The 119,329-nt window shown below is 33.9% G+C and overlaps 11 protein-coding genes, 1 long non-coding RNA gene and 1 pseudogene across 13 annotated transcripts; 6 read left to right on the forward strand and 7 right to left on the reverse strand.

The window, feature by feature from the left end:
- Window positions 1-445: 445 nt before the first annotated feature.
- LOC120162084 (protein ESKIMO 1-like) lies at window positions 446-2,684 on the reverse strand. The gene is made up of 5 exons (XM_039172264.1): window positions 2,005-2,684; window positions 1,730-1,901; window positions 1,404-1,603; window positions 1,153-1,311; window positions 446-1,063 (listed from the first exon to the last, which is right to left on the reverse strand). The coding sequence occupies exons 1-5, from the start codon at window positions 2,559-2,561 to the stop codon at window positions 715-717; spliced, it is 1,437 nt and encodes a 478-aa protein (XP_039028195.1). The 5' UTR covers window positions 2,562-2,684; the 3' UTR covers window positions 446-714.
- Window positions 2,685-5,233: 2,549 nt separating this feature from the next.
- Window positions 5,234-7,168, reverse strand: LOC120162085 (gibberellin 2-beta-dioxygenase 1-like). Its single transcript, XM_039172265.1, has 2 exons — window positions 6,329-7,168; window positions 5,234-5,623 (listed from the first exon to the last, which is right to left on the reverse strand). Exons 1-2 carry the CDS (start codon window positions 7,139-7,141, stop codon window positions 5,309-5,311), a joined length of 1,128 nt encoding a protein of 375 aa, XP_039028196.1. The 5' UTR covers window positions 7,142-7,168; the 3' UTR covers window positions 5,234-5,308.
- Window positions 7,169-28,072: 20,904 nt separating this feature from the next.
- Window positions 28,073-30,728, reverse strand: LOC120162086 (zinc finger CCCH domain-containing protein 29-like). 2 transcript variants are annotated; one of them, XM_039172267.1, is made up of 2 exons: window positions 30,633-30,689; window positions 28,073-30,181 (listed from the first exon to the last, which is right to left on the reverse strand). In XM_039172267.1, the coding sequence occupies exon 2, from the start codon at window positions 30,164-30,166 to the stop codon at window positions 28,121-28,123; it is 2,046 nt and encodes a 681-aa protein (XP_039028198.1). In that variant the 5' UTR covers window positions 30,167-30,181; window positions 30,633-30,689; the 3' UTR covers window positions 28,073-28,120. The 2 variants fall into 2 exon arrangements, with proteins under 2 accessions (XP_039028198.1, XP_039028197.1); XM_039172266.1 differs by having other exon boundaries at window positions 28,074-30,178; window positions 30,629-30,728.
- A 10,134-nt stretch (window positions 30,729-40,862) lies between these two features.
- On the forward strand, window positions 40,863-62,993 carry LOC120161797 (CTD nuclear envelope phosphatase 1-like). The gene is made up of 8 exons (XM_039172007.1): window positions 40,863-40,873; window positions 47,368-47,381; window positions 59,768-60,147; window positions 61,368-61,496; window positions 61,569-61,689; window positions 61,810-61,891; window positions 62,597-62,750; window positions 62,858-62,993. The coding sequence occupies exons 3-8, from the start codon at window positions 59,851-59,853 to the stop codon at window positions 62,990-62,992; spliced, it is 918 nt and encodes a 305-aa protein (XP_039027938.1). The 5' UTR covers window positions 40,863-40,873; window positions 47,368-47,381; window positions 59,768-59,850; the 3' UTR covers window position 62,993.
- Window positions 48,681-53,727, reverse strand: LOC120161798 (PHD finger protein ALFIN-LIKE 2-like). The gene is made up of 5 exons (XM_039172009.1): window positions 53,570-53,727; window positions 53,445-53,477; window positions 52,625-52,847; window positions 49,345-49,465; window positions 48,681-49,209 (listed from the first exon to the last, which is right to left on the reverse strand). Exons 1-5 carry the CDS (start codon window positions 53,655-53,657, stop codon window positions 48,961-48,963), a joined length of 714 nt encoding a protein of 237 aa, XP_039027940.1. The 5' UTR covers window positions 53,658-53,727; the 3' UTR covers window positions 48,681-48,960.
- A 4,520-nt stretch (window positions 62,994-67,513) lies between the features above and the next one.
- LOC120161796 (putative serine/threonine-protein kinase-like protein CCR3) lies at window positions 67,514-70,093 on the forward strand. The gene has a single exon (XM_039172006.1). It carries the CDS (start codon window positions 67,652-67,654, stop codon window positions 70,046-70,048), a length of 2,397 nt encoding a protein of 798 aa, XP_039027937.1. The 5' UTR covers window positions 67,514-67,651; the 3' UTR covers window positions 70,049-70,093.
- A 1,132-nt stretch (window positions 70,094-71,225) lies between these two features.
- Window positions 71,226-78,775, reverse strand: LOC120161502 (annotated as a pseudogene).
- A 1,121-nt stretch (window positions 78,776-79,896) lies between these two features.
- LOC120161504 (protein yippee-like) lies at window positions 79,897-84,468 on the forward strand. The gene is made up of 6 exons (XM_039171729.1): window positions 79,897-79,926; window positions 82,405-82,521; window positions 83,497-83,540; window positions 83,917-84,025; window positions 84,117-84,172; window positions 84,263-84,468. The coding sequence occupies exons 1-6, from the start codon at window positions 79,897-79,899 to the stop codon at window positions 84,345-84,347; spliced, it is 441 nt and encodes a 146-aa protein (XP_039027660.1). The 3' UTR covers window positions 84,348-84,468.
- Window positions 84,469-86,000: 1,532 nt separating this feature from the next.
- LOC120161707 (flocculation protein FLO11-like) lies at window positions 86,001-90,385 on the forward strand. The gene is made up of 5 exons (XM_039171918.1): window positions 86,001-86,363; window positions 86,452-86,575; window positions 88,113-88,227; window positions 88,380-89,426; window positions 89,708-90,385. The coding sequence occupies exons 1-5, from the start codon at window positions 86,174-86,176 to the stop codon at window positions 89,906-89,908; spliced, it is 1,677 nt and encodes a 558-aa protein (XP_039027849.1). The 5' UTR covers window positions 86,001-86,173; the 3' UTR covers window positions 89,909-90,385.
- On the reverse strand, window positions 87,202-100,274 carry LOC120161709. Its single transcript, XR_005519499.1, has 4 exons — window positions 100,262-100,274; window positions 97,608-97,614; window positions 97,300-97,306; window positions 87,202-87,326 (listed from the first exon to the last, which is right to left on the reverse strand). It is a non-coding gene; the product is annotated as an uncharacterized LOC120161709 (long non-coding RNA).
- On the reverse strand, window positions 94,326-96,617 carry LOC120161708 (auxin transporter-like protein 2). The gene is made up of 8 exons (XM_039171919.1): window positions 96,429-96,617; window positions 96,132-96,317; window positions 95,944-96,056; window positions 95,660-95,843; window positions 95,467-95,564; window positions 95,184-95,391; window positions 94,843-95,100; window positions 94,326-94,622 (listed from the first exon to the last, which is right to left on the reverse strand). The coding sequence occupies exons 1-8, from the start codon at window positions 96,600-96,602 to the stop codon at window positions 94,416-94,418; spliced, it is 1,428 nt and encodes a 475-aa protein (XP_039027850.1). The 5' UTR covers window positions 96,603-96,617; the 3' UTR covers window positions 94,326-94,415.
- Window positions 100,275-101,935: 1,661 nt separating the features above from the next.
- Window positions 101,936-103,817, forward strand: LOC120161974 (60S acidic ribosomal protein P0-like). The gene is made up of 5 exons (XM_039172173.1): window positions 101,936-102,377; window positions 102,459-102,527; window positions 102,913-103,011; window positions 103,111-103,503; window positions 103,590-103,817. The coding sequence occupies exons 1-5, from the start codon at window positions 102,120-102,122 to the stop codon at window positions 103,734-103,736; spliced, it is 966 nt and encodes a 321-aa protein (XP_039028104.1). The 5' UTR covers window positions 101,936-102,119; the 3' UTR covers window positions 103,737-103,817.
- Window positions 103,818-114,478: 10,661 nt separating this feature from the next.
- Window positions 114,479-116,055, forward strand: LOC120161973 (nematode resistance protein-like HSPRO1). The gene is made up of 2 exons (XM_039172171.1): window positions 114,479-114,543; window positions 114,574-116,055. The coding sequence occupies exons 1-2, from the start codon at window positions 114,508-114,510 to the stop codon at window positions 115,942-115,944; spliced, it is 1,407 nt and encodes a 468-aa protein (XP_039028102.1). The 5' UTR covers window positions 114,479-114,507; the 3' UTR covers window positions 115,945-116,055.
- Window positions 116,056-119,329: the final 3,274 nt, after the last annotated feature.

Here is a 119,329-nt window from a genome sequence, read left to right on the forward strand (position 1 = left end):
TAAACGGCTAGGGCAAATCCTTTGATAGACTTGATCATAACTCTTAGAAATATAATATTTTTAATGAATTAAATATTTTACTTTAGAAATTCATCTAGCATTTGTAACAAGCAATTAATTGAGTGGCTCATTTGTAGTATTACCGGTAATTAAGTGACTTATGGTGCAATTACCCTTTTAGCTTCTTTCATTCTTCTCCTCTCATTGCCTCTCCTTCGTCTCCTCATGAACTAATCCCCTTCCCCATGAGTTGGCATTGGCTAAACAGCAAACTTCAATTTCCAATCGGGCCTGATTCAACCCCAGTGGATCAGTCCTTCAGCGCGGGTCTATCCCATTATCTTTCAACGTCAACGCGTCGGGTTGATTTAAAAAATATATATACACACTCAATCGGTTTCATGATTTACAGGTTACCAATACAATAACCAAACATGACACTATTAAAGAAAAAAGTACTTGTATAAACACCTTTATTCTCTTTCAAAGTTTACAACATATGGCACTGTACAATTTTGTGCATTGGCTTAATCCCAGTTATGCTTGGTGAATGATAAATTTGCATTCCTGGCTCCCCCACCTCAAGTCCCCATTATATCAAACAAAGGACAAAATCAAAATTTTTTGATGGTCCATATGACCGAGGCAATGGAAACACTCCCCCTCCCCAAGAAAAGAAAAACCTGAACAGATAATGCGAATTATGTCTATGTGTCACAAGTTAGCAATGATGCGTGTGTAAAGGAATTCATTCCAAATGTCTGGTAATCCTGGAAGGCACCAGTGGATACAATCTGCAAAAGTGGCCGGATCAGCTTTCTGTTCTGGGGTAAGCATTTTGCCTTGACGGATGGTATAGACCGAGGTATGTGCATATTTTCTGTATTCGGATAGCCTCGTAATGTCAATAAAATGAACCTTAACTTTCATTCTTTGAGTTAAGTTGTCGGCAATGACAAATAGCCTTTGGTCAGTGCCCACATCTAGGTACATTGACTGGTTGAGAATTGGGGTGGTTTCCAGGGCGCATCTGATCCCATCTGGATTGTTCCAATCCAAGCTCCTACACAAAATTTGACCAAACAAGGTATAAAAGCAAAGCAAGTAGTGGAAAAGTACAGAAACTTAGAAGGATGGCAAGTGATTCCTTACTTGATATGAAGAGGGGACATGCTGTTGAAGAAGACAGTGGTTCGATTTGGATTCACATTTTTCTCAATCCATTTAGACCATGTTTTCAACACTCTTTTATAGGCCACAAGCCGGTCAATCTCGTCGTATTCTGTATCCCCTCGATCGAACGAGCTTCGTCTGTTACATCAATCCGAGAACAGAAACACACAACCACATCAGATCAATTCAGATAAAATTCAAACACTGATGTAATGTTTACAATTACATACAAGACTTTCATAGTGAAAGTGTTCATCCACCAGATATATGTGTTGAAGACCAAATAGTCCACATCTTTCCAGTTCTTGCCATGTTTGTTGATTGATTCAGGCATGATTATACGATCCAAGATGCTGTGTCGTGTTGGGTCGTCAGAATTTGATTGAACCAGAAAAGGAGCCCAATAGAACTCTACCGTCGCATTGTAGTCCTGAAATTACAAATGTTAGACTATCATACCTACTCCCTCTGACAATTATTTTTCTTTTTCTAAATCAAAACCTGACGGTTCTGATTATTTTGTTATTCCTAATCCCATGGAATCTTTTCCAAGTACCTCGATTCTGAACACAGATAGAGACCCTGTTTTGTTCAAGCTCTTCCTTCCTGCAGGGACAGCAGATTGAACCAGACAAATCATGGATTCCCATTGATTTCTGTTTAGTGAGTCTCCAACAAACATAAGCCTTTTGTTCCTCAGCTTCTCAAGCAATAATCTTGGTTTGAACCTTGTAACAGAAGGGGGAGAAAGATGTCAGAATCATCAGCATCTTCAAAAGTTAACAAAGTACATAAAATTCCATTTCAAAGAGCTTATAAAGATTGTCTTACCTGGGAAGATTACAATCTCTAGGTTGCCATCTCCAATTCTGATACAAAGAATCCTTTCTTCCATTCCTCATGCAAGTAACTTGTGCCGTAAGAAACTCACACTCGTCTTCTTTGTATAAAGGATGCGTTACGTTGTCGAAAACCCATTGTCCAGTGTAGAGATCACAGCCTTCCGGAGGCAATTCGACGACCTCATCTTCTTCAACGACTGCAACAGATGTCTCAATCTTTTCTTCTTCTTTCTTCTTTTCTATCTTTTCTTCATCATCATCTTTCACAACTATGGTTTTCATGTCATGGTCAGTTTTCTTTGTTGTTTCTTCAGTTAAAGCTTGAAAGTTCAACGACGTGACCTCGTTTTCTTTCTCGCTCTTGATAGATTCTTGGACTGGACTGCCTTTTTGGGATTGCTGCTCTTGGATTTCGCTAGCTTTGGGGCTCGAAAACGGGAACTCCGCAATGGACTTCACGTCCTCATTGTACATAAAAATCCCAAACAAAAACACAGATAAAACTATAACAAAAATGGAAACATTGTTGTTTTTGCGTTGCTTCATCGCTCCTGTACTCACTTAAAGATCAGAGCTTTACGACGACCTGAGCAGCGTGAGACGAATATATAAGAGGAAAATCAATGAAGAAATACATATGTTGCGACTTGCGAGAGCTGATAATTAGGTTTATTTAGTTTAACTCATCAGGTTTGGTGAGAATGTTTTTTTTTCTTCAAATTTTCTGGTGAAGGGAGGGGGGATTCTTCCTCAAGTTTCATTTTTTTACCTTCATGGTCAAATTATGATTTTAGTCTCTCCATGTTATTACATTTATGATTTAATTCATATACTTCAATTTCATACAATTTGACTCCTATAACTTCATTGTTTAGTCCAAATATTTAATACCACTAACAAATTTGGGCAAAATAATGATGTGATTTTTTCTAAGAAATGCTCAACTCACCGTGTTGATATGGATTCTTTTGTGTGGTAGAATGAAATTTTTAAGAAAAACCAAATTATCAAATTAACCAGAATAATTAATTGTGTTAATTATTTGGATTAATTAATAACTTTAAAAGGGAAACAATCAACTAAACCATTATTGAATTTTTAAAGGACTTGCGTTGATATAAAGTCTTTGGTTGAAATCAATCCCTAATTATATGTATAGAAGTACATAGATGAAATCAAACAGTTGGAACAAATATGCTAAATTAAAATATAGGGACTAAACCTCTATTTTGAACATCATGGAGGAATGAAAAACATAATTTGAAATTTATTTTTCTAAAGCTTTCTATCTAAAAATATATTTCTCCAGAAAGAAAACTTAAGAGTGATTTCAAAGGTTGTCAAGGTCGGTCTTAGTCTAAACTAAGATTGGGAGTTAGAAGTGTTAGGTGTGGTGTTCTAAACTATCTGACAGACCCCATTGTCCATCAGAATCTGATATGGAAGCTTTGTCATACGTTGAAACTTGTTGCCTATCCTTTTCAGTATTAGCTTGTAATTTGGAGATAATCAGATGCCTTGAGTGTGTGGGGTCAGATGAAATGAAGGGCCCTGATGCATTTCAGAAGTACTGTGTCCCCGATGAGATTAGATTAGGTAGTAAATTATGTTGCAGAAGGTTTTGCAAAGAATAATGGTTCAATCATTTTCATGCAGAAAGCTGAACAGCAATATCAATGACATACATGAATTTAATTTCTAGTCCTTAGAATATTTCAGATATTTGGGTTTGAGTACTTGACGTTACTCGTTTAGGTCGTTTTGAAGGGCAAGGTTAGGTCATCGCTTTTTTTCCAAGCCAAGGCAGCTATACATTACCTTACAAACCAAGATTTATTGGTTCCAAAACACACATAATAATATATGTGAAAGCAGTACAGATAATAGCCATTTTGAATGAAAGGAGAACGAATCTGCGTATGTTCTTCTTTCTTCCATCTTCTGATTTGAATGAGTCAAATTGCTAGTTATGGGACAAAAATTTCCATGGATTGCTTTATACTATATCACTTTAGGATTATGAACATTTGTAAAAATTAGCTATACACAATGAATTTTCATAATCTGTATTGAACGATGAGATTGTCGATCAAACATATTTGTAATCATTATTCTTTAGAAGTCATTCATCATGGTACTTTTTTCATCAACACTTATTGATGCCGACAATATTGAAAATACTATCTATAATATTGAAAACAAACGAAGACAATCTTATTGAAAAATAACTAATATAGAAAAATTATACATGTAACTGACGACAACATATCGTGAAACTCAATCTAATAAAAATCATCAATGATAATTTTTTTATGACAACGCCAATTAGAATATATTATTCTTTTATTATATTACATTATCATATCGGATTACAACTAAAACATTATTGCTATTGTTATTATTTTCAATCAAATTAAATAATAATATTTTAAAAATTAAAAAAAATACGTACAAAGTACTATAATTTTTTTTATAAATATCATAAAAGTATTTTTATTTATTAAGATCCAATTTAATTATTTTGAATTTTGTATTTTCTTTGTATATTTGAATAATAAAACTTTTAGGGGTGATGCAGACGGATATAGAGGGGGGTGTCTGTTGGGCAGTAAAGCATATTTCACCTCCCGTGCTTTCTCAAAATTCAACTATCTAAATTTTACTATTAAAATTTTAAAACCACACGAAAGATCAATTTTAATTTTTAATGTTAATTGAAATATTTATTTATCAAGTTGTCACGAATAATAAAGACATTTTAAGACGCTTAAAAGGAACGCTTTTACTCAATGTAATATATATATATATATATATTTACAAAAAAATTGCCCCTCCAGCTCAGTTGGTATAGCGCAAGGCTCTTAACCTTGTGGTCGTGGGATCGAGTCTCACGGTAGGCAATTCATAATTCTGACTGTCGGAGGTCTCCCATGGAAGCTGCTCCCAACCTGACGTTGGGGGCAGCCTACTATCCTACCTCCCCTTACCCCATTACACATGAGAATAAGGTCAACTAATTTTTATGATTCCTTCAACTCAAGATCAGAGTATACTCTTAAATCTCAATCACTTGTACCGACACTCGTTAGTTTTACTCTATGTAATATAAACAATAGTCATTTATATATAATATTTTATATGTTATATTTATAAATAATTAAAAAATAGATATATTTGAACAATAAAGTAGAATAACTTGTATTCAGACGAGAGAGAAAAAGCAAAATAAAGTTGCATTTTGACAACGGAAAAAAAACATTATTTAGAAAAGGAGAAAATGTTTTTGAAAAGCATTAAACTCGATATCTATCGAGTGGATCTTTAAAGAGATAAGATTCATGATAAACTCTCCATGCATATTCTTCAAAGGAAAATGGATTAAACACTCTCTCTTCTTCCTCTTCCTTGTTTCCACAAACTTGACTTTCATCTTGGTCACCAATTCCTATACCCCCTTCATCAATGACCTTGGAAACCATAGGCTTCACTCTACTATCAACCGGAATCGTCACTAATAGCGACATTGATATGCAACCACAGTTGTTTCCATCGCCTAAACTTGCCACTGGTCTTCCTCTCACTTTGCTTACTTTCCCATTGCTCCAAACCTGTCAATACATTATTTTCTTTATCATTCTAACATGTCTCTTAGTATGCTAATTAACATTAATCTCTTCTTTGGTTGTGAAAGATCATCCTATGTCACGGTAATGGATGCAAAATTAATTTTATATAAAAGGGTGTGAACTTAGAAAGTTATATTAAAAATTCAAGAATACCAATTATAAAATTTTAAAAGTGTCAAACTATATCGGCAATAAAAAAATATAAAAAAGTATTTAACTATGTGTAAATTTAAATTTTTTGCAGCACCCCTCATATTTATCCTTACTAGATCATATGATTCTTTTTAAAACATATGAAATATTTTATAAAATACTTATTTATTTTATACAAATTCTAAATCTAATCCTAATCTTAATTCTAAATCTAATCCTAATCCTAATCCTAATCTTACTTAGAGAGAATGGGAAGGGAGACTTTAGAGGAAAGAAGATGAGTGCTCTTAGTATGTCCAGAACCCATGACCTAAGAAAATATGAGGAAATAAATACTCAAAAAATATATTTTTTACGAGGTGATTGAATATTGTTGCTAAAAACTAATTCTTTGTTTTATTTTATTTTATAAACAACGAAAATATAAAATTTACGAGGAGATTGAATTAATGTCTAAAATTATAATATAAATGTTAGACAGACATTAACTAAAAATAAAAGCTAATAATTAGTTAAGTGTGAAATGAAGCTTACTTGAGCAATGTCACCGAGGGTGACCATGATCGAATCCACTTGCGGTGAAACCGAAACCAAACCCGAATCCTTCAGCAAGGAATATTTTTGGGACCTGATTTGGTATTGCAACCCAATTACATACGGGTAAAACCCGCCCGATGGTTTATCGCGGTCCCTGTCCCCGTTTAAACCCTCTGTTATCCACATCAAAGAGCAAACTCGGGTCGAATCCTCTCCTATTGGGTTCTCAAACCCCATTGCATTTGCCAACGTATCAATGATCTTCAACCCTAGTTTCTCTAAAGACCGTGTGAACTCCCGTACAGAACTCAACGACAAATCGGTTGACTCGGTTGAACACGCAGCATCCAAGCAAAACGACTCACCCTTTCCATCCCCATCTTCTTCCTCATCATCAACGTCGAAGCCTAGAGGCCAGTTTCTAGGAAAGCGAGATTCTTTTTGGTCTCTAGCGAGTTTAAAGAGTGAGAGAGCCTCGGTCTCAGCCGAGTTAGCGAGTTGGGAAGGTATGTTATGGTTTTTGAGTTGGAAAAACCCGAGTTCGGAAGCGGAAGAGAGGAGGAGATGATTAAGATTAGGATCAGAGAGAGAGAGGGTAGGAGGGGAGATGATGGCGGATGGGGAGGAGCGGCGTTTAGGGAGGGAGAGAGTAGGAGGGAGGCGATGGAGGAGCTTGGAAAGTGCATCCACGGCGACGCCTGATGGGGCGCTGTGATGATTGGGCTGCGCGGAAGGGGTTGGCGGTGGGGCTGCGGTGGCGCCGTACAAGTTTGGCAAATATTGCTGTTGCTTGTGAGTTGAAAATGCCATGGATATGGAAAGAAAGAAAAGTCTTAGCTGTATAATGTATATGATAAATGATAATTATAAAATTGTTGAATATATAGAAAAGTTGGTGTCTCACACATGTGTGTGAATAATTTTTCTCACGTGCGGACGAATAAGGTTTTAGATATATAACTATTTTATAACTTTTAATAGTCATCTACTAACCAAATTAACATCATATAATTGAAGGATAATTTATGTATTTTACCCAACATTTTTATTGTTAATATTCTAAGGGGTTGTTTGTTAAAACTGAATGGTTTAACACTGAATGATTTAGCAGTCTAAATGATTAAGAGGCTCTGTATGATATAGTTCTGAATAGAAAATTTGTTTGATAATACATCTGAATGGCCGATCTGAATGACAAAAAATGACCATATTACCCTTCTATATGATTTTGTGCCAAAATAAAATATATTTGTTTATACCTTGTGAATAAATACTAAAAAAATATTTTACTTTTTGATGTTTATAAAAACACATTTTTTGTCAAAATTATCAACATTGATAATAAACAAATCTACTAACATGAAATGACATAAAAGAGGGGTTTATGTTTTTGATGAAACAAAATACATAACAAGTATTCTTTTATTCTAGACAAATAATAAACACCTCCAAAAAGTATTCTTTTGTTTTAATCCAAAGTATTTCTAATTATCAAAAAGTATTTCTACTCCAAAGGTATTTCTAATCCAAAATACACATTATAAAAGACATCTCCTTAATCATCCCAAAAGTCCAAAACTACTCCCAACATTTTTAATCCAAAATACACATTATATTTAGAGGACCAGAACTCCATATATCCATTGGTCTATTAATTTCTATGGTCTAATAACATATCTAGACTATTAATTTCTAGTCTAAAAAACTGATGCTTTAGTCAATTAGTTACTACACTGGAATAAAATTAGTTATTAAGGAGCAGACAAATTTATTCATTGAACCTAAAATTCCAGGATTATACCAATTTTTCTCCCTTATTTTGCAATGAAACTTATTGCACTCATAGTATATATAAGTCCTTTTTACATGTAAGTTTGATGTCTTTCCCTTGGCTTACATCAATGGCAGTTGGTACAAAACAATGCTTAATAGCAAAAGAAGGAGAGAAATCCATGTGTAACTAAACACCAGTAGCTGTAACACCCTCAACTCGTATCCGACCCGAATACGAGTCTGAGGTGTCACACTGACTTTTCAAACTTTGACTCTTGACAAAATTCAAAGAAAATTCAAAACTTTCAATAAAATAAAAGTTGTTTATTTACATAAATTGACCAAAATAACCAAAAATCGATCAGAGCCTATACAACTCACTCAATTAGTACATGCCAACTATATTCAGATTAACCAAACACATTTAAATCATCTATTTTCTGATCTGAAACTTTGTAAGGAAAATACTGACCTGTCTTGCTCCTCTTAACTCTTTACTCTTCTCACTTCTGTAACCTACGTGTGAAACAATCACACGCTAAGTCGTTGACTTAGTGAGGCATAAAACATATAATAAAACTCTAACTCGTAATCATGCTTGAACAATTTCTACTAACATATCACATACATGCATCACACCCACATATACATATAATAATTCCTACTATGCACCTTTCATATATTCATCTATATATATATAATCCACGCATACATATAATTATCTTCTTTCATATCATTATCATATTATCACCTTTCATATTTCTATTCTCTTGTTTATATGATCAATTAAGTTCATATCATATATCTTATAGCATATACAATAATCACTAACACACATATATCATATCCTATAATTCATATTTAAAAACACATATATATATATCACATATATTACATTCAATGTTATCTCTTATTAGCCCATGTGCACCTATGAGAACTGTAGATATGTGAGTCTATTGAGGTTGTGCACCACTATGTTGTCACCACAGCTCATATAAATGTCCCGAATGACCTATCCAGAGGTCACAAAGACCCCGGTAACTATCCAGAGGTCATAAAGAACCTCGGAAACTGTCCATAGGTCCCAAAGAACCTAGGTAAACTGTCCATATGTTCTTTAGAACATAGGTATACTGTCCATATGTCTCGAAAGACATATGTAAAACTGTCCATATGTTCCGTAGAACATAGGTAAACCCTCGACTCTTGGCATGCCAACTATACCCCTAGCTCTCATATCACATAACATGGGCATTATCATCTATAGCATTTCATATCACTTGTTCTTTCTTTTCTATCATATACCACAAATATGTGTAACCATATATTTCATATCATATCACATGTATCACATATTGCATATTCATGTAATCATATAGATCATGTCATATAGCTTATATCATTTCTCATATTCCTATATATATATAGTTCACTTTCACATATTACAATTTCCTTTTCTCCTATTTTTCATATCATGTGTCTTATAACCACATATGTCTGTCTTATCTCATATCCTATAATTCTTTAGCTTATATCTTATATCATATGTTTATATCATATAACTTATGTAATCACATATACTATTTATATTAGTTCACATAGCTTCTTTCACTAACATGTATTCACATATCTCATATCTTATACTTTGTTTTCTCATGTTCACATATAACATGTCATATGGCTCATATCTTTCTCATGCAGTCATATAGTTCAGTTTCTCATATGTTCATTTACTTAATATCTTATGTTATCATTTAGATCAACCATACTTAGTTTATCTCACTTTTCATTTATTCACTTAAATCTAATTCATATAATTGATACCTTATCATCATACCATTACCTATATCTGTTGCACATAAGATCACATGTAACACCTATGACTATATTCATGCATAAATAATAATCATATCACCCATATTAACATTCATAAAATCATGTAATCAAATATTGGGAGTAAACTCATCGCGAGTCTTTTCCCCACACATCATATACTAATTCATATGCACTCACTTTGTCCTCACTAAGTTCGATCCACTTTTATGATTTCTTTTCTTCCGATCGAATCTTAACTTGATAATCGTTCCGGAACTTGTTAATGTTCGATATCTATATAATCATACATTGATACATATCAGTATCCAATTGATATATTCTAAACTATCACTCCAAAGGATAAAAAGAAAGGTATTTTAAACTTTTAATAGAAGCATGCATCGATGAAATACCCCATATATCGATGTATCCCTAGACAGGTGCATCGATGCACTATCTATGCATCGGTGCATAAATCACATTCGATGTTTGTATTTTAGGGGATGCATCGATGCACTCCTTATGCATCGATGCACCAATCGCATTCGATGTTTCTATTTTAATGGGTGCATCGATGCACTTCCTGTGCATCGATACACACCGAACAATTTCTAGAGATTTACCCTTGATGCATCGGTGCACCTTGAATGTGCATCGATGCACATAGCTCAGAATTCAATTTTAATCCTGAAAATCTACTCAAATCAACTCAAATGCTTCATCTTTCATTCCCCTATCATGTTCTCAACTCACATACACATATTCAAGCTCATTTCTATTCATTAATCACCTCCTTAACATCAAAATCATATTCTCCATATGTAATTAAATAATTACACTAAATTTTCAACATGTTCCAAAATCAATTCTATTGCTTCTAACTTCTTAATTAAACACTTGACAAGTTAAATTCATCCTTGGAAATTCAAAAACCTTTTTATAATAAAAAGTTCATTTATAAACCCATTAATAGAAATTCCTTTCTAATTCTCTCTCTTTGGTGTTTTAAATTTATATAAGTTTTCTTTAAGCTTATATAACCCCCAAAGACTCAAATCCAAATTAAAACTTTCAAGAAATTAACAGCTAATTCAAACTTACCTTTGCTCTTGGCGTCCACATGAAGAAGAAGAAGAAGAAAGGAGAAGAGAACTCTGGAGAATTCTCTCCCTTTCCACGTGTATTTATCCTTACCAATCCCATTTTTAATTCATTTCTTGGTCAATTGACCCTTTTGCCCTTTATTTCCTTTAATAATTACTAAATAACCTTCATCATATATATCCAATAATCATTGAACTATTTTATTCTTCTACTTTAGTCACCAAATTCTAAAACTTTACAATTTGGTCACTAACCCGGTATTGTGGATGTTACAAATCTCCCCTCCTTTTTAAGAAAATTCGTCCTCGAATTTTCACTGGACATCTTGATAGAAACATATCTTCTAAAGTTCTCATGTTATTTCATTAAATTAATCTTTCTTGTCATCATCAGAAACTTACTTTTCAATCCTTTAGCTTTTCAATTGCCTTTTTCCTTTATATATATTCATATCATGTCACTTATCATTTAAACAGCAACCAGTAACTTCAATCAATTTTCATCAATCAACAACCTAAATCCATCTCTAACTACCTTATAATAATAACCAAATTCGTTTTCCATCATCATTTAACCAAAAAACACGACCTTAAATATTCTTTAAATATGATTCAACATACACTTTTAAAGAATCTATTCACATCACCTTGCACACTTTTCTTACTTCTATATCAAAATTATCATCTACATTCCATATAACCTTTATCGTATCTGATCCTTTAACTCAATCCCTTTCATTTCTTTATTCCATTCTTCCTTTATTTATTCCTTATACACAAATCATATCTTTCCTTTCATGTTCACATACTCTTGTCTTATCACCTATACTCATCTCTGTGTAACAATCTTCATTGCATCCTCATAACTTTGATATCCCTATTTCTTATACAGAACTTTATTCTTATACAGAACTTTATTCTTTATCATCTCTTGTATTTGTATTTTCTTCTTTAAAGCCACTTTTTAAAACATACCAATGCTTATCTCTTTGCCTACATCATATCTGTATGATCAAAATACATAACCACATCCAGATTCATATCATATTTGATTAACTCAACTTTATCTTTTCCTTCAATCTTATAACTCTAGCACCTTTACTCTGACAGCTATATAATAACTTCTGTTTAATCTAGGCCACAAGCCCTATTCTACCAATCATATACATCATTTTCAATCGAAATTATCTCAAAATTCGCTTACTCAACTTATCAATTTCATCTCTATTCGCATACATCCTGAAATTTCTGTTGCTCAAACTCAACATTCTGACTTCCTTTGTCTTATAATCTGATCATCGATATACACATTCTCAAACTCTTCTTATCAATCCTCAGCTTTACTCAAATATACAAATCCTTATTTTCTTTACTATACCACATTATCATGTTCCAAATATATAACTGTATCCAAATCCATTTCATATTTGGTTATCATATCCTGACAATATCTTATAATCTTATAATTCCAGTACATTTTTATCACGTACTCTGGTTAGCCAACGCTAACTATTTTCGTCTTAACTGCAAACCCTTATCATATAAACACTCTTGCTTATACACAATGCTATCCTTTCGTTTCGAACTCATAAGCTCTGACTTTATACATTTTATACGCTTGTCACTGATACACTCATCCTTGAACTCTTCTACCAATTCTTACTGCATCATTTGATCTTTTAACGCTCTTATGGTGACACTTGTTCACCATATTCTATCTTATCCATGAAATAATAAAACTACTTCATATCGCTTTTACGATTCAAAACTGTGAAAAAGTTTCTATCATTATTCAGATATGATTTCAACTTTCTGAAATCAACCTTTAATCTTATAAGACACTTTCTGAGGTTTCTGCTCTTCATCCTGCCTGGCCAGGGCAGGTGAATTGCTATCACCATCAGATTTGTCAACTATCGATTCACTTCGATAATTTCTATAATAAATTTCTACTATATCCTACAAATCTTATTTTATTAGCAAGACAACATACTCCTTACACTATCAGATCAGAAATTTTTACTTTTAGTTGGCATGTACACATTTTTAAACCTTATTTGACTTCGGTTTAAGCCTAGAATCGGCTAAACCTTAGCTCTGATACCATTAAATGTAACACCCTCAACCTGTATCCGACCCGAATACGAGTCTGAGGTGTCACATTGACTTTTCAAACTTTAACTCTTGACAAAATTCAAAGAAAATTCAAAACTTTCATTAAAATAAAAGTTGTTTATTTACATAAATTGACCAAAATAACAAAAAATCGATCAGAGCCTATACAACTCACTCAATTAGTACATGCCAACTATATTCAGATTAACCAAACACATTTAAATCATCTATTTTCTGATCTGAAACTTTGTAAGGAAAATACTGACATGTCTTGCTCCTCTTAGCTCTTTACTCTTCTCACTTCTGTAACATACATGTGAAACAATCACACGCTAAGTCGTTGACTTAGTGAGACATAAAACATATAATAAAACTCTAACTCGTAATCATGCTTGAATAATTTCTACTAACATATCACATACAAGCATCACACTCACATATACATATAATAATTCCTACTATGCACCTTTCATATATTCATATATATATATATATATATATATATATATATATATATTCACACATACATATAATTATCTTCTTTCCTATCATTATCATATTATCACCTTTCATATTTCTATTCTCTTGTTTATATGATCAATTAATTTCATATAATATATCTTATAGCATATACAATAATCACTAACACACATATATCATATCATATAATTCATATCACAAAACACATATATACATCACATATATTACATTCAATGTTATCTCTTATTAGCCCATATGCACTTGTGAGAACTGTAGATATGTGAGTCTATTGAGGTTTTGCACCACTATGTTGTCACTGCAGCTCATATAAATGTCCCGAAGGACCTATCCAGAGGTCACAAAGACCTCAGTAACTATCCAGAGGTCATAAAGAACCTCGACAACTGTCCATAGGTCCCAAAGAACCTAGGTAATCTGTCCATATGTTCTTTAGAACATAGGTATACTGTCCATATGTCTCGAAAGACATAGGTAAAACTGTTCATATGTTCCGTAGAACATAGGTAAACCCTCGCCTCTTGGCATGCCAACTATACCCCTAGCTCTTATATCACATAATATGGGCATTATCATCTATAACATTTCATATCACTTGTTCTTTCTCTTCTATCACATGCCACATGTATATGTAACCATATATTTCATATCATATCACATGTATCACATATTGCATATTCATATAATCATATAGATCATGTCATATAGCTTATATCATTTCTCATATTCCTATATATATATATATATATATAGTTCACTTTCACATATTACAATTTCCTTTTCTCCTATTTTTCATATCATGTTTCTTATAACCACATATGTCTGTCTTATCTCATATTCTATAATTCTTTAGTTTATATCTTATATCACATGTTTATATCATATAACTTATGTAATCACATATATTATTTATATTAGGTCACATAGCTTCTTTCACTAACATGTATTCACATAGCTCATATCTTATACTTTGTTTTCTCATGTTCACATATAACATGTCATATGGCTCATATCTTTCTCATGTAGTCATATAGTTCAGTTTCTCATATGTTCATTTACTTAATATCTTATGTTATCATTTAAATCAACCATACTTAGTTTATCTCACTTTTCATTTATTCACTTAAATCTAATTCATATAATTGATACCTTATCATCATACCATTACCTATACCCGTTGCACATAAGATCACATGTAACACCTATGACTATATTCATGCATAAATAATAATCATATCACCCATATTAACATTCATAAAATCATGTAATCAAATATTGGGAGTAGACTCATCGCGAGTCTTTTCCCCACATATCATATACTAATGCATATGCACTCACCTTGTCCTCACTAAGTTCGATCCACTTTTATGATTTCTTTTCTTCCGATCGAATCTTAACTTGATAATCGTTCCGGAACTTGTTAATGCTCGATATCTACATAATCATACATTGATACATATCAGTATCCAATTGATATATTCTAAACTACCACTCCAAAGGATAAAAAGAAAGCTATTTTCAACTTTTAATAGAAGCATGCATCGATGAAATACCCCATGTATCGATGCACCCCCATGTATCGATGTATCCCTAGACGGGTGCATCGATGCACTATCTATGCATCGGTGCATAAATCCCATTCGATGTTCGTATTTTAGGGGATGCATCGATGCACTCCTTATGCATCGATGCACCAATCGCATTCGATGTTTCTATTTTAATGGGTGCTTCGATGCACTTCCTGTGCATCGATACACACTGAACAATTTCTAGAGATTTACCCTTGATGCATCGGTGCACCTTGAATGTGCATCGATGCATATAGCTCAGAATTCAATTTTAATCCGAAAATCTACTCAAATCAACTTAAATGCTTCATCTTTCATTCCCCTATCATGTTCTCAACTCACATACACATATTCAAACTCATTTCTATTCATTAATCACCTCCTTAACATCAAAATCATATTCTTCATATGTAATTAAAGAATTACACTAAATTTTCAACATGTTCCAAAATCAATTCTATTGCTTCTAACTTCTTAATTAAACCCTTGACAAGTCAAATTCATCCTTGGAACTTCAAAAACCTTTTTATAATAAAAGTTCATTTATAAACCCATTAATAGAAGTTCCTTTCTAATTCTCTCTCTTTGGTGTTTTAAACTTATATAAGCTTTCTTTAAGCTTATATAACCCCCAAAGACTCAAATCCAACTTAAAACTTTCAAGAAATCAACAGCTAAATCAAACTTACCTTTGCTCTTGGCGTCCACATGAAGAAGAAGAAGAAGAAAGGAGAAGAGAACTCTGGAGAATTCTCTCCCTTTCCACGTGTATTATCCTTACCAATCCATTTTTAATTCATTTCTTGGTCAATTGACCCTTTTACCCTTTATTTCCTTTAATAATTACTAAATAACCTTCATCATATATATCCAATAATCATTGAACTATTTCATTCTTCTACTTTAGTCACCAAATTCAGAAACTTTACAATTTTGTCACTAACCCGGTATTGTCGATGTTACAGTAGCAGTGAGCAGAAAAACGGAAACAAAGGCCAAAGGGTAGTAGTTGTAGCAACCGACTGTTGGCAGAAATGAGCGGAAGGAGAGCAGATGAGCAGCAAATGGTTGAAGCCGGTCGCAAGCAAACGATAGCTATATCATTCAAGTTGCATGAATTAATTCCAACATGTATGATAAAAAAACCCCGACAATTCATCAAAGCTAAACATTGATACAAATAGAGAGATCCCAAATTCATCAAACCCATTTCCAAGCATCAAAAAATCAAAACCCTTCACTAAATTTCTGAACACAACCAAAGAAACAGTCGGGCAAAGGTAACATGTTCTTTAAGAAGGACATAAGATATAAAAATTAAAAAGGCTCCATCAAAGAAAAAAATAAACTAAAGAGAACATTATCTTAGAAACGGGATTGTTGAGAACCAGCGGCAAGCAAAGTGATTGTCAAAACAAGAACTAAACCAAATCCCTAAAAAGAAAAGGGGGAAAAGGGTCAAAAAGAGTAGCCAAAGAAACATATCAAACAATGGAAAATTCAGCTCCAGCAAATTTCAGAAAGGAATAAGAGAGAAAAACCAATAACTGAGACAATTAAAAACAAAGTCCAAAAGGATAGCATAATTCAAATTACCTCGAGAAGGAGTGGGAAGATTAGTTGTTGCTCATGAGCGAAAGTAAACGATAAAGAGATAGGGAGAAAAAGGGTATTAGCGTGCGTCTGAATGATTAGGCATGAGTTTTAAGTCTGAATCGGTCAACAACTCTAAATCATTAAGAGCGAAGAAATTATGCGAACCAAACGCGCTGAATCGGTTCGATTCAACGTTCAGATCTGAATGATTTAATTAAGAGGTAAACAAACAACCCCTAAGAAAAACTTTACTAGAAACTCCCAAACGTGTTATTCAACAAATTTCAACAATTATTTTGTTAAAAAAATTTGTAATAGAAAATGTTGTTATAAGTAATTATACTTTGATTTCCAATGTCTTCTTCAATCATCTCTTTTCATATCCTTAGAAAGGACAGATATTGCACATGGCTAGTCTGCGGTCAATTATATATAATGTTAGTATTACTAGGCGATTTTCCCAGTATATCACCGGTGATCGGTATTATTACCGATCTAACGCCGGTCAGACTATATTTCCCGATCTAACACCCTTAGCAGGAAAGCGCGCCCCCTGCACCGCGCTATACGATGATTTGGTGCCACGTGGAGTATAGCGCGCCCCCTGAACCGCGTTATACGCTGACTGGGTTACACGTGGGGTATAGCGCGCCCCCTGATATACGCTATACGCTACGTAGGGGTATAGCGCGGATCAGGGGTCGTGCTATATGCCGTACCAAAATTATATTTTACGCGATCCCTGATCCGCGCTATATCTTTTATCTGAATAATTACATATAGCGCGGTGCAGGTACCGCGCCTTATATGCTTATAAATACACTCCTCCGGCTCACATCTCCTCGTATCTCTCCTCTCTTATAAATTAATACAACAATTCCGTCAACGAGTAATAATTCTCGCAATCTTCTCAAATTTGATTTAAAAGCTCGTGTGATTTTTCGTTATAAGGTAATTTTGTTATAATTTTTTAATTATACTTATTGTTTATTATCATTATTTGAAAAAATATTATACTAATTATTTTCAATTAATTTTTATGTTTGTGAAATTGAAAAGCTGTAGCATACGTCGAAATAGTTTTGCGGTGCAGGTAATAATATAAAATTATATTATTTAAATTATTTACATTGATGTGTAAAAAATTTATTGTGTTTTATTTTTGTTCATATATAATTTATTTAATCAGGTTTGTTTAAGTTTTTTTTTGCAGATATAATATTGTCGTACTTTTAAACTCAAAGAATGGCGCGACTTTCAGCTATTGTTTATTATGATGGTGAAATTCGAGAAGATGAAACCGGCGTTGTTTTCGTATCAAATGAGCGTGTTAAAATATCATTCAAGAGAAACATAACTCTTGAGGAGCTAATAACGAAGATTTCGAGGAAGATTCATGTTGGAAGTAACAGAAGAATGTCGTCGTTGCAGTACAGATTTCCAACATCAATGTTGCCATTAACTTATACAGCGTTCGAACTTTCGAACAATGATGATGTTCAAATGATGGTTGAAGCTCAAAGTAATTATTTAGACGCCGCTATTGAGATGTATGCACATTTTGTTCAAGTGCGTGCTGTTCGGGGTCAATCTTTAAGCTCACACTATGGGCTGGCTGAACAAGTTGACAGCCCGACTACAATAATGTGTAATGATTTTAATGCCATAATGAGGAGACATTCATCCGCAACTCCTTACGATATGTACCGAGGTGGGTCCACGAACAATACGTATGGCAACACCGCGTCCAGTTCAAAGGGAAGGCATTCATCTGCAAATCCCTTTGACCTTAATATGGAGTTGCCATCGACGCAACCATCTGTGCAGTTTCCATTTGACACGATGGCTTCAAGCTCCAGGGGGAGGCATTCGACTGCGAGCTTTTTCGATCTCAATATCGATATTCTCTCATGTGATAGCAGCTTGCTCGCATACACGTCAAGACTATAACCATTTTGTGGATCCCGTATACATACTATCTGAAGTTTTTAAGGTATACGAATTTGAGTTTCCCCCTATAGGTAATGACAAAGACCCTGATGAGGTTCAAGATTGGTTTCCGATTGTACCAAATCCGAGTTTATTGAGGGAGCGTGGTCGTTCAAAATCCAATCGAATTCATTATGATATGGATATTCGAGAAAGATCTAGACAAGACAGAAGATGTGGCCATTGTAGAAACCCAGGACACACTAGAAAAACATGTCCACTTCTGTTGTCATCAAGTAACAATTGATGAGGAAATGATGTATTTGTTTATCAAATAATAATTCTTGTATTTTAATTTGCATTTACTTCAAGTTAATGTCATTCGATAATCGCTGATGAAGATTAAAAAAAACAAACACAATTATTAAATTTTATCAAACTAATAACAATTTGATATTTAAATACAACAAACTTACAATAAGAATTAAATGGTAAATGATAACCAAATTACAATAACTGATATTAAATGGTAATAAACAAAATTAACTAAAATATATTTTAAAAAAATCCAACAAATTTAACAAAATAAAGTAAGTATTAAATGAGAAATAATACAAAATTACAATTAAACAAAATAAAGTAAATATAAATATAAAAAAAATCTATTGATGTCTGCGTCGTGAATGTGTTCCGCATGGCGGTGGCTGTCGGTCTCGAGGAGGATTTCTTCGTATCACTGGTTCTGACTCCACGCTATCATCATCGTCGTCGTCGTCACCATTGTCGTCGTCGTCGTCCTGAGCAGGTACATCAGGTTGATGAGGAGCTGATGACGATGAAGCACCTCCATAGAATAAGGACCCTGGAGGTGTATGACTGACTATCCCACCGGCATACGAAAACTGGGAAAACCCAGACATCGCTGAGTGTGAAAACTGTACAGGAGGTATCTGTGCTGCGGCCATGGGTGATGAGGATGAACCTGTCAAATATCCAACATATGAACCCCAAGTCAGATCTACAAACATAGACCCGTAATAGCCTCCAGGAGGGGTCATCTGTGACGGTGGCAGTGGTGGGGTCATAAAACCAGGTGAAGGCGACGACATCTGGTAATGGAAAGGCGATGGCGGCATCATATATGACTGCGACATCATATATGGCTGCGACATCATATATGGTTGCGGTGGCTGCTGGGAAGGTTCTGCTGGTGCAGCTGAGGATGAACCGGAAGCACCTGCTCTCTGTCCACGAGTCAGGGGACGATGGTGTTATGTCGGTGAACGTCTCTGTAGACGTCGTGGAAAGGTCTGCCCTCGTGCATCCTTTGGTAGTAGAAACGGTTTCCCGTTACTGTTGAACCACTTATAATAATCCTCAGCATACATCAAGAGGTCAAAAAAAATGGGCTCTCTACGGGGAAGGCGCCGATGTCGATCCTCCCACAACACGACCCACCCATGATGCCTCACCAGCCAATCTGTATATGTCTTGCCGCGTCTATCTAAGCTATGTAACTCGTCCATATTGCGAGGTGCTTCCGGAATTGGTTGAAAACAACCAAACTGCCAGAGCACGCGATCAGTGGAGCGCCACTCGACGGTCGCATAACATATCAGAGGGACCATCGCCATCCAAACATCTGATGGCCCTCAACTCATGTGGGATCACCGCCCTCACATCATCAGTAGAATATGGCACCCATTCAAACTAAAACAAATAATATATAATTTTTATCAAAATAATAATCTAATTATATAACTATAATCTAAAATCGATTTTTAAACATTAAAATTCATACATGTGTGCCAGCCTTCTGATCGATTAGCACCCTAATTTTTTCTAAATCATCATATAGCTCCTGATGATTTTTCCTATCAGTAGACCACCTATTCAAGGAAAAAATTTGTTATACGCTGTATAAAATTATTAATATACAAAATCAGGTTTATAATTACCTCAGAAGTAGTGGAAATATGAATGGGTTCTTCACAACGGGACATAAAAAGGGCAATCAATACCATGCCCAAGACTGCAGCAGCAGGAGACATCCGCCGATAGCATTACGCCTGTAGTTAGTGGCTCCACACATCTCCCTGTACAGCAAAGCCAAAACTACCGAGCCCCAACTGAATGATCCGGCGAGACGAAAGTCGCTAAGATGTCGCAACCACATGCAGTGAACTAGGTTGCGCGATTTGTCCGACATCAGCAACCCTCCTATCAGCTGCAGTATGCATGCCCGTGCATACATCTTAACCTCGTCCTCAGAGGCGTCTGAGCTCAACTCCCGGAAATTGGCATCTAACTAATTTAACGGTATCCTGCCTCCGATAAAATTTTCCGGGACACGTCCTAGACTATCCCGACACAAAGTAGTCCAAGAACCGGAAGCTATCCCTGATATCACATCTCCATCCACCGGAAGCCCCAGGTGTATAGAAACATCCTCAAGCGTGATCGTGCACTCTCCGCACGGAAGATAGAATGTGTGGGTCTCCGGCCTCCACCGCTCTACTAAGGCAGAAATCAGGTCTGGCTCTATCTTACAATGACCCTGATATCTACCTATGTAACCGAATCCAGCCTCTACTAAATACGGCAAGACACGACTGGGTATCACTAACTTAAGATTCCTAATAAAAGGATCTAATACACGGTCCTTCTCCTAAAAATAAATAATTACAAAAATTAATTCTTAATATAATAATCATGCATTAAATGAATCAACTAATTATTACTAATAATTTAAATTAAATTAAAACGTTAAAATGTTACCGTATCAGCAAAGTGTCGAGATATTTAATTCTTAATCTAATAATCATGCATTAAATAAATCAACTAAATATTACTAATAATTTAAATTAAATTAAAACGTTAAAATATTATCGTATCAGCAAAGTGTAGAGATATATGATTTCCATCCGAGCGAAGTAGATTGCCTTCCATTATATATCTGCAAAAGATTATAGTAACATATTAAATAAAGTAAAACATAATAGTAAAAATATTATAAAATATACCTTAAAAAGAGAGTATTTGAGAGAAATTTAGAGAATTTGGTGTGATAAAAGTGATTAAGGATGGGGGTATTTATAGGGAGGATGGGGACGTGAAGGGTTGGACATTTAGGGGTATAGCGCGCCCCCTGCACTGCGCTATACCCCACGTGTCAGATATCCAGGTATAGCGCGGATCAGGGGGCGCGCTATACCCACGTGACGCCAGATCACCGTATATCGCGGGGCAGGGGGCGCGCTATACCCACGTGGCGCCAAATCAGCATATAACGCGGTGCAGGGGGCGCGCTTTCCTGCTAAGGGTGTTAGATCGAGAAATATAATCTGACCGGTGTTAGATCAGTAATAATACCGATTACCGATGATATACCGGGAAAATCACCGTATTACTAGATATCTGAAAAATATAAATTTAAAAATAGTTACACTTTTATTAAAAAAAGATACCCACTAATTTAAATGTAACTTTTTTATTCACCACTTTCTCATTGCTGTCCGTGCAATAATTAAAAAATAAGAACGATGGTTAAACGATAAATGGTAGGGAAGACAGTGGACAGGCAGCAGCACGGTGATATGATTTTTGTATTATGAATCCAAGAAATTATTCCTAGCTTTTTTGCAGGGAGTGGCAGCCTGCTGCCTTGTTCTAAGGGAAATTGTGCTATTGTAGTAGGTGTTTTGGAATATAATCTTTGACAGCAAAATTTGTGTTAACAATTATTTTATATGGATTAACGAGTGCTTATAAAGATTAGTTGATTTTAATATATGTCCAACACATTTGATAAAAGTGATGTTACAGATATAGAATAACCACATTTTATAATAGGGGGAAACAAAAGCAATAGTTTCTTTTTATGATAAAATATATAAATGATCTATTGATTATATGATACAGTTTTGTTGAATTATCGATTATTAAAAGTTATAAAATGATTCATTCATTATAGAAAATTATTTTGTTGAATCTCTCGACTATTAAAAGTTACAAAATGATCATTCGACTATTCATTATGTTCTAAATTCATCATTTTTTATTAAAATTATGTAATTAACGTCAATTTGAGCTGAAAATTAATATATATTAGGGTAAAAGTGGGTGGGATTAGCCCATGTGGACGCTACGATAGGTTAGTTGTAATAGGGTTCTTATTTGCCCCGGAAAGAACAAATATAAATTGCTCAAGGACAAAAGACTCGCACCTGCATACATATAAATTTTAATTTAATGTACAATGTAATATATAAATTTCAGTTTTATGTAATTATACACGTAATATTTTATTTTATTTTAATTTTCGCAAACTATAAACATTTTTATTGGGATAACATGTATCTTTTTATGTTTATATTTTGGGTGTTTATCCAACTAAATAAATATAATTTTAATATATATAATTGTGCTGAGTTAAGATTCATCTATTATATTATAAATTAAATCAAAATTCACGCGCCTTTAAGATTTATTCTTAAAATAAAAGTAGATAAATATAAAAATACTTTAAGCAACAGAGAGAACATATATACATTTTTCTAGAATAAATTAAATAAATATTCATGGTGGAATATTATTCAATATCTTATTGTGCGTTCATAAATTATTCTACATTGATTCATTATATAAACGATATGGTTTATTAATTTTCTTATTTGGATATATAAATCCCATGAAAAAATAAAAATGGACACAAAGATTACGAAAATGAATTTATAAAAATAATATATTTTGCGATCTTACGTGAGGAACAAGTCAATTTAGATTTTTTTTTCTTAATTAGGTCATGCACATAAAAAATGTCAATATCATATAGGCACTGACGTAGTTTTATTTCATATATATACATATATAATTTATAAGTAAAATTGTCGACATTAATAAAGAAGATGCATGTTATTCAATTTATTTATTTATTTTTAATAGAAAGGATGCTAGGCCTCTCCACCATAAAACTGTGATCTCTCAAATGGGGAGGATCATGCAAAGTCTCTGATATAAGAACATTAGCAAACAACAGGGCCGACCTTATACATGTGCCAGATGGGCGACGGCCCAGGGCAACATGTAGGAGCATCATTTTCTAGAAGATAAAGATGGGCAGCATGTACGTGTTACTGCAAGCTGATTTGGACAAAGAAATGTGCTGTCGACTTTGGTTTTGTTGGTAATGATTTGGTTCACCATTCAACTCGACATCAGCCGAGTCAAACCCTTGTTCAATTCCCCCACTTGTTCTTTTCTCACCACTTAATTGAATTGGAGAATCAGGGAATGAAGTGTTGAGTGAAGGAAGCTATGAAATTGTTTGAAAATGGGGAAACCCATTTGGCTTTCCAAAATAAAGCCCATCTGACACATGTATTGGTAATTATTTGGATTCGCACATTACACCAAATGGGTTTCCTCATTCTCCAGGTAAAATCTCATAGCTGCTTCGGCTTTATTTTGGATTCGCTCATTAAAAACCCGTTCTGTGTATCTATTATTTCTCTATAGTTAGAATTTGGGTTTCTGGTTCTGCAATTTCCCTATTTTCTTTTGTCTTTACTTTCTTTATGTATGGATTTCGGTTATTTTTGTTCTTTCTTTCGAGTCTGATAATGGGTATCTCTCGGTTTTACAAGTTGTTCGGGCTAAATTTTTAGGGTACCTATTAGATGATGGATCGCCCAGGCAAAGAGGGAAATCAGACTTGTCTGTTTTTAAGAATTTTGTCGAAGATTGCCTTGATTATGAACCCAACCCAGTTGAGAGACATGCGAAGTCGAAGCCACAAAGTTAAAATGATATTCAAGTTGATAAGTTTTCAAGTTTGCGTATAAGGTAAGACCAAGTTCAAACACTTTAACTTAGGTTCCACTAATTCTTAAGTGGCAAGTGGCAAATAGCAAAGCCTTGATTGTTACATTTTCTTCTGTTTGATAGGAAGCAATTGGTCAATCCTGCAGAACTCAGTGAGCGGTTGTTGGATATTGGATTTTTTTCGACTATCAACTATAAAGTATGCAATTATACTCTTGCTTGTCAATTATGGTTTTATTGATATATATATATATATATATATATATATTTAAGTTCCCTTGAAGTTTGGCTTACCTATATTATTACTTGCTAGGCCTTGATAAAGCATTGCTATACATACACCTCATCAGGCAGATGACAATATATTTTTGGGCTCTTTGCAGGAATTTGTTGAAGGGAGACACCCTTTACGGTTGTTGGGCAACCATAGGAGTGTTGACTGAAAAGGGAGCTCCAAAGACTAGTTCAATCGGGCAGAGCTATTCCATATGGAAAATTGGGTGCTTAGATGAAAATATTGTTTCTCTTTTCTTGTTTGGTGATGCTTATGAGCAGAATTGTAAGGAGCTTAATCAATTCTCCCTTCGAAAATCCAAAAAAATTAATGGAAGTTTATGGTCTTCTCGGTGCAGACGGTGCATAATCATCGATGGAAGGGCATAAAATTATTATCTCGCCCAGGGCATTAAAACTCATTGGACCGGCCCTGACAAGCAAGGTGACATGTCGGAGAAGATATGAAGCAAGCCGTTGGGATTGGATTGCTTCTTGGCGAGAGAATCGGAGGCAAAGCTTGCTTCACGTCTAATTAGGACAAAGTCCAACATCTAAGGCTTTGAGTAGGATCGAGCAATGGCGAGAACAAGCGAGAGGGAGTTGGACGTTGTTGTAGGGGAGGTGATCAGCTTGAAAGCTTCTGCATTGTCAGTCTGACATTAAACACGTTCAAACCCGTAAGCCCCATACAAGATTAAGGCTCTTGTAGATTCCCCAGAGCTCAGCGTCAAGGACGGTGGAAAATCCAATAGTCTTGTGAAAGCTAATATGCTTGAACATATAATTGGACATAAATGTTGAGATATAATCCCTTAATATATATAGAAAAAAACATAAAATAAAAACGTTAATAGAATTTAATTCTAAGTAAAGGTAAAAAATTATAATAATTACGTATATTAATATTTTATTGTAATTATAATATTTTACGTAATTATGATAAATATCATGAAGGTGTAATAATTTATGTAATTTAATGAATTTTCCGTAATTGACCTTAACCTAGTATCATTTTAATATTTTTATAGTAGAAGTAGCCATAATTATTTTTTCCCAAAATTAAGGTTTTATCCTTCTGCCTCTTTCAGTCAAAAGGGTTATCTAATAAAAGTGGGCCATTTGGTGGGGGATTTAGGCATTAGTCACCAAACCTTATTCAAATTTAATAAAACCATAACAAAAAGAATAAATTATACCATTAGTCACCAAACTATTACGTAATATTCTAATTTGGTCACCAGGCTATTGGTTTTGACAAAATCATCACTGATGTTAATTTTTCTATTTTAATTAATGATTGCTACCGCGAATTTTTTTGAACTTTTTATACCATTTTATCTCTTCTCATCAGTAGTCCACATGTCATCTTTTAATGATTGTATTCGAACTAATAAAGTGATGTCATCTTTTAATTGTATTCGGATGTGGTTACATAGATACAGTATGCTTGGAAAACGTTATAATTTACAAATCACACTGAATTGGGTATAATTGAAGATTCCAAAGTATATTCTTCAACTCTAAGGAAGGGGAGTGATTATTGGTGTAGTTATGCAGTTCATAACACCATTCCACTTTTTATGAGATATATTATATGAAAAATTATCTTATATACAGACTATGTAATTTTTTAGAGGATAAAAGTAATTAATCTTATACTTTTAAATATCGCTTTAGTTCTATACTTGCATTAAAGAAATAACAGTTTACAGCTTTCTTATTAATTGCTTATTGATTACACATAAACAAATTAAAATGAAGCATGCAAAGCTATTAAATTAGCCATTGCTTATAGTTGCAATAAAAGCAAGATGTTATATATATAACACCCAGATTTTGAGTTATTGACCAACCGCCATGCACTGGTGAGAATTTCACATTATTATTTTGTGATGGTCCATGGAGATTACCAGGTGCTATATCCCCATGAAAGCCTGGACAATAACGTGGTGGTGGCATGGCGAATTCAGCTCCAAAAAGCATCGAAGAAGCTCCTGAAGATCATGCGTGGAGTATATATGCTTCTCCTCGATCATTTGAAGCATCGCGTGTTGAAAATCTCGATAAGGGTCGTTGGAATTCTTCACCACAGCGATGCTGTCGATGATTTTAGAGCAAGGGCTGAGCGTAACTTAGGAAGATGACGATGATGATATTGTATCGACATTGGAAGTTGATGATGATGTGGAGGAGGAAGGATTTGGGGATGCAGAGACTTTGGGTTTTGGTTTATAAACATCGCAAAAGTTTCGGGTTCCCGCAGCTCTGCATCTTGCATTTGCTGGTAAGAGAATTTTTAACTGGTTTTTGTTGTTGGAAGACATGAATGAAAGATGTAATTTTGATGAGAAAGATGAAATAGGACGTGAATGAGTATACTGTTTGTTTTTGGGACTTAACTTACAGGAAATGTTGGTACGAGTCTTGTTGGAACATGAAAGATGCAATTTAGTTCAGAGGGACGTGAAAGAAAGAAACAAGAGGATTGTTGGTACGAGCCTTTTTCAACATTTTCTTGGGTAGGAATCATTTTATCTTTGAACTTTATATTGAGTATACTGTTTGTTTTAGGGACTTAACTTACAAGAAATGTTAGACATGTGAATTACGGAGATAGATTGTTTATTTTAAAAAATTAAAATTAAAATTTTTATCCTATAAAAAAGTCAATATAAGAATTTAGTATTTGTATTTTTTGTTTAAATTTTTTAATTTCATTTCACACCCTTCAAGTCATTAAATGTAAGAGATGAGGTTGAAGTAGAGTGGAACCTAATATATCTGTAATCTTATTAAAATAATATACATAAAGAATACAGATTTTTGTCAAAGAAAGTACCTAACAAACACTTTATCCACAATCCCTTCATGGGAAACGACAAATAATTTTAAAAAAATATTCAAGAAATTTCCTTGTTGCTTGATCCCATATTCCTCCTAATTCAAGAATATTAGATATATAAGTTAGAATATGGATACGAGCAGAGGGGTATTTCTTATGCCATCTGCTCCTGTTCTATGTACATTTGCTCCATCCACGGTGGAAGTGTTTCTTGAACCCCTTTACCGACACTGTAACGTTGTTGCTGCTGCAACTGCTCTCCCGTAGAAGCACCATCTCTCACGATCAAGTGAACCCAGGACACTCTGGCTCATTGGCATTGGATGCCATCATGTTTGTCGTTGCTGTTGTGGTGGGATTGTTGTTCCGGAATCCGAAAGACCATATTCCTCCTAATTCAAGAATATTAGATATATAAGTTAGAATATGGATACGAGCAGAGGGGTATTTCTTATGCCATCTGCTCCTGTTCTATGTACATTTGCTCCATCCACGGTGGAAGTGTTTCTTGAACCCCTTTACCGACACTGTAACGTTGTTGCTGCTGCAACTGCTCTCCCGTAGAAGCACCATCTCTCACGATCAAGTGAACCCAGGACACATCTGGCTCATTGGCATTGGATGCCATCATGTTTGTCGTTGCTGTTGTGGTGGGATTGTTGTTCCGGAATCCGAAAGAAGCAGACTTCCTAAGCCTGTTCAGCTCATCTCCTTGAATGCCCCAATCCAGTTTCCCATCAGGGGAACTCCAATCAGAAATATTTGAAGACATCATGGTTGTGGAGGTGGCAGTAAGTCCAGCCCGACTGGTCATTGCCCCACGGTCTATAAAACTCTGGCTCCGTTTTGCAAATCCGGAAGACCTGGAATTCATTACTGCTGCAGCCACTGCAGCAGATGAGTCAAAACCAAATGCTGATGGCTGCCTCACCGGAGATGATGAAAGGTTCATTGGGTAGCTTGCTCGGAGCTGGTTCATGTTTTGGCGAATTTGAAGCCCAGTTGGAGATTGCAACTGGGTTGGTGTTGCAGATTTTACTGAAAGTCCCTTCAAGGGAGACAGAAGAGATGGATCAAGGGATCCAAAAGCACCATCGAGATTAGTAGGCTTCAAATCCTCAAGCCTACTGTATTCGTTTCTCCAGCTAGATGGGGAGGAGAGACTAGCTATTTCATCCATCAACTGTTGCTGTTGCAATTGGCTAGCATGGTTCTCAAGGGCATGTAATTGCATTTTCAAATCAAAATCTCTGGCATTAAAAGCAGCCTTTAAGCGGCTACCTGGTAGATGCAAGGCAGGTGGAGTGAGGTTAACTTTGTTGTGCCACAAGTTCCAGATATTTGGAGAGGAAGAAGCAGCTAAAGGAGACATGGGTGGTATTGAAGCAGTAGGCAGTGGCAAGGAGGATGAACCAAGTGCTAGAGGGCTCAAATTTGCCACGTCCACTGCATTGATAGCAGTAGACCTCGGCGAAGGCATGGCTGAACCAGTTGAAGCATTCACGGGACGTAATTCTTCAAGTTTGTGGGCAAAGAAGCAGATTTTGCGATTGCACCAAATCTCATCTTTGCAAAGCCTTGTTCGATATTGAGCAGGATGCAGCCGAGATTCAAAAATACCATGAGCATATTCACAAGCATCACCCTTAGGGCATGCCCCCTTCCGGAACTCGGGGCAGGGCACGCAGCTATAAGGGTACTTCCTTAGGTCCCTCCTCCTCGCATTCTCGCCAGGATGAACAAAAGGGCACTCAGTCCAGTCATGGGAGTATGCCCTCGAGCAAGGCTTCACCTTAAAGGTATACATCCTGAAATCATCAGTTCCATAGATACCGTTGTTGATATCAGGAAGTGATACATCAACAGGATATTCTTTCTTCTCAGATTCTTTCACCAACTGAGGCAGCACCGTCTTTTCAGATTCGTCTTTCTGGTTAAGAATATGACCGCTAACACCAATTACATTCTCACCTTTTAGCAACAACTCAATCACCTTTCTTCTGGAATTACTCAAAGACTTTAAAGCCAGCACAACCAGATCGATAGGTTTGTTCCCATTAGCATCAACACGATTAACATCAGCAGATGCATCAAGCAACAGCTTGATAATCTCAACCGAAGAATCCGAACCACCAGCAACAGCACAATGAAGGGCAGTAACTGCATCAGTACCACAAGCCCCATTCACATCAATCTTGCCACTTCCAATGATGTATTTCAAAACATCAACGGTACCGAACATGGCAGAGATTATCAAGGGTGTCCTCTCTTCAAATCCCATCTTTCTCGACCAGATTTTTCTACCATACCAGAAACTTGCTTCACCAAGATCCAAACCTTTCTCTTCTACTTCGGTTTTAAAGGCTACCAGATCATTAGAGGCAGCCAATTCGAGCAAAACGGAGCAATTACATGGAGCAACAGTTTTTTGCTCCTGTAGCTCACCCTCCATTGTGAAATTTGAGGAAACGAGTTCACTTTTTGAACCACAACACATCCCCAACAAGCCCTGCATAATTTATATAGCAGCAAGAATTCAGTGTCTCACTCCATAGCAAAAATCAAATAAGAAGAAAACATTCTATAGCTGTGCCAGACCAAAGTACACAGGAATCTTTATGGTTTCTACATACAATTCAAAAGGAAACAAAATTTTCATTCTAGGACCTGAAAGAAAAACAACCCAGAGTCTGATAATCTAATAAAAAGCTACTATTCATGGAACCATATGTAAAAATTATTACATATACTTCAATTTCAAACACTACGAAAATTCAAGCATAGTTCAAACACTCTAAGAAGAAAATAAAAGACCCAAAATTCACAACTTTTTACCAAAAAAGAAAACCCCAACAGACGAGAACTCATGAATTCATAAAAAAATCAGATCAAACATACATAAAATCACTTTTAATAGACAAAGAAGTGAGAATCAAAGTCAAAGTTGAAGTCTTGTTACCTAAAAGCAGTCCCGGACGGAGGGAACGCAGAGAAGAATAAGGTTATATGAAAGGAGGGAAGAGAGTTGGAAATGAAGAAGTAAGAGCAAAGTAGAGAGGGGTTTTTAAAGAAAGGGTTAGAGTTGATTTTGGGGGAAGAAGAAGAAGAGAGGAAAGCGTGAGTTATCTTCCTGGGCCTTCATTTAAGGGTCAAACTTCAAAGGGAAGGGGTCCCTCTTCTTGCTTTATGATTGTTTACAAATGAAAATGAAAGAGGGATGAGAGAGTCCAAGTTGTAAGCCACCCTTTTACGCGTCTGCCTTCCCTTTAGGTGGGTGACATACAGACAGGCCATGTCTCCGCGCTGACTCAGCTTTCCACTTCCACTCTTTTCAACGCCATTGTTTTCTTCTCCTTCTCAATCTCCTTTTCACTTCACTATATATAGGATAAATTACAAATTCAATAACTGAACTATCTTATCTCTTTTATTTTATTCATTATACTTTTAATTTTTTTAATTTACTCACTAAATTTATTGATTTTTTTTTGTTACTCTATGGTAGTGGCGGATACACTAAGTTCTATAGAGTTAAGTGCATCCCATTATCTTGAAAAAGTGGTAAAATTTAACTTAATGTGTAAAGAAAAAAAGAAAAAAATTACAATTTGTACATACCCATTATTTTTAAGAAAAGAAAATTAAAATTTTGGACCACCATTTCTAAATTTCTGGAACCGCCACTGCTCTCTATGGTAACGTGAATTATTTTTTTATTATTATTATTATTTCTCTAATATGATAAATTTATTAATATTTCGTTCTAAATATAATTTAAAATAATAATAATAATTAAAATATTAAAACACCTAAATCTCAATCTCTGTTTTGGTTTCGTCCAACCTCCACCTTCGTTAACCAGGTTCTTCTTGAACCCATTTTTTCATTCTCTTCTTCTTCTTCCATATTGCCGCCTTTCGCAAGATTAATTGATGAGAAAACACATCCAAAAAAAACATAAAAGATTTGAACCCTCCATCTTCCTTAACCATGTTCTTCTTCAACCCATTTTCCCAATCTATTGTTCTTCTTCCATGTTGCTGTCTTTTGCGAGATTAGTTCGATCTCAAGTGGTTCTTTTTGGTTTCCATGATACAGTCTTTCTTCAATGGTTGTGGGCTTGCAAGACATGTCTTTTGGTTGTTCCCACCGATGATTCCATCGACGTACGAATAAGCCAGGAAAGAGAAGGTTTTCGGCTGACAATTGATGACTTGTATATCGTCAGAAAATGAGGTGAAATGGTTGATTCCATGAACCAGAAGTTGTCAGAAAGGTATTTCGGGTTGGGGTTTGAGAAATGATTTGGGGAGCATATAATTAAATATATTAAAATATTAAAAAATATAATATAATATTATTAAAATTATTAATAAATGTATTTTAATAATTAATATTTAAAATAATAATAAAAATAGTATATTAATATTAAATCTATAAATTAGTATTGTTTTGAGTAATTATGTTTTTAAGTAAAAAGTTTAGAAAACAATTTACATAAAATTAATTCATAGATTAATTTTTAAAAAATACAAAAGAAATTTCGTTAATTAAAAATATAAATTAGATTGACCATTTATTTTTTATCAATCAAATACTAAATTTTTAAAAAAAATCAATTACAATAAAATAAACAGAACCTTAGGTACTTAATGGACATGGAAGCTTTTTATTGGATTAAATCGTTTGATTGGAATTTTTTTACAAGCACCTTTAAGAATTCATTGACACGTACATTCTTTTGGAAAAGTTTTACGTTAACAATTTAATATAAATAGTGTAACACTTTAGGAATTAAATTTTAAAAATTATAAAGTGGTAGATTTAATTAGTATTTTGAAAGAAATTATAGATTAAATTTTATAAAATTTCAAAATTGGCAGACTAAGAAGTGCAAGAAGTTCAATGACTAAACTATTGATTTACCTATTTTTTATATAAGATGAATATAAACCACATTTCCCACTATAAGTTCCCAGAATGCTTTCCATTTTCCCCTTCTCCTCAACCCTCCTTACAACATCGATCTATTCGTCCTCCAATCTCCGATCGACAAACCGAAACCATCATCGTGTTCGTTGTCGACCGATGAACAAAACCCCTCAAACGTTTTATCGTGAATCGTCGCCGTTTGTCGTTAATTTCAGTCGAAAGTATCGTCGGAAATAACTCGTTTTCAGTTGGTTTTTGGTCGATTAACGACGATCCGACAATCCGCTTTTGACACCTCCCGCACCATCGTATTCCTTGCATCATTTCGAATCCACCGATGTTCTCTGTTTCTCCGTCGTCGTCGGCGCGTGAAGGGGTGAGACCGTCAAAGTTTCTGACATTTCGGAATTGAGCTCTCTGCCGCTGTTCAAAATTTTGAATCGAGCTTTGTAAGTGCCTCAAAATCGCTAAAAATAATTTTTACGAATTTTTCCGAGAATTTTACAGCACCGTATCACTATTCACACGCCACAAGCGCCACCCCCGAGAGTGGGCATTATCTGGGTGATAATTTTGTAATTAATTTTTGTTTGTGTGCTATTTGTGTAAATTTCGAGTGTTAGTTTGGTAAATATTTGTAGAATGTGGCTAATTTGGTAATTAATTTCTGTTAGGGTGATATTTGTGTAAAATGATCGACTGTTAACTGTTGATTGGCGTTGACCATAGTTGACCAGAACTTTGACCGGCTTTGACCGGGCATTAAACTACCTTTGACTTTGACCGAATATACCTATCCTGATGTTTTTCAACGTTCCAAATATGATTCTGCATTCCGTTTTTCGAAATTCGGATCCGAATGTCTCGAAATTTCCAGTCAAACCCGTTGACTTTGATTTTGACCGAAAATTCAAGATTTTCAAAAAGTCATATTTATGTTTTCGATGTCCTGAATCTTATTCCGAAGTCCGTTTCACCAAAATTCGAACCCGATAAGCTGTTTTTCACTGATTTATCATCTGATTCGATCCGTTTTTCAGAATTAAGCTCCGTTTTTTATGTAATTTATGTTGATATGGATTCGAGGAAATATTGGAAGATGATTTCAAGATCGAGGGCGTTTGAATGGAGTTTAATGGTCGATCAGTATTGCATGAAAATCGAGGCAATATTTTACTACCTCTTTATGCTTTATGGAACATGTTGATATTGGTAAATGCATGAATAAGATAATGTTGATCACTTTTGTGGAGTTGAATAATTTATACACTCGATATGAATGTAGTAGAAATTATGTAACTGAATACGAATCGAATAACTAATATAAGAGATTAAGGAATTGTTAGAATTAAATTACAAGTTTGTGATTGGTGATAAAGAAATCAGCTCTGGATTTGTAACTTATATTTTATATCATCAAAGGTTAAATGTTAAAGGTACTTGGATGGGAAATTATGAGAATACTTCAGTAGGATAAAATTATGAAAATACCCTTATATTGTAAGATGACAAGAATTGTCCCTAGAAGTTGATTAATAACTCTGAAAAGACATTGATTCGGTAAAATTTCATATGTGCATAAGAAATGCTAGTTTTGCTTAGGAAATACGGATAACCGATTTTTAAACCCAAGAGGGTTTGTACAAGATACTAGAAGTCGGTTAAAGAATCATTTCAAGATCAAAGAATGTTCGGGAAAGCAATTAACCATTGGATCTCTAAAAGTATAATTATTTTCGTTAAGAGTTAATACCGAAATTATCTAGTTAAGAAATTACGAAAATGCCCTTGAGAGGTAAAAATAGTCCAAGTTGACTCTGAATGAGAAAGTAACATGAGAATTTATTTTTAAAACGATAAATTACTGATTTGATTGTTGAGATCCTATTTTTGTATGAAAAACTCCTAATAATTCGTCAGCAACATCTGAGAATGCATTTAACCTGTAAATCTCCGACTTGAGTAAGTACATGAAGAATAATAATTTATCGATGTTGATATATTGTCAAAATAGTTCGAAGGGACTGACATAAATGATAAGTTTGAATTAAATAATAAGAATGGACGAAAGAAAATGATTGAAATATTCTAGATCTGTAAGATGACCAAAATACCCCTATAATGGAAATAATTAAATAATATCACCAAGCCAGGAATAAATGGATATCCTCAAGCTTTGAAATGAATGTAAGATCGCTGAGCATAAAAAGGACCAAAATACCCTTATGTCCTAGACTAAGTAAATGTCTTGGATTATTTAAGAAATTCAAATAAACATGGATATTGTACTGCTCTTAAAGGTTATAGAACGCAACTTAAGCTGATCAACCAATATTAGTGTTATATCAATACTTGAATGGCATAGGAACCACTTAAATGCTTGTTTGTTTCCTCAAGTTTGAATTGATGATAATTTGGAAGTACTCAACTCAACGCTAGAGCATATTCTATAGTAAGTAGTGGATATCCGTAAGATAAATCAACCAAGAATACTAGAATGACTCTAGTATATGACTAAATTGAACTGAATGAAAATGCAATATGTATTTGGAATTTAGAAACGTCTGAATTACTCGGGAAAACTCTGAAGTAACAAGAATAGACATGATTGTTAAATGAACCATGAATCAAGTACGTCCGTAATTCCTGATATCGTTGAAACATGGAAAAGAAATAAAGACAGTTAGGAGATCTATTCAGCGATGATTATAGGGATGATCTATGGATCTGTATTATGGTATTAAAGAGTGAATACACTGGAAGGATAATGAATTGACTTGTTGACATGCATCAGTTTGAGAGTTGTGTAGCTCGAGTTGTTTGATAATACGGTCGATAGTCATAGATTGTAAATGACTTGAATCTTCGATTCTATTTTTTCATCTAAAATACTTCGGTCATGTTTGAAAACGCAAGTAACGCAGAAGGAAAAGATTCTGAATACCTCATTTGGTTCAATTGGGTTGAAATCCTATGAATTCAAAGTATATTCCTGAATACCCCTGATTGTTTGGGTAATGGAATCACTCACAATAAATCTGAATTTAGAATTATTATGTATAAAGGTTCCTGAACGTTTTCCTGATGCACATGGAAACTTAGTGGAATTCTAAAGTATCAATCTGAAATGTCTAATTAGATCGGTTAGAAATCGATTCTCTTCAATGAGATCTTATTCTTGGAATCCGATCAAATTGCATAAGTTCATGTTATCCATACTGATAACTACAAAATGCATCTGAAAAATATTTGGATTCTCTAGTGTGTTCCTTATATTTTGAAAAATTGTTTTATTGTTTTAACATGTGGTACACTGAAATCTATGGTTACTGTTTTATGGATGCACCGACTTAACGGTGATAGCTTATGGATTTGTATCATTGTATAAAGTGTATCTTGGAGATACAGATTTGTAAGGTACAACTCTGATCAAGCTGGAAAATTTTTATGGACCTAATGTGACTCTTAGGTAGGCTCTACGGCCCTGAGATCATTCTCCGGTAGGCCCTGTGGCCCTAAGATGTGTTCTTATGTAGGCCTCACGACCCCGAAATCTATCTTGAGTAGGCTCTCAGGCCTTAAGATGTTCCCTTAGGTTAACTCTTTGTAAGATGATTTTAAAATACGAGTTTAAAAAAAACTCCACTACAATATGGTTTATGGGATTTTACTGAACTACCATTTGATTAGTGTACCTATTATGATTTTATCGTACTGATGGAACACACTAGATATCCTATTCGACCTCATGAAAACGCGATAGTATGAAAGGTTTCTTATGAACTGAGATTCATGGCTTCTACTCGATGAACTACTAATGGAACCCCCAGATTATTCCGCAATTGGTATACGTTTGATTCAATAAGGAAATTATGGCTTCTCATTTATCTGCATGTCATGTAGCATCATCTGGTAGTTCTGTATTACTGAGCTTTCCGAAGCTCACTCTATTACTCACCATTGCAGGTTAAAAGAATTGTACTAGTACATCTATCGAATTCAGTAAGGGAGCTTTTCCAGCGTTGTTTACAGAGTATGGTACATGTGATTAAGGGGCATGTAGATTGTATTTTGTTTTTATATCAGAGTCTGATAAACCCATTTTATTTCTGAAAAATAATAAATCATTTTATGATTTTACATGTTTTAAGAAAAATTTTAAAATTTTCGCTATTTCTATGGTGGGTCGCTCCGGTGGCCCTAATGTGACACTCCAAATCGGATCGGGCTATCCGCATCAGTCTGAGGGGGTTACAAATAGCTAACAGTGTTAAAAATTTGGAATAACTAATAGCATTTTAAAGATAAGAGAATCAAATTATGTTAAATTGAAATTAAGGAATAGTTCTTAAACTTTAGCATAATAGAGTGACCAAAAAATTAAATTTAACCTAGAGTTCGTCAAATTGTTGGTGGTAGTCCCGTAGCTTTTTCTTGTGAGCACACCTAAGTGCTGACTTTTAGTAGAGCAATAGGATTTGACTTGCGAAGAATTTATTTCAATTTCACGTTATTCTACAGTTTCCTAGTATCTTGGATCATGTGACTGATGGAGTTGCGTTTAATTAAAATTAGGATTCCAACTCTTATTTATCTAATTAAAAATCTTGTATGTTGCTTTAGATTATTTGCGTTATTTTTTCTAAATAATTTGGGATGATTGTATAATGATATTTGTTTAATTCTTTTCGTAATTGACAACGTATACAAAAACCTATAAGCATAATTATTTGAATTTAAGTCATAGAAAAAATAACACTCTTTTATTGTTAAGGTCGTTTAACTAATTCATTTTAATGTATTTTTTAACACTGGTTTCTCGTGCAATTTCCAATTTATGATCTTTCGTTTCTAATGTAAAAAATGTACATAAATATTGGATGAGGTATATTACAAAGTCAATTTCAAAAGTAGGGTTCAACTACAGGCGTTTATATATTTAGTCAAAAAATAAAAACGAAAATTTTGAATTCTGTTATTTATTTATTTTCCCATCAGGGAAAAATGCCTTCCGCTTGCTATTTATAAAAGAGAAAATCGCCTCAGTGACCAAAAAAAAGTTATAATATACGATTTTAACCAACTTTTTTTGGATTTGCCAAAATGACCAACAAAATCGCAACGCGAAATAAAAATCGCAACGCGATCCCCAGAATCGCAAATCAGTTTCCAAAATCGCAACGCGATTCTTGAAAATCGCGATGCGATAGTACAAATTCGCATTGCGATTTTAAATAATCGCAACGCGAATATGAAAATCGCAACGCGAACACATAAATCGCAACGCGTATCCGTAAATCGCAACGTGTATCCGTAAATCGCAACGCGTATGGGTAAATCGCAATGCGTATCCGTATATCGCAACGCGTATCCGTAAATCGCAACGATAATACATAAAATCGCAACGCGTATCCGTAAATCGCAACGCGATATTTAAAGCGCCATTATAATCGCTACGCGTATTTTATTTTCAAATTACAAAAAGAATATTAAGACAAAATCCCGTAATCGCAACTCATAACCTAAAACCTAAAAGCACAACTCAGTCCCATCTCCATCTCTCACTCTCTACGGCGAAGAAATCCGTCCCCATCTCCGAAGATTTCCGTCCCCATCTCCGGCGAAATCCCTCACAACCATTCACGGTCAGAAATCCCTCACAATATTCAGAAATGGAAAATCAACCTCCGAGGGTTAGTTTTTTTAATTATTTTTATTTTGAAATGTTTGCATTATTGTAGGTTTTTCATATTGAAACTGATGATAAGTTTACTGGTCATTTCAATAATAGATTAAGCATTTCACTTAGATTTCATTTCGCGTTAAGATTCTCTCGTTGCGATTTTCATTTCGCGTTGCTATTCTCTCGTTGCGATTTTCAAGTTAGTATTTGTCTTTGTCTTTGTTCTGTCTTTTGGTTGAAGTAATGCAATCCATTCAAGTTTCAATTTGCAGAAGAGTCGCAACGAGATAAATGAAAATCGCAACGAGAGAATGACTGTCGCAACGAGAGAATCGCAACGCGAAATGAAATCGCAACGAGAGAATCGCAACGCGAAACCAAAATCGCATTGCGATTTTCATTTCGCGTTGCGATTCTCTCGTTGCGATTTTCATTTCGCGTTGCGATTCTCTCGTTGCGATTGTCATCTCGCGTTGCGATTCTCTCGTTGCGATTTTCATTTCAACCAAAAGACAAAACAGTGTTGCAAATTTTAGTTTCAAGAATAAACTACTACTTTTTATGTTTATTGTTTTTGGTATATCTAACTTGGTATGTTTATTGTTTTTGTAGAAATTTTTTTCGGCTCAATTGACCTTGAGAAATAAAGTCAGCCTGGCCACTACAATTGCAAAGAAGCTTTCACCTGCTCAAAGACAATTGTTTGAGGAAACCTGCTTCGGGCCATGGCTGAGAGTACAGCATCCGGGTGGAGATGCTAATTTGACCCATTTGTGGCTTCAGACCATGACATCAAATCTACCCGACAGTATACAACGTGGTGAGGAAGAGATATGGTTTCATTTTCCACCAGCGTATACTTGCTTTGGGCGGAAGGAGTTCTGCTTAATCACTGGTCTACGATTCGGACACGATGATGTAGGCCGGTACACTCGTCATATCGCCCGCCCATCATGGTTATCCCGGGTTTTTCCGGATGAGTCAATGGAGAAGCCGAACCTACATGTCGACGACCTGAAGAAATTATTTAATAAGAAAGCTGGTTTCACTCGGATGGAAGACGTCGATGTTGTCCGAGTATGCCTTCTACTACTTGTGTATGCCGGCTTTTTAGGCAGAGAGGCCAGACAACCTATTCATCGGGAGCTAATAATATTGGTAGAGGACCTGAATGCATGGAATCTGTTTCCGTGGGGTTCGTATATATGGAAAGCTACCTGGACTAAGTTGTCGTCTGCCTTTGATGACCGCAAAAGTTTGCGGGGCGATGGGTCCAAATACACTTTGTCAGGCTTTGTTTGGGCCTTTAAGGTAAGAATTTCTATATAATGTTTCTAAAATTATAATTAATTATTTAACAATTACTAATTTTGTTATTATATTGTTTGTAGATTTGGATATTCGAGGCTTTCCCCAGCATGCGTACATATGCAATAAAAACGTCAAATGATATTCCCAGGGCTATTTCCTGGAAGAGGAAAACTCTGTTGGATTGGGAAGACTTAATACCATATGCCACAATAAATAATGTAAGTTAACACAATACTTTCATATAATATATAAACAAGTTATTAATAGTAGACGTTTAACTTTGTTTGAGTTTTTATATTTTAGGAGGCCAACATTCCATTACAAAGACTGTCACCCACGGAGGAAGAGCTTGCCACTGATTGGTGGCAAGCTAGTCAGAGTTTTTTTGATGGCACGGATGATGAGCAGCATCCACTTCCTCCAATTCGAGAGCCATCACCTCACCTAGAGCCATCACCCGATCGTGACGACTATACACCTCTAGAACGAGAGCCATCACCTATCCCGTCACATCATCGAGCCTCTTCTCCACCATCACCTCATGATAGGCGACCGGCAAAGATGCCACGACTCCTATCTCCCTGTTCTCCACCTCCACCTCAACGGGATGAGTCAAGGGAGTTACGTGATGAGGTCAATGCCTTGCGTGAGGAGATCGGTACTCTACGCGATAACGATGGTGCATGGCGTGTGGAGGTGTCAACTTTACGTGGTGAGGTTGCCGCTCTACGTGAGATGATAGTATCGTTGCAGAATGAGGTTCATACTCTACGCAACGAGGTAAGTTTAAGATTTTCCATATTTAACTTAATGATAAATTTACTCGTAATTTCACTTAGATTAGCCATTTCACTTAGATTGCTTAGTAAATTTATTCGGTTGCTGCCAATTCTGCTAAACTGTGTATTCTTTAACACTGTGAAATAGTATTTGTCTTTGTTTTGTCTTTTGGTTGAAAGTAAATTTGTTCGGTTGCTGCCAATTCTGCTAAATTGTGTATTCTTTAACACTGTGAAATATATTTGTCTTTGTTTTGTCTTTTGGTTGAAAGTAAATTTGTTCGGTTGCTGCCAATTCTGCTAAACTGTCTATTCTTTAACACTGTGAAATATATTTGTCTTTGTTTTGTCTTTTGGTTGAAAGTAAATTTGTTCGGTTGCTGCCAATTCTGCTAAACTGTGTATTCTTTAACACTGTGAAATAGTATTTGTCTTTGTTTTGTCTTTTGGTTGAAAGTAAATTTATCCATTCAAGTTTCAATTTGCAGAAGAAGAAATAGTTTACTTTCGCAACACGAAACTTAAAATCGCAACGCGAAACCAAAATCGCAACGCGAAATGAAAATCGCAACGACAGAATCGCAACGCGAAACCAAAATCGCAACTACAAGATCGCAACGCGAAACCAAAATCGCATTGCGATTTTCATTTCGCGTTGCGATTCTTTCGTTGCGATTTTCATTTCGCATTGCGATTCTGTCGTTGCGATTTTCATTTCGCGTTGCGATTTTGGTTTCGCGTTGCGATTTTAAGTTTCGTGTTGCGAAAGTAAACTATTTCTTCTTCTGCAAATTGAAACTTGAATGGATAAATTTACTTCAACCAATAGACAAAACAAATACTAACTTCAGGGTATTAGTTTGAAACATATTTTTCTTTGTTATCTGATGCATTTTGTGAACTATGATAGAATAATGACTTGGGTGAATACAATGCAAGTTTGAAACATATTTGTCTTTGTTTTCACTGTTTAAATATCATGTCTGTTTATTTACTGATTTTTGTATTTAATTATTTAGCGGCCCGATAGAGTGGATGCTTTACGTCGGGTTATGCTTGCACGACGGAGTTCACGCATCAGACAGCGTGCACGTGCTATTAAGTCTCCGTACACCCCAATAGTGCGAAGACACCGCAAGAAGAAGCCCGACTCGCCTGTCATCCCTCAAGAGTCCACTCCTATCGTTGAAGAGGCCCCCCATATCATTCCTCGAGAGTCCCCTCCCACCGTTCAAGAGGCCACTGTCATCATTGAAGAGGTCCCTCCCACCATTCAAGAGCCCGATTCACATGGCGTCATATGTAGGCTTCTTGAGAAACCCTCTGTCGTGCCGGACATGATGGATTCAAGTTGGCTCTCGTATGAGTTACCGGCCAGTACCATACCGGTATCTGAAGAGGAGAGGGAACAACTACCGGACACAATTTTGGATAACACCCTTTGGGCTAAGACCGCAGTTGATTTTTATCTACATGAGCGGAGCAAGGGGTGTTTCACTGACATATGCAAGCTCACCGATGATATCTTTTTGTTGCTTGAACGGCCTTGGTGGGGCGTATTATTAGGGGTCGAAGACAATGGCTATTTCGATGGGGGGGTAAGTCTTATATTTTTCTTATATTTCAATTTGATTAATTTTTTTTTTAAATTTATGTAAGTCACTAATATATGTCTTTTTTTGTAAAACAGCATATCGATGCGTGGGTGACACGTCTTCTAATAATAAGAAAACTTAAGAAAAATAAAAATATACGATATACAATAATGCCGACGTCTTTTCACGCCGTTCACTTGAAGAATGCACGAGATGAATCATTTGATTTGGGCAATGGACAAGCTAAACTTTATCCTGCATGGTGGGAGGTCGATAAGGTTAGTATTTATTTTAGATTGAGTTTAAAGGTTTTATGAAATAAGTGCGCAAATGAATGAATTATTACTTATGATTGCAGGTGTTTATCCCTGTTTTGGAACGTAAACATTGGATTCTCGTCGAGCTTCAGCTCCCATCCCTTAAGACAATAGTGTATGACAGCATGATAAATTACATATCATTGGCTGATTTAAGAGATGTTATTAAGGGATGGAGCTCTCATTTGGCTAAATTCTTGGATGCGATCAATTATTGGACTCGTTCTGGAAACAAGAAGCCAAAGAAGCTCAATATTACAGTTATTAGAGACGAGACCGCGCCACAACAAACGAGCGGAGCCAGAGGAGATTGTGGTCCTCTCGTATGCTTGGCGTTGGAGCGTTTGACGACGGGAAGCATCAAGTATCTACCTCCCACCGATAGAGATAAAGCTGCAGTAGGCTTGTGGTTTCGGCATTATATGGCTAAATCGATATATACGAGACGTTGCCTACCTGCATCCGCGTTATAAAAATGTCCATAAACAATTGGTAAGTTTATATACTTTTGGTTTGAAAATGTTTGGTTAAGTAACTAGAATTCAATAATTTGTAGAAAGTGTTGTCTGAACAAATGTTTGGTTTCTGCAGGTTAATCTCAGAAGTGAACTGCGTGAAAATGATGTCGAGCTGCAAAAGTTGATTCAATAGTTTAATTGATTGTTTTTTGATTGTTTAATTGATTTGTAAAAGTTGATTCAATAGTAGATGATCGGAAATAAGAATTATTGCTTATTTTTTGATTGTTTAATTGATTTGTAAAAGATGATTTGTAAAAGTTGATTTGTGTAATTGATGCGAACATAATTCTTATTTGTGCTTGTTTAATTGATTGAAATGTAATGGTTGATTTTGTTGATTTCAATCTGCATTATGTTGAAGGCAAAAATGACTATCGCAATGCGAAATGAAAATCGCAACGAGAGAATCGCAATGCGAAATGAAAATCGCAATGCGGAAATGAAAATCGCAATGCGTTTATAATTTCGCATTGCGATTATCTCGTTGCGATTTTCATTTCGCATTGCGATTTTCATTTCGCATTGCGATTCTTTCGTTGCGATTTTCATTTCGCATTGCGATTTTCATTTCGCATTGCGATTTCCATTTCGCATTGCGATTTTCATTTCGCATTGCGATTTTCATTTCGCATTGCGATTCTCTCGTTGCGATTTTCATTTCGCATTGCGATTTTCATTTCGCATTGCGATTCTCTCGTTGCGATTTTCATTTCCGCATTGCGATTTTCATGTTGGGATTTTCATTTCGCGTTGCGATTGTATTTTCCGTGTTGCGATAGTCAAATGCATGCCTAATAGTGATAACAACTGAATAACAAGAGTTGGTTAAGTCAAAATGGTTGGCCTGAGTCATTAATTCAACTGAAAATGTTAAAAGTTCACACATAAAATCCACATAATACAACGTTTGCATTTAAAAATCACCTAAGTTGATTCAATAGTTTAATTGATTGTTTTTTGATTGTTTAATTGATTTGTAAAAGTTGATTCAATAGTAGATGATCGGAAATAAGAATTATTGCTTATTTTTTGATTGTTTAATTGATTTGTAAAAGATGATTTGTAAAAGTTGATTTGTGTAATTGATGCGAACATAATTCTTATTTGTGCTTGTTTAATTGATTGAAATGTAATGGTTGATTTTGTTGATTTCAATCTGCATTATGTTGAAGGCAAAAATGACTATCGCAATGCGAAATGAAAATCGCAACGAGAGAATCGCAATGCGAAATGAAAATCGCAATGCGGAAATGAAAATCGCAATGCGTTTATAATTTCGCATTGCGATTATCTCGTTGCGATTTTCATTTCGCATTGCGATTTTCATTTCGCATTGCGATTCTTTCGTTGCGATTTTCATTTCGCATTGCGATTTTCATTTCGCATTGCGATTTTCATTTCGCATTGCGATTTTCATTTCGCATTGCGATTCTCTCGTTGCGATTTTCATTTCGCATTGCGATTTTCATTTCGCATTGCGATTCTCTCGTTGCGATTTTCATTTCCGCATTGCGATTTTCATGTTGGGATTTTCATTTCGCGTTGCGATTGTATTTTCCGTGTTGCGATAGTCAAATGCATGCCTAATAGTGATAACAACTGAATAACAAGAGTTGGTTAAGTCAAAATGGTTGGCCTGAGTCATTAATTCAACTGAAAATGTTAAAAGTTCACACATAAAATCCACATAATACAACGTTTGCATTTAAAAATCACCTAAGTTAACAGTCTCAAAAGGTGAAGCCAATCGTGATTGGGATTTTAAAGATGATTGCCTTTTGCTTGACACCATATGAGCTTTGGATTTTGATGAGGATCCATATTTTGGTAGAGGAAAAGATGATTTTGATGGCACTGGTGATCCACATGTCAACCTTGTATGACCACTTTCCTTGCACCGACTACATGTCGATCTCTTCTTCTCTTCACCCTTAGACGGTATACGATCGTGACTTTTTGGTCGGCCAGGTAGCCTTCTGTCCATGGCTGGTGGCAAAACTGTTTGTAAGTCATCTGGTATGTCCCACTCAGAAGGATGTGGAATAGGGTAGACAATCTCGGCATAAGTCTGTCGATAAACTTCTGTAGTGTAGCAATCCATAGCGTATGCGCTTGAATCATCTTGGTTTAAATGAAGAGCAACTTTTATAACATGGCCACACGGATAACCAGATGTTTGCCATTTCATACAACTACACGTCTTTGCATTTAGATCGACTAGCCCATTTAAGTTATTATCCAGTACTTGAAACAAAGTGTTTGAACATGGTTCAACTCTCCATGACGTTGACTTCACAACACGTTTCGTTATCTTTTTTTCAGTCCATGGTGTAACACGATGTTCCAATGTTCCTGTAAATTTAAATAAACAATACTTAGTAAAATATATAATATGATAAGTTACGAATTCAAAGAAATAATACCTGCATGGTTTCTTTTCTTGTAGTACCACTGTTGAATAGAGGCTCGAAAAAACTCCATTAACATAGTAATGGGTAATTTCCGGGAATGACGACTTAGAGCGTTGATTGATTCTGCACTATTAGACGTCATGAAACCATATCTTGCTCCAAGTTGATGTACTCTTGACCATCTTTCAAACCCGACATCTTCTAGTGTTTGAGCACACTGAGGCAAAACACGTCTTAAACAATTTATATGCTTATTGAAATCCACTTCCCGATAAGCTTTTACAGCCTTCCAGTATGTCCATTTGTGCTTTTTTATACCAGCAGACCTTGATTTTAGATTTCTATACAAATGAACACCACAAAGTCCATGAAAAGCATCTGGGAAACACCTTCTAACAGCGTTGTCAATTGAGTTTGCCCTATCGGATATGATTGTCAGATTGCTAATAGGACCTATGCAATCCCTAAGATGCCCCATAAACCATGTCCATGAATCAGAGGTTTCAGATTTGCCAACCCCGTAAGCTATTGGCAATATCCCATTGTTAGCATCCATGGCTACTGCTAATAAGTTTACTCCAAGGTATCGACCTTTCAAATGTGCTCCGTCAACTATAATAACTGGGCGCATGCAAGTAATAAACGAACGAATCTACAAAATAATATACACAAGAAATATAATCATTTAAATGTGAAATGCATGTAACTAACAAAAATGAGTCAACAAATTATATTGATTTACTAACCGTAGCACCAATGGCGATAAACAGCAACTCAAAGCGTCCATCTCTATCTGTTTTGATATGAGTTACCGACCCAGGATTTTTCAGCTTTAAATTGTGACAATAAGCCGGCAGTTGGGCAAACGATGCTTCTGGCGACCCCCTCAACAATTCCAAGGCATAACATTTGGCTCTCCAAGCTTGAGAATATGATATACTAATCTTGAACCGAGCATTCATGTCAGTCATAATTTCATGTCCCCGATATACCCTGCCATTCAAAAACATTAACTCAGCCAGAAAACCACCCAACACCTTTTTGTTTGCCTGTCTATGGTGAGGAAAAACTTGGGTTCTTGAACATGTATGTTTATCAATAAAAGTCCTAACTTGAAACATTTTGCAATCTTTATTCTCTTGCAATCATACGCCACGTACAGTTTTTGTCAATCATACACCTTGTTTCGAAACGATCTTTGCTTGATTTGTTAACTTTTAGTTGATAGCCATCTTCCACACATTTTGTATACAAAGCTATCTTCAAGTCTTCCTTTGTATCAAAACAATCATCTTTCTTGACACGAATAACTTTTGTGTAACAATCAACTGCTTTCTTTGCCAACTCTTCTTCCGGTAACTGAAGTAATTCTGACATATTCCAGTTATACTCCCGTGGCATTTTCTTTTCTTCGGGGACTTTTTCTTCTTCTTTTCTTCTTCAGGATTATATGAATTACAGAATGGATGTTCAACATGTTCATTCACAGTCGTAACTTCCTCCTCATTATCATCAACAACATCTTCCTCGGCAACGGGTGTTTCATCATCAAAATTCGGGTATTGACCAATATTAAAATCATTACACACATGGTCTGTTTCTTCTTCTGAAACATCATCAAAATCCGTGTATTGACCAATATCAAAGTCCGGATATTGACCAAGACCAAATTTCGAATACTGACTAGTACTCACAATTTTTTCTGTTGGCTCATCATCGTCTAACTGGTCAATACGAAAACCGGAATTTGGTGCTGAAAGTTGATTGGGATTTGGATTAGAGAAAGGTTGTGGGTTTTGAGAAAAACTTAGTTGATTACTACCCGCTACTGACCCAACAATACTACTTCTAGGTTCAACAACATACAATGTAACATCATCTTGTGAAACACTAATGTAAGCAATGAATCGTTCAACATCTTCATTGTCGGTTAACAAATAAACTTTACCATTTCTCTGATAAGATAGCCTAAATCCACTTAGGGGCTCTAAATTCAATTTATTTGAAACACGTAGCATTAGAGTTTCATAAGTTAACTTTTGTAAAGACAATTTTAGTTGAAGATTCATGGGTAAAGGCATATATTGTAAAACACCATGAACATTATCCCATGACCCTCCAAAACACAAATCTATCCAAACATGATCAGATGATTTCATGGTTGTAAATTAATTTACTAAACAGACGAGCTGCGAAACTAAAACCTGTTGCCGGATTGGGAAGGATGTCGTTGGATATAGGAACGGATGTCGCCGGAGAGAGTGATAGATGGAGATGGAATGAGTTGCGATTTAGGGATTTAGTTTATGATTTCAGTGTATATACCCAAAATTTCAGTGTTGTGATTTACAGATTCTCGTTGCGATTTACGGATTATCGTTGCGATTTACAGATTCTCGTTGCGATTTACGGATTATCGTTGCGATTTACGGATACGCGTTGCGATTTACGGATTATCGTTGCGATTTACGGATACGCGTTGCGATTTACGGATACGCATTGCGATTTACGGATACGCGTTGCGATTTACGGATACACGTTGCGATTTACGGATACGCGTTGCGATTTTATGTATTATCGTTGCGATTTACGGATACGCGTTGCGATATACGGATACGCATTGCGATTTACCCATACGCGTTGCGATTTACGGATACACGTTGCGATTTACGGATACGCGTTGCGATTTATGTGTTCGCGTTGCGATTTTCATATTCGCGTTGCGATTATTGAAAATCGCAATGCGAATTTGTACTATCGCATCGCGATTTTCAAGAATCGCGTTGCGATTTTGGAAACTGATTTGCGATTCTGGGGATCGCGTTGCGATTTTTATTTCGCGTTGCGATTTTGTTGGTCATTTTGGCAAATCCAAAAAAAGTTGGTTAAAATCGTATATTATAACTTTTTTTTGGTCACTGAGGCGATTTTCTCTTTATAAAAAGGTAAGAAAACATTAAAAAGAATGATGTTACAACTACTTGCCTAGCCTAGCTAAACCAAAGTGTGTGGATTCAACTACAAAAAAAATTAGCTGATCCTATTCCCATATGTAGGGGAGGTAGAATAGTAAGTTACCCCTAACGTCAGGTTGAGAACAACTTCCGTGAAAGACATCCGTTATGAATTGCTCTTAATGGGACTCGATCCCACGACCATAAGATTAAGAACCTTGTGCTCTACCAACCGAACATTGTGGATTCAACTACAGACGTATGTATATATATTTACTCAAGTGGGACCGAACCAAAAGTAGGAATCACAAGTTCCATTCCACCCATATCTGATATACCAAATGCCATATAGTTTTGTCTGAACACCAGACCAACCTTTGGACTTGGGCAACTACTCCTGCCCTCAACTTAGAAAAACACAAGGCAAATCTGGATATCCAAGGAACTGATCAACGTAAATATTTGATCCATCGGCCACCTGAAACAGCCATTAGGACTAAAGAAGTATCAACTCAGATTCCAAGATTTGAAAACTGGAAGACTGCATTCACTGCTGCAGAACACGAAAATGTAAGTTACAGTAATAAAAAGTACATTAATCTACACAAACCCTATGCATTTTATGTCTCGCTGCATCTCATTCATGTACCTAAAGAACCAAAGTAGTTTGGTTTGCAATTCCAGGAAGGACTTTTCAGTACCAAAAGAATTTGCATTCATTTTAGCTGTGCTGCTTTAAAACATCTGTGAATAAAACAGATCGGGTTAGCCCCTCCCTCCCTCGGCTGCTACTGCCTCGCCTTTTTTGTGCATGATGGACATTTGTAAAACCTAATCAGTTCGGCCTTGGCTGGTGTTATCTTCACACACTTCCCATGGTACCACCGTTCACAGTTGTCGCAGCCGATCCAAAACTCATCAGAATTGTATCCTCCCCCACAGCTGCCACAAAATGTATCACCCTGCTCTTCTTCATCCTCCTCATAATTTTCATCAGCTAACTTAGGATTGCTTCTTGGCTGTCCATCAATTGACCTCTAAAAGGCAAAAAGGTATAATTATAAATACAAAGCTAAGCAAATGAAAGAAGAAACAGTGATACAAAGTTCCACATTTAATGGTTCGAATTGGTTTCATTATCCTCATGAATGGAGAGGGCATCACAAATTCACCTTTGTGCTGTTTCGCGATTTGCTTCCACTCTCCACTGTGGGCTTATCTTTGATGGGCTTCCTTCCAGTTACAACTTCAAAGACAGTCGGAAGATCATTTATCATGCTGAATAAGCGCTTCCTGTCGAGTAAAAAACACCAAACTCATGACTTATAGCCTGGCCACAAAAAAGTTTCAGAAAACCGAGAGAGACAGAGAGAGCATTGACATCACAGTTCACAGGTAAAAAATTGTATGCTAGCAAAATATGTATGCATGTTGGTTGTAGATGATAAGGACTAAAGATTTAAATTATTGTAAATATTATCTGTTAACAGTTCAGGATAAAATCTAACTATTATTTGTTAAGTAGTTTAAATAACTCTTGTATCTTATCTCTTATCTCTTAGATAGAATAGGGTTTTGTTTAAAGTGATTGTATTTGTATTAGAACTCTCTGTAAATTAGTCTATTTAAGCAGACTTACAGTTTTATTCTAATCAATGGGAAAAACACGGTGAATCCAATTGATCACTGTACAAAATACTTTCCTCAATTTTCTACATGATAGAAGGTCTACTAGTGGTTATTGTTCTCTGGTTTGGGGCAATTTAGTCACCTGGAGAAGCAAGAAACAATCGATTGTTGCCAAAAGTAGTGCAAAAGCCGAGTATTGGGCCTTGCACTTGGAATTTGTGAAGGTATATGGTTGAAAAGGTTGATGGTTGAATTAGAACCAAGTCAAGACAATAAGTTTGAGCTACTTTGTGATAGTCAATCTGCAATTAGTATAGCTAAAAATCCAATTCATCATGACAGAACTAAGCATGTGGAGATTGATCGACATTTCATCTCAGAAAAAGTTAATAGTGGGATAGTAAAGCTGAACTTTGTTTCTACTAAAAATCAGCTAGCTGATGTCCTCACCAAAGCACTGCCAAGATTTATCTTTGATGAAATCATATTCAAGCTGGGAATCTACAATGTATACTCAACAGCTTGAGGGGGAGTGTTGGTTGTAAATGATAAGGATTAAAGTTTTAAACTATTGTAAATATTATCTATTAACAGTTTAGGATAAAATCTAACTCTTATCTGTTAAGTAGTTTAAATAAATCTTGTATCTTATCTCTTATCTATTAGATAGGATAGGGTTTTGTTTAAAGTAATTGTATTTGTATTAGAACCCTCTGTAAATTAGTTTATTTAAGCAGACTTACAGTTTTATTCTAATCAATGGGAAAAACACAGTGAATCCAAATTGATCACTATACAAAATACTTTCCTCAATTTTCTACAATGCCTGTCAAGGTTGTCCGGCAAAATTAGAACAAGGAGTACCAATTTAAGACCCAAATGATCAAATTGGAGATTCTCAACTAGTTAATTTTGAAGATCAAAAGTGTGGTTGAACCTGTCCTTTTATCTACTTTAGCAGATATATCATTTTCTGCAATATATAAGGAGCATCTATGACTGAAAGAGTTGTTACAAGTCTCTTCCATCAATATCCTATTTTGCCAGGCCTGAAACCTCAAAATATAACTTTATCCAAAAAACAACGAAACCAGACCCTGTACAACAGGTAGAATAAATTTAAGATATACTCAAAATTTAAGGGGGAAAGGGTGGGAGAGCTAGTGACTTCCATTATGTTGTTCCCTTGACTGCGAGAATGGAGACAAAAAGAAGATGGACGAGAGCGAGCAGGGATGCCACGAGCCCATTATTGAATTCAGCTTGTAGTTAAGAAAATGTACTTACAATGGGTATCTTACACAATTAAAATTTAAAAACTTAGAATGCCTATCCTACCACAAACTCCAATAAAGGAACAGCTAGCGTTTAGCAAATAACATTAACTAAGTGCTGAACATATTAATTGAATTAAAGTAAAAGTCATAGCATGTGGCAATTATCGAAACGGGATCCTTCTCACTTATTTAGGAAGGACCCTCAATGTATCAGATAAGGAGGAGATGGTGGTCTTAAAGGGTTATTGAGATAGAAAATAGAAGGTAAAATCTCTAGATTCCCATCTTACAGTTACAATCCATAAACAGAGCGGATGAAACTAGAATCTAGTTAAAAGAGAACTCGTAAAAAAGATAAGAGTAAGGTCATTAGCATTGCGTTGGTGGTGAATTTTCTGAAAATGTACACGTTACAGGCTTGGTGGCTAGAACAGAGAACCCACCTAGATTGCATGCATCCCATGGTTTGCCAAAGCCTATAAGATGAAATAGGATTCCTAGTCTGATATTAGCATCACTTTGTAGTGCACTTAAAGTGCAATTTTAAGTTTGGTTGGTTCTGACAGTTAAATGCTGGCAATGAACCTCCTTAAATGACCATGAACTTCTCAGTTCCAAGCACTTGACCGTTCATTCACCAACCTCCACCCAAATAAAATTCTTCTGGAGTGTTTGACTTTCATCTCTAGTTCAAATCAACACTTCACTCTCCCTCAATCTTAACAGAACACTATAAACACCCTGATTGCTATACAAACTTAAGTTCAGTGAACGTAAACCACCTAAAAGATAATATTCATGGCTTCATGTGATTAACAAATACCAGGGTTTTACAAACTCAAAATATGGAGCGAACGATATAGAATCAACAACTTGATAATTTAAAGCCTAAAATATGAAGTCCATAAGAAAGGTAATTGGATGAAGAAAGCACAAAGAAACCACATATTCAAGGATTTATACAAACCTAAGTGAAGTGAATGTAAACCACCTAAAAGACAATATTCATGGCTTCATGAGATTAATAAATACCAGGGTTTTACAAACTCAAAATATCGAGTGAACGATATGGAATCAACAACTTAATAATTTAAAGCCTAAAATATGAAGTCCATAAGAAAGGTATTTGGATGAAGAAAGCACACAGAAACCACATATTCATGGGTTTATATCCAATAAACAACAATATGCTTCATCATTGTAGCAGTCCCACGTTTATTAGTCTAGCTCAAAGACAAAATGATCAGAAGAAACATAACAAAACAAATTCCACCCAATAGAGGACATTACTTCTAAGAGTGGCCAAAATAGAAAAAGTATCCTGACATTATCATCACAACTCCAATGGTTATCTTGTCCAATTTCCGCCCGACACAGCTTCCTTTTATGTCAAATCATATTCTTATACCTTTATGACTAAGATATATAATTGTTTAGAGCAGCTAACAAGACAAGCAAACTCGGATCATAAACACAAAATTAGTGCAAAAGTAATGATAAACATTCCAATTCCAGTAGAGGAAAGACAGATGCCAGAACAAAATACCTCTCATTGCGATTGAGTCGAGCTCCAAAGTAGAAAGACACGGAAAGCAACCAACAATCACAATGCACAGCAACCAGCGAAAGCCAGTCTTTACGGTTCATCCCATCTCTTGCAAAATTAATTCCCAAGGCGGGCTCAGGGAGCTCTGGTGGAACTTCCTCTGCTGGTAAAGCAACCTCCCAAGCCTCATTTGGGTGTCCATACAAACACAAATTCTCCTTATCTAAGCAGCAAAAAATCAATATGCTTCAAATCTAAAAGATGTGATCAAAATCACAAATTCTACAGCCTATAATAAAGCATAACTTGGACATTTCTCAGGTGAATTTAGCATATAAAATAAAATGCAGGAAAAATTAAAAGAAACCAAAAACGTATTCTACATCGCACATGAATAAAACTTCTATCCCTTCTCAACACCGAAAAAAAAAAGTCTAGCGGTCTCAATAAAAATGGAAAACAGATCGTACTAAAGGTCTAAAATAAGATGAAAAGTTCGATAAAAATGTCCTCTCTGATTTCCATAAACTTCCTAGAGTAAAATGCAACTCACTTGCAATTTCCCTAAAGAGAAAGTCACGACTCACGATATAGATTGAAAATCCGGCGGATAAAAAATCATAAACCTTGAAACAATTAAGGAATATCTCATGCAGAGGCACAAAGGAAGCCACGCGCTTCAAAATTGAACCGGATCGATTCTATCAACCAAGAAACTACTTAGCTCACTCTAAATCAAAAGCATCTCAGACAAACAGAATTTCCATCTGTATTTTCCTCAGCAAATAAATAAAAATAAGAAAACTGAAAAGAAATTTACCTGGATCGCATTGCGAGTAGAAATCGTCTACATCTGATCCAAATCACACGAAAGCATGAGCAATATTAAAAAAGAGTTTAAAATAAATTCAGTGAATGAACTTAGGGTTAGAAAGGGAACATCACCGTAAGTAAGAGCGCGAACGAGACCAGACCGTCGAGCGCTATAGTCTTTGAAGATCTCTTCGACAGTGCGAGGACTAGAAGAAGCCATTTCTTTTCTCCTCCAAATAAGACGTAGTATAATTTATAATTTATTTATTTATTTTTGTGTGCAAAAACTAAAAGCGAGTGTCTTATTTTCGGAAACTGATCGGTCGGTTATTCCCAGGACTTTTAAGATTAAATTATGACTTTGATCCCTCTATTTAATCAATTTTGAGATTTATTCCTTATACTTAAATATAACTTGATATTTCACTTTTTAATAAGTAAAATTCTGCTGTTAATTCCAGTGTTAGGTTTAAATTTTGGATTTAGTTCGATTATTTAATTCGGACATGTTTAGCCTTTGTAATTTTTAATTATGAAGTTTTGGGCTTTATTCAAAAAAAACAATTGTTTAATTTCAAAGACTAATTGATTTAGTAAGATGAGATACTACATTCTCTAAGTAAGATTGGAGGTTCAGATCTTGACGTTATAAATGGAGTAAATTGAATTTGGGAGGATCACACTCATAATAAACTTCTGCAATACTCAATTCAAAATAGTCGATCAATAAATCATATACCGGTATATGTAGACTAAAAATTATTAAATTAGAATTAAAGGCTAAGTTTTTTATTTACGTCAAAAATATATGAACTACTAACAGAATTTAAGTTTTACGATGTGAGCAGTGTATTAATTATTCTAGTTAAAAATGATAATATATATTTTTCATTAAAAACGCAAATTTCAACAAAAAAAAAGGGTGTGTTATTATGTTGAGCATTCACCTTAATATTTCAACTGTACTAACAATGCTACCTAATTGAATTAACTATCAACTCATGAATATAAATTTCAAATTATGTCATATTTAAATTAAACATGCGATAACAAAAATTACCTTATTTTAGCGATATTTCATCTGTCAGTAAAATTATTTGGGCCTTGTTTGGTTTAGGTCAGAAGAATATGTAAAGGACCTGTTTGGTTTTTGTAGAGGAACTTACTTGGGGCTTATTTGTCGCATTTTAGAAAACGTCTTAGGTGAGCATGCTACTCTCTACCATTAAGATCTTTTATTGAGTATATATATATATTAAAATTATATAAGTTATATAAATTTTGCCTCAAAATAATTTTTTTATTTCATTATTTTTTTAAAATATAATTTATTTATTTCAAATAATATATAAAAAAATAGTTAAAAGTTTGATCATAATTCATGAAAAAATAATATATAACCAAATACTATAATCGACGTTAAAGGATAAACGATATAAAAAACTTTATAATAATAGAATATGATAATACATTCACAAATAATTTTATTACAAAACAAATCTATAGTAACAACTAATTTTATTACAATTTAAGTCAAGAGTTCAAAATAAAAATAAATTAACAAACCAATCAGATAAATATCAATTAGAGACATATTTATACTCGCAATTAAATGAATTTCAAACCTTTTGTAATCGATTCAGTTCTTTTAATTTAATTTGACTCTTAGAAATAGCGGTGGATTGAGAAAAGGGTCATACCCAAGTTAATGGTTCAGACTTGATATTTGAATAATACTTTATTCTAACAAGGAAAACCTTGTCAATAAGTAGTTAAAAAAAGTATTGGAGCAAACTCATACACAAAAAAACTCATTAACATTGAGGGTAAAATAAACAAATGATAATCGATTACAGAGTGTTACTTTGTTGAGTTTTTCGACTATTAAAAATTACAAAATGACCAATCGATTATATGTGACGTTTTGTTAAAAAAATTGAAAGCAATATGAGTTGGACATTAACATGTTGATTGGATATCATAAAATCATATTTTAATGATGTTTATTGGCACTGTTGTTGCTTTCAAGTATTGATTCGATACATTGACTTAACGACATAATATAAACGAATACTTGATCCAAGAAATACAACTCAAACTGTTTTAAGATCATATTTTATCATATCTCAATCAGTAATTTAACGTCCAACTCAAATTGTTATAACTTTTTTAACAGAAAATTACGAATTTTGAATATATAAATAATCGAGTCGTCATTTTATAACTTTTAATAATCAATAGACTTAACAAAGTAGTGTCTACTTTACCCTAACATTATTTATATCTTGTATTAGAGCATGTTCCATTCCTTACCTCATTAATTATATTTTCTTAATGTTTCCTGGCATATTTTAATTTATAAAGTAATTAAACAAGATACAAGTGGTGTGGGGGTGAGGGACAGCAGATTCCTCCTCTGACAGTAATAATTGGAAGCAACAGTGTGAGAAAGAACTGAAACTTGTCTTTTCTGATTGGCTGATTCCATCCAAATCCAAATAAATTTCCCACCTATTTATATTCTTCACTCCCACTGTCCTCTTCTTCTTCATGTCTTTCACACCATCACCTTCCTCTTCTAGCGCGTGCAATCCAGTCCCACTTCAACTCTCTTTAATAAATGCACCAACAATCAACACTTAATTCTCTTACTCTATCTTCGTTTACTTGATCGACGTGTAATTGAAATGTATCATTTGTTTGTATTCAATTGACAACGTTTTCCATCCCAACGAAACGTTGTTTATCCTCCCAAGTTATGTGTTCTTTCGTAACCATATCAAAAGCTTAGGAGATCGGTCCTTACAATTAAAGGTGTTTATGATAGGTTAATCGTACTATTTAATCTAAACAACCAATTAATTGTTATAAAAATTATTAAATTTTGTTAATTATAACTTAAGTATTAAGAAATGATTAATTGTTATTAACGATTCAGTTACACCTGTTATAATTTTTTTAAACACAACATAACATGAAAGTTTTGAAATTTCACAAACTTTACATACATATGTATTTGTAGAAATCTTATTTATTTGTAGATGCATTCTATTTTTATAGAAATATATATATTATGAGGTATATTTGGGGGGTTTCTTTGCAGTTTAAATTCTTACGTGCGTATTTATATTTTACAATTTAAAATCAAGTATTTTTTCATCTATATTTAATTTAATGTACCCTTATACAAGATAAATGTGATAACTAAAAAAAATATGGAGGAACCATTTTAATTTTTATTTATAATTCAATTATTTTAAAATATATAATTAATTAATTGTAATTTATTAAAGGTTAATCGATGATTAATCATTTATCAAAATTCATAACCGTAACTATAATTGTTAACAGGTACTTTTAGTAATTTGGTTAATCGAAATCATTAAATCTGAACAGTTCGATTAATTAACCTATAAAATATAACAATTACACCAAATAACGATTACTGTTAACGGTAACGAATTAATTTAAACATCCATACTTACAATGCATCTAATGCATAAAATAGCATACACAAGTAGAGGAATGGATTTCAGAGGACTATGTTTGATACCTATTTTTTTTTTCTAATTTAAAAGATATTCAAAATTACAATAAAGATTTACAACTAAAACATAAATTAAATATATAATTGAAATATTTTAAAAAGTTTAAGTAAAATATAGATCACAAAAATCTGACTGCTACGACAAACGAATCACAACAGTATATTAAATTATTGAAATACCACCGATAAAACACAAATAAGAGTCAAGTATCGTAAAACTATCTACGATCTCAAGTTGCATATTCAAATTCAATTTGAGGGTCAAAAGCAGAAAAAATCAGCTAGATAACAAATTAGCACTGTCTTGATCAATCGTGGCGATATTAAATCAAATCATGATAAAAATAAACGACAAACAATTGAAAAAGAAAAAAATATCAAAAGGTAGAAAAAAATATATACAAAAGCAGAAAAATATACTATAAAAATAAAATTATTAAAAAATAAAAAATACAAGATAAAAAAAATCAATAGTGACAATCAACATCAAAATTGATATTGTCATTTAATAATGAAAAATAAGGAAAAAAAGAAAAAAGAAAAAAGACCAATAGCGAATTGGAGAAAATAAAGAAGTAAACGCTAAGATAAGGCTTAATACTTGCCTAAATAATATCTCGGAAAACGTTTTAGTACCTAAAGAGATTTTTGTTAAAAATGTGTCTAAAGTTTTCTCATTTATAATTTTAGATGCATATCGTTATATTTTTTAATAATAAAAATATAATTAAAAAAACTTAGTTTATTTATAAAAAAATCCAAACTTTTAATGAAATTATATAGAAAAAACTCTAAAAAAATTAAAATATCTCATTTCAACTCATGACCAGTTGTCGCTGGTCATCTTTGACCACCATTGTAGCTGAACACTTAAGTTTTGATCAAAAAATCACGGTGGTTCGAATGGTAGTGGCAGTGTGGCTTATGGACGTCGGAGTTGGCCATAATCGACGAAAAATAGTGACAGTGGCTTAAAATTAAATGAACTTTTGAACACTTCTCTACAACAAACGATAATACTGTACGATAAAAGGTTAACGGGATTTGATCGGGTGTCGACGTCGGTATCAATGAAGGTGGAGGTAACGGTTAAAGATTGCCGGCTGGTGACCATGGAAAGGTTGTCGGCTGGTGACCATGGAAAGGTGAAAGGGTAAAGGGGAAAATAGAAGGGGGAGAGGGGAGGACACTGGTTGTTTGAGTTTTTTTTTCTATTAAAAAATATTTTTATTTATTTTTATTTTTTTAAAATAAATTCTCAAAATTAACATAACATGACACGTGTAACTTAACGATCGTTATGGTTCTGACACCTAAAAATAATCCGATGAAAATATTAGACACATATTTTTTAATAAAAATTTCTTTAGACATTAAAATATTTTTCGAAACATAATTTAAACATTTATTTTTTATTAAGTACTAGGATAATGGGAAGGACAATTAAATTTATTATATTATTCCGTTTCCTTGAACGTGAGAGAGAAAAATATTGAACAGTTTTCATAAGTCCAAGCTGCTAAGTTTATTTCTTTCAACTTGAGATTGCATCAAATTATTTATTAAATTTATTATATCAACGTTAATTGTTGAACAATTTAAAATCGTATGGGTATGGATAATAAATAAGGATTATATTATCAATCGTTGACATAAATAATAAAATTAATATATTATAATCCGAGCCGCTCTCCTTAGATTTTTCTTAGTTTTTTTCCTTTTCTTTTTGCACCACTTTCTTTTTTTAATTAACCACGATATTAGTATTAGTATTAATTGTCAATGTTTCTTATTTTTTGTTTATTTTTTTATTATATCTTTATTTTCCTTTTGTTTTTTAGTTTTTAATAATTATGCATTTGTGACACGTTTTCTCTGTCTTTATGACACGTTTTATTTTATCTTTTGACATATTTTCGATCGTTTGATCGTTCTTTTCATTTTTATTTTTTTCTCAGGGTTTGATTGACGACATCTTGACTGATTAATATGGCACTTATTCATTATCTTGATGATATTCACTGCTTTTGGACTCTCAGATTGAATTGAGATACGTGGTTGTTTCGTGAATAACTTTTCACGTCGTTCAACTCTGATATGCGATTTATCAATGATTTTCAGCAGTTTTCATCTCCTTTTGCAATTTATTCGTCGATACATTCAAATCTATTTGTATCTATATTTGTTCGAGTATTTTGGTTGGGTTTTTAATCTTTTCCTTATATAATTCTTGTAATGATATCAAGTGGCTAATTTATTGTGTTAATGATTATAAGAAAATATCTTAATTACGTGTTTAGTTTACTATTACGATAGTAAACATTTATTATAATTTCAAATGTTTTTCTTTTGATAAAAATAGAAGATTATATAAAAAATATTAAACTTCGAGATAGTATTTTTATAACCATCAAACAGTCACTTAGGCTGTAACCCAAATGTTTGATAAATATAAAAGTTTAACGAGTAAAAGTTTATTTAATCATAGTTGGGTGACTTACAAAGGTATTTTACCCAAATGTTTTAGATACAGGCCACATAATATGATGGCTCCATTCTGCACTTCAAAGTCCAAAGTGATTAATCCGAAGAACACCTCGGAACACCCAAATGAGATATAGAAATTAAAGGAAAATCAGCCCTCACTCGCCTAACCTGGCGCGTATTTCATCTATACTTTTATTTCATTTTCGTTTTTTTCCCAGACTTTCTCGAGTCAGTGCCGCTACTCTGATAAAATTGCTTATCTAAGAGGGAAGGGAAGAAAAATCTCTTAACCAAAGAAGAGATAAAATTGTATCGAAAGAACCGTTCCAGTTTGTTTTTAAACCCCGTGCCTGTCTTAGTGTAAATCGTTCGGGTTTGGATGGCTGAGTTGACTCAGGCCGAGGTGTACTCGCCTCGGTCGTTGCAAGTATGGAGAGCGCTTTTGAATTGGCTGACTTTTTTCTATCAGATATTTGCGCAGATCATCAGAGCCGTTGGTCAGTATCCTTTGCCTTCTTCTTCTTCTTCGACAACGACGACTTCGACTTCGACGCACCGTTTCAAGCCCTTGCCTGTGGGTGACTCGACTGCAATCGAGTCTCCCGCTACGGTCGAGATCGCTGCCGTTTTGGACTCACCTGTCCCCACCGATGAAGACCGCGTCAAAAAGCTCACGGTACTTCCCCCCCCCCCAAAAAATTTTTTTCCCGTTTCCCCGTATTATGTTCTACAATTTGTTTCAGAATAAATGACATTATTTTAAGTTTTCCTTAAATAAGATTGTTTTGTAGTAAAAAAAATAGAGATTTTAAATTTTTTAGAAAAAAAAATAGCTTTGTTGAGCTTAATTTGCTTCAGAATAAGCTTCCTTAACTTATTTGAAGATGTAGCTAAGTATTTCATAAAACTAGAACATTGTCATGGACTTAGGCTTATAGTTCTACTTAATTTAACTCATTTAAGCATTATAAAAATAAAAAGGAACTTAAGCAATTAATTTTTTTGGGTTATTACTGTTACTTTGGGAGTTGCAGAAATATAGGAAACATAAAAGCAGACTGGAGTTAACTTGAGTCAATTCAGTTGGGTCCATAAGTTGTAAGTTTATTCGTTTTGCTCGTATATGTCAACTGCCGGACCTGGACGAGTGCCAAATTCGAGCATGAATATGTTGTATACTCAGTGTTTAAAAGGCTTTTTTGTATATTTGGAAGATCATAACATCCATGCCTGAATTTGTTTACATAACTGTTGAGTACCCATGCTTTAGGAAAATAGTCTGATTAACATTACTATATCAGCCAATTTGGAACTGAATCAAATAAATCGGAAGTTAATAACAAAAATTATATCAGGTGTAGGCCTACAACTTATTTAAGTGTCTCTTGTGCCTAATTTTGGGATGTTTAAGTTCTCTAACCCATGAGCGGATAAAGATGCTAACTTTGATTACTTTAAGGTAAGCTATGAAAACAGGTGAAACTGTAAAACAAAATAAAAAATCTTCATCTAAACTTGCTACAATATGAATTGAGCTAATAGCCTGACTCTTTTATATTTCTAGACATAAAAAAATTGTTTTAGTTGAGAACCGAATAATTCAAACTCGATTTATTTAAAGTTCAGGTTAACTAAATAACTTAGAATGTTTGTGTATGTTTCTAAAATTTTATATGCAACTTGTGAATATGTTTAGCTTGCTTAAAATTATATTCACATATGAGAAGTACAACCCTTGGTGGGATAAAGATGCCAACTTCGTTTCCTTTAAGGTAAGGTTTGAAAACAGGTGAAACTGTAAAGCAAAATAAGTAAGATGTATCATGAATATCTTTATTGTTTGTTTGGTGTATATTGTTGCGGAGTTCTAGCTAGGTCTGATTCATGCGCCTGCAGGTAGTTCTTGACTTGGACGAAACTTTAGTAAGTGCATACGAGACATCTAGTCTTCCACCTTCCCTTCGTAATCGAGCAACAGATGCCGGAGTGAAGTGGTTTGAGTTGGAATGTGTATCTTCGGACAAGGTTTGTTATGAATAATAATTGAATCTCTTTTAAATGATGTCAGTTTTCATTTGGATGCTTTGGTTTTTAAAGGAACGTGAAGGGAAGCCTGAGGTCACTTACGTTACGGTGTTTGAGCGCCCGGGCCTGCAAGATTTTCTAAATGAACTAAGTGAATTTGCTGAGCTTGTACTATTTACTGCTGGCCTTGAAGGTTTGCTCATAATTTTACCTTGTTTTATTTTCAACTTATTACCCAATTTTCTTCTTATATTTCTTCCTCTCACTACCCTCTTTCGTGCATTATATCATGACTTTTAATGGCTGCCCACAGGCTATGCTAGACCACTTGTTGACAGAATTGATGCAGAAAATAGATTTAGTCTTCGACTTTATAGGCCTTCTACAATTAGTACGTAAGTATGCTTCCTCCACACGCTGCTTTTATAATTTCTGGCCTATTCTCTCTGATTTGTAAATTAAAATCAATGAAACCTTAGTAATATCATCTGCTTACTAAACATATGTGAATATAATTTCTCTCTGCTTGCTTGTGTATCCTATCTTATGTTAAGTTGACCTTAGTCATGATATTTAAGGGGGACTCCTTTCCCTGGGATATCCATGTATAAGGGGCCAAAACCTGCATGTATAAATTCCTTATCTTTTTTTCCTGCTACCTTTATGTCAGATGACTTCAAATTTCTCGTCAACTTGAATTTCCAAAAAGAAATGTTTTGGTGTTTGCTTGGGATTTTATGAATTTGTTTTAAGATGTGCTAAGGTGCTTTTGGTTAGTGTTTGCACAGAATGAATGAGTCGGTGCTGATGTTAATGCCTTTACGGTTTTGTTTGATAAAGTTCAGGAAAGCATTACCAAGTCGTTTAATTTCCTTTCTAAAATACGAGGGTTATATTTTTTGGCGAAATAAAGGGATTAGTTTAGGTGTCCAAAAACTCCCAACATGCTTTATGCCAAGCTTTTGATGTTTTAGAGTAAATTTGTGCTTCCTTTATGTTGGATGCATAAGCATACATCTTGTTGGTGATTACATGTCAAGTTCCACTGAAGATTTTTTTGTTTTGTTATGGCAATTTTTTTTTTCATTTGACATAAACAGGGAATACCGGGAGCATGTGAAGGACCTCTCCTGCCTATCTACTGATTTATGCCGAACCGTTATTGTTGACAACAATCCTTTTAGTTTCCTCTTGCAACCAGTAAATGGGATTCCCTGCATCCCATTTTCTGCTGGGCAGCCACATGATACACAGGTACCATCTCGATTTGCATTACTCTAAACCTGTTACTCTCATGTGATATCAATTTATACTTATGTCTGTTTACTTACAACTTCGACACCTGGTTTTATGTTGAAAAGCTTCTGGATGTCCTCCTTCCACTTCTCAAGCACCTTTCTCAGCAAAGAGATGTGAGACCAGTTCTGTACGACAGGTTCCGCATGCCCGAATGGTTTCAAAAGCAAGGTATCCCCCCTTCTAGTTGGTCAGTGTAGGGAAAAGATCATAGGCACGCCTTTGCTTCTTCTCGGTACTTTTTGTGCAAACCTCTATCATCCAAAGGCGGCAACCTTTTATGTTATTCATGGCCTTTGTATAGCATCCGAATTCTAGAGGTGCCACTGGAGACCTGGAAAACGATGAATGTGATGTTATCGCTTATTTGATTAGGTAAAACCTCTATGTATATAGATGAAGATGTGCTAAAAAATATTTATTCTTATTGTAACTTTGTTTACAAGCTTTGCGATTCTGTTGGGTGTTTATGTAACTTTGGGAATTTTGTAAATTTGTTCTCAATCAATGATATTATTTGTATCCTGTAACTTGAAATTGTCCCTTTCTTTACTGACTTTACATTAAAGAACATTTCCAGCCCCTGCCCATCACCAAATATGCATAAACTTTTCAATTATATACTCCATCAAACTTTAATATATATCTGAAATAAAATCCAAGAGGATTCTGATACCGTGACAGCTCTCACCAACACAACTTAACAATGGCAACAGGGACGGATTGAAGAAGTAGGGGCAGTCGTCCTCTAAAATTTTTAAATTTATATATATTTTAGATTTTTTTTTATTAAAAATCTATTTTCGACCTCTTCAAATTCTATAAATTCATCTTCTAACATAAAATATCCTGTCCATCCTTAAATGGCCACATGAAAGGCTTGTTTGGTTTGTTTTGTTTTGTTTTGTTTAACTCTTTCAGTTGATAATATTTCTTTGCAAATCGTATGCTATTTGATTGGGAATTTCCAGCTTTCCCTGTCGTAAAAGCATCATAACATACATATATACAAAGACAAGAAGCAGCAGCGTCTCTTTTTCCTTATTCTCTTCCCACTTCCTTTTTCTCCCTTGTTTATTTCCATTACAAAGGGTCGACCCTGTAAAGACAGAATCCTAGCGCTTGAGTTCATATTTCCGAGTTTCAATCTTCCCTTTTTTTTTCCCAACACGACAGAACGTGACGAAGCTGTAATGAAATGGATTCGGAACATCTCACATGCTCATGCAGTAGGTGAGTCAGGTCGCCGATCACATACACGTGGGATCCAACCCTTAAAAGACAATGTCACTCGTGACAACAGTCGAGAATGCAACACATGGCACTCGATAACTCGTGGAAGCAAATATAATTAACTCAAAGATACGAAGTCTTGTTGTTTAATTGGATAGGACCCGAAGCCACCAAATTAGCTTTGACCTGCACTGCAATTGTTTGCAGTGTAAAGAATGAATTAAGTGGAAGGTGAATGCTTGTTTGGAATTTATTACCAAAAACCAATGTTGTAAGCTTAATGAAATAAGTATGATTACCTTTCAAGAGGGTTAGGGGGCCCTATATTATCAATTGCTCACTGCATTTGGCTACCTTCTTTCATACTCAATAATAATGTTATGCTTTTTGGTCAACTTTTATTCGTCATCATGGAAATGCCTCTTCAACTCTCAATTTCTTCCCTTCTTTCCATTTATAAACAATAAATTACCTTTTTCATAATGTTATATATATATATATATATATATATATATATATATATATATATTTGTGTGTGAGTGTATATGAATAATTAATCATAATAATGACTTAAATAATACTTTTATGTCTCTCATCACTAAACTTATATGCAAAATAGAATCTTGATTTATCATTTGTGGGTAGGTAAGTACCGAATAAAATTTCATAGTGTTTTTTTATATATTTTTATTATCGATCGCTAACATTCTTTATCTTCTCCTTATTTTTCTTCCCTTCCACTCCTTTCTATCCGTGTCTCATTTTTCTGTTTTTGTTTCCCGACGACATAATTGATATGAAATCTAAAACTAAGATTATCGTCAATAATAAAAATAAATTAAATATTAGATATACAAATACATAGGAGTCCATTGATACGTTGAAATCCTTTAAATCTTTCTTATTTTTGATATTATAAGAATATACGTTTTCTCTTGTCGTAAAACTCAAACTTCCTAATGAGATAGAGAAATTAATTTATTTTATGGGACCACTATCTCTTTATATATTCAATATTGAATTGTTTTTAAATATTTATAATTTTATGAAAATTAAAATTATAAATATAATTTGTGATATATATACTGCTTGTATCTATTGTCCTCTTTTCATGGTTTTCAAAATCAGACCGATCAGCGAACCGGCCGTGCTAATGGTTCAATCGGTAGAATCGGTTAAACCGGTCGAAAGAATCGAACGACGTCATAATTATTTAAAAAATTAAATAAAAATACAAAAAACATTTAATAAAAAAACTAAAAACATCCCCACAACTATAATACTTAAATACAACACCAAAATTCCATCATTCATTACTTGATTTACTTCTAATAAAAATCTCCAAACATTACACATTAAAACCAAAACAAAAGTTGATTAACCTTCAAAAATAAAAATTTTAACTTTTTTAATTTTTTATTGATGGCCGATTGTTAGTGGTTCCGGTCCGGTTCGAACGATTCATAGCCGGTTCAGCGGTTCCTTACGGTTCACTAATAACGGTTTAACCGGATTAGAATGAATCGGATCTGACAGCGATTTCCGGTTGAACCGACCGATCCGGTCCTGTTTTCAAAACATGGCCTCTTTCACTCTTGCTTCGAGCTCTTCATTATCTTCAAAGATTCGTTAGTGACTAAGACTCCTTTTCTTCGTATGAAAGAAAACAAAGCCTTATCCGTTGAAACCCTCTTCAACATCAAACTTGTTAGCTCACCTGATAAAGATCCTACGCTTACTTTGACAAAAGGCTGGCTACTTGTCTTCGCCGTCGTTTTCTTTCCTGATATGTTTTTGGTTGACTGATCATTTTTCGAGCAGTTGTTGTCTTAACACAACATGTTTCATGTGGGCTTATGCTATTTTATCAATGTAATAATCCTACGTTGACTAAAACAGAAAAGAAAAGAAATGGTGCTCAATATGAAAGCTGACCATAATTTTGTTCTCCAAAAGTCCCCATGTTTCACGTCAAATCATCAAAACTTCAATTTTGTGTGTAGAAATCATGACATCTTGTCCACGAGGAAAGCTAAGTGGATTAACTTAATTATTATCTAACCTCGAAAAAACACTTATCATTATATATAAATACCATAAATGAACATTTTAAAAACGACATTATCTTTAACCTATTAAATAGTCTTAATGAATAATAAATACTTTAAATAAATATTATGGTATCTTTTAATTATTTAGATTATTAAAACAAAAAACAACATATTCTCCTCTCCCGATTTTTGCTATTGCTTCTACTTTGACATTCATATACATTTCAATTTTGTAACATGTTCGATTTTTATGTAATGATCTTTTAGTTTTTATTTAACAATATAAATATATATATTCTAAAAGAAAAAATATGAAAAATAAAACATCTTTATAATACTATTAATTATAAAAATAATTTTTAGTATTTTTTATTAAGTTATAAATCAATTTATGGATTAAATTTTAAATAATAATATAATTACTGTTGAGAGCGAGGGTTATATTAATTATTATATCAATGATAGGCGTGCTTTATTTTTAAAGGAATAGTCTGTTCGATTATTTTGGGTCTAAACTATATTTTTCATGAGAAATATTCTCAGTGTAAAAGCCAAGAACAAGTAAATCAACTTGGTTGTATTTTTTCTTCAACCTCCAAATATATTTTATATTTTTTTCTGTTGAAAATTTGTTTTCGTCATTCTTAGAGTTTTATAAATTTAAGTTTACTCGTAAAATTTTATAAATTCAAGTTCATCATCTAACATAAAATCATACGTTCATCCTTACTTTTAATCATAATTTGCTTCTAATCATGACTTGTGTAACTTAACGGCGATTGTGATTATATCTGAATTTTTTTATAAAATTTGAATTTAAAAATTTATTTATTAAATATTAAAACTCTTTACGATAAATACTCATAAAGCTATATCTAACTGCTAAATATTCATCTGCGTTCATTACTAGGAAAGAAAAAGAATGCGAAAACAGAAACAAATGTCAACTAATGACACTTCTCCTTCCGATAAAAACATGGAAACTCAAATCCTCGTTTTCGTTCTTCAACATCAATCATAATCAAATATCATTAGAGAACAATTAACTTTTTTTCTAGAAAAAATTACTATTCTAGAAATTAATAAGTTATTTATTAATATTTTTTTTCTAGTTTGGTAGTAATATTTATTTGTATATATATATATATATATATATATATATATATCAAAATAGATTTTTGCAATTTTAAGTTTTGTTAAATTTCAAGTTGCTTGCTTTTAAGTTTGTTGTTAACTTTTTGATGATTTCCATTTATGTTGGGTTTCTTTTTTCTCAAATTTTATTATGATTTTTAAATAAATTATCAGATGGATTTTAATAAAAAATTTCCTAAAGAAAAATAAAATAAAAGATCTTTACTTATTCTAATAGAATCTTAAATTAATTAAAAAATCGGCAGTTATATTTTCATTAATTTAATTTCGCCTGGTCCCAAACACGGCCTTGTTCCCTAAAACGCTCTAAAAACCTGAAAGTCCCAACCTTTTCAAACTATTTCCTTTCTTCTCTCTCGCCAAATGAAGCTGACGGACGGAACAGCCACCCTTTCCGCCGTCAAGCTCGACCTTTTTTAAATGAAGAAACTATATTTTCTTTTTCTTTCAGCCGTTAGTTTCTATACCATTGTCTTCTTCCCGCTGTTAATCCATGCTTTGGGTTCTGGATCAACGTTCGCCATCGCCTACGCCACCGCCACCGTATGCGCCATCGTTGCCGCCGAGCCGGATCAACGCATTATTTGCTACCGCGCCGGAGACCCTTCCTCCATCGCCGTCTCCATCCTCCCTAACGTCTCTTACTCCACCGTCGCCGGTGGCCAAACAAGCATTTGTGCCCTCCGTTCCGGTGGTTACGCCCTCCTCTGCTGGGAAACAAACTCTCCAAAATTTCCCGCCAAACGCCTGTACTATAACAACACCGTTTTGCTACAATCCCTCTCGATCGGCAGCGGGAAGATTTGCGCGACGACTAATACGACGCCATCTGTGTCCTGCTGGAGACCCCTCGGAAATGACATAAATAGCACCAATGAGCTACCTTCCGGTAATTACACCATGGGTAAAATTGCGTCCGGGTTTGGGTTTTCATGTGGGATTGTTTTGAGTGAGAATAATAGGGTGACTTGTTGGGGACGTAACTCAGTAGGGAAAGACATTGAAAAACAATTTGGGAACTTATCAGTTTCGAATATCGAAGCTGGGTTTTCCCATGTTTGTGGAGTAAACTCAGTTGGAGATTTAGTCTGTAAAGGAGATAACTCAAAGGGTCAATTAAACGTTCCTTCAAACAAAGGTTTAAACTTTGCTTCTGGGTTGGCTCTTGGGGAAGGTTTTAGTTGTGCAATAAGGAGATCGAATGGCACAGTTGTTTGTTGGGGTTCCTTAAACGAGACTGCTGTTGAAGGAATCGAGTTGGAATCCATTGTTTCAGGTTTAAATTTTACGTGTGGATTAACCACTAGGAATTTTTCAATCGTTTGTTGGGGTCCAGGGTGGCCTGAGAACAATGCTTCTGCAAATGAGTTACCTTTGGGAGCTGTGATTTTACCAGGGCCTTGCGTTCAATCTTCTTGTAACGAGTGTGGATTATATCCTCAATCAAGTAGGCTTTGTTTTGGCACTGGTAACATTTGTAAACCTTCACCTTGTTTCAATTTTTCCTCTCCATTGCCGCCATTACCGCCGCCGGCTCCACCTCCGGATGTTTTGAAACAGTCCTCTCCCTTCAGGGGAAGATTATTAGCTTTTGTAATAGTTGGATCAGTAGGAGTTTTTATGGGGATTTGTGGTATTATTTACTGTCTATGGACTGGGATTTGTTGTGGGAGAAAGAAAGTTCATAACTCAGTCCAGCCAACAATCACTAGAATTGGTTCCAATGGTGGTCCAGGATCAAACAACAGTCCTTCGTCGAGGTCATTTTCGATCCGACGCCATAGCTCAGGAGCAATGAAGCGACAGAGAAGTGGGACATCATCCAAACATGCCGATAGAGCAGAGGAATTCAGCTTGGCCGAGCTTGTTGCTGCAACCAACGATTTCTCACCAGAGAACAAGATCGGTGCCGGGAGCTTTGGGATTGTTTGCAAAGGGAAGTTGTGGGATGGCCGTGAGGTGGCCATTAAAAGAGGCGAAATAGGTCAAAAAACCAAGAAATTCCAAGAGAAAGAGACGGCTTTCGAATCAGAATTGGCATTTTTGTCCCGGCTTCATCATAAGCATTTGGTCAGGCTTGTTGGGTATTGTGAAGAAAAGGATGAAAGGCTTCTGGTTTATGAATACATGAAGAATGGTGCAGTTTACGATCATTTGCACGATACGAACAACGTCGAGAAAAGCAGTAGTTTGATTAATTCATGGAAAATGAGGATCAGAGTTGCATTGGATGCGGCCCGGGGAATCGAATATCTTCACAATTATGCAGTTCCACCCATTATCCATAGGGACATAAAGTCTTCCAACATATTACTCGATACGAATTGGACAGCAAGAGTTTCGGATTTTGGACTTTCCTTGATGGATCCAGAATCCAACCAAGATTACAGGCCGATGAGGGCAGCCGGAACGGTCGGTTATATCGACCCCGAGTACTATGGCTTAAATGTATTAACAACAAAGAGCGATGTCTATGGACTCGGAGTTGTAATGCTAGAACTTCTTACAGGGAAAAGAGCTATATTCAAGAATGATGAAAGTGGTGGTATCCCAATAACCCTGGTGGATTTTGCAGTGCCTGCAATAATTGCAGGTGAAATGGTTAAGGTATTGGACCCAAGGGTTGGACCACCAGAGCTTAATGAAGCTGAAGCAGTGGAGCTTATGGCATACACAGCAATGCATTGTGTGAATTCAGAAAGCAAAGAAAGGCCAATAATTGGCGACATTGTTTCTAATTTGGAGAGGGCATTGAATGTATGTGATGGCAGCCATGGAAGCATCTCTAGTGGTGCATATTCATTTGTTTCAGACTGAAATCCCCCCCCCCCAAAAAAAATTATTTTTTCTATCAATAATTTATCTAGAAAGATGCTTCATTTTTTAGTAAGATCAAATGATTTTTAGTCTTGCTATTAATTCTGGGTTTGGAATTGGGAGTTTCATATGAAGGAAATTGACTTCAAATTCTGGGGAAAATTTATTTGGATTCCACCAGGGATACAATTTTGAAAAAAAAATGGTTGAATGATGGCGGTGCCCTACCTCTTCTTTTGCCCATATTTTATTAGTCGGTGCAAAGTGGGTGCAGAATGAAGGGAAAAAAAGGTGCGGTGAAAAGCATGAAGCTTCATTATTATCATCTCTGCCTATTGATGAAAACACAACTCATTCCGCCATGTTTTGTCAATGGAACTCTCTCTCCAGAATTTCTAGTTGCGCAAATCCCATTAAACAAGCAATAAAAAAATACATTTTTTGGATTGGATATGAGTTTTTGTTCTCTTAAAGATATTGGAAATTTTTATGATTCTGTGACAAGATTTTTTAGATTTGTCATTACCGTTTACCAACCTCTAAAACCAATCTTGAAAACTCCTCAATCCTTGTTCCCTTAATAACCACAAAATCAAAGAGAAGATGTTTACCGGAAACCGCTTATGATGGAAACAAGTTTGCAATGGAAAGAAAATATTGATGTTTTTGGAGCCAAGCGTGTGCCAAAACCATCACTTTAGTACGTGAAGATCCATCAATTTCAATTCCAACGAAAATCAGGCCGTGATGTTAGATTTCCCAAGCAATGGAGCCACCCAAATGACAACACATGCGTGCGAGGAATTGTATACTTTTAGACAAAATGACGTCATTGATTAGACTGATCGGATTGTTTATGGTGCTACTAATGGAGCATCACACCTCAAATATGATGCGTACAAAGTAAACATTAAATCCGATTATATTATCTTATAATAATCTTATATTGGACTCGTATAACATCAGCCAAAATCCTTTGAAAACTTTAGTGTTAGCTATTTCATCCAATGAGCAAAATAAAAAGAAAACTTCATATTTTTTGGTTGCGAAAATGCAGAATTCGTATCTTATAATCAAATTATGGAAAAAAGCTGAGTATAAAAATGTGTTGATTATGAACGAAAGTTAGCTTGAAACCGTGTGTGTGTTCGCGCGTGCCTATGTATATTGCACAGTATTGAATTGAAGTCTTGATAGCTTTGCTGGAAGCAACCATAGTACTCAAATGTTATAGCTCAGTCTTTCCTATAAATTTCATCTATAGAACTTCATCATCCTTCCATTTCCATGGGATTTGGAGATGATGATCTTTAAGAGAACTCAGAACTCTAGTCCCATTGAATCGCTCGGTGAGACGTCCATTCGGATGGATTCAACGTGGTTTTCCCATCAGAAGCAACGAGATCATAAGGTGAATCATCTGCGAATTCAGTCGGCATTGATTTCCAGAGCAGAGATGGCTTCCACTCTGCTTCTTTCAGTACTTTTAGATTCTCCGCCACCACTATTGTGCTTCCCTCAGCTGATAGATGAATTCCATCTCTGATGAAAAGCATAAACTCAATAGTTCAGTTTCGAGATAAACTTCATTACAATTAGTTGACTGCAAAATAACAGAAACAAGCCAACTCCCTCTACACTATAATTACAGTTTGATTCATGTTCAAGCACCATAAACTTCAAGTACAATGGCAAAAGGATTTTGGTTTAGCCGTTCACAAAAATATAGTGAATAAGGAAAATATGATTGCGTCAGACAAAAAGAAGAAGATAATATTAAATTGTAGAAAGGAAAACTTACGTGAAGCAAGTTTTCCAATCATCTCTTTGTCGAAATGCAGTGAAAAGATCGATCGCCTTTACATCCAATCTGGCAGAGCTTTATACAGGCTTCAGAATAAGCCCGGCATAACTTATTTGTTCGAACAAAGTGGCATAGATATTGACTGATTTACCGAAGGAATGACTTAGCTTGACTATTTGCGATATAAGATATTGGGGGGGGGGGAGCATAGAAAACATGCATTACATCACCTTCTGTCTTTATCTATTCTTTCTTCATCAACGGGAGGACAAGTAAGAAATATGAAGCGTGTTGAATCTGAAAGGCTCTGGTCTAGGGAAAAGAAGAAAAGCATAGAATGAGCATTCCATGTTACTATCATACAGTGAAAAAAACCTGCCATGTTGCGCTTAATCCTGCTACTTAACAAACACAAGCAAACAAAGAACTGAAATTTCGAATCACTCGCACGAAACCATTTTCTCATTGTCAGTTTGATCCAGCAATTGAGTTTGTATCTTTTGTTCATGAATACATGTTGGAACGTTTCTTAGGCTCCATTTCATGATCTAAAGCTCTAAATTTTATCATATAAATAACTGATAAGTTCATGCTAGCAAGCTTCAAGCTTTCAGCCCATATATTGCAAGTATTGCTTTAGCACTCGTGGATCAGACCGATTCTCTTAAATTCTACAATGATGCATCAACCTCAACTGAGAATGATGTTGAGATTTGAGAAAATACCTTGAGATGAACTGCTATTTTCCTCATGTTGTTGATAAATTCGGGAAGAAAAAAAAAATGAGGGCCAAGGCCAGATGGATGAGGTCCCATCGATTCATTACCTCCGAAATAAGTTATTATCAATGAAGGTGGATTAGAATCGTCCTGTAACGTACAAATGAACAGAACCACAGTGTTAAATTCAAATCACTTTGAAAAGATAATACCTTACAAATCTGAACTGAATAGAAAAAGGGTTCCCCTACTACTTTAGTTTACTATTTTCCAAAACTCAAAATACATATCAAAGGAATCAATTCTTATAATAAGAAAGCAGCATCCTTATCTTTCCCAAATTTGGGAGTGTTTTCCAATACACGGCTGTTCCATAAGCATCAATCACAACTTTGACAAGTTCGAAGCAGTGACTATCAAAACTTTAATACCTTTGGAAAAACACATCAAGCACGCCGTGAATTTCATCCGTTATATCCTCGTAAAAGTACGTTGGCCTGCGGAAGAATATAAAATCAAGCATGATTCTCATAGAATACAAACGACAGTAGTAAAATTAGAGAAGAATCGTCAGGGTGCAGTAACTGGCATAAGTACACACACCCAGTACTAGCAACAAATTCATGTCTCAGTGCAAATAGTTGAATAGTTAAAAAGTTCAACTGTTATTTTCTGTTTTGATCTGCTCGGGATCAAATAATTTGAGTGCTGAAGTTAAGGAACACAATTACCGTCATAAATTTTGTAATTTTACTGACAATCCAGAATTACCCTCCACTTATTCATCCAAATTTGCAGAACTGCTAATTATATTGTATTAAAACTAATAAAAGAACATTCATTAACCACAATAAATTCCTTCACATGAAGAAAGAAGGGAAAAGAAACTTAGATTCTCTTTTCTATCGTAACATTCAATAATCTGATTACTAAACAAGGGAACACATTCACAAAAGTAAACACACCGGATCACTCCTCAAAAGGGGTGAAAAATAAAAGATGTACTTTAGAATCAAAAGAACCCAGATTATGGTGGGCAATGTGGTATTGTGAAATGGCGCACGATAAGGTTTCTCTCTAGGCGCATATTAGCAAGGCTAATGAATCCAGAAATCCTTGATCGTGCCTCCGGCGTTCTAATCTCCCTTTCACTGCGTTCTCAGGCTGATTTATTTTCCTCTGTCTTCTATTGTTTCTCTGTTTGTTTCTCTCCTTATGTCTATGGATTGGAGAAATTTTTTTGGCTCTTATGAGGGACACGAACTGGATTATCATCCACCTAGGGTTCATGAAGGGGTTGTATCTATTCATCCTCCTCCTGAGGTCCTTGATGCTGGAATTAAAGAATGGAAGCTCTCGATTGTTGGCCAGTTTCTCGGTGCTGCCCCTAACTTTTCTACAATGCAACGCATCGTTGGAAATCTATGGAAGAGGGCTATCGGAGGCAGCAATGTCCAGGTCAGTTTTGCTGGGAATAATCTTTATGTCTTTTCCTTTGAAACTGAATCAAGTAGAGATTGGGTTCTGGAAAATGGACCCTGGCATATTCTAAACAAACCCTTAATCCTTCGAAAATGGGAGCCCAACTTGGAAAGACTGCAATTTGACTTATCTTGAATTCCAGTATGGGTTCATTTATTTAATGTTCCTCTTGAACTGTTCTCAAGAACCGGATTGAGTTATATAGCTAGTGCTATAGGTAATCCTCTGTCTATGGACTCGGTCACTGCTGAAAAATCTCATCTGGAATATGCAAAAGTTTGTATTGAGATAGGGGTTAATCAAGTTATACCTAAATTTGTTGATGTTCAACTTAAAGATGATAAATCTATTTCAGTTTTGGTTGATGTTCCTTGGCTACTTTCTAGCTGTAGAAAATGTAGTCTCTTTGGCCATAGTGACAAGAACTGCAATTCCTTAAAAAATCAACCTCATGTTAAACAGTTAGTCTGGAAAAAGAAGGAAACTCATAATTCTACTCAACAGACTGAACCTACTGTAGGAGGCATAGAGCTTTTGCAAGATTCTGATCCCATTCATCCTTCCGCTATTGATGATTCTTCTAAAGCTACTGTCAGCACTGTGATTGAGGCAATTGAAACTGTTGAGAATTCTTTGGACAATTATAGTAAACCTGTTACTGTTATTTGTATTCCTAATGAAGAAAAAGGTTTAGAGCTAACTAAAACTATTGATGATCCTGCTGAAGTCTTATCTTCTTCTCAACCTCCTAACATTAAGAGAGGTAGGGGTAGACCTATTAAAGCAAAACAATCTCTTTCTGAATCAAAAAACAGATTTGATGTTTTAAGTGCTATGGATGAATCCTCTACTGCTCTTGAAGGCCAACAGAGAAAATTTAGATCTGCCTCCTTAGGAGTTTCGAATATTGTCAATGAGCTAAAGCAGAAAAAGAAAGATAAGATTGTTAATGCAAAAAATACTGAGGGTGATGGTAGTAGAGGTGCTTCTGTTTCTTCCTCTAAATGATCTGTGCTTTTTGGAACATCAGAGGACTCAATTGTCTTAATAAACAAGTTAGTGTAATTAGTAGAGCTAATTTGAATAAAATAAATGTTCTCTGCTTGCTTGAAACTAGAGTTAAACCTGAAAAATCCTTGAAAATCCTCTCTAGTAAATTTACAAACTGGAATGCCTTCACCAATTATGATTTTGCTATCAATGGACGTATTTGGATCTTATGGAGAAAGGGTCTTGACTTTTCCTTCTGTATTGCATCTAGTCAATGTTTAACTATCAAAGGCCTTCACTCTGGTTCTCCTTTCATAATTACTGTTGTTTATGGCAGCAATGATGGTAGAGAAAGAAGATTACTTTGGCAGCAACTAAGAGACTTAGATAGATCCTAAGGCCATTATCCTTGGATCACAGGGGGTGACTTCAATATAATCTTGAACTCCAATGAATCTTCTGATTTTGATATGCTTGGTCTTTCATCTTCCTCAGACATGAGAGATTTTCAAGATGCGCTTTCTGATATTGACCTTTTTGATCATCCTTATTTTGGCCCAACCTTTTCCTGGAGTAACAAACAACAAAATACTTTCTTAGCTAGGAAGCTTGATAGGGTCCTTATTAATCAGAACTGGATCAATTCTTTCAATTCTTCCCATGTTGAGTTCCTTGCTCCAGGCATATATGACCACTGTATGGCTCTTCTTTGGACTTATAAAGAGGTACAAGCTAATCGACCCAAACCCTTTAAGTTCTTCAACTTTTGGGCTTTGCATCCTAACTTTATGGATACTGTCAATCATTCTTGGAATCTTTCTACTAAAGGTAACCCTATGCAGATTCTCTTCTCTAAACTTAAGCGCCTTAAGAATCACCTCAAAGGCCTTAATAACTCCTTCTACAGTGACCTCTCAATGAGGGTTAAACTTAAAAAAGCTGAACTTGAGTATCAACAACTCAAAACTCTCAAGGGTGAGGTTGATTTTGATTTGGAAATCCCTCTCCAAAAAGAGCTTAATTTTCTTGAGGAATCTGAATCTATGTTACTCAGGCAAAAAGCCAAAGTTCAGTGGCTCAAAGATGGAGACAAATGTACTAAATTCTTCCACTCAACTGTTGCTATAAAACACAAAAGAGAAACCAGTAGACAGCTGATTGATGATAAAGGGAATAGACTTGAAAATTTTGATGATATGTCCTTTGAGGTAATTAAATTCTTCACAAATTTGTTGGGCACTTCAAACCCTATGGTCAAAAGTATTGATTCTGACCTACTCAAAAATCTTCTTCAATCTGTTTTGTCTGCTGATCAAGCTGCTAACCTTATAAAGGTTATCTCCAAGGAAGAAATCAAAGATGGATTTTTTAGTCAAAGAAATGACCAAGCCCCCGGACCTGATGGTTATTCTCCCCTTTTCTTTAAAAAGTCTTGGCCAATCATTGAAAATGATATTAATGTTGTTGTTCAACAATTCTTTAAGGAATCTTTCATCCTTCCTGACTTCAATACTACTTCTATTGCTTTGATACCTAAGATTCCTAACCCAAGTAAGGTCAAAGATTTTAGTCCAATTTCTTGCTGCTCAGTGTTCTACAAAGCAATTTCTAAAATCTTGGTCAACAGACTCACCAGCTTAATTCCTGACCTCATTACCCTTAACCAAACATCTTTTGTTAAGGGTAGATCTATTGTTGATAATACTCTTTTGGCTCAGGAATTAGTGCGAGGATACAATAGAAAGCACATATCCCCACGCTGTTCTCTGAAAATCGACATGCATAAAGCCTTTGACTCCCTCAACTGGGAATTCATTTCTGCTGTGCTGAAAGCTATTAATCTTCCTCCTCTCTTTATTTCCTAGATTGAAACATGCTACTCGACCACTCGATTTTCAATCTCTTTTAATGGGAGCCTTATTGAATATTTCAAAGGAGCTAGGGGAGTAAGGCAAGGGGATCCCCTATCCCCTTTCCTTGTTGTCCTCTCAATGAATGTTCTGTCAAAACTCTTGAATCTGGCTACATCAAAAGGCTTGATTAATTACCATCCCAAATGTAAGCGTATTGGTCTCACTCATCTCTCATTCGCTGACGACCTCCTTATCTTTTGTAAAGGCACAGTGGATTCTGTTGTAGGGGTCACTTCTGTCCTTGATATTTTCTATGGAATGTCTGGCCTCAAATTAAATGCTTCCAAATACGAATTATTTTTTGCTGGTGTTTCTCTTCCCTCTCTTGAGACAATGAAATCGCTTACTAATTTTAAACTTGGCAGACTGTCAATAAGGTATCTGGGAATCCCTCTTACTAAAAGGAAAATTACTGAATTTGATTGCTCAGCTCTTATTGAAAGTATTAAAGCTCGATTGCATCAGTGGTCTGGTAGGTCTTTAAGTTATGTTGGCAGATTGGAACTTGTTCGAGCAGTTTTATTTAGCATCACTAATTATTGGAGTAGAAAAAACTTCATTCCCTTCTCTATCATTAAAAAGATCGATCAATTATGTTCTAGATTTTTTTGGAAGGGAATTGATAAACCTGTTGCTGGCGCCAGAGTGAGTTGGCAGAATATATGCAAGCCTAAATCAGAAGGAGGACTTGGTCTGAAAGACTTGAAAACCTAGAACAAAGCTTGCATGATGCTCCTTATTAAGAATATTTTGGCTGAAGAAGGTTCTTTGTGGGTGGCTTGGCTTGGTCAGTACATTTTTAATACCAATGATTTCTGGTATTCAACTGTTAAAAATAACATGAGCTGGCCTATAAAACAGATGTTGAAACTTAGAAATGAAGTTTCCTCTAATTTGCTTTCTGGCTCCAAGAAAGTTAATGATTTATGGAATGAGATTAGGGTAAAGAACTCTAAGGTGTACTGGCACTCTCTGTTTTGGTTTCCGCTCCTCATCCCTAAACATAGCCTAATTTCATGGATGGCTTTCCTTGATTGCCTTCCCACTAAAGAAAGGCTCAATCGAATGGGGCTAGTAAATGACCTTCACTGCACTCTTTGTGGAGTAGGATTTGAAACTAGAAACCATTTATTTTTTGACTAGCCGATTGCTACTGCTTTATGGACTGCTATCTTTGAAATCAATGGTATTCGTTTTTGGCACACTTCTTGGGAAACTCTCTATGATTGGGCTATTGCTACTTGGAAGGGAAAATCCCTCACTTCTTTAATGAAAATCTCTTCCAATGCTCTAATTTACACAATCTGGAAAGAAATGAACATGAGAATATTTCAAAGTCAAGCTTCCACTGTTGATGTTATGTTCAAAGCTATCAAGGAAACGGTTGGATTTCATCTAAGGGGAAGGCCTATCAATAAATTAAATATTATAAATTTTAATCTTTGTAATCAATGGGGTATAATTTGATTTTGTTTGTTTGTCATTTTTGATTTGGGGCAATCCTTGTACTCCGAACACTCATTGTTCTTTTAAAGCAGTTCACTGCTATTTGAGTAATAAAAACTAAATTATCCAAAAAAACCCAGATTATCATTTATCAAGGAACTAAAAATAACTCAACTAAGGCATTGAAAAAAAAACCATTCTATAAGGCAGAAAATACTTTGCGGGCATAGACGTCAGCAAGAATAAAACCCCATCCACCATTGCAGAAACTAAGTTGAACAGTGGATGATCCAAAGAGGACGAACTGAGGCCTGACTGGTCCCACAATTTCTCTTATTTTGCCTCTTGGAATTCTTTTTATTTCCCTTCGATGTCAATGGAAAAGGGAATTGGAGCATATATCAACCTTTTGCCCACCAAGTGCTCCTCTCTGCTGTATTTATGAACATAGAGGTTTCAGCTTTGCTTGGTGGTTGGAAAATCAACTACACCTTTTTTTCCAAGTTTTGTCCCTTAGTTTTAATCCATCTATCCCTTCCACTTTGACAATGAACTTTAAAAGACAAAAGCTTTTAATAGAGAGTGACTAAAAGCTTCAGTAATGAGTAAAAAAGGTTCTAGAACATTCGCAAAAGGAAAGACGTAAAGAAAAACAACAAAATCTGGTTAATGTGTCTATTTCATCTCTGTCTTTTTTTATTTTTGTACGGGTAGTTATGCTTTAAGTCGTCTAATAAGAGACGTAATAAAAAATGATAAGAGAATTTTCTAATAGTTTAATTTATCGCAAGTTAAAATGTTATTTTTTTAATATTTATACAATTTAAAAAATTAATATTTTAGATTGCTTTCAATTAAAAATAATTTTTTTTAATTTCAAAAAAGGATGATGGTTGTACAAACTACAAACCAAGCGATCTCCTTAGTTAAATGAATAATTATTACTCTTAGAGATTATAGGTTCGAGCATGATATCTACATGAATGTTTGAATGTTTATTATCAAATTTAATAAATCAATCAATTTATTCAAGTATTAATTTATATAAACTTAACTGACCGAGTGCACATCTATGAAGTAGAGGGACACAAGCAAAAACTGTTGCATCCACCTTCACTTTCACTCATACATTAAGTTTTTTTATTAGAGTTAAATCCTAATTAATACTAAATATTATATATAATTCCGGATATTTTTTTCTCTTCCTTTTATAAAAAATAAATCATAAAGATATACGAGTTCTTAAGGCCAATAAGCATGGACTTCATTGATTCTGAAAAGCTTCATTGGAATGAATTTCAGAAATTTAAAATGGGCCGACAATAATAAGGATTTATGAGTTGTCTGGGCCATTATAATTGAATTTATTGTTCCATATTGGAGGAAATAATACCATTCTAAAAGGGAAATTATTTGATTGTTGATTTAATTACCATTCTAAATATTTGAAATTTAAACATATAATCCTTTTTTAAAAATATATAATTACACTTGATGTGGATTAAACCTGAGATATTGAGGAAGGTTCCAACACTTGACCATTACACTAAAAATTTGTTATAATATTGACAAAAATAATATTTAGTTTAAGTTATGATTGAAAATATATTATGATAAATATAATATATTAACCATAATATAAATTATAAAATAATATAATAACATATTTTTAACATCATTATTACATTAAAAATATATTTGTTTTATAAATATTATGTATAATTTATGTTATAAAATAAGGACTAATGAATAAGAAGGATACAAATTAATTAAAAATATATTAATTATAATATAAATTATAAAATTTTATAAGAATATATATTTTTAATATAAATTATATCATAATTAATATTTTTATTATTACTTTTTGCTTCTCTTATTCATTATTTTTTTAGTTTTGTAATATTGTAAACAATTTTGATAAAGCTAATTTATTTAAATTAATATTATCACTTATTATAATGTTTTATAATTTATGTGATAACTAAAATATTAATTATTTTCAATAGAATCAATTTCAGTCACAATTTAATTTATTATAATAAATCAAACTAAAATATTAATATATATTATACATATATTCTTATAATATTTTATAACTTATATTATAATTAACATATTTTATTGCTATATTTTTATTCTTCTTCATTAATGTAAATTTTATTTTTGACAAAACAATTATAATGTAACCTTTTTATATATATAATGTAATTTATTTTATAATCTTTTATGATGTTCGGATTCTAATAATTGTGAATGGAGTAAATTAGGTTGGGAGAATCGTTATTACCTTTGTAATATCCGATCAGGATTAGTCAACTAATAAATCAGAAACCGGTGGTTATACCAAAAAAATTAAAATATTAATTTATTTAAAAAGTGACGTGTGGGCATGTTACATCTGTTGTGGTTAACGATAGTGATCAAAGTGCAAATAATCTTAAAGTTCAATGATTCCAATATGAAATTTAAAAGTCTGATAACCAAAATAAAAGCATCTTAACAATTCAATGACCACCAGTATCATTTACCCAAAATTATTATAAATTAACTATTTAACCATTAAATAAAAATAACAATAATGGAACCGTATTAGTAATAAGTAATAATATTGGATTTAATTAAAGAAAATTTTGAAAAAAAACTGGAAAATGAAAAAGAAATAAAACTTTACATAAAGTCGTAAAAAAAGACAGGCAAACCTTTACCAAAACCAAATACCAAATCCAACCGAACTTATAAGACAAGTTTGCATTATTGTTGAATATGGCGACACGACACGAGAGTCCATCAACATAATTATAGACAATTGATGGGTTTAGGGAGCTGCTGAATTACAGAATTAGGTTGCAATGCTTCGAATCATAATCATTCTACTTAGGCAAATTCATTATTTATTGACTTTCAAATTTTACCTTCTCTTAAAAACAATATCATCAGTTTATTCTGTGAATATGTTAATGGTTTTTATGGAATTAATATCACTATCCTTCACTAAAAATATTATTTTTTAATAAATTTTAAATCTAATTATAATTTTATCTAAAAAGAAGAGGAAAGGAGGATTTGAGGAAGGAATGAGAGTGTTTCTAATATATTTAAAATCAACGATCTAAGAAAATACAAATAAATAAAGATATATGATTTGATTAACCGATTGAATGTACTTGTCCAAATAAAACTATTGAATTAGAATTATAAGAAATTTAATTATTAATTAAAACTTGAACTAATACGTGATATGGAAAAAGGGGAACAAAGTCAAATTTTGGAAAAAGAAGGTAAAATGATGAAACATGAGCGTTTGATCAAGTCAAGTTAAATATCTCATAGTCGATATAATTTTTTTTGAGTTTAGTCGAGTCAAATTTTTGAATTTTTGTTTAAATTTAATTATAAATATTAATAATATTATGATATTACGTGATGCTAATTTAAATGATTTTTTATAACTATATATAATAAATATATATTTTTTCATATTTTTTGTATATGTGATATATATATAGAGTCGAGATACTCAATTTAAACTTTAAAATCAATATACTAATTATTAAAAATTTAAGTTATTCAAATTACTGTTTAAATTGTATTTTACAATTCAATTGAACTTGAGATTTTTTTAATCAAATTTATAAAATTATAACTTGAAATTAGTTCAAATTGACTCGAAAAAAATCATTTTTTTCAAGTGGCTTTGCTCAAAACTAAACGTGACAGCCTCTCTGGTCCACATTTATGGTTAATTGAACAATTGAAGACACCAAAGCATAAGCAAAACAACAGAGAAGGAAGCCAAGCCAGCAAGGCATTCAAAAACAAATATTTTCTCTTTCTGGAATTTCACATGCAATCCATTTAATTTTCTTTAATCCCGACAACCCTTTACACCAATCACCAATTATTTCTTTCTTTTCTGCGATAATCATTTTTTTTCTTTTGAGCATCCAAATTAAAAAAAAAGTCTTTCTTTGTATTTATTTTTCTTTTGTGTTTCGTTAGGATCTGGTTGGTGGTGGATCCACGGGGAGGTTATTTGTGGTGAATCTTGAAGGGAAGGCTTATAGCTGCAAGCACTGCAAAACCCATCTTGCTCTTTGTGATGATATTGTCTCCAAGGTTGTTTTTCTTCTTTCTTAAATTTGATTCCTTTGACTTTTGGCTGAAATCCACATCTGGGTATTTCTAATTTGTTTGGCTGTACTGTGTTTGTGTAATGGCGGTTCAAATTATGATTAGGGGATACCTAAGTTTCCTTTCCATCGTTTTTTTCGTTCACTGCATATATTACTACTTACTGGGAGCAGTATTTAGAACACATTTTCATTTTGGATGAAATTTATGATTGATGGGTTCCATGCTTGATTAAATTGAGATTTCTTCTATTATCAAACTAGGGATTTGGATATTCCATGTTGATTTTTTTGTCTGGTTTATGATGCAATGGAATTTGTATTTTGTTTCGCAAGTTCAATGGTTCTTCTATGTTAAATTTATTATAGAAAAACTGGATGGATGCTTGGAGGATTATGTTGCTATCATCTCTTTTTAGGCATAGTTGATAATTTGGCGTCCTTTGCAAGGGCTTGGCGCTTTGATGATAGCAAATGCTTGGTATTTTAAGACAAGCATGATGTTTATTGTATTTTGTTTTGCTTTCATAAGGACTTGTGCTAGAGATTAGACCTACTATGTGCTTTGTAAATGTTATTCTCAATCATGAATGTTAGATTTTGCATATTTGGTTCTGTGATAATCGACACTTTGTACTACCAATGTAGTCGTAAAATGATGCTACTGTGAAGAAGATGGTAACCGTCTTATGCACTCAAATTGTTTGAAAGTTGAAATACTTATACTTGACTTAGGAGCTGGTTAGTGGTTGATAACTATGGTAAAAAATGAGGATGCATAATTGCTGAAGTATTAAGTAGTTATATATTTCATAGGCATATTGGTGTAGTCGATTTCGTGTTTTTTGGGGTGCTTTTACATTTGTACCAATATTTTTCACGGTGTTGGAAAAATATTGTTTGGGGTTCTCTTATAAGCACAGTTTCTGACCATGTGTTTTGCTTGTGTTATTTTGTTCAGTCCTTCCACTCCAGGCATGGGAAAGCATATCTCTTCAGTAAGGTGTAAGTTTTCTCAGTTTTAGACACCTAATTTGTGTGTTAATAAACTACTGTAATATTTGCCCATGCTATAAGGTGTCAGGCTACTTCTATAACGATACAAGTAATGACGTGGTTGTCGAACTATGTTGTACTCATAATCTCTTGCTTAACGGATGACGAAAGATTGTGCTTGTTGAATTCATTGTTGGTTCTGGTAATTTGTTTTGTTCATTTAGAGCAAGGCAATAACATTTCATTTTCAAGGATATATATTCCAAGGATGGAATCCATGGACATCCCCCACTTGCATGATCTTTCGGAAAGAAAATGGGATTTGAAGTTATCGGTACAGAGTGCTTGTTTTCATATGTACTTTTCATCTCCCATTGTTTCTCAGAGTAAATGTTACTTCTGGAGAAAAGGAAGATAGAATGATGATGACGGGATTGCACACCGTGGCGGACATCTTCTGTGTTGTATGTGGATCGATTGTTGGTTGGAAATACGTAAGCTTTAGTATTGCAATTTCGAAATTCATGGTTTAATGTATCTTTGCTTGTTTCTGTAGATTACACGGATTGTTTATGTTTCTTTTAGGAACTTGCCCATGAGAAGAACCAGAAATACAAGGAAGGAAAATCCGTCCTTGAAAGGTGAGTGATAAATCAGAAATATAGCAACTTCGGTTTCGGGTTAGGGAAGGATGTTCGTAACAGAGGTTTCTGGATCATGGTGTCAAACAGGTATAAGGTGTCCGGTCCCGATGGAAGCAATTACTGGATCAGCCATGGAAGACACGTGGGTGGGAGTGATGCAGATGATGTTTGATTAACAAATGAAATATGGTCAAATTCCAATTTGTACATTCTTTATCCCCTTAAATCCATTCAACGCTCATGTGAATCCTTGAAAACCTGACTTGTTTAAGCAGCTTGTCCAACTTGCTGTGAAAACATTGAATTGTTGATTATATCTTAGTTGGTGTTGAAAGATGATCAGAAATATTCTGTTACAATTTGATATTTTGGGGCATGGTTATTTATTACTCCATTAGGATATGAAATCTTTCAAAGATATGAAGAAACCTTTTTAAAAAGCAAAATTAAATACACCATAATTAAAAATACATCCATGACAGATTTTAAAATAATACTGAAAAAAAATCAATGACCATATTATTTTATATTTCAATGGTTGCATATTTGATTTTATTATTAGAATATTTTATTATTATTTATTAATATAGTGTGATTACAAATTAATATTTGTTATAAAAATTCACAATAATTTGATAATGAAAGTTCAAACACCTTTATAGTCTTTAGTACTTGAGAGTCTGGAACCTCTAAAGATAACAATTATTCCTTTAAACAGAGATAACTTGATTCATGTTATATTATTACGTTTATATATGATGATAACATCATCCAAAGATTATTTATGAAAAAGGCAAAATTATGCTTCTTAAAAAGTGTTTTAAATGATATCTTATCTTTATATGACATAATTTTTATTTTTCTATAATTTTTAAATATTTTTATAATTTTTATGTTAAAAGATTAATTCATCATCGAAAAAAAAATAGAATAATTGACGACAGTTTAACGGGTTCCATCATTTTTTTCATCGGTTTAATTTGATTAAAAAAATTTAAAATTTAAAAAATAAATATTAAATTTTTTTTAATAAAATAATAAAGACCAAAAATATCATTAAATATGTATTTATGATTTATCTATGTAGTTTTAAGCACGTTATCATTTATATTAGTTTGTTTGCATTTGTGATTTCCTTGAATCCTATATACTCATAAAGGTTTACTTGAACTCTTGGGATGATTTGTATCTGTTTATGTATATAAGGGTAAACTATATAAATGGTTATTGAAATATAAGTAAGCTTCTTCTTTCAGTATTGAAATTTTAAAAATAATGAAATAGCCACTAACATTTGTATTTTATAACAAATTAGTCACTCATCCATTCACAATCATAAAAGTCTGTGATACTTTGGACGGTTGGATTAGCATTATTTGGCCACATTGGTGCCTTTGACTCTCACTCTTTCAATGGCGACGTTACTCTGCAATGTTGTTTCTTTGTTGCTTCTTCCATTTCCGGCCTCAAAACTTTTTAACATCAATAACTTTTAGTGTTATTAATTTAATCCTATTAATAATAAATTATTTTATAGAAAATAGAGGACCAAACAATGTTAAACTAAAGTAGAATTATTAGATCACAAATTTTAGCATAATAAAAGAACTAAAATAATAATTAGACCAAAAATAACATCCAAAAAGGTTTTTTTTTAATATAAAAGAGGGTTATTATCGAGATTATCCATCCACCTAAAAGCGAACCCCCCCCCCCTAAAAACGTAGCTTTTAAGGGAGGGAAAAGGAAACAACGAGAGCTCCAGTTACAGTTGTAACGTCATTCAAGATTTCCCTCCAATTCCCATTTAACCCCTCCCTCCACCTCCTTATTCGTCTCCTTGCCACTCCCCGCCATTGTCGTTTCCCTCTTCAATATTCCCTCCTTCTCTTCCTCATGTCGTCTCGTCTTTCGAGCTCCAAAGCTCAACCTAACTCTTCCAAAACGCCTCGTTTTGGAGTACTTTGATGCGTGAGAAAAATTCCGAGGAAGGTGAAGATGAATCGGAGCTTTAGGGAAGAAACAGTTATGCAAGTGGCGGCGTTGAAACAACGGCAACAGTTAAGAGCTTCGACGATGAAAGAGAAAGAAGAAGAGCTTGCATTGTTTCTCGAGATGCGAAGACGTGAGAGAGAACAGAGTAATCTTCTTCTTAATCACTCCTCCGAATACTTGGATTCGCCTTTAGGTAAAATTTTAAAAATTTCTTAGTTTAGTATGTAGTTTTCATTTGTTTCCCCCCATAATTTTGTATATATATATTTTTAAAATTGTAGGATCTAAACCTGGAGCTTCACCGGTATTTAACCTTTTATCCTCGACAACTACTCCGGTGAGAAATACGGGTGATACGGCTGATGATTTTCTTAATTGTGATAGTGATAAAAACGACTATGAATGGTAATTTGCTTTGCTTATTTGTTCTTTTTGTTTAAAATTTAATTTATCAATAGGTGGTTTGACGGAAAGCAAAATGCAAAAGCTGCCTTTCAATTTTGAAGTGAATATATTTGTTTTTTATTGACGGAATAATTATGTTAGAATTGGATTTAAAATTCAGTTGTTTCTTTACCTATAATTAATTATATTCTTGTTTTATTGTGTTGGCTTTTTTAGGAATCATATTAAGAGAAATTACCAAACAGTACGGAAACCATAGACCAAAGAAAATCTTGATTTTATTACTCGCATGCTTAGCTTAGTTTTGCATTGGGGTTGTTAATATCATATATAATGCTAGGTTTCAATTATTTTGATTAAATTTGGCCGAAGGATTAATAAGAAAATAAGAAGATAGACGAAAAGAACAAGAAAGGTGGATGATAATTATGGATGACATGCATGTGTGATTGATTAAAGGTAATAAGTTGATGGTTGTGGATGAGCATCTTTTACATGTGCCCTGGGGTCACCAGCAGCAACTAGAGCGTTTGTATTTTCTAAACTTTGGGTTGGCATGGCAGCCTTTTTGTTTTGGCCGCTTTGAAGTAAAGAATTGATGACGTCTTGTACCTTGAACTGAAACTTCATTTTCCTACCTTTTTGAATCTAGTTGAATTATGTTTCATTGTTATGATCTTCATTCCTTCCATTTTTCACATTCCAACTTGATCAGATCTAGATGCCATGTTTCATGAACCCTATTATTTTCCTCGTGGTTTTTCCTTTGTTTCTCTAAAGAAGTTAAAAGGATGCTAATTGTTGCTGCTATTTCATGGACATATCTATGCTAGTTGACTCCAAAAGGCAAAGTTCCAGATTTCCAAAAGAAGCCAAATGCTTAACCTTTACGCCAAAGATTTAGATAACAGATTTTTAGATTGTTTTTTCTAACTAGCTTTCGAAGCTTTGATATAAATGATAGGGACTGAACTGGGAACTTCTTGTATTGGTTGGGCTAAAGCCCACAGCGAGGATGGAAAGGACTGATGCTTGGTGGCTTGCGTGAATCATGATGGTCTAACCAAAATTTGATTAGCTTAAAGGGACTTTTATTTATTTTTCTGTAAGAATTGAAACCATTAACATATCTTATAGTGTTACTCAGTAAGGAAACTTGAACTGGTTATAAGTTCAGAAGAATCTTAATTAACTGTAACTTTGAAAGAGTAAACTTCTGTTGTATACATGCTTGTCTGATTTGACGGTCAGATTCTTAGCTTCAAGACATGATTTACGAGTTCATGTTGTGAATTATAATATATGCATATCCTTGATGTTGAGAATGCTAAAGGATTTTGAAATATGGGTTTTGGTTCCAAAATTGATTGTAAAAGTTTTTGGATGAATTCCCACCGTCTATGGGAAGATGCGTTAAGGTCTTACTCTTGCTTCAGCTTTGAATCACTCCTTTTTATTCCCCACATGAATGTGATTGAAGGAATAGAAAATTCTTTTAACGTGATGGTGTTAAACTGAAATTTTTATTCCATTTCAGGCTTTTATCGCCCCCTGGTACTCCTCTTTTTCCTTCCTTGGAGATGGAGTCGCGAAAGACTGTATTGAGTCAGATTGGCATTCCTAAGGCTCACCCGGCTGCCGTTAAATCCAGAGTATGAAAATTTTCTAGATGCTATAATATGGATTACACAACTTTTGAAAAGTTTCAGATAACAGATTTGTAGATGTTTTTAGACCTTATAGCTTTTCTAATAATTGGATTCATGGACTTATTGGCAATTGATTTTGTTCGTTGTGTTTATAGGTAGCAAATCCCCAGGCAGAGTTTTCTGCGAGGAGCAACTTAACACTGAAGCAACCGGCTTTATCCCCTGGGTCTACCGGGATTCGCAGGCCCTCTTCCTCGGGGGGTCCAGGTTCAAGACCTGCAACACCCACTGGACGCTCTGCATTGACTGGAGCATCTAAACCTACGAGATCACCAACGCCGACAAGTCGGGCCACATTACTGTCAACTAGGCCCTCCCTTTCTGCAAGTAAGCCTGTGACATCTACAACTAGGCCTGCAACAAAACCCGTAACATCCACGACGAAGCCCACAGTTCCTGCAGCCAGGACTGTATCTTCTGCTATCAAACCTGCAGTTTCTTCAAGATCCTCCACACCAACAAGGTCCACAGCTAGGCCTTCAACACCAACTGCAAGACCTTCTATACCTTCATCCAAACCCATATCAAGAGCAGCCACACCAACTCGTCGACCATCAACTTCTGCAAGTGGTCCTAATATATCCACTCCAATTAAATCATCTCATTCTGTTTCAAAGCCAACACATGCAGCATCCAGAAATTCTGTGCCATCACGTGGTGCCTCTCCAACGTTAAAATCTAGACCATGGAAGCCTTCTGACATGCCTGGTTTCTCGCTTGATGCTCCACCAAATTTAAGAACAACTCTACCTGATAGACCACTTTCAGCCACAAGAGGTAGGCCTGGAGCACCAAGTTCTCGATCTTCTTCCGTCGAACCAGGTCCTACTGGTAGACCAAGACGACAGTCATGCTCTCCTTCAAGAGGCCATATCCCTAATGGTGCAATGTTGCATGTCAGTGGGAGCTCTGTTCCTGCAGTAAGCCGTGGGTATTCGAAAGTTAGGGACAACTTGAGCCCTGTTCTAATTGGAAATAAAATGGTTGAGAGGGTAATAAACATGCGGAAACTGGTACCACCAAAGCAAGATGATAAACACTCTCCTTACTGTAACTTGTCTGCGAAGTCTGCATCACCAGATAGTTCAGGCTTTGGACGAACACTTTCAAAGAAATCACTTGATATGGCTATAAGACATATGGTAAGTAACGAAGCTTGTCTGTGGCATTATCTTTTATATTGCTTAAATTAGGATCCGTTAGGTGGGAGTCTAACAATCAAATAATGTTGTTTTCAAGGTATCCCAAATCCTCTATTTAGTAGTTCATATTTGTAGGTGGATTATACAATTTTCCCTTATCCCTCATTTCATTCACGTCAGTCTCAACTTTTGGGTTATTTTGGGCTTAAACTTTGAGAAAGAACGTTGAGGGGGAACAACTGAGTTAATTCTTTCTTTGATTTCAATATTATCTTGAGCAGGATATAAGGCAAAGGATTCCTGGTAATTTACGGCCATTGATGACGAATATTCCAGCATCATCTATGTACAGTGTAAGATCAGGTCCTGCACGGGGCAGAACAATTAATATCTCGGATTCCCCTCTTGCTACAAGCAGTAATGATAGTTCGGAGCTTAGTGTCAACAGTAATGGCATTTGTTTAGAGAGGAACGAACTATAAGATGATATTGGAAGTGAGAGAGGTGCAAGACCCCCTGCCAAAGTTCACGCCAGATGGTGGTAAGGGTGTACCACCCTGCTATATGTCCATACATTATTGTTTTCAATCTACAAGATTTGACACTTGGAAGAGAAGCAATTTCCGAGATGAACATCATCGGAAATTTTTCCAATATCGATGTATTATCAGGGAAGCTGGATTGATGATAAAAATCTCTCCTCCGAAATTCTACGTGTTGAGTTGTTGAGAGCTAGCTTTGATATGGTGAAAGCTTATGAAACTGAAAACTAGAGATCAGCTCCCCAGCATTCCCAATTGGAATGAAGTCACTTTGGAGGTAAAACTAAAGGTTATAGAAGTTGCAATTAGCTACCACTTTTGGCCAATTATCCTTGTAGAAATATTCTTAAGCTTTGTTGGGATACAATTTTCGTTCCAGATGGATTTGAGGGTGCATTCTCTTGCATCGATTTGATACTTTTAAAACGTTAGAATGTTTGCCATTATCGGTGCCTTTTGTTAATTGTGTTAACAAAGTATTCTTGAAATAGCTTTTTTTCTTCTTCTCTAATTCAAGTATTAGAATCCAATCAAGAAGCAAATCCTTTGATAGATGTTTCAATACATAATGGTATCTGCAATAGATGTTCCAATCGGAAAGTTCATCAACCAAAATAACAAGAAAGATTGATAATCAACGTTGTTCGCTATAATCATTTCTCCCTTTAAAACACAATTCTCAGCATGATTTGGTTACCACAATTAGTAGGAGTAGATGAATCGCAAAGTTTTTTGGAGCTTGAAGCAAAATGTTTCTGCTACCGCAATAGTTGCATCACAATGTACCTGATTCAATACAATCATGAAACGAGTAGGATGATATATTTGTTTATTTCTAAGGAAAAAAGTAGGTAAAAAACAAAACTTTTTTTTTTTGTAGTAGACAATATTAGTCTGCAATCAGATTGGCGCAGCGGAAGCGTGGTGGCCCCATAACCCACAGGTCCCAGGAGTGAAACCTGGTTTTGATATTCCATCTGGTTTATATTTTATTTATGATATCAGCTCCAAAGAAGACCAACCGTTAGATATAAAAAAATCAATGAAAAAGGAAAAAGAAAAAATCATATCGAAAAAGTGCCTACCATGGACCTTGAAGGAGGCTGCTGTTCTACACTACACATGCCAAAATTTTCAGACCTAACGTCTAGACTTGATCGGTGTGGCTGCAAGCCTACCAAGGAAGATGTCAAAAGATGCTTCATGTTGGAATTTGATAGAACTGTAAGTTTAATACCTTGGTGTTTTTTTCTTAAAATATCTGTTCTGCTATATTGGAAATGACAGTTAAACATCAGGAGATATGAACTTGATATTTATTTTCCCCTGTGAAATAAGAACTTTTGGTCATGTTATCCTTAGTTGAGAAATTAGGAGAGCCTAAATTAATGGGAAGACTATTAAGGACATGGATCAAGGTTGCTAGAAGCATTGAAGATCAATTCAATAATTGACACCGACTAGATGGGGAGTAATATTAGGAGTGGTATTTGATAGTCCCAAGCAATTCATAAAGCAACGTTATGAGAATCTGTTGTATGTTTAATGTTCCTCTGAGGTAGTCAGCGGACAGCCAAGTTTGTGTTTAGTGGCATGAGTGAACACCATTTTGAATTTTGATTTAATGGAATCCTGAGCTACCCAGTTGTTTCCGTATTCCCCTTGTTCTTAGAGCACGGACCAGATGTTTTGGGGTTAAATTGTGATTTATGTTGTTTTATGGTTGGATTGCTCTCTGATGTATAATTGCACTTTGTATTATAGCTTGATATGGATATCATCTTCTTATAACTGTTGTTTCATTATCTATATAAATGTTATTTGTTGCAGGCATTTATAATTGCTTCAACTGCAACAGAGGAAGAGATGCTTAACTGGTATGTGATTGAATGCAGGGTCTTCTTTTATTTTTTATAGTGTCCCTTTTTACTTGAATTGTGATGTGCTCATGTTGAACAATATTGGCTCTGGTTATTATAGCTACCGTGAACATGTGTGGGGTGACAAAGACCTAAACTCCTGAGAAAGGGTATTTTAACTCGCTTATATGCTCCAATGGTAAGGCCAATTATGTGACATTAGTGAAACTTATAAATCACATGAAACCAAAACTACTTTTATAAGCATCCATATTTAGAATTCTGTTTGAATGATATATCCATATTGACATTACATGAAAAATTTGGATATTTCTCTTTACAGTTTAACATACGTTTCTCAATATGTTTTTAGCTTCGATCATGTGTTCAAATCTTTCTGCATCGGCTGTTCCTCATCACCTCTTCCTGATAATGCTGTTTTGCCATCTCAGGCCATAATACAAGGTTTAAGAGAGTCGGGGGTATTCAGCTCGGTTATTGGAAATGCCGCTAGTAGTATTTCGAAGGACAAGTTTTTAGTGTCCATTGACAGTAGCAACACATGTAGAGTTGTTTCCCTGGCTTCAAGAAAGATTTGTAGAAACAGATAGAATCAACCATCTGTTAGGAAGGTGCTGGAAATTGCAGCGTATGAGGAAGCAGCTGTACCGCCTTTGCCACCCCCTGCATGGACATTGGAGCAATGATCTAGTGGCCTATCTATCTGCAACCTTCTTTATCATGTCTTTTGCTTCCAGCACACCGGAGTCACCGAACAACCGAAAGAGCGGGTATTCAATATCTTCTTGTTGTGTATAGTTTGTTTAAAATTTTAATAGTATATTTAAATTTTGCTTTATAATTATTTTCTCTATATAAATTGGGTTTAAGATAAATTTAATTAGATTATTTTTATAGATATTAAATAAATATATTTAGGAACAATAAACAATATATAAATCATTCGGAAATATAATTCATTGGAGCCTTCTTACGGTTAGAGTGAAAAAGGGGCCACAAACAGAACCCAGAAAGTGGCACATATTAAAAGTAATTTAATACCCAAAAAAAAGTCATAGACTAGCATGTGTGTTACCCAGAAACTACAGGTCCCATAACCCATACCCAAAAATGTCAGCAATCAGAGTGACTCAACGGAAGCGTGATGGGCCCATAAACCAGGATTGAAACCTGGCTCTGATATTCCAGCTGGTCTTCCATCTGAACCAGCTCCATCAATGTTGAAAATATGACCACCTCCAGGTTTAAAACAAGTAGTATCTTTTATTTATCTCATCATCTTTTCGACCAAGTTAGGGTGTTTCCGCTCACTTTTTAGTTACAGCAAGAAACTGTTACTCTTCGATGTCTTTTGTGCCACCTTGAGGCTTAAAAGAATCCATCACCAGGTTTCCACCTAAATAAAAATGAACCATAAAACATACAAGTGGAGGGACCTATATATCATCAGCTTCTTTTGAATGGATAAAACTAAATTCTTCACATCCTCTGCCTCTCCAACATCACACTCAATACCCCGTGAATTAGATTTGTTCAAAGCAGTGTTAAGCTTGAACTGGAAAAATTATGTTTGAAATATAAAGTGGAAAGCATGTAAGAAGAATGAGGAAGCCATAAAAACTGCTCATAGCAGATGTACCCCCATTTCTCTAAGGCTCTTAACAGCGGATTCCACCCCTTCAGCTGTCCAAATATCAGTTGAGCAAGTGTAAAACTAGTTTAATGGTGGAAAGAAAAAAATATAATCCAAGAACAGAAACTATTCAACAACAATATTATTAAACAAGCATTCAAAAGACCGAAGGGAAGAAAAAAAATACCAATGGTTAGAAAGACTAATTATATTAGCAGTCGGCCACCAAAAGATAAGACCTGCCACAATATATTCATGGCAGAACAATACAAGACAATCTCAATTCTCTCCGTGACCATGTTATTAAAACTTCAAAAGAAAGTCAAGTGTTGCAGCGGAAGCGTGGTGGATCCAAAACCCATAGGCCCTAGGATTCAAAACTTGGCTCTGATATTCCAGTAAATGATTACTTTATATTTTGTTTGATTTTCTCTTCATCGATGTGGGAATTCTTTTGGGCCGACACTGACGGTGACAGTCAAAACGATTCGTTTTGCTTATGTTTCCTTCTTGTTACACTGTTTAAATTAATAGGTAATATTTATTTTATGAACTCATGTTAATAATTCTATAAATAATGATTATGGTTGTCTCAGACTTCTTTAATATACAATTTATAATTAGAAATTTATTTTTCAAAACTTTTAAGTTTTCATATATAACTGAGAATGTATTTGATAATTTGATTCGATGAAAATAATATTTTAAAGAAGCTACCAAATGTTGAACAACATCAACCTAAAAATACAACTTTTGCTTTAATTGATCAAAAGGAAGGAAATGAAAGATAGTGAGAGAATACAACCATTCATAATCACTAATTACTTGTGATGCAAGGCAGAACGAGAGAACAAACTATAGCAGTATGATACAAGCTTAAAAGATGCTATATGTAACACAAAGAAATGGTTTGGTCTGAAATCCGAGTTCTAGTTCAGTGATGTTTCAATGAGGGCGAGGGTGCGCACTGGTAGCACTTGGCAAAGAGTCCGAATGTATCGACTTGCTTGATGAAATTCGTCATGCTCGCCCAACCTCCCAAGCCGAAGCCAACTACGAACACCCAAATCACAATAAATGTGTTCACTGCATAAACCGCCGTCCAGCTAGGGAGGAAGAAAGGAGGCTTCTCGGCCGCATTCTGCACCACACGATGATTACCAAAAAGTCAAATGTGCGTCGATAGATTTTACACAACAATGATTCCTTTCGAAGGTAGAAAAAGGTTAAATCGCTCTGATCAACCAAACTGGTTTGATCATATGACAGACTAGCAATATAATTAAAGCATTCGACAATGCCAGCCAGGATGAACACATATTTGGCAGGAAATAAAGAAAGTGGACCGTTGATGTATTCACCTGTCTAGCGGAGGATGATTTATAAGCGAGCATATGAGCCAAGGCAGGGATGATGTAGACAGTGAAGCTAACTAGAAGCGATCCTACAGCCGAATTGATGGGACCGAAGAAAGGAAATATGATTGCCAAGAACCATATCGGTATCACCACTGGTAACCGGCATGCCGCCCTCAAACATATACTCTTCGTGTCATGCATCCCAACCACTTTCTCCCATACAAAGTACAGCGGCATACTTGCAAACCCGAATGTAATAAACTGTGAAATTAGAACGCCAAAATGATCAATCCTGTTGGTTTTCACTATTCCAAATTAAGATATTCTCTATGATATCCACAAACCTGGTGAATTAACATTAAGACAACTGCAGCATCACGCCACCCAGAACGCGGGAGGAGCGAAAAGGCATTAGAATGATTAAGTAGTTGATCACCGAAAGCCCAGTACACGGCGGAAGCAGATGGGATCGTTAGGGTGAACACATAGAGGGTGGCAAATAGATATATGTACTTGAATTTTTTAGGCTTCCACATAGCATGCATAATCTCCCTGTAATCAATGTCAAACATTAATCTTTAAATGTATTTTACTGCTGAATCATAGTAACTATAATGTAAGACTTACACGGTGACGGCATGTCCGCCGAAAGTATAGAGGATATTGGTGGCGCCGGTGAAATACAACACCAACTTAGTTGGACCATGGCGAGTTACACCTTCCACCTGCAAGACAGAGAAAAAAACATAAGTTAAAAGGTTGTAAGAAAAGATGAAGATCTAATCAAAAACTATGGAAAGATTAGTTTGCTGTGTTTTACCTGGCCATGGACAAGGGATGCAATCGTTAAATACCAGGCAGTGTATGTGGTCATTCCAAGACCCAGAAAAGACCAGATTCTATAGTTGTGAAATGAAGGGATGAACACTGTGGTGGCACAGCAAGCTCCAAAGATGTAAGTCCATGTCCTCTTGTCTAAGTTGTCATTTATGTAATAAATGTTACTGTAATCAACTCAAGGAAAGAAAGAAAGAAAAAACCCAGAAATCAGTTGATTAATTCCTCACAATTGAGAATTTTGATTAAAGACAAAAAATATGGGACCTGGCACAAGCTATGAGCTGAATGACAGATCCAAAGAGAAGAAAAGTGCAGTTAAAAGCCAATCCAATTGCTTTCCAGTATGGTCCCAATAGACCATCTAACACTTCAAACCACTGCAAGTTATAAGGGGGAAAAACTTATGCATTTTTTTTAGAATTTTTGAAGCTGATGATCTTTGAAAAGCTAACCTGTATAACATGGTTCTTGAATCTGACATTCTCTTTCTCCTTTCTGTTTCGGTATTCAATATAAAGAACACTGATGAGATATGCTGTCCAGCTTCCAAGAACACCATAGAAAATCTGCAGAATAATCCCAGAAAGCATTCCCATTTGAGAGAAAGAATATGGCAGTGTTAATAGCACTTGAGCCACCTGCAACCCCACCACCAAAAACAAATCAGCTTTGAGAAAGAAAGAAAAAAAGAATGGAAGGAAGAAATGATCTTGATCATTTATGATTTGTTTGATTAGAATTTTGAGTACCTGATTTGAAGCACAGCTAAACCAGGCATCATAAACAGAACCGCCATGCCAAAGGAGGCTCTTAACACTGAAAATGGAATGCCCTCCCTTTTCTTCATCTTTCTCCTCATGTTCAGCTGGATCGTTTAAGGTTGAAACAACAATGGCTTCCTCCGTTTGATTCTCTCCTGCCATTGATTAACTTCCCTAAAAGATCAAAAACAGAGTAACAATTAAACCAATCCCACCACACAAAACCGAGAACAAAACTTCAGAATATGAACCTCAAATATTGGACTATGGTGCCTTATTCCAGGGAGGTCAATTGGAAGCTCCTTATAAGAAAGAAAGAAAAAAAAGAGCTTTTTTGACAAATGTGGGAGTACCCCAAAATCAGCTTCAGCACCTACTTTAACCGCTCTCGAAGAAAAAAGTCACAGATTTTATGGGTGGCCGTTACAGCTTTAATTTCTCCTTCAAAGGAAATTTGCAAACTCATAAATTAAGAAACCTGTAATTAGGAAGAATCCATCCCAGATTTTAAAACAAAAAATGGCAGTGCCTTAGTTCACTTCCTTTGCTTGCTTCTTTTAACACTGTTTCATAGTCTCTGTTACTAAATGATCCAATGATGCATGAAATATATGATATAGGATTATGGCCTTTTTACACTGATTTATGTATTGGGTATTGATCCAAATATTAAGTGGCTGTGCCAAAATTCATGTTTTACTGTGAAAAAGACGAGAGAAATGGGGGGGGGGAACCTTTCACATTTGCCTGTTTCACATGTACAATGATGGTCAAGTTCTCAAACGTTTACATTATGACGTGTGAAAGTAGAAAAAGAAGAGAAATAAAAGAACGCAAAACAGGGAAGTGAAAGTGAAACTCTTTTTCTGAGTCAAAAAGTTTTCCAAAAGCTTCAACTAAATAATCCATTTTTATAACGCATAAATTTCGCCCTATCATTGGCTGTGCGTTGGTGGGTAGGGACGACGAGGATGAACAGAAGATGCATTGGGTGGTATTCTTGAAAATTTTAAATATATATATATATATATAGTTTAAATATTTTATTAACAAATTAATTTTATATCTCTAAATTTATTTATCGTATCCTTTCATTTTCCATCCTCGGTTTTTATTACATGTTTTAATAAGGTCACCATGTATGGGTTCTAACATTCCAATACAAACTTACATGCTGTTGCCATTAAAATCAAAGAAATGGATAATAATAAGGAAGAAAACAAAGCATCAAGTAGTTGAAGCTACTCCCTTATCCTTCCATTCACCTGCGCCCCCTTCAAACAACAATCTCCCGCCTTTGCAAAATCTCTCACAAGAAAATGTTACGGCGCAATGTCCGCTGCCTTTTGTCCGTTTATGACAGATTTAGTACTACGTTTAAGGATGATAATTTAATTCAAAATGGACTGATTTTGATCTGATACTATTTTATAGGGATAGATTTTTTAAAAAGTTTAACCATCGTAAAAGTCTCCACACTTCCATACTATCCACCTATCTTCTTTGCTCCGAACTTTTATACGCCTTTTAGTTCTTCGAGCATCCCTACAACTTAGTCTCTAAGGCCATCTCCAACGCATCGTTGGAGTGGCATTCATCTCCACTTTAGAGATGATCTTATGCTCCAGCCCATCACCATTGTTATGTTGATTGTGGCATCGGGTTACAGTATACGCTACAACTGACATTGCACTGTAGCTATGCTATATTTTTTTTCTTTTCTGATTTTTGGTTTTTTTAATTTTTTTGTTATTTTTTTCTTTTCCTTTTATTTGTTATATTATTTTCTCTTATTCTATCTTTTATGTTTTTTTATTGTAATTTATACACAATAAAATAAAAATTAAACATAATATAATAAATTCAAATAGATTAAATTGCAAGATAGATAAAAATATATTGAAATTAGATAAATAAACATACTAATTTTTTGAAACATAAAAACTACAACAAACATAAAAACATAGAAAATACTAATAAAACTCAAACAACATTTTAACCAACAACTCAAACACAATAATTTAACTAATAACCAGACAGACCCTTCCACTCCCTTCAAGATCATCAAAGTTCATTCCAAACACATTAAAAGTAGTAGAGGTTGATTGTTCTTTCCGAAGAATTTTTTGTTGTTCGTTTCGAAAATAGTGGCGTCGTTCGGGGTCAACAATGATATCTAGATCCATCGCTAGAAGTTTGTCATCTCTCCTCAATTGTGCAATTTCAAACCTTTTATTCATGACCTCTATTCTTTCGTTTTCCAGATGAAGAACAAAATCTCTTTGTGCCTTTGATAAAGATAATGTTTCCCGAAACTTTTCAGTTAATTTATTGAAGGAATTTGCAAGAATAGAGGCTTCTTCGATTTGCTTCCTTTTTGCTTTGGATTTTTTGACACCATTTAGTCGCTGGAAAAAAGAACCACATGTACTAATATTTTCATCAATGCTTAAATTTATTTCAAACGAATACAACAACAGATGAACGAGATATTATGACTGTTTGCATAATAATGCATAATATGATAATCGAGGATGAACGAGATCTTAATTCTCCAATTGTAGAAGGAAGAGATGCGCCGCCTCCGAATGTCGAATTTGTTGAAGATAAGGAGACTCGATTTCAAGAATTCCTTACCCGATTACTACAAATCAAAGATGTAACTGCTCATTTTGCTCTACGAAATGCACTAATTGAGTATTTGTGGAATGAATATTCTAATTCGGAGAATTAAAATATATAATTATGTAATTTATATTTTTTCGTATTATTATTATGAATTGTAATTTTCTTATTTATTTGTATTTTCGCAATGTTATTTATGAATGTTTTATTTATGCTTTTTATATTGATATTTATTATAAATGTATATGTTTTATTTTATATTTGTAAAATTAATATTATAATAGATAAATATTGTGAATAAAGTAGAGTTGGTGGTAATGTAGAGATAGTGCTGGAGATGAATTACTGTTTTATCTTTAGAGTATAGATAGAGATGCTGTAGAGTAGAGATGATGGCTGGAGATGTCCTAAAGCCGAACATGCACCAATTAATGTCATAATTTTAAAGATCTGTTGGTAATAATTATATTTGATCTAATGATATTTTTGTTGTTGAAGTGGCTGAACCCCAATCTTCTATTTTGTTTGGTAAGAAAGAAGAATATTTTAGCAATATGGAAGTATCTTAGCCTAACTCCTGCCATTGATAATGGAACTTCATATTCCAAAAGAAAAAAAAAAGTTGGGTTCATTCATCTTTTCTTTTCCCTTTTTTCCCCTTTTAATCTCCAGCTTTTCTAATTCATTTCTCTCGTGTAATCTCAAGTCATCCTTTTGATGCTATCACACCTTGGAATCCAATGTTCTATTTATAAATATAAGTAAATTACATTAATAATTATTTTTTGAAAAAAATATTTTCATTTTTATCGTGAAGATTAAAATGGTTTCATTAAATTTATTATCATAAAGAAAAACTTTCAATTCGATTAGTAGACACGTTAAACCATTAACGACAGTTGAGGTGATTAAAAAATATCAACATTCATAGCTTTTCCTTTCATCGTCATTTCTATCATCATTCGATAGTTTCTCCAATTAAAAAATAATCAAAATATTACTTATCTTCTTGTTTTTTTTTCTTTTTTCCCCTCCGATTTAGATTCATTAAAAAAACTTTTAATCTCCTTAAATCTCAATTGAAATTAAAATTCAAAATTTTCTATCTATCATTGTCAACCATCATATCAACTTAAAATCGAACTATACTAATTTTCACACGAAATTGAGATTTCTCACTATTAAAATTAACTGACAATCAACCCCATTCATCAAAATCATAGTCTTTGTAGCAGCTGCCAGTTTGAATTTGTATAAGTTTTTGAGAAAATAATATTTTTAAATGTTACAGTAATTTTTTAACGACAATCATCATAATGAAAATAAATTCAAAATCTGATGATTATAGTGTAAACTCTAAAAAAACAATAAAAGTAATTTTTAAATGTTACAGTAATTTTTTTAACGACAATGATCAACATGAATGTAATTCACCTATAAATTTTTATAATTAGAGGATATGACATGCTTCGAATTATGAATAAAATGATCATTATTACTTCTATTATTAAAATGGATGCAACTATGATTATGGCTTAATTGTTTAACAACCAATCCTTAGCCGATGAAGATGTAATGTTTTGAGGCATCCAAGAGGATTTTGTTTTGAAGGCATAAAATAAGCAGTCAAAAAGACTACATTGGCCTATCATTTAGATTCTTTCATTTTCTTAATTATTTCCCACTTGTTCTTCTTTTAATAACGATTAGGGTTAGGGATGAACGATCGATCGAGTTGAACTGAGTTAAAAAAAATCAAGTTATTCAAGCTAACAAGTCCTATTTTATAATTCAAATTTAACTTGAATTTTTTTTAGCAGAGTCAAGTTTATAAAATTTGAGTCGAATTTAGTTTTTGAGTCTCTGTTTAAATTTAATTATAAATATTTATAATATTAGGATATTATTTAATTCTAATTTAAATTTTTTTATAATCATATACAATATATATATATATATATATATATATATATATATATATATATATATATATATATATATATATATATATATTTCTTTATTTTTTCATGTGTGATATATATATATATATAAAATCAAAATACTCGACTCAAACTTAAAAATCAATTCATTAATTTTTAAAAATTTAAGTTATTCTACTAGTACAGGGAGCAACAACGCCGACTATCCTTCAACACATGCGAGAAAGGATGGGTAAGGATTGGATGGTATCCTTTTCACAGGTCAAGCGAGGAGTAAACAGGGCAACAGACAACACTACAAAGTTGGTTCAGAAATATGACTTTATAGGACGAGTATTCCAGATACCTCCAATGGTTATCGATTCGATCCTCCATGAGGACGGAATAGGATTAGGACAGTGATAGGAACTCTACTTTTGGTAGGTTTTTATTTAAAAATAGAATTAAGTTATTTAAGTTACTATTTGAATTATTTAAATTATATTTATAAAATAATTTTAATTATTTTTTAGTCGAGTCGAATTTTATACCTCCTTTATTAGAAGGGCGAACAACGGATGAACAAGTTCGGGATTGAAAAATAAAGAATCCAAGCAAAAGTTCGCATCAAATAACTTAGTGGGATTCGCCAATCATTTCGTAATATATCTCATTACTTAATTCAATCAGGAAGCATTTAGCAAAAGATTTAACAGTGATCTTCGATCGAATATCAGCTATCAGCCTACATGATAATCCCAGGCCCTCAAAAATCTCAAGATTCAATCTTGGGCCTGAAGCTCTTGATACATGAAATGGGTTATCTTCTGATCAGCAGTAATGTGTTATTAATGGGCTGGAGATCCCCAGATCATGTTAAGCCAGCTCAAATCCTCAAACCCAGAATGAGCAACACAAAAACCCTAGTTCATCCCCTATATAAACCGACTGTAACCCTTGACTTCATCCTTACCAGCCACCAGTTTTTTTTTTCATCAACAATTCTCAAATCCAGTCAGAGGTTAAAGAGACGGCGTTGATTGCCTGCCCGCCTTGACCGACCGTCCGGCATCGTCTTGGCCCTCGATTTTGCTCTATTACACGTTGTTTGTTCGTTACTAACCCTTTGTAGAAAATGGCAGTGAAACCCACCAAGGCCGAAAAGAAAGTCGCCTACGATTCAAAGCTATGCCAACTCTTAGACGAGTACACCCAGATCTTAATCGCCGCCGCCGACAACGTGGGTTCTAACCAGCTCCAGAACATCCGCAAGGGTCTCCGAGGTGACTCAATTGTTCTCATGGGTAAGAATACTATGATGAAAAGGTCGATTAGGATGCATTCTGAGAAGACCGGGAACCAGGCTTTTCTTAACCTCATCCCTTTGCTCCAGGTAGTCTAGAGCTATATATCTACACATATATAGAATATTGTATTCATAAAGTAACTGGTTTTCTCGGAATTTATAATGCAGGGAAATGTTGGTTTGATCTTTACCAAGGGCGACTTGAAGGAAGTCAGTGAGGAAGTTGCCAAGTACAAGGTATGATATTGTTGATTTATTTTACTAATGGAGATTGTAATATATTTTTCCAGTTCTTTTTATTGATGATGTGATTACATGAAGATCAAAACAGTTGCTTTTATTATAAGTTAACAATATATACACTTGTTTAATATGTTCAGTCATAGGGAGTTGAGATTTTTGTGTGTATTTTATGATTTATTTAAACATTTTCAGTCGTAGGAAGTTGAGGTTATTGTTATATCATTTGATAATTTTTGTACAAATAGCCAAAATTTAGTAAACATGTAACTCACATTGATTTTAATCGTTTTTGCTATTTTGAACTATGATTTAATTAAGTTGCTCCTTTTTATTGGATTTGTGTTTCTGCAAAACGAATTAATTGTTCTGATATGAACAGGTTGGTGCTCCTGCTCGTGTTGGTCTGGTTGCACCCATTGATGTGGTTGTTCCACCAGGCAACACTGGGCTTGACCCATCACAGACCTCTTTCTTCCAGGTACAGTCACTGTTTTTGGAAGTTGTGTTCTATTTCATTCCATGTGCCTACATGTTGTAGTTGGTGCTGAGTTTTGATCATAGCTGTTTTACGTTTTAGGTGCTCAACATTCCGACCAAGATTAACAAGGGTACTGTTGAAATCATCACTCCTGTGGAGCTTATCAAGAAGGGTGAGAAGGTTGGCTCTTCTGAAGCAGCTCTTCTTGCCAAGCTTGGAATTAGGCCCTTCTCATATGGTCTCATTGTCCTATCTGTTTATGACAATGGCTCTGTCTTTAGCCCTGAGGTCTTGGATCTCACTGAGGAAGACCTGATTGAGAAATTTGCTACTGGTGTCTCCATGGTTACTGCTCTGTCTCTTGCCATCTCGTACCCAACTCTTGCTGCTGCACCACATATGTTCATCAACGCATACAAGAACGTCTTGTCTCTTGCAGTTGCAACGGAGTATTCTTTCCCTCAGGCTGATAAAGTGAAGGAATACCTGGCGGTATGCAATCGTCTCTTTTACCTGGTGTATTATTTTTCAATTGCCATAAGAGAATGAGCTAAATGTTATTGTTGTATGTCATCCAGGATCCAAGTAAGTTTGCAGTTACGGCTGCCCCTGTTGCTGCTGCTGCTGCTGGTGCAGCTCCAGCCGCTGCTGCTGCGGTGGAGGACAAGAAACCAGAACCTGAAGAAGAGTCGGATGATGATATGGGATTTAGTCTCTTCGACTAAGGTTGGATTACTTGTCATAGTTTGTTCGGTAAGACTTATTTGGTTACAATAGTCTGCTTGGATTATTTCTCTTGTTTCTTTGTGTACTTGGATCGCTTTTAAGTTTGGAGAATCTTAAGTTTTTATAATATTTGGTAATTTGAACTCATTTTCTGTTTCTTTCATATACCACCATCGTTTCACTATCACTGCTCTTTGATGAATACTGGTCGATTTCGCTTAATTGTTACTGTACAATAATCCATTGCTTACAATTGTCACTCTCTCGCCGTGTCGGGACACACCTTCTCCGTTGGTTTGATAGGTTACGAACCCGTATTTCTTCATTTTACATTCGAGAAAGAATCCGCTTCTTGAAAGTGATCTCTCCTATTTTGTCATCAGTCAAGCAGACATTTAAGATTTAGAGTGGTGATATTGCTCATCCTTCTCATTCAAACAATAATCCCTCCTTGGCCGCTTCATCAAATCCAATGAATCATCAAACCTTGTCGCCACCGCCTTAATCTCGCTATCGGTTTCATTTATTTTCATTTTCGTCTAATCTAACTTTTAACCGTTTCCCTGAGTTTTTGCCATTTAAGCTATTCTCAAGTAAAAACTAGAATTTTTCTTCGCTTTCGTTGTCCTGAAAAGAATTCAACCTTCAGTCAATATCAAACCCTCTCCTCAAGGAATTGTGCTATTGTCACACGACTTGGAATTGTTGAGAGATTAAATGAAGAATCTTTGCAATACTAGATTGAGCTTTTGGAGCATCATCTTCCTTGGTTTGCGTTGCTAAAGCCGGAATCTCTTACCTGAGTATTGCACAGCATAAAGAAGCCGCTTTTGTGGACAAAAACAAACAGCCCACCACCTCTCGATCCTTTCATATCTCACAAGCTTTTACCATTTTTTTCTCTAGAAATAAAAATAGAGCTAAAGAGCCTTTTGGGGATATCAAATTATAATAATGTGTGTTAGCTTAAGGACTAAATTTATTAGTATATTAATATTATTAATTGTTTTATCTGCAGTTAACTTTTTTTAATTTATCTTAAAAGATTATTTGGTAACACACGAGATTAAAAATTGTGGGGAATATCTTAATAGTTATTTTCTAATTTTTTTATTAAAAATTTATCTTAATTTATTGAATTCAATTATTTTATAAGATTCATGTATCTCAGAAGTATATATTTATTCAAATTTGGATTTGGATATGTAATATGGATTATAAATGAATTTAAGTTTGAATACAGTAATGTAGAATTAAATTTATGTATTGACAAAGCATAGGATGCTTTACACCTACGTAGGATGCTTTTGGAACCGGTGAATTTCTTTATAAGAAAAGGGTAGAAAGAAAGTAGTCGGATCAAAATTAGAATATAATATTATTAAGCAGACTTTAATTTAAACTAGTTAAAGACGGATCTATTTGGCATAAATCAATTTTACAAGGTAAGTTGTCATGTTGTAGTTGAATTAGGAACTCGTAATAGCAGAGGATTGGTTTTATAATTCTCAAGTGCCCATGCATTCTTCCATCGGAAGTTCAAAACTTCGGAATTCTAACATTATGGGGTTTGAACTAATTACGGAACAAAACCCGGTAGCGTAATGTCCTGATTTTATTTGATTTTGTCCGACAACGTCTTTGTTGGTTGCATATTAAAAATCAGTTACCCCTACTACTCCAAAACTTTTGAGCCAAATGTTCTTTTGTAGGAAGTTACAATTTATATGAAAAAGGTGTTTGGTCTGTACTTTTTAGAGGTGCTTCTCCATCCAAATGAGACTGAAAATTATTGAAATTTGTCGCTGAAACTTGTGCATTTTGTGCTGTATTAAGAAAAAATATTTATTAATATTTTATATCATTGTAAGTGTATGTTGGTGTATTTTTCAATAAAATAAAAATCCTATATTGATGTTCATAATTTTTTTTTTTTAAAAAAAAGAACTAGAAATACTAAGACCTAATCATCATCGATGATAGGAAACTTTGACCAATTTTGGTGCTGAGAAGGTTTGTATGTTTTTTTAAGAAATATGAAAAATGGAAGAACAAAATTCTAAGATTAAATTAATATGTTATCTAAAATGTAGAACTTAATTTAAAAGTTAATCATTTTTATTAACGTGTCATGTCATTAAAGTAATGAGAGTTAATGGCTAAATGATTAAATTGTAATAAATTGATAACATAAAGATTAAAATATGACTTTTAAAATTTTAATAATCAAAACAAGACAATAAAAATAAATAAGTTTTTCCGAACAAGAAGGAAAAGGCTTTACATGATTGTTGAGCCGATTATTTTTTGGGTAAAGTACACAAATAGTCATATAATTATAAGGTGTTGTTTAGTTGAATCTTTTACAAAATGATTCTTGACTATAGGATGTTGTTTTATCTAGTCCATTGACTATTAAAAGTTAGATAATGGTCATAAGACTATTCATATATTTCAAACTCATCATTTTTCGTTGAAAATTGGACAATCGTCTGAACTGGACGTTAAATTGTTGATTGAAATACGATAAAATCTAATCCTATGGTAGTTTGAGTTGTATTTTGTGGATTGACTCTCCATTTATATTATGTTGATGAGTCAGTACTTGAAATATTATGACACCAAATCGTAACTTGAAAGTAATAGTGGTGCATGTAGACATCATTAAAATATAATTTTTCTCAATCTACATATTAACGTTCAACTTAAAGGACTGCTATTTTTTAAACGAAAAAAATAAAAGTTTAAAATACGTAAATAGTCGAGCGATCATTTTGTAACTTTTAATAACCAAATAACTCTACAAAATAATGTTTCATAATCAAATGATGATTTTGTAACTTTCAAACAAAATAATACCCTATAGTTAAAATTCCCATTTATATTCTTTATCCTTATTATTATTACTTACGTATCAGTTTTTAAAATTTTTATAAAAAATAAATAAATATATATCCAGAATTCCATGTTCCTATATGTATCCACAAGGCATGACTTGACTTTCCTACATTGTTTTATTATAAGAAAACCATATTCAACCAATTAAAAAACGACAACCGACATGCATTCAATGGATTATAAATAGATTATGATTTGACTCAAAACCATGAATCAAAAGTATTTGGATAAAAAGTTGGTCTCATAACATTGGTCAGGCTAAAGTTTGGTGCGCTACAAATCACATAAAATTTGCATTAGGTCCAAAGTGCCTTTTTCTTGTGGACTGTGATTCATAATTTGAATGACAAAAACAAGTGGATGCCCGGACTTTCACGTATTTTCTATAATAAATATTTTTTTCGAGAATAGAATCGATAAAGTTGATCACTGGCCTAGCTGTACATAATTAAATGTGTGGTTGAAATATAAACAGAGGATGGCTTTAATTGGTTTGAGATATTGTAATATGTGTTTGTATATATATATAAATCAAACGGTAAGTGTATCATAGTAAATCATGTATTATATTTTGGTTTTTTAGTGACAATTTATATATTTTTTATTAATATGGAATGAGTACAAGATAATACATGTTCAAAGATTCTTAAATATTTGATATTGAACGTTCATATCCCTAAAATATATTGTGTTCAAATCTAAAACTTTAAGAAATAATATTAATTCCTTAATCACTGAAGTCATTAGTTTGAGCATTTGTTTACCTCCTTAATAGATTAAAGTGATCATTCCATTAATTTTTTTATATTTTTTTTATCGTTAATGATTAATATAGTATTTATATATATATATATATGTAAATGACATAAAAATAATTGATAACCGAAATAATAATAATAAAAATTAAGGGAATAAAAACTAACTTACCCATCATATATTATTAACCAAAGAGTTAATTGCATTACATATCCCCAAAGTATGTCTCTCATTTTAAATTGGTCTCTAAACTTTTAAATATTTCAATTTCATCATTTAGTTATGACTATCATTCTAAATTAGTCTTCAAATATTTGAACATTTCAATTTCATCCTCAAACTATCACCTTCATTCTAAATGGGTCTCTAAACTTTTTGAATGTTCCAAATTCATCCCAGACTATACTTGTATACTAATCACATCTCTTGTTAATAAAATCGTTAGGTCAATTTATATTATTATGTGTTCGAAAAAAAATTAGGTTAAACTATGTTTGAAAGTAATTACATATTTGGGTGAATTTGGGGATAAAATTGGAATATTCAAAATTTTATAGACTATTTTAGAAAGTGAGTCGTAGTTTAGGAATGAAATTAGAATATTTAAAAGTTTAAAGATTAATTTAAAATGATATTCATAATTTGATAATGAAACTAAAATGTTTAGAAGCTCAATAACTAATTTAAAATAAAACATATAGTTTAAAGACATATGATGCAGCCAACTCTTAACTAAAAGTAACCGAGAAATATTCTAACACTCCAAATATATTAAAAGAATATATAAAAATAAGAATTTAATTACTTTTTTGAGATTTCAAGTGTTTAATTATTTGATAGTTTTTCTTTATAATTATAAATAAAATATTATTATGACATTATCTTTTCGCTCTATTATATTTTCAGAATGAGGACCAAAGTGTAATATAATATACAATATAAGTATTATTATGACACTTTTACCAAATAATATAATATTGCACATTTAATTTAAGATTCTAATATATTTAATAATTCTAGTGATAATAATGCTTACATTAGAAAAAGTAGACATTAAGTGCACACATAAATTATTTATTTTATATTCAATGGACGTGGACAGTGGAGGTGTGCGCTGAATTTTCAACATTGGATGAGTTTCTCGAGTTTACTTAAATATCATGGTTGGCTTGAAACTATATAGAATTCAATCAATTTGATTTTAAAATTAATAAATTTATATTTAAATCATTCGAAAATATCAATCATTTAAACTTATAAATAAAATAAAAATTTGAACCCAATACCAAAACTAATTTTGAACTGAATTTTTAATTATCTATTTTTATTTCAACCCCCACGCAAACATAATGATTATGTTTAAATCATGCTTAATATTACTATTTTTCCTATTTTAATAATTTGTTGTTAAAAATTAACTGCGATCTTTGTTTGTCATCATAAGGTAATATCTTATCGGTATGAAAAAGAATAATAAAAATATGATGTCAGCATCACTATTAATTACAGGTGATCAAAATAAAATCAAAACGTAGTGTTAGATATGATTTAAAATAATAATAATTGAGTGGCCGAAAGAGAAACTAAATAATAGGTGGTGACCAAACAGGTAATTTACCCTATCAAAATATATGATTAACTCTAGAAATGGGTTGTTAGCAAGACGAGGATGGCACTTTTTTGGAGGCAAATGGGAAGCACTTATTGTTAAATGCCTATCCACTACCACAACAAGAACGTGTTGAGCCTTGAAACAAGACCGGTCGTACAAAGTCGTCTTTTGCAACTTTATAATATGTAATCTTCATTTTATTTATTTAGGAGGCTTTTTTGTTCCAAATTTTAATTAGTTTGTTACTGATACTAGCGGTTACCAGTAAAGATGATCCGTGGCGGTCTTCTTTAATCGTTAAAGCTGTATGATGTAAGAGTATTTTACGTGATGCTTATGTCCCAAATATTAATTAAAGCAAGGGTTATCTTTATTAGATATACTTTATAGTTTCGTTTACCCAACTTTGAGTTGACTTTCTAGTTTAAACTTTAATTAAGTTTCCACTAATCTAATCCGCTTGCATGTTCTTGTCAAACCATTAATAAATCGCATCTTTATTAAAATTTACATTTTAGTTAAGTATTTGCGTTAACTTTCAGATGTATTCGAGATTAAAATATATTTTATAATGTTGATTCCTATATCTTTAATCACGCGCTTGTCGATCTTTTCCCTCTCTCTTATCTGTAAAATCGGTTAAACGCATGCCTATAGTATAATCATATTTAATTAATAAATTTTATTATATTTAATTGCTCATTTTTAATGTATATTTTTTTCTTGTGATAATTCTTTAGAATTGAGTTTGACGTTTATTTAATTATTTAATTAATATATTTTTATAACATGGAATGCCGAGTTTGAAAACTCAAGTCATTACACGTTTAAAGGCAATATTCAAATTAAATCACACCGCTAGATTCCATGAATATGGCAGTCTTTTTCCATTTATTATTACTCCTATTATTTAGCTTTTTATTATTATTATTAAAATAGGTTAACAAATCAAAAACGCTGTTTTGAAGATATAATTGATATTTTTTAATTTTAAAAATGAAGGAGACAAGTTAGCAAAAATGGCAACCGAATCGGATAACATTATATTTTTATTGCAAACTCAATATTCGGATGAATTTTTATTTTATACATATTCGGATGGAAGAATTTCAGTATAATTTTTATTAAAAACTTAATAATCACTCAATTAAATATTTATATATAGATATGTTTTTGTTTTAATATAGAATTAATAAACATGGTTTTAGTGAAGGATATGGCAGCGACAAATAATTATTAATTTGAAGGGTAAATTGGGTAATTACTGAGTTGGAAAGTAAAAAAAACAATTATCCTGTTTTGGGAATCAATTTAGACGCAAAGTATGAATGCATTGAATATGGAAAGGGGTTATTTGTTAATAGTTTATGATGGAACAAGGAATCCGGTGTACCAATACCATATCCAGCTCATGCCTCTTAATTTTTTGCTTATCCCTACAGCAAAGCATTTGCAAATAACTACCACTTTCTTTTATTTCTTCCCAATATAAATTTGGATTAAAAGAGCCCATTTTTTAATCATTTAAATCACATTGCCCCCCTGCCATCTAATCCCGTTAGCTTATACAGAAAGGACCAATAAGAAGCTGACATATAGATCTCTTATAATTAACTAAAATTAAAATTTACACTGATCAAATAATTAAATAAAAAGAACCATTCTACAGTGACCGCCGGGTAGTCCCACCGACAACGGCGGTATCCAGTACCTAACTCTAAACCCACTGCAGCCGTCGCACCTCCTGCCAACCGACTGTGGCAGCACAAAATCACATCTTTGGAACCACCCCACTTCTCACCCACCATACCGTTAACCCTGTAATCCTTGACACGTGTTGGGAATAGAAAGCGGTGGATTTTGGAGGGTGTTGACCGTTGATGCGTTAAACGCGGTGATTGAGTCCAATTAAACTATGTGTCGAAAGAAGTTGGACCATTCTATTCAAGTTCGGCAAAGGGCAAAACGAAGTCTTTATCCACAACCGGAGAATAACACTTATCCACATAAATCAAATTATAATGGAAATGCGAGATTCATTAATTAATTGAATACTTAAAGTAATTCATATTATTTTATATCACATGGATTTAAATTTTAATATTTATTTTAAAAATACAATATTTGTCAATATAATAAAAAAACCAAAACAAAAACACTCATGTTTTTATATTCTCAGAAATTAATATTGATAGACAGTAGGATTCATAGACAATAGTGCAAAAACACGTATTAATTTAAAAACTATAATAATGTGTGAAAAACGTGGAACGAACAACAAATAATAATAATAAAACAGATCTGAACAATTATGTCTTGTGTTCCGTATATAGTGGAATATCAGCATATTCTTAAAATTATTTTAATTATTAATATTCAAATTATTACAATTCCTTTTTTTCTTCTTCTTCAAATCCCAATTTACCTAAATAAGTACAGTATCAACAATGATAATTAAAATGACTTTATCCATATGACTCCAAGTTGCAGTAGTTCTGTTATACGACAGTCTTAATATACAGTTAAGGAAAGATCCTACTGAAAATGTTAATATTTTTTTAGTATTTTCAGTAAAACGTTACTTAAAATATTATTTAGGTAGCTCCAAATATTAACATTTCGAGTATAAAAAATAATGTTTTAGGTAGTATTTTACCAAAAATATTAAACATTTTAAGTAGCGTTAATATTAATATTTTCGGTAAAAATAATATTTTAAATAACGTTTTATAAAATATATAAAAAAAATTTAACATTTTAAATATTTTTTTCTTTAGTCGTATATTAAAACTGACATATATCCAAGGCAGACATCAAATCTTAGTTCAAAATTACGACTAATTTGGCTTCAATTAAGGCTTTCCATACATGAGACATCCCAAGTTGCAGGCATCAAATCTTAGTTCAAAATTACGACTAATTAGGCTTCGATTAAGGCTTTCAAGCCGTTATGGATCTGACTTTTCTATGACTTGTTTGGTTCGATGTTACATAAACCTCGTTAATTGGCAAAACACCGAAAATCTGGACAGCTTTCAAATCAGTCAAGTAGACAGGCTTCACAGTTCAACCAAACAAGATACAGCAGGTAAAATTTGAAGATTCCCCTAGAACGCGGTAAGCCGACAATGGCATAATCATAAGTATGTAATAACCTTTGACGTACATTTTGAGCAAGTCGGTCAGCTGCGCAAGGTGTCAATATTTGACCCAGCTAGAGCCGTTTTTTTGTGTCATGTGAGGATGTTAGGAAGCATCGCACAGATGCGTTGTTCCATTCAGGCGATACTTGCAATCAAATTCCACACATTTTTTTTAATTGATCACTTGTATTCGATTTATTTATCGATTAATTCAGATCAGATACTGCAGAGGTGATGATGACCCTCTCAACCTAGTTTGCTCCATTTGCAAACGTCAGAATTTGAATCCCTGACATTGCTTAAGAGAACTAGTACTTCATCTCACTAGACCAACTGATTATTGTTAAATTCCATATAATTTTAAACCTCAAAAATATATATTATTATATTATCACAACTCGGTTGGAAATTCCGTTTTGTAGATTTTGCTTGAGTTATATAACTTTGACACTTATCCTTTTCAAAATATTTATATATAATTTCTCATTTTCAATGTTAATGTGGTACAATGCTTATGCATTTGGATAAATTTAATCATCAGACTTTCTTGAAAGATTAATATAAATAACGTTTCACAATCAAAATTGAATTAGTCTTTTCTTTAAGTTCATCTGTATATACAAATCTTATAATATTTTAAATATTTTGAGATTGAATATACAGCCATTACTTATTTTATTATAAAATATTATTAATTTTAAATATTTTTGTTTGCGTTTAAGGATACTTACATTTACGAATATGTATAAATTTATGTTTAAATTATTATGTTTTAGGTTGAAGTTTATGTTAGACCTGATTTTTAATTCGATTGTGCTACAATGATTACTTCTTATTGTGTATAGATCTAGCTCCACTAAACTATGCATTGTTATGGTGATCAAGTGATCTTACTTGTAGTTATCTAATGTGTATATTATGATGGTGATCAAGCTAAATTATTTATGATTTACAATATAAAAATAAAAGAATATGAATATTTCAGGACAAATTCAATGATTAGTATGATTGGAAGATTCAAATCCACCAAGTTTCCCGTACGCAGAATCAAATAGCGGACGCTTTGGTTAAACTCTATCGAAGACAACCTTGAGAGTGTGTTCATCGATCCACCTACTACGGTGGCTGCAATCATTACTTCTTATTGTTTTAAAAACTTATCCCTAGTTACTGTCTTTTGTAAGCAAATATATATATATATATATTTAATTTATATACATTAATTTGATTTCTTTTATTCTTCAACATTTAGAATTTCACAATAAATAATACAAAGACAATATAATCAAATTACATTACTTAAAGGTGTCAAATATGAGTATAATAATCGAATTTTAATTAATGTATAATATAAAGACTAATGCTATAATTTAATCTAGCATATTTCAATATTATTGTATGAATTAAGTCCGAAATTGAATGATACAAAAAATATAAAGATTAAAAAATAAACTATAATACATAGATTAAATTTATAATTCATATATAATATAGATACCAGTAATATAAACCCGAACTGACAAAAAATTAAATTACATAAATTAAATTTATAATTTATACACAACATATAATTTTTTAGACAAAAAATTAAACATGAACCTGAACCAATATTTTTATATAGGCAAGGTTTTACATTATTATCTAAATTTAACCTGAACATGAACCAATATTTTTCTATATGCAAGGTTTTACATTATTATCTAAATTTAACCTGAACCGACAATAAATTAAATTTATAATTTATATATAACATGTAATTTTTTAGATTAATTTTGGTTGAAAATAATTTTTCAAAAATCAAAACTTAAAAGCTTTTAATTCTTATAAACATATTTTTTAAAGAATATTTTTCTATCTTAATTTATATAATTATTTTTTAATTTATAAAAGATAATATTTAACCTAAACTTTTTATTTATATAAAATTAATTTATCATAATAATATTAATTTTTTAAATTTAAAATCAGATCATTTAATATAATTTTCTAAAAAAATCATCGTAATTTTTAAAAACAATGTTAAATTGCCATACAAATATTAATGTAAAAATAAGATGGAAGAAATAGCATGAATACGACCATAGTTTCCTAATTCCTTTCCGCCTACCCAAACAAAACCCTTTCCCACGCTTTAAAAAATCCATTTCGGATAAGCTTTCCCTTTTTTTTTCTTAAACAAAATATATTTTTCCAGGGAAAAATATTTTAAAAAAGAAATTAAAATTTTGGAAATCCTCGTTCTTCTTTCTCAGGCTCCCGCCTTATAAATACCCAATTTCTTCATTCTTTCCATTCTGTCAAAAAAAAATCCCAAACTTGAAATCCCAGCTGATAAAAAATATATTTACTACTTTCAAGAAAATGTTCGATCTCGATTGGAAAGCCAAGATGGTTTCTTCTAACATCCCTAGCAAATCCCCAAAGCTCTCTAATAAACTCCAGGTTTCGATTCCGGTACCGTTTCGCATCTCCAATGTTTCCTCTCCACTTTTGACTTCCCCATCGGCTTCCAAAGCTTACGACTATTATCTCCGCCTCCCGGAGCTGAGGAAGTTATGGGATGCCAAAGAGTTTCCCGCTTGGAAAAATGAAGGCTTTTTGAAGCCGGCTTTGCACGCTTTGGAGATCACGTTCCGGTTTATTTCGATTGTTTTATCGGATCCTAGACCGTACCTAAATCGCCGTCAGTGGACGCGCCGACTTCAATCACTCACCACGAGTCAGATCGAAGTCATAGCTATGCTCTGTGAAGACGAAAGCGACGATAAAACTGCCGCGGGAACGGCACCTATCGTCGATCTGACATCGTCGAACGGTGTACTTACACGAGAGAGCAGCGCGGCCGAGGTGTGGAAGATCCACGGAGAAACGACGGTGGTGAATCGTACGAGCGAAGCCAGCTTATTGCCTCGGCTCGCCACGTGGCAAAAATCCGAAGACGTAGCACAGAAAATCCTCTATTCGATCGAGTGCGAGATGAGACGGTGCCCTTACACGTTAGGCTTGGGAGAGCCGAACCTCTCCGGCAAACCGAACCTCGACTACGACGCCGTGTGCAATCCGAACGAACTCCACGCGCTTAAGTCTAATCCGTACGATCACGTCGACAACCCCGAGAACGCAACGCTTTACACTACGCATCAGATTCTTGAATCGTGGATCCAAACGGGGAAGCAATTGTTGAAACGCATCGCTTCGAGGATCGACAACGGAAGTTTCGAAGCCGCCGCCGGCGATTGTTATTTAATGGAAAAGATCTGGAAGCTTCTAGGAGAAATCGAAGATCTCCATCTCTTAATGGATCCCGATGATTTCCTTCACCTCAAAAGCCAGTTGCAGATAAAATCGGTCAACGAAACGGAGGCGTTTTGTTTCAGATCGAAAGGGTTGGTTGAAATTACGAAACTGTCAAAGGAGTTAAAACATAAGGTACCGTTCATTTTGGGGGTCGAGGTGGATCCTAAGGGTGGGCCCAGGATTCAAGAAGCTGCTATGAGGTTGTACACCGATAAAACTGAGGGTAGTAAGGTCTCTCTGGTACAAGCACTGCAAGCCATCGAAGCCTCCTTGAAACGATTTTTCTTTGGGTACAAGCAAGTGTTGATGATCGTTATGGGAAGTTTGGAAGCGAAAGCGAACCGGGCCGTGTCGTGTTCGGGATCGGGATCGGGGGACTCATTGAGTCAGATGTTCTTGGAGCCTACATATTTCCCTAGTTTGGATGCGGCTAAGACGTTTTTGGGGGAGTTTTGGAGTCATGAACAGGATGGATCTCGGTCAACTCGGTTGGCGAAGTGATGATACTCGGTCAAGAGAGATTGAAGTGGGGTCAATTACTGTTTCTTATACCATAATTTTTTGTACACATATTTTGTATAATGGAATTATGATATTTAAAATTGAAATTTAACGAGGCTCACAGCAAGATTTCTTTCTATTATCAATAAAATATATTGTCCAGAAAAAAAAACAAAAAACAATTCAGGAATAAAGGGTAAATTGCGATTAACATTGTGATAGAATATGGTTTTCCCATTTGTGTTTGGTTGCCAAAACGTTGAGATTATTTGAAGTTAATTTTTCTATTTTGTCCTTAAATAAATCGACACCCTAATGTAAAACTATCCCTCCAATTGCATGAAATGACTTAATTGAGTTTATAAAGTAGGTCGCAAACTAGATGATTTTTTTTAATTCAATTATATTATAGATCGTAAATTAATTAAATTAAATATCGACTCTTTAGTTTTTGAGTTAAATTGTTTTTTTAAATCTCCCTTAATTTTAAAAATAGATAAATTAAACTCTGACATGTAATTTTAAAATTTTAAATTAGTTATTTAATAATAAACTTTTAACCTCATTTTATGACATTTATATTGATATGAACTTTCATTCTAACTTTGTCTTTGCTACTTAGTGATAAATTTACTGGTCTTACAACACTGATCGAAAAGAAAAATATCTTTTAACAAATCTATACATAAAGTTTAAAAAATGTTCTATGAAAAATAACTTATTCTGATAGTTAGATTTATGGGAAAACTATATGTTTAGTATCTTAACTTACACTTTTATTCTGTTTTGGTCACTCAACTATTTTTTCCTAAAATCCATATTTTGGTCACTCATAATTAAAAAATTAACAATGATGCTGATGTGTTACTATAAGACAGTGTCACGTCATCATTCAAAAAAAATTAAAAATATTACGTCGACAGTTCTATTAACTTTTTAACAAATTGTGATCAAAATGAAACTAAAATATAATTTTTTTATTAATCTAAGATAAGTATGAGATAATATTTGTTTAAAGATAACTCTCAACTGTTTGACAGTGATCGCTCACAGCCCTAATATTCATAGTTCTCGAACTCGAGACCTCAAGGAATAACAACAATTCATTCACCAAAACGTAATATTAATTATGATTTTTTTTTAAAAAGGAACCGGTCAAAATAGAACAAAAATAATAGTTGTGGTACTAAACGTATAGTTTACCTTAGATTTATTTTTATGTCCACACGTGCAGGTGTGAATCTAGGAATTTCATATTCGCAGTGGAAATAAAACTACAAAAAAAAAAAAAAAAAACTTTTGAGTCAAAACAAAAAAAGCTTGTGTAAAAAGTAAATTTTAATTTCTGTGAGGAAGTAAATATGGAATTCTACTTCTTTTCATAAGTCCCCAACTTTCTACTGACACACTTGCCACGGTCCACCAAATATCTAACAAAGTACCTAAATTTCCAATGGCCATTGATAACAATTTATTGCAATGGTTTGGCTGCAATGGGCCAAAACATAGCAATTACACGTGAAAATTGTCAGAAGCAGGGAATGGAAACACGATGAGTTCCATCGACTGCTGCAAACGGATAACAGTCGACATTATGGTACTCAACTTTGGTTTGATTACTACCTGCCACTGCCACCACAACATTGTTCAAAAATATTCATGCTTTTACTTTTGCTTCTGGATTTGGGGAATGGGATATATAATCTTCTTCTTTGATTTTGATTGATAGTAGTCTCTCTTAAAAATTGTAAGATTTTTATATATCTTAGATATTTTTTTTATTTTGACTAATATTTTAATTTTATCCCTGAAAAGTTTTTAAATTTACTTTCTCTTAAAATTATAAAATTTATCTTCTAATATAAATATAAGTTGTCCAACTTAAAACACTTTCAAAGATTGTTGGGCAGTAGCAGTTGGACATTGTTCCACGTTTAATGATATCGTCAAGGTGAGATAGGATTAGAGATGGGCATTAGTTGGTTGGATCAGATTTTATATCAACTCTATAGGACCAGAAATTATACAACATCCATATGAACTCGTTCCAATCGGAAAAATATATACCCTCAATCTGATCGAATTCAGCCCGACTCGACCCAAAATAATATATTTATTAAAAAATATTATTTTTATTCAATACAAATAAAGATTTAATTGGAAAAATAATATATAGTGGGATATTATTGTAATTATCCCTAAATATAAAGGAAAAATTATATATTTTTTGGGTCATGTTTTTTTCACCTAAACCTGAACACAATTTCTAAAAAGCTTGACCTGAACCCAAATTTATTTAAAAAAATCGACCCGATCAAATCGGGTCGAGTTAAAACCCATCGATTTCGGGTCACATGCCCATCTCTAGATAAGAACATAGAAAGGGTTCGTTCAATCGAGTTTATATATATATATATATATATATATATTGAACCGTCCGTTTTAATATAAATAAATTAATAAATATAAAATATTTTAATTTTCAAAATTATTATTTGAATAATTAAAATATTTTATATTATGGTATTGCTTATCTATAAATTAAATAACAATGAAAGTGAAATTTAATAATTGATTGATAGATTTAAATAGTTTAAATCGTAAAGAGCATGCAATGCAAGATGAATATACAACTCGCTCTAATATTTATTGAAGTTTGTCTATTAAACTTTTATCGGCCTTACCGGAAGTTCTTATATCCAGTCAGTTGCTCTTGTCGGCCTAGACTGTTGTTCGTACTTCAATTTTGGATGGATTCAGCCACCTCTTTTTCTACTGATTGTTGGGAGAAAACACTGTTTTAAGCTATCGCAGTCAACGTGGATGGGGTATGCTCGATCCAAAATGGTTCACCTGCTGTGGGTATTGTTGCCAGGGACTTTAATGGATTAGTTGTTGCCGCTCGAGCAATTCCAATTGAAGGACCGTGTGAGGCTGCGATAGTGGAATCTGCTGTTTGACCAAGGGTATTTAGTTGGCTACTGAACCGAGAGGCGGAGTTACAAAATTTATTTTAGGATGTCACTTAGAGAAAATATATTTTGAGGTATCAAAATTAAAAATTATATAAAATTTCTTTTAAGTGGATGAGAATGAATAATAGGTGTCAATTTATGTTTGAAGGTACCTATACTCTTTTAAAAATATATTCATTTTATTTTTAAATATTTTTATATTAAATTTATATAAAAAAGTATTTTTTTCAAAAAAATTGAGGCGTCATTTGACATCCACGTAATAGACTGGCTCAGCCCGTGTGAACTGGACTGCTCATCTGTCACCATTGAAAGCGATGCGGCCGATGTGGTTCATCATGTTCTCCATGCTACATCAGATCACTCCTCCACCCTTGGGTTTCATTTGGCGGAGGCGAAGGAATTACTAC

This window comes from Hibiscus syriacus, unplaced genomic scaffold (assembly GCF_006381635.1).
Source record: "Hibiscus syriacus cultivar Baekdansim isolate YM2019G1 unplaced genomic scaffold, ASM638163v2 tig00111402_pilon, whole genome shotgun sequence".
Lineage (NCBI taxonomy): Eukaryota > Viridiplantae > Streptophyta > Magnoliopsida > Malvales > Malvaceae > Hibiscus > Hibiscus syriacus.

Coding starts and splice junctions, on each gene's coding strand:
- LOC120161798 (XM_039172009.1), bottom strand. CDS start 53,657: ATGGCTTCTTCTAGTCCTCGCACTGTCGAAGAGATCTTCAAAGACTAT. Junction 53,478..53,569: donor CGTTCGCGCTCTTACTTACG/GTGATGTTCCCT, acceptor GATTTGGATCAG/ATGTAGACGATTTCTACTCG. Junction 52,848..53,444: donor CTACTCGCAATGCGATCCAG/GTAAATTTCTTT, acceptor TTTGCTGCTTAG/ATAAGGAGAATTTGTGTTTG.
- LOC120161973 (XM_039172171.1), top strand. CDS start 114,508: ATGTTCGATCTCGATTGGAAAGCCAAGATGGTTTCT. Junction 114,544..114,573: donor GGAAAGCCAAGATGGTTTCT/TCTAACATCCCT, acceptor TCCCCAAAGCTC/TCTAATAAACTCCAGGTTTC.
- LOC120161707 (XM_039171918.1), top strand. CDS start 86,174: ATGAATCGGAGCTTTAGGGAAGAAACAGTTATGCAAGTGGCGGCGTTG. Junction 86,364..86,451: donor ATACTTGGATTCGCCTTTAG/GTAAAATTTTAA, acceptor TTAAAATTGTAG/GATCTAAACCTGGAGCTTCA. Junction 88,228..88,379: donor CGGCTGCCGTTAAATCCAGA/GTATGAAAATTT, acceptor TTGTGTTTATAG/GTAGCAAATCCCCAGGCAGA.
- LOC120162085 (XM_039172265.1), bottom strand. CDS start 7,141: ATGGCATTTTCAACTCACAAGCAACAGCAATATTTGCCAAACTTGTAC. Junction 5,624..6,328: donor CCCTCGGTGACATTGCTCAA/GTAAGCTTCATT, acceptor ATGTATTGACAG/GTTTGGAGCAATGGGAAAGT.
- LOC120161504 (XM_039171729.1), top strand. CDS start 79,897: ATGTGGATTAAACCTGAGATATTGAGGAAG. Junction 83,541..83,916: donor GCATATCTCTTCAGTAAGGT/GTAAGTTTTCTC, acceptor ATTGTTTCTCAG/AGTAAATGTTACTTCTGGAG. Junction 84,026..84,116: donor CGATTGTTGGTTGGAAATAC/GTAAGCTTTAGT, acceptor TGTTTCTTTTAG/GAACTTGCCCATGAGAAGAA.
- LOC120161708 (XM_039171919.1), bottom strand. CDS start 96,602: ATGGCAGGAGAGAATCAAACGGAGGAAGCCATTGTTGTTTCAACCTTA. Junction 96,318..96,428: donor TTAGCTGTGCTTCAAATCAG/GTACTCAAAATT, acceptor GTGGGGTTGCAG/GTGGCTCAAGTGCTATTAAC. Junction 95,392..95,466: donor GGCGGACATGCCGTCACCGT/GTAAGTCTTACA, acceptor CATTGATTACAG/GGAGATTATGCATGCTATGT.
- LOC120161974 (XM_039172173.1), top strand. CDS start 102,120: ATGGCAGTGAAACCCACCAAGGCCGAAAAGAAAGTCGCCTACGATTCA. Junction 102,378..102,458: donor ACCTCATCCCTTTGCTCCAG/GTAGTCTAGAGC, acceptor TTTATAATGCAG/GGAAATGTTGGTTTGATCTT. Junction 103,504..103,589: donor AAGTGAAGGAATACCTGGCG/GTATGCAATCGT, acceptor TATGTCATCCAG/GATCCAAGTAAGTTTGCAGT.
- LOC120162086 (XM_039172267.1), bottom strand. CDS start 30,166: ATGTGTTGTGGTTCAAAAAGTGAACTCGTTTCCTCAAATTTCACAATG.
- LOC120162084 (XM_039172264.1), bottom strand. CDS start 2,561: ATGAAGCAACGCAAAAACAACAATGTTTCCATTTTTGTTATAGTTTTA. Junction 1,902..2,004: donor AGAGATTGTAATCTTCCCAG/GTAAGACAATCT, acceptor TTCTGTTACAAG/GTTCAAACCAAGATTATTGC. Junction 1,312..1,403: donor ACTTTCACTATGAAAGTCTT/GTATGTAATTGT, acceptor TTGATGTAACAG/ACGAAGCTCGTTCGATCGAG.
- LOC120161797 (XM_039172007.1), top strand. CDS start 59,851: ATGGCTGAGTTGACTCAGGCCGAGGTGTACTCGCCTCGGTCGTTGCAA. Junction 61,690..61,809: donor ATTTACTGCTGGCCTTGAAG/GTTTGCTCATAA, acceptor GGCTGCCCACAG/GCTATGCTAGACCACTTGTT. Junction 62,751..62,857: donor GGCAGCCACATGATACACAG/GTACCATCTCGA, acceptor TATGTTGAAAAG/CTTCTGGATGTCCTCCTTCC.
- LOC120161796 (XM_039172006.1), top strand. CDS start 67,652: ATGAAGAAACTATATTTTCTTTTTCTTTCAGCCGTTAGTTTCTATACC.